We start from the raw sequence: 132,244 nt of genomic DNA on the forward strand, positions 1-132,244 counted from the left end.
CTTTATAAAGCATTCACTGTTCAGTGTACCCACTGTATAAAGTATTTACTGCTCAGTGTACCCATTGTATAAAGCATTCACTGCTCAGTGTATCTATCCACTGTATAAAGCATTTACGGTTCCATGTACTCACTTTATAAAGCATTTACCGCTCACTCACTTTATAAAGCATTCACTGCTCAGTGTACCCATTGTATAAAGTATTTACTGCTCAACCATCTAACCATCGCCCTTTGACATTCAATGGCATCACCATCACCGAATTCCCCACCACCACAATACTACCCCTGCACCCCCACTATCAACAAGCGGGAGGGTGCCATTGACCAGAGCTAAACTTGAATAGCCATATAAATACTGTGGCAAAAGATGCAGGCCAGAGACTAGGAATCCTGTGGTGATTAACATACTTCCTGATTCCTCAAAACCTATCTACAATCTACAAGGCACAGTGGTGGAATACCTTCTCATTGCCTGGATGTGTACAGCGCCAACAACACTCAAGAAACAAAACATCATGTGCATTATCCATCTATTGAAGAGTGCTTCCACTCTTTCCCTGCCCAATATCAGCACATCATCAATGACTGGCATATAACAGCCCAATTTATTGGCATCCCTTCCACAGCTGTTTAAACCCTCCACTACCAATGCACTACCAGTACCATCTACAAGTATCACAATACCAGTTGATGTTCTACTGGACAGGAAGGTCCAGAATGGAACTCCGGTTGAAAAAACCGTACTTACATTTTTTTTAGAAAATGTAGAGGAACAGAGTCACAGCACTGCCGATTAAGAAAGAGACATTTATTAAACATAAAAAAATTTCACTACAATACAGTACTCATTCCCCCCCACTTACCTTCATATGTATATGGATTTCAAGGTTACAACATATATCTTATGCTACAATGTTCTCATTAAATACACAGGCTGGGATTCTCCCTGCCCGCTGCGCTGCTCAAATAGCATAGCGGGCCGGGAGACAATAGCGGGGCACTTTTAACAAGGTTCAGTCTCTGAGGCGCATTTTTGTAGCATAACCAGCTCCACATCAGAAATCAGCTCAGAGCTGATTATCAAATGGAAATCATAATTTCCATGGAATTACAATTTCCATATGATTAGCTAGCCCGGGATGGTATTCTTTGGGCTCTCTAGCATCTCTCCACATCCACTACCCCACCAGGAGTGGTTCCCACCAGCCGGGTTTACAACTGCTCCCCTTTAATGGGGAACAGACGACCTCACCCCATTGATAGGAACAGAGGCCGTTGACGCTACCCCAAGAGGTTGGGGGCAGTGCCAAACTGGCACCTTGATAATACCCAAGAGGAACACTGCAACTGCCCTCCAGGCCAAGGGGTGGGGCCAGAGGGGCCAGGGCCTATGGGAGGGGAGCGGTCAGTGGTAAGGGGAGCCTGCTGCCACTCTGCAAGTGGAATCAGTAGGAGAGAGAGGGAGGAGGCGATCGGAGCTGGCCATGGGTGGGTATCAGGCCTGGTCATCGGGGTGGGGGGAGATCGGGGCTGGCCTGGAGTCTGTTAGGCCAGCGATTGGGGTTAGAGGGGTTGCAGAGAAGGCCAGCAATCAGGGTGGTTGCAGGAAGGCCACTGATCGGGGGGTAGCGGGGAAGGCCCATGATCAGAGGGGCTGTGGGGAAGTTACAGTTCCAATTATAATTCCTCTTTGTTCCTTTTTACTTTAATCTCCCTGGAAACTTCTTCATTCTCTAGTTCCTAGAACTAACTAACTGTCCTTCAGCTTCTCTGAACTTCCTCCATGTATGGCTTCCCTGCTTCTGGCAGAACTGAGAGATGTTCACTCTCTAGCCTTCTAATTCCAACTACCTTTTGAGTTCAAGCAAAAAGATTTATTTTTGCTCAGCAACAGCTCATTTTTTCTCCAAGCCTGTGTTTACTTTTCCCATCATAAACTCTCCCACTGCACAATAGAAACAAAATGCCTTATACATGCAAACATGTTTGTTTAACGTGTTGCCAGCTTGAGTTGTACCCTTTCCTAGAGAGAAATACGAAATCAAACCCAGTTAACTAACGTCCAGAAATACAAATATAGATCATAGAATCCTTACAATGCAGAAGGAGACCATTCAGCCCATCAAGTCTGTACTCACCAGAATCCCAGAATCCTACTTATTTACCCTAGTAACCACCTGATACTAGGGTCAATTTAGCATAGCCAATCAACCTAGCTTGCACATCTTTGGACTGTGAGAAGAAACTGGGGCACCTGGAGGAAACCTATGCCCCTGGCGCTGTGAGGCAGCAGTGCTAGCCTCTGTGCCACTGTGCCACCCCACTAAATCACTAAAAGCTACTTCTGCTTCCTGACATAAAATGCACTGAAGGCTCCTCAGAGACAACTTTCCAAACTGACAACCACTGCCATTTAGAAGGACAATGGCAGCAGTTACATGCAAACACTATCACCTAGAAATTCTCCCCCAAGTCATTCACCATTTTGACTTAGAAATATATCCCTGTTTCTTCACTGTTGCTGGGTCAAAATCTGAAACTCCCTCCTTAACAGCACTCCAAGCATACCTACACAATATTGGACTGCAACGGTTCAAGAAAGCAGCAGACCACCACCTCCTCAATACCAATTAGGGATGGGCAATGATTGTTAACTTAGCCAGTGAAGTCCACATCCCTTTAATGAATAAAAAAGAATGTAGGTGAATGTGCAACTGTGTCCATCTTTCTTCACAATGTTAGATAATTAAAGAGTTTCATGTAGTGAATATAGGATAATGAAACAGCCATCTTCTTTGTGGCAGCTTATGAAGAGAGATTGAATAGACTGGGCCTGTACTCATTGGAGTTTAGAAGGCTGAGGGGGATCTTATAGAGACTTACAAGATAATGAAGGGGCTAGATAGGGTAGAGGTAGAGAGATTCTTCCCGCTTAGAAAGGAAAACAGAACTAGAGGGCACAGCCTCAAAATAAGGAGGGGTGGGGGGTGCAGTTTAGAGCGGAGTTGAGGAGGAACTTCTTCACTCAAAGGGTGGTGAATCTCTGGAATCCTTTGCCCATTGAAGTGGTGGAGGCTACCTCGTTGAATATATTTAGGTCACGGGTAGATAGATTACTGATAGACAAGGGAATTAATGGTTATGGGGAGAAAGCAGGAAAGTGGAACTGATCCACTTCAGGTCAGCCATGATCTTATTGAATAGCGGGGCAGGCTCGAAGGGCTAGATGGCCTACTCCTGCTCCTATTTCTTATGTTCTTTATGTAGCTGCAGTTTCTCCAATTGAACCTTATACCTTCCAGCAGTACACTGAGGGAGTTATCATTGAGGGTTTGAGAATCCTCAATTTCTTATTACACTTTATTTAATCATGCTTCCAATACCAAACTCCTCCAAATGTCATTTTTGAATTGGCCCTTTAAATACTGGAGCTGAGACTATACCGTACAGAACATAAAGGAAATAAAATTGTTGGGCTACGGGGAAAGGGCAGGGAAGTGAGGCGAGCTGGAATTCTCTTGTGAAGTGCTGGCCTGGGCTCCTTCTGTCTTCTATTCATTTTATGATTCTACGCAAATCCTTATCACACTCACTTTGAAAGCAAAATGATAATAAACTAGTAGCATTAAACTGCATGGTAGACTTAAGTTACAAGTTTTCCATGCAATGTCAGACCACGACTTCCCTACCCCAACATTCATTCAAATTAACATTGCGGCTGATGTGTCAGTGTAAGAGTGATTGTTTCTCAGGCAGAAGGCTGTACATTTAAGATCCACTCCAGTTTTTTGATGATATAATTTAGGCTGACACTCCAGTGCAGTAGGGAAGAGCTGGTGCATAATTCAAAAGGTGATCTTACAGTTGAGGCCCAAGCCTTTTCAAATGGTCATAAAAGATCCCATAGTATTATTTGAAGAGCAGATGATTTAATCTATTATTTCATGGAATGTGAATGTTGCTGGCAAGACCAACATTCATTGCTCATCCTTGAGAAGGTAGCAGTGTGGGCTGCCTTCTTGAACTGCTGCAGCTCACTTTGTAGTCATTACATCTACAATGCTATCAGGAAGGGAATTGCAGGATTTTGACCCAGTGACATTGAAGGAACCATGATGTAGTTCTACATCAGGATGGTTTATAACTTATTAAATTTCATTCATGATCTGTTGGCATCATTGGCTAGGCCAGCATTAATTGCCCATCCCTAATTGCCCTTGAGAAGGTGGTGGTGAGCTGCCTTCTTGAGCTGTTGCAGTTCATTTGTTGTAGGTACACCCACCGTGCTGTTAAGGAGGGACTGCCAGGATTTTGACTTAGCAAAGGTGAAGGAACAGTAATGTATTTTCGAGTCAGGGTGAAGAGTTTTTTTTATTAATTTATGGGCTGTGGGTATTGCTGACTAGGGCAGCATTTATTGTCCATCCCTAATTGCCCTTGGGATGGATATGGTGAGCTGCCTTGACTGCTCTTGTCCTTCTAAGTGGTACAGTTTGCAGGTTTGGAAAATGTTGTAGAAGGAGCATTGTTGAGTTACTATTACGCCACTTGACTATGATTCACATTGCAGCCACTACATGTCTGTGTGGAGAAAGTAAATATTTAAGGTGGTGGATAGATGCCAATCAAATGGGCTGCTTTAGGAGCTGCACTCATCCAGGCAAGTGGGGATGATTGCTCTTGCTGTTTTGTATATTTACCCCTCCCTGATTTTACATCTGGCCATTTATCGTATTTCTTATGTGGGATTTTACTGTCTGAAAACTGCATGCTGCATTTCCCAACATTACAACAGTACCTACAATTCAAAAGTATTTATTTTGTAGTGATGTACTTTGCAAAGCCTTTTTTATGAAAGGTATATAGCAATGCAAATTCTTTTTGCCCCTTATATCCTTCCTATCACTAAAGTCAATTGCTTCAGAGTGTTTAACATCACCCAGACACACCGTGATTGCTGCTGAAATTCTCATCTATGCTTTTGTTTCTAACAGCTTTGAACATAACATAAGAACATAAGAAATAGGAGCAGGAGTAGGCCATCTGGCCCTTCGAGGCTGCCCCGCCATTCAATAAGATCATGGCTGATCTGTCGTGGCTCAGTTCCACGTTCCCGCCCTCTCCCCATAACCCTTAATCCCCTCTCTTATCAAAAACCCATCAACCTGCGTCTTAAAAATATTTAGCGAGGCAGCCTCCACCACCTCAACGGGCAGAGAATTCCAGAGATTCACCACCCTTTGAGTGAAGAAGTTCCTCCTCAACTCCGTTCTAAACTGCCCCCCCTTTATCTTGAGGCTGTGCCCCCTAGTCCTACTGTCCTTTCTGAGCGGGAAGAGTCTCTCCACCTCTATCCTACCCATCCCATTCATCGTCTTATACGTCTCAATGAGATCTCCCCTCATTCTTCTAAACTCTAACGAGTACAAGCCTAGTTTATTCAGCCTCTCCTCATAGCTCAACCCCCTCAACTCCGACATCAGCCTAGTAAACCTCCTCTGCACTCCCTCCAAGGCCAAAATATCCTTGCGTAAGTACGGCGCCCGAAACTGCACACAGTACTCCAGCTGCGGTCTCACCAATGCCCTATACAGCCGCAGCAAGACCTCCCTACTTTTATATTCAATCCCCCTCGCGATGAAGGCCAGCATCCCATTTGCCTTCCTGACCACCTGCTGCACCTGCAAGCTGGGTTTTTGCGACTTATGCACAAAGACCCCGAGGTCCCTCTGCACTGTCGCCTGCTGCAGTTTTTCTCCACGTAAGTAATAATCCTTCCTACCATTATTCCTACCAAAGTGGACCACCTCGCACTTGCCAACATTAAATTCCATTTGCCATTTCCTGGCCCATTCGCCCAGCCTATCTAGATCCTTCTGCAGACTCTCCACACCCTCTGCGCAATTTGCCGTTCCACCAATCTTGGTGTCATCAGCAAATTTCGACACCATACACTCGGTTCCCTCCTCCAGATCATCTATATAAATGGTAAATAGCTGAGGCCCCAGCACCGACCCCTGGGGCACTCCACTAGTCACCAACTGCCAATCCGAATAGCACCCATTGACCCCCACTCTCTGCCTCCTATTTGACAACCAGTCCTCTATCCACGCTAACACCCTACCCCCAACTCCATGTCCCCTGACCTTCTGCAATAACCTGTTGTGAGGTACCTTGTCAAATGCCTTCTGAAAATCAAGAAAGACCACATCCACCAGCTCTCCTCTATCCACCGCCCTAGACACATCCTCATAGAACCCCAGTAAATTTGTCAGACACAACTTCCCCTTAACGAAACCATGCTGCGTCTGCTCTATCAAGCAATTCCCCTCAAGATGCCTCGCTATTTCCTCCTTGATGACGGATTCTAACATTTTACCTACAACAGACGTTAAACTAACCGGCCTATAATTCCCCGCCTTTTGCCTGGCACCCTTCTTAAACAACAACTTTGTCTGTTCTAATGCTCTCTTTTACATGATGACATCAGCAAGTTCCACCCCACCATCAGAATCACCATGTACTACTCTCCAGAATCAATTGCATTCTTGGACACATGCATCTCCATCAAGGATGGACACCTCAGCACTTCACTCTATCACAACGCAGAATCGCCGAGCAGAAACTTATAGCCAAGTTCCGCATACATGAGAACGATTTCAACCAGGATCTTGGGTTCATGTCACACTACTTGTAAGCCCCACCATACTACCTGGGTTTGCAAAATCCTACTAACTGTTCTGGCTTGAGATATTTCACACCTCTTTAACCCATGATTATTCGTCTCTCCATACACACTGTCTATAATAAAGATTTGATCACCTGTAAAGACTCATGTTCCAACCATTCTTCACATTCCAAACCATAATTATCTTGCATTTGTGTCTTTGCCTATATATGCCATGTTTGCGAACTAACCTCTACTCACCTGATGAAGGATCAGCACTCCAAAAGCTCATGATTCCAAATATACCTGTTAGACTTTAACATGGTGTTGTGAAATTTCTTTCTGTGCTCTTTTTGCTGGTACTGCATCTTCCATCCTCCATCAACTTGATTTGAACCAAAAATTTGCTGTCCACATTGTGATGATACTGTGTTATTAATATATTCTATGTTTGAGGAGGACTGCTTTAAGATGCAGTGTTTTGTTACAAGCAGTCAGTTTTTCTGATAGGAATGCAACAAATGTTGGAAAACAGGATAAGTATTCATTTTAGCCATTTTCATTTGACAATGATTAATTAGCTATTGTTTACCAAAGGACTCTCTCCAGCTACTGCCCTCAGAAAGCTGTTTTCTCAACTACAAACATAACTCCTCCCTTTTCTAATAAGACATGATTATATGATGCTGCAAAACCTAACTCACCTTCCATACTTCAATCAAGATATTCTAGAGTTTGGGACTGAAGGTACAGCCACCAGTGTTGCAGCAAAGGAAATTGGGTATGCACAAAAAGCACTAATTAGAGGAATGTAAATTCCCTAAGGGTTCAGAGCTGACTGGGGAAATGCAAGGGGGAGCCATTGTGGGGCAGACCTGTGGACATTGGCAGGTTCAGTAGTTGGGGGGAGTCTTGTGGGAGGAGTAGTCAGAGGATGGGTTCTGAGGGTTGGCAAGTCTGTATAATAGTTTACCCAGAAGTTACAAGTGGTTCCAATCCTACTAACATTTTTTGGGCAACTATTAATGCAAGCCAGTCAGAACCATGCAAAGTTTGTGATTTAAATTGCATTTTCGGATGTTTCCCAGTGTTGGCAGGTAGCTCTCTAAGGAAGGACTTCCTCCTGAGTTAGAGGCTGAAATCCTGCCTGCAGCTAATTAAAGTTCAATGGAGCATGAAATGGTTGTGGGGCAGTTGGACTCATCGATTCTTCAAATGGCGGGATGGGAAAACCTGCCATTCTAAAAATCCTGGTCCCAAGTTTGCTTTACTATCAGCCATGAGAGGTGGTTTACAATGTGGGATTTTGAATGAAGGAAAACTGGTTGCATTCTTGGCTGTCTCCCTAAGGTTGATTCTCTTGATTTCTTAATATCTTTTGATGGAAGCTTCATCTTCAAAGAGTTCCTAAAAATAAAAAAAACCCTTGAAAAGATCTCAAAATGAGCCCAAAAATTCTTTGGCCACTGATACAAGGATATATGTATTCTAATTAATCAGTTTACCTTGTGTACACTCATATGCACATTTTGGCTGCAGCTTCATCAATTTCCACTTTATTACTTTCTTCTTCTTACTTATTTTCTCTCTGCTCTTCCTACACCCTTCCCTTTGTCACTATGTTGCCTTTTATTTCTCCCTTTGTGGCTACTCTGGCTTCCCAAATTTCTATTTCAACCCTTCAACAGTTTTCAAACTTTCTTCTCTCGTGCTTGGCATAATTGCCTCTTAGGAAAGCCTACAACCTCTCCCTCTGTCCCTCTTGGCATCCTCCAAACCATCTGTTGCTGTCTCCTCAGTTACTCCAATTGCTCTATTCTACTCTCCTGCCAACCATCCTGACCAGTTGGGGCTGAGTTTGCCAATCTCCTCCCTGTCCATTTCCCTCTTCCTCAATGCTGTTCCCATGGTCTCTGCCAGTGGACCAGATATCACTGTCCTCACACCAATTCCCTCCAAAAGACTGATTCACTTGTAATCATGCCATTCATGAGTATATTGTGATGATTACATTGACAACCTTTATAGAAACCTGGTTGAAGAGGGATGACACATTATGTCTAACTAAAGCTTTCCCTCCTGCTTATACCTTTTATCATTTGTGTCATGGTGATGTGGCTCTGAAAATCAAATTCTTTCAGCATCTCACCTTCTTCCATCTTCTCATTTAAAACCCTAGTTCTCTACCATTTACCCAAGTACTATGCCAATTTTCTAAGTTAGTTATCTTCACCGTTTTTCTTCTTCAGTCTCTGCACCAAACAATTTCTCATCCTTGACGATTCCAACCTCTATCTTCCTAGTTCAGCAATCGTCACTTGTCCTACAGCCCTCCCAGGTATCTGTGCTCCTCTAATTGCAGTTACTTGAAGATCCCTAATGTTAATTGCTCCACCATTGGTGGCTGTACTTTCAGACATCTGGGACCTAAATTATGGAATTTATTCCCTCAACCTTTCCGTTCTTCTAAGTCAGGCTGCTTCTTTAAGACACTCCTTAAAATCTACCTCTTTGACATGGTCATTTGCCCTAATACCTCCTTATGGGACTTGAAGTCATGCTTCTCTGCATTGGGACATTTTATTATGTTACATTATTATAAATAAAAGCTGTTGTTGTCAAAATATTTAAACTGAGGTTCAATTCAAACAAATCCATACATTATGGAGGTAGTCAGTTTTTTTAATAGTTAACTCTTCCAAGTATTCACAAGATGAGAGCAACATGACCTCCCAAAAAAGAATTACTGGAATAAAATTGCTGACTATGTTTGAATCACTTATCAGATCAGGCAGTATTTGTGAAGACAGACAGAGTTAATGTTCTTGGTCAGTAATTTCTCATCAAAGTTATAGTGATCCAATGTAAATCCAGGGAATGGAAAAGAAAGCGGTCAAATGCAGAAAGCAATCAGTTCTCACATGAAGAGTAAGGTTAGGGGAGGAACGAAGTACTGAATGACATGCCACAGGATATAGATTTGAAACTGTTATATATTTAAGTAATTGCATGATTGTTTTAAAAGTTAGTCATGTGATTTGATGGTGATTCTTTGGGGTGTTGCACAGGTTGCTGTTCAGTTTCAGTTTCTGTTCTGTGCAGTGCAGAGAATATCTTTTTCAATAAACCTGTTGTGTATTACCTTGAATTACCATGTGCAAACCATGTCTTTTTCTTTGTGTTTAAAACCCACAACCTCTAACATAGATAGGATGTTACAAAAAGAAAATTGGTAATGAGTCTGTTTTGTCGAGAACATCAAGAAAAAACTCTAAGGGGAAAAAAGATTGTGAATTTTCACAGTTTGAACATTAGAAGGCTAGGGAGAAGCAGTGCAAAATGTATTACATTGAAAGTGTATTACATTATTGGGCTAGATCAGCTTCCCCTGAGAAGAAGTCAGAAGAGGAATCTGGGTACCAAGAAAAAGAACTGAAATGCCAGTGGTGGCTATATATGGACTAAAAGGTCTCTGCGTGGCTTTAAGAGGGTTTTTTTTCCTGATCAGAGAAGGGTAAGACTTTTGTTATTACCTGGCATACTTGAAAAGAAGGGATGGCTGGGGTCCTTTTAAAAAAAAGTATATCAAGTCAATGGTCACCAGGGTTGAAAGAGTACTGAGAAGACAGTAAAAAAAATTCTGAGTAGTCTCAAGTTGCTCGTGCCTGCAAGAGAAATAGTGGGTCAATTAGGATCCATGGGTCTTTTCAGTGAAGAAAATGAGTTATAAGTTCCTTTGCAGGGCGTTTTCAATATTGTACGAGTGAATAAAATTGCAGATGAGCTTTTCATGCCAGCTTTTCTCAGTAGAATAGGAAGTAAAATATGCAATTTGCTCCAGAGTTTGGTTCATCTAGCAAGCCAGGAATCAAAACTTATGATAATTTGATAAAGATCCTTGAAGAACATTACTCTTCAAAGCCACTGATCATCGCAGGTTCCACTGAAGGAATCTCAGAATCAATGGAACCGGCTGCTAAATAGGCTTCACAATTTGGTGCAGGAATGAAGATCCATGAACTGGGAGTTGCTCATAAGAAGTCAAAACAGAAGCAGGTATGTCATTGTGCCAAAGTGGGCCAGTGAGTGAATGCTGGAGCAAGGATAGTCAATGCAAGAATTGTGCAAAATGTATTACATTGAAAATGTATTACATTATTGGGCTAGATCAGCTTTTCCTAAGAAGAATAGTCAGAAGAGGAAACTGGGTACCAAGGAAAAGACCAAGTTGCATTCTAGAAAGAATTTGCAACATGAAAGAAAATAATTATGACTGTGAAGAAGAGAATGTCCAGAAATATGATGAAGAGCTCCAACTGAAAGTCTTATCCATACAAGGTGAATCACATAGCTTCTGGGTGATTCTGAAATTAAGTGGACAATCTATTAGGATGTAGGGTTATTGTATCTTTAATTCCTGAAGTTACATACCAACAAAAGCTGAAGCATCTTCCTTTAAACCCAGCAGATGTTATTTTGAGAACATACATGGAAGAGATTGTGCTGCTAAAAGTTACATTGTGGTCAATATAGAGTTGAATGGATAAACAGTGGAGTTGCCTCTCCATGTGGTCCATGGGAATTTTCCAACTCTATTTGGGAGATCATGGTTTGAGAAGATTAAGATTAACTGGAGTGTTGTCAATTGATTGGTCGATGCTAAAACAAACCTACAGCACCTCTGGATAAATAAAAAATGTATTCAAAGAAACACTTGGCTCAAGTGAAGCTCATGATAAAGCCTAAGAGTTAACCAAAAGGTCTCAAAGCAAGAGTGCAATTCCTCCCAAGCTCAAAAAAGAATTAAGACAACTTGTTAGCACTGATGGCAAATGTTGTTGGCAAGTGTGAGGTGGTCCACTTTGGTAGGAAGAATGGTAGGAAGGACTATTACTTACGTGGCGAAAAACTGCAGCAGGCGACGGTGCAGAGGGACCTCGGGGTCCTTGTGCATGAGTCGCAAAAACCCAGCTTGCAGCAGGTGCAGCAGGTGGTCAGGAAGGCGAATGGGATGCTGGCCTTCATAGCGAGGGGGATTGAATATAAAAGTAGGGAGGTCTTGCTGCAGCTGTATAGGGCATTGGTGAGGCCGCAGCTGGAGTACTGTGTGCAGTGTTGGGCGCCGCACCTGCGCAAGGATATTTTGGCCCTGGAGGGAGTGCAGAGGAGGTTTACTAGGCTGATACCGGAGTTGAAGGGATTGAGCTATGAGGAGAGGCTGAATAAACTAGGCTTGTACTCGCTAGAGTTTAGAAGAATGAGGGGAGATCTCATTGAGACGTATAAGATGATGAATGGGATGGATAGGATAGAGGTGGAGAGACTCTTCCCGCTCAAAAAAGACAGTGGGACTAGGGGGCACAGCCTCAAGATAAAGGGGAGGCGGTTTAGAACGGAGTTGAGGAGGAACTTCTTCACTCAAAGGGTGGTGAATCTCTGGAATTCTCTGCCCGTTGAAGTGGTGGAGGCTGCCTCGCTAAATATTTTTAAGAAGCGGGTTGATGGGTTCTTGATAAGAGAGGGGATTAAGGGTTATGGGGAGAGGGCGGGAAAGTGGAACTGAGCCACAACAGATCAGCCATGATCTTATTGAATGGCGGGGCAGGCTCGAAGGGCTAGATGGCCTACTCCTGCTCCTATTTCTTATGTTCTTATGATGTGTTAGAAATTGTTATAATGAGTGACTGAACCATTGTACTAGTCAAGAAACCAAATGGTTTGGTTGATATTTGTGGTAATTTTAAAACAACTATAAATCCAGTGTTCTGTGCTGATCAACATCAATTGCAAATTTATTTGCTGGGTTATCACGTGGGCAGGAATTCTGAAAGATTGCCTTTTAGAATTACATCTGCATCAGCCTTATTCCAGAGTTCAATTGTTCAGATTTTAAATAGTCTCTCTGGTGTACAATGTTACTTGGATGATATTCTAATTACAGGGTAGAGTGAACAAGAACACTTGAATAATTTAGAAGCCACACTGGAGTATCTTCAAGCACATGATCTGCACATAAAGAAAAGTGTTACTTTTTTCAGATGTCAATCCAGTATTTGGGTCAAGTTATTGATTGTGCAAGCCTACATAGAGCACCTAAAAAGATAGATGCTATGTTAGAAGCACCACATCTGATGAATGTATCACAATTGAGGTCCTTTCTAGGATCAGTAAATTATTATAGCAAATTTGTTCATGACTTCGTGACATTATTGAAGTAATTGCATAATTTACTATGTGTGCAACAGTCATGGGGCTGGACAACACAATGTGAAAAAGCATGCAAGGATGTCAAAGATGCTTTGCAGAAGTCCAGAGTATTGTTTTTTAAAAAATCTGAAGCCATCATTACTGCTTGTTTGCAACACTTCACCTTATGGAAGAGAGGCAATAGTTTCACACATTATGCCTTCAAGAACAAACAATAGCTTTTGCTTTGCATACTCGGAATATGCTGAATCTAACTATACTCAGCTAAAAAAAAGTGCATCATTTTTGGCATATGAAGGTTTCATCATTACTTATATGGTTGTCATTTCACAGTGACAGATCATCAACCTTTAACTATCAATTTTGAAGCATAGAGGCACAGTCATTAGCTGCTAGTTAGTTGCTAAGATGGTCACTGATCTTATTTGCACACTCTTAGGATATAAAATATTGTCAGTCAGAGTATTCTGTTAATGTTTACGTATTATCACACTTATCTTTACGCATTGAGAGTAGATGCCACCAACTAGTTTTGCTAATATTCTTTATTTTTTACAAGTAGATCATTTCCTTGTGACAGCTTCTCAAGTTCAGGAATGATCCCATGATGGGGTAGGGGATGGATATGGCATTGAAAGGAATGATAGTTGGAATGCATCATATGCCTCTTGATTTGAAATCATGTGTCAAGAAAGCTTGAGTTGACCAACTAATGTGGGTGTTTATTGTGGGGAATCAGAGTTATAATTCTTCCTAGTCTGCGTAGAAGAGCTCTTGAACAACTACACGTAGGACATCCTAGTATGGGGTGACTGAAGGAATTAGCACATACTTGTTTTTGATGGCTGGGTCTGGATGCTCAGATTAAAGAAAAAGTGGGACAATGGTCAATTCTAAGCACAGGTAAGAAATACACCACATTTGTTTCCTCTACACCATTAGGAGTGGCCTAAAATGTCAAAGCAATGATTGCATGTATATTTTGCTTATCCATTTGAGAGTTACATGTTCTTAGTCATAAGTGATGCTCATCAAAGTGGCCAGAAGTTATTATTATGAGATCCACTAGAACAAAGAACAACACAGCACAGGAAACAGGCCCTTCGGCCCTACAAGCCCACGCTGCCCATTTTAACACTCAGTGAGTGCCCCATTCCAATCCTTCTTCTACCTATGACTTTTGTCTACGCCTCTTGGACTCCACAATAAAGGGGTGCTAATTTGGAGAATTATATGTGCGCCAGATTAAGGGAGGTCTAATTTAGGGACAATTTGTTAACACCAATCAGCCTAAAAGCACGTTTTTGGGGAGTGGGAGGAAACCAGAGCACCCGGGGAAAACCCACGCAAGCATGGGGAGAATGTGCAAACTCCCACAGACACTGACCCAAGTCAGAGATCCGACCCTGGTCCCTGTATCTGCACAGCAAACAGTGATAGTCACTGAGCTGTTGTGTTGCCCGTCAGTTGGTCCAGTTTAAGCGTACACTAACGACATGAAGCACTAAGCAACTCTTGAAGCAACATTCAAGAGCAGCCCTCGCATGACCCACCACGCGTATGCCCCTTGTTGGCCAACAAGGCGGACCGAATCACCTGTGGATGTAAAAAAAGAGACATCAATAAACATACACAGCCTATACAGACATTTATGGAAGATACACAGAAGCTCAAACGTAAGAGACAGGTGAGCCTTAAAGTATGTTGGACGACCCATAGGAATCTATTGATTCCCAGGAACGTCCTGAGGCTCTTGATCCCTAACTAGAACATTCTTTTGTATCCCTCCATCTCTAGTCTGTTCATGTGCCTGTCTAGGTAAGCCTTAAACAACTCTAGCGTGTCTGCCTCCACTACTCTACTTGGCACTGCATTCCAGGCCCCCACAACCCTCTGTGTGAAAAACCTTCCTTTAGCATCTGAATTATACCTCGCCCCTCTAACCCTAAGCACATGGCCCCTCGTGATTTTTGTATCCAACCTGGGAAAAAGCTTCCCACTGTTCACTCTATCTATACCCTTCATAATCTTATAGACCTCTATTAGGTCTCCCCTCATTCTCCGTCTTTCCAGAGAAAACAGCCCCAATTTGCCCAATCTCTCCTCATAGCTAAGACCTTCCATACAGGCAGCATCCTGGTAAACCTCCTCTGCACTCTCTCCAGGGTCTCCCTGTCCTTCCGGTAGTGCGGCGACCAGAACTGGACGCAGTACTCCAAATGTGGTCTAACCAACGTTCTATACAACTGCAACATTAGACGCTAGCTTTTATACTCTATACCCCTTCCTATAAAGGCAAGCATACCATATGCCTTCTTCATCACCTTCTCCACCTGTACTGCCGCCTTCAAGGACTTGTGAACTTGCAGACACTAGGTCTGAATAAACCATTGAAAACTTGATGAAACATTTGCAGGATTCAATAAACCAGAACAGAGTGTTAGTTATAACGCTTACAGTTTAATTTACGAGGAGTTTAAGGATTATCTCAAAGTAAATGATATTCAGGATATAAAATCTGCACCTTATCATCCATCAACAAATGGATTTACTGAAAGTTTTGAACAATCCATGAATTATTCTTTAAAAGCTTCAAAACAGCAAGGCTCATTATCACATTGTGTGAATAGATTTTTGGAAACACCACTCATGCAACTGCCCAAAGTTTACCTGCATTAGTGTTCATAAAGAGGAAGAACTATGTTTGAATTGTTATTAACTCCAGAAACTTGATTGTCAACAACAATCTTAAGTTACTAGACAAGAAGTAAAGGCAAAACATACTCATTTAAAGTTTATTTATTAGTCAAAAGTAGGCTTACATTAACATTGCAATGAAGTTACTGTGAAATTCCCCTAGTTGTCATAGTCTGGTGACTGTTTGGGTCAATGCACCTAACCAGCACGTCTTTCAGTATGTGGGAGGAAACCGATGCAGATACAGGGAGAATGTGACCCAAGCCTGGACCCGAACCCAGTTTCCTGACACTGTGAGGCAACAATGCTAACCGCTGTACCACATGCCACCCCTCAAGTGTTAGTGCACAATTATGCATCATTGAGAAATAGGTACCAGCCATAGTTTTAGCAAAAACAGGTCCAATTTCTTACCTGGTTCAAACTGAAGGTGAACTAGTTTGTCAACACTATGTTGACCAATTGATATAATCGCAAAAGGATTTCTTAGTATCACCTCCATAAGTTCAAACTTCTTTAGTCATTAGTGTTGTGGACACTACAGTGGAAGACTTAGTTGAATTTGAATTACCTGATGATGGTGTTTATGTTCCTATACTGAGAGAATGAAAAATTAGTCCCACGAGAAGAAATGTCTACTACTTACTTTTAGGGTCAGAATGTCAAAACAAACCAGAGGATTGACGTCCTTCTGATTGACTTTTTCTTTGTTTGTTTATATTAATGATGCACAGTATTGTGTCTAGAGTATTATTGATCCTGTGTATAACATCACTGTAATCTGTTGTCATGACCATACAAGTATAGGCGGGGTGGGATGTTATATATCTAAACAGTTACATGATTACTTTAAAAGCCAGTGATATGATTTGATGATGATTCATTCCGGTGTTGCACGGATTGCTATTTAGTTTCAGTTTTTGTTCTGTGCAATGCCTTTCAATAAATCTGTTGTGTGTTACTTTTAATCAACGTGTACAAACCATGGGGGCGAGTCTCCCAACCAGCTGCGCAGCTCTAGCAGTGCAGTGGGCCAGGAAACTCAAGTGGAGGGAGGCTGAACAGCGGGCTTCCTGTTGGGTGCCATGACCTCTGCGACTCTCCGGCTGCTGGATTTCCGGTGCTGTCAGCTCTGCGCCAGAGCTTTATGCGATATGCTAATGAGAATTAGCGGGCCTGGGTCTGAAGTCTCTGGGCCCGCTAGTATCTCCTCCCGCCAATGCCAGGAATGTTTCACTCCAATGGGGTTTACAACAGCTCCCCATTAGAGGTCAGGCACACCCCTGGGCATTGCTAGCTTGGCAGTGCCAGCCTGGTTCCTGGCACTGTCCAAAGGACAAAGTGGTAATATCCAGGGGCCACCTTGGCACTGCTCACCAAGTCTCTGATCAGAGGGGGCGCGGGGAGGTCCCGATGCCACTCTGCACTTTGGATCAGTGACAGAGGGAGGGAGGCGAGCAATCGGGACTGATCATCAGGATGGGGGGGGAGGGGGGTGGACTGGAATTCGGGACTGCTGGGGGAGTGGGGAGATTGAAGCTGGCTGGGTGTGGGAAATTCAAGGCTGGCCCAGGCAGGGGTTGGGGGGCTTTACAAGGCAGCCATCCAGTGATCAGGAGGCCAGCAGTGCAGGGCTACTGCGCATGCACCAATCTTGATGCTGACAGATCGGCGCACGTACAGTGGCCTGCTCAGCATTATTCTGCCAGCCTCTCTAGCAGGAATAGGCCTGCCTCCAGATTTTTAATGGGTTTCACACTAGTGCACTCTGCAGTGCAGAGTGTGGGAGATTCATTTTGAAAATCCTGCTGAAAAAATTGTTTGTTTTTACACGAATTCGGCATTTAGAAATTTTTGGGGTGAATCCATCCCATGTGGGTGGCATGGTGGCACAATTGTTAGCATTACTGCCTCACAGCACCAGGGACCTCAGACCACTGTCTATGTGGAGTTTGCACATTCTCCCTGTGTCTGCATGCGTTTCCTCCAGGTGCTCTGGTTTCCTCCCACAGTCCAAAGATGTGCAGGTTAGTTTGATTGGCCATGTTAAATTGACTCTAGTGTTAGGCGATCAGCAGGCTAAATATGAGGCGTTATGGAAATAGGGCCTGGGTGGGATTGTGGTCAGTGCAAACTCAATGTGCTGAATGGCCTTGTTCTGCACTGTAGGAATTCTACAATGATTTCTTCTTGTTTCTGTTTAAAACCCACAACCTCTAACATAGGACATTACAGAAACCGCTATTGTTCTTCAATAACTTACACTCAGGAACGCATGTACACCATGAATGGACCTGAAATAGCTTAGAATCAATTGGAAGGAGACTTAGGAATCTTAGTAAGGTACTAAACACATCCAACCCATGCATAGCAGAAATCAATAAATCCAATTCCTGATTGAAATACATTGCTAAACTGTTGAATACAGATCAAGGAAGTTATCAAACTACACAGTGCTCTGATCAGACAACAAGTAGTCTCCAGTAGTCTCCAGTTCTGTTCACTGAGACAGGAGTGACAAACACAGGAGGTCATTCATGCAAAAAAGCCAATAGGCTGATGCCAGATTTGAGAGATAAGGAGACTAGAGTTAAACTTTTCTCCTGGAAATAAAGTTACGCAACTCATAGGGTGATCTTATGTAAAATAGGACATAAGAAGGAGCGATTAAATCCAGATAGTTACTTTAAGTGAAACTTCAGGAATAGTACAGGGGTGTTATAATCCCGTTAGGGCTCATTAACATTTAAAAATAAATCTGGATTTTTTTAACCCAATAAAACAACACAAAATTTCACTTCTTAAAAAATAAACTTTATTGCATATAAAAGAAAGACTTAAACAAAACAAACATGATTAGCTTAACAATGTTGTTTAAATATGTCATGCACTCAGAATTACTTCCCACTTCTGTCAAGACTCCATTGTAAAACACATAAACTTTAAAAGATTTTTTACTTCTGTAGGGACCACCCACAAATGTGCTACTGTCCTCTGGAGAATTTCTTTTTATCATTAGCTATTCTCATGAGATAATTTTTTCATTTACCCTCTTTTGACTGTGGAGGCTGTGCCTGCGATCTTACCGGTTTATCCTGCTGGTCGATTGGCGAGGTGAGCTGATAAGAAAGGGTGAGAAACGGAAAATCAGGATTGAGCCTGGTTTTTCAACTCTTACAATCTTACCAGCAATGATTTGTCAGCGATATCGACTGCACATCCGATTTAAATATTCATGATAGTATTTAAATGTCAGAGTTCCAGGTGCTATCATCCGAGCTCACTTGAACCATGCTGGTTGAGGGCCTCACCGGCAAGAATTACAATGGCGTCGGAGCTAAGCGACTTCTTACAACTGTGCCCAGCATACCTTCTAATTCTTTTATTCTCGTTCTAAGCATCTAAAACTTCATTCTAACTCTTTTAAACTCTCTAACAATGCTTTAATTCAATTTCTTCCATGACTGTAACATTACATTCTGCACTCTCTCATTTCCTTCTCCATGAATGGTATGCTTTGTCTGTACAGTGTGCAAGAAACAATACTTTTCACTGTATGTTAATACATGTGACAATAATAAATCAAATCAAATAGTCCCCACCAATGGGGACTAGATGTGATCATCTCGCCGGGTGATCAAGGCCACTGAAGACCGCCAGGTGGTCGGGAGCAGGGTCAGACAGTGTCCCTATTCAAGGGGAGGGGATGTGGGCTATGTCAGGGGGAGGGGAGGTGGTGCAGCACAGGGAAAAAAAAAATTGGCAGCAGATCCCGATGTCTGTTGGGGAGGGGAGGGGTGGGGTTGACAATGCATTGGGAGATTGGGGGCACCTGCGCAATGATGCTCCAAGGGCTCAGCAGTCGGCATCACAGTGAGATTAGGCTCTACCTCCCTGCACCTGCCACTGGCAAGAATTGCATTCTGACTTTTTTTTAAATGCCATACGATTGTGATTGGGAGCTCAGCCAAAAATTTGGCACCGTTCTCTTGTTTTCCGCTCATTCAGCACTTTGAATTTTTATCACAAAATTCCACCCCTTGTCTCTTTTTCTAGTTACTTCTTGTATATTTCCAAGCTAATCTACTGCCGACTTTATATTTTGCAATGAAACACTGAGGCCTACTGTAGATTTCCTATTAGCTTAAAAGTAGGCCATCTTCCAGCTTTTGTTCCTCAAGATTCAAACTGAGATTAAGCCTCACCCACCTTCCACATGGTTAATGAAGTTAGTACTTTGCTTACAGAATTGAGTGTACGCCTGTTTAACTGTGTACTTTTGGCTAACTCCTCCAGTGTATTGCAAACCACACAAGGTACAAACTGTAACTACAAGCAAACACCCAGATAAATTGAGAAAGCCTTCCAAATCTTCACCTATTTCCACAATGATGTAATCAAATCTGGGCTATCCTCAAGTTGCCTTGCAAGCCAATTATCGCTAACATACAATTTCTCCAGCTAATCAAGCCCACCTGCTCTTTTATAGCTCTATGTCTTCTGACTCTATTAAACAGATATCGGTAAACCTTTGAACTTAGTTGTTCTGGAAATCCCTAAAGCCCCAGTATTTTGTTTACCTGCTAAAACAACAGAACTAAACATTACCTCTAAAATATTAACACAGTCCATGAACTATAGAGATATTTGCCAAAGGGAACATAGTTTCAAACCAAAAAGCACTTTAAGATAGAAAACAAGAAGCCATTTGTCATCCAGAAAGTAATCAATTTTTGGGATAAATTTCCAGATAAACAAAGAACAACCCAGCACGGGAAACAGGTCCTTCGGCCCAACGAGCCCGCGCCGCCGCATCACCCTACACCTATTCTACCCTGCATGTCTACGAATGGAACCCCTAACTTAGCCAGATTCAGGGGAGAATAGTGTCAATTTGGTAAAACCAATCAGCCTAAGAGCACATCTTTGGGGTGTGGGAGGAAACCGGAGCGCCCGGAGGAAACCCACGCAACCACAGGGAGAATGTGCAAACTCCCACTGACACAGGCCCAAATCCATGTATCTGCACAGCTAGCAGTGCTAGTCACCGAGCTGTTGCGGCGCCCATCTACCGGTCCAGGATCAAGCACACACACCGACACGAAGTACTAGAATAGATTGCTGGAGGTAAAATCCCTAGATGCCTTAAAAAAAACAATACAACAATGGGATGATGAGGGGGAAAATTCAGCAGAGGGCTTCTGGTTGAATTAACTAATATGAATTATGTGATTTCCTCCTGAGCTTTTGAAAAATTAGCTGATAGTTTAAGTATAACAGTCTACAAGCTATTAAAACTTAGCCTTTGTTTGCTTGTCTTGTGTTTTCATATTAGAGCAAAAATTCAGAGTAGAGCAAAAGACACAACCATAGACCCCAAAGTGTCTATCCTTTATGTGTATGTTAGAATTGAGTACAGGCCATTTGTTTGTGCACAAAATTGCACTTTTCTATTTCTTAAAATATTGGGATTCATCTTGGAAGCTGGCTAGCTACACAAACAACAATATGCATATAGTACCTTCAATGTGGTAAACTATCCCAAAGTGCTTCTCAGGAGTACACAGAAAACGGTGCTAATAGGAATTTATCTTCATATCGGTATTTTGGTTGAAAGTTTGCACATTATTATAGGAATCCACACAGTTTCTCTAGCGAAGAATGAAGAACCATAGGAACATTGGACTTAGGAGGAGTAGGCCATTTAGAGCCTTCAGCCTGCTCTGCCATTCAATAACATCATGACTGATCTGGTTATGGTCTCAATTCTGCCCCATTATCCTTATCTCCTTTGTCTATCAAAATTCTATCTAACCCAGCCTTCACCATTCTCTGGGGGAAGAGAATTCCACTTACTAATGACCATCTAGAAAAAAAGAATGATGTTCATCTCTGCCTTAAATGGAGTCCTCCTATTTTTAAACCGTGTCCCGAGTTCTAGTCTGTTCCACTACAGGAAACATCTGTCAGGGAACTTTATCAAGTACCCTCAAGATTGTGTGTTTCAATAAGATCATCTCTCATTCTTCTAAACTCTGATGGGTAGAGACTCAACCTGTGCATGAGTCGCAAAAACCCAGCTTGCAGGTGCAGCAGGTGGTCAGGAAGGCGAATGGGATGCTGGCCTTCATAGCGAGGGGGATCGAATATAAAAGTAGGGAGGTCTTGCTGCGGCTGTATAGGGCATTGGTGAGGCCGCAGCTGGAGTACTGTGTGCAGTTTTGGGCACCGCACCTGCGCAAAGATATTTTGGCCTTGGAGGGAGTGCAGAGGAGGTTTACTAGGCTGATACTGGAGTTGAGGGGGTTGAGCTATGAGGAGAGGCTGAATAAACTGGGCTTGTACTCGTTAGAGTTTAGAAGAATGAGGGGAGATCTCATTGAGACGTATAAGATGATGAATGGGATGGATAGGATAGAGGTGGAGAGACTCTCCCCGTCAAAAAAGACAGTAGGACTAGGGGGCACAGCTTCAAGATAAAAGGGGGGCAGTTTAGAACGGAGTTGAGGAGGAACTTCTTCACTCAAAGGGTAGTGAATCTCTGGAATTCTCTGCCCGTTGAAGTGGTGGAGGCTGCCTCGCTAAATATTTTTAAGACGCGGGTTGATGGGTTTTTGATAAGAGAGGGGATTAAGGGTTATGGGGAGAAAGCGGGAAAGTGGAACTGAGCAGCGACAGATCAGCCATGATCTTATTGAATGGCGGGGCAGGCTCGAAGGGCTAGATGGCCTACTCCTGCTCCTATTTCTTATGTTCTTAAACTTTCTTCATAAGGCCTTCATTCCAGGCATGAATTGAGTGAATCTTCCCTGAACTGGTTCTAACACAATTACATTATTTTTCAAATAAGGAGATAAACTGTGCACAGTGCTCCAGATATGATCTCACTAAGGCCTTGTTCAGCTGCAGCAAAACCTCCCTACTTTTCCATTCCATTCCAATAAATGTCAACATTCCATTTACCTTCCTAATCACTTACAGTACCTGCATACCTTCATGATATGTGCAGCAGGACATTCAGAATCCTCTGTACCACTAAGTTTTTTTTAAGCCTCCCTCCGTTTAAATAGTATACTGCTTACCAAAGAAATAATATTGTCCTCAATTACTTAAATGGGAACAAATCTAAAAACAGAAGTCTTGTGGCTCAGTGGGTAGTGTCTCTGCCTCTGAGCCAAAAGTTCTGGGTTCAAATCTCACGATGTGGAGATGCCGGCATTGGACTGGAGTAAACACAGTAAGAAGTCTCACAACACCAGGTTCAAGTTCAACAGGTTTATTTGGTAGCAAAAGCCACTAGCTTTTGGAGTGCTGCTCCTTCATCAAGTGATTGGGATTTCAGTTCACAAACAGGGCATATAAAGACACAAACTCAATTTACAAAATAATGGGTTGAAGCGAGTCTTTACAGGTAACCAGGTCTTAAAGGTACAGACAACGTGAGTGCAGAGAGGATTAAGCACAGGTTAATGAGATGTGTATTGTCTCCAGACAGGACAGTTGGTGAGATTTTGCAAGCCCTCCAAGGCGTTCTCCAAGGCGACCTTCACGACACATGACAACACAGAGTCACTGAGCAGAGACTGATAGCCAGTTCCGCACACAAGGACGGCCTCAATCGGGATCTTGGGTTTATGTCACACTATCTGTAACCCCCACGTCTTGCCTGGGCTTGCAAAATCTCACTAACTGTCCTGGCTGGAGACAATACACATCTCTTTAACCTGTGCTTAACCCTCTCTCCACTCACATTGTTTGTGCCTTTAAGACTTGATTACCTGTAAAGATTCACATTCCATCCATTGTTTTGTAAATTGAGTTTGTGTCTTTATATATCCTATTTGTGAACTGAAATCTCACTCACCCGATGAAGGAGCTGCGCTCTGAAAGCTTTTGCTCTCGACACCAGGACTTCAACCTGGTGTCGAGACTTCAAATTTCACTCCAAGACTTGACAGCTAAGGAAGATGCATTTGCAAAGTGACCAAATAGGCTAAGTACCAACTTGTAAATCCTTCCAATATACATCAATAGCAAGAATGGGTCAGGCATCGGATGGAAATAAACTGCAGTCTTTACCATCACTACAATCAGCCTACAACCTGCAACTTGGACTCCACTGACAGGCTTTCTGGCTCATTTAGTGTGGATCACATTGGTGCCAACAACACGAAGCCCAATCCCTGCTCCTGCCTGGGTGGATTTGGGACCTGTCTCATTGCCTTATCGGTGATGGAGGTTGTGGTACTGCGGGTCAGACCTACCTTCAGACAGAGAACTGAAGTAGAATCTAAAATAAGTCAACTGTAAGTAAGCACCAATCTTAGTCCAGTGAAATATTGCAACATGCTCAACTAATGAATAGAAATGCTTATTTAGTTTTTAATCTAAACATTTTCAACAATATCTTGTTTAAGAAAAAGGCTGCAATACATATTAAAGATATCTTCAACTAAATCGACATATTTCCTGAAAGTACTGACACTTGCAGATACATGTGCTGGCATCCCTCCCACAAGTAATCACTGCTCTCTCGAGTTAAGTATCAAACTATTCGACCAAGGCGAGGATCACAAGTCGAGTCTCATCCGATGACGACAGGACAGGCAATTCCACCGCCCCCCTCACCCCCAACAGAAGTCAAAAAGGAATAGCAACTCCCAAACCGTAGGGGAAGCTGAGGCCAAATGAGGTTCCCCCACCCAATGGAATTCATTTTAATCAGTATGCTCATCCTGAAACACGGGGCGGATTCGGGACATGAAATGAGTAATCTTCCACCACCGCAACTTGCTCAAAACTGGAAATGCAACAGCAGCAACAGTCAGTGCCAAGCAACCAATGGACATCGGAGTCCTGATTTCAGGCTGGGGGGAAACAAGGGCCTATAAATAGAAACCCACACGTTACATTTAGAGATTACACACACACATAGCCCGGGGTTTCTCCTGACGCCACGTATTATGGTACTTCCACCCTGACACTCCCAAGTTCCTTAAACTGAGTTGCTCAACCCTCGGCAGAAGCACAGAGAGAGGGAAAAAAATTCACCCTAAAAAACACTCACACACACAAAGAAACACCACATGGTCAACGTCCCACACTCCCGTGCGAGCCCTGTGCGGATTGGAGGGAAGTCGGTGGCCGTCCCGCCAACCGGAGCAGGCCTTGTTGCTAGGGTTCAGCAAAGTTTGATTGGATTGGCTGCGCTCTTTTCGCGCCCGATCTGTGTAGCCGGGCGGAGAACGAAGAACAAAAGAGAGAAAGAAAAGGAAGAGAGTGGAGAGCCCGGCGCCGAGTGAGAGTGGGACACTACAGAGGTACAGGCGGCTAGCGAGCGAGAGACAGAGAGACACCCATCTGCCGCCCCGACCACTACCTCGGCCGGGCCAGCCAACTCACCAGGTTAAAAACTCTTGCCAAAGTTTCGTCTCCAAGTTTATAAGCCCCATCAGCTCTGTCGGCGGCAGAGGAGGAGAAGAGAGCAAGGGTCACTTTATCTCTCTTCAGGTAAAAAAAACGAGGCGGATTAAGAGCTGCCACTCTAATTCGTTTGGGGTCCGGTTTGCGGCGGGTGGGAGCTGTGAGCTGGCTGTTTGTTGTTGGGGGGGGGGGGGGGGGGGAGAGGGAAAGGTTTGAATTCAAACGGTCGCCGCTCGCGGAAAGCGTTTGGAATCCGCGCGCGCTCGCCACGTTCCAGCCCCCCCGAGAGAATCAGTGTAGTGTCCAGCCCAGGGGCATGTCCCCCCCCCCCCGCATCAATGTTCATCAATAACAGGGACGGTTCACACACTGATCCAATCACACTGTCTGTAGCTGAAAGGTCTTTAGTTTAATCTGTCACTCGGGACAGGTTTAGCCACAGCTCCCGTTTTATCAGCTGCTAGGTTTAGCCATCCGAATCGGTGATAAACTTTTTTCTTTGTATATTAAAAATTGGCGTCTTTTCCCACCCCCCGAAGATCTGTGGCTCTCAGGCACTCTCTCCTGCTGGTAGTTGAATTAGAGCACGGTGATTAACTAGGTGACAAGAGGAGGCACGATGACAAAACCCAGAGTCATCAAGTGGGATGCGATAAGTAGGAGGGGAAAAATATAACAAGGCTGTAGTTGGGGGGGAGGGAAAGAACAGAAGGCTGATACTAATGTGTCAGAGAGCAGTCATAGGCGTGACTCCAGACTGGTCTCCTCCAGACAGGAGAGCTAAAAGCAAAACGGCTTCACAAAACAGCCGACTTAATGGCATTGATAGGAAGGATTCACGAACCCACGCTAAAAAGTGACAACACCAGGCAACACAAAAATGAGGTCAGCATGAATTCTGCTTAATGGGTCTAAGAAGTGCAGTATATGTCATAGTGGGATTTTTAGAAGGCCTTCAGGAGGATATAAATACTGACTCATGACAAAAGTTTGGCATGGGAGCCAGAGAACAAATGACGCAATAGATACAAAATAAGGGTCAAGGTAGTTATTCAAATTGGAGGGAGGTAGAAAGTAGTACTCCACATGAATCAGTGATGTTTCAATGGGTTTAATATTCAAAAGGAGTGAAGTTCCATTAAACTTGTATTGGCCCCACCAGAATACTGTGTGCAAGACTTCTACAAAAAGCACAGAGGTACTGGAGAGCGAGACCAGAACATACTGATTGCAGCTATTGGGAAATATTGAACAGGTTGGTGCTTTCCTTTTGGTAAGGCAGAGGTAATCTGAAATTTGGTTTGAGGATTGATGGAGAATGTTTCCATCTATAGAATTCAAAATCATGGGTTACTGGTGAGACTTGAAGCCCTGTATGCTCCCTCAGGTGACATAAATATTCTATTTGGCATTATTTTTAAAGCAAGAATGGTGTCCAGGTCACTTATCCAGGCATTATCCTGATTCGTCCCTCAATCAACACCCCAAAAACAGATTTTGTAATTTGATTTGCTTTATTATTGTCACGTATATTAGCAAACAGTGAAAGGTATTGTTTCTCGCGTGTTATATGGACAAAGCATACTGTTCGTAGAGAAGGAAATGAGAGAGTGCAGAACGTAGTGTTACAGTCGTAGTTAGGGTGTCATGAAAGATCAACTTAACGCAAGGCAGCTTCATTCAAAAGTCTGATGGAAAAAAGCTGTCCTTGAGTCGGTTGGTACATGACTTTAGTATCTCTTTCCCGACGGAAGAAGGTGGAAGAGAGAATGTCGGGGGTGCGTGGGGTTCTTAATTATGTTGGCTGCTTTTCCAAGGCAGTGGGAAGTGTAGACGGGGTCAATGGATAGGAGGCTGGTTTGCATGATGGATTGGGCTACATTCACGACCTTTTGTGGTTTCTTGTGGTCTTGGGCAGAGCAGGAGCCATACCAAGCTGTGATACAACCAGAAAGGATGCTTTCTATGGTGCATCTGTAAATGTTGGTGAGAGTCATAGTTGACATCCAAATTTCTTTAGTCTTCTGAGAAAGTAGAAGCTTGATGGCTTCCTTAAATATGGTGTCAGCATGGGTGTGGGTGGGGACCAGGATGGTTTGTTGGTGATCTGCACACCTAAAAGCCTGAAGCTCTGACCCTTTCTACTTCCTCCCCGTTGATGTTCTCTATGCTTCCTGAAGTTGATAACAATCTCCTTCGTTTTGTAGGCATTGAGGGAGAGATTATTGTTGTTGCACCAGTTCACCAGATTCGCTATCTCATTCCTGTGCTCTGTCTCATCATTGTTTGAGATCCCACTCACTACAGTGGTGTTGTCAGCAATCTTGAAAATCGAGTTGGAGGGGAATTTGGCCACACAGTCATAAGTGTATGAGGAGTATAGTAGAGGGCTGAGAACAGAGCCTTGTGGGACACTGGTATTGAGAATGATCGTGAAGGAGGTGTTGTTGTCTATCCTTACTGATTGTGGTTTGTGTGTTAGGGAGTTCAGGATCCAGTTGTGAAGGGAGGAGCCGAGGTCCAGGCTATGGAGTTTGGAGGTAATAATGACATTGAACGTTGAACTGTGGTTAATAAATAGGAGTCTGACATAGGTATCTTTGTTATCTAGGTGTCCCAGGTTTGAGTACAGGGCCAGGGAGATGGTGACTGCTGTGGACTTGTTGGGGCAGTAGGCGAACTGTAGTGGATCCATGCAATCTGGTAGGCTGGAATTGATTCGTACCATGACTGGCCTTTTGAAGCACTTCATAATGATGGATGTCAGTGCCACTGGACGATAGTCTTTAAGGCACCCTGCTCATAATCACATAACTGTTTCTGAGTTTGCTGTGTTTGATTTGATTGTTGTTTTTTCATTACAATTGCAGCTGCACTTCAAAAATACTTAATTTCTTGTTCAGCACTTCAGGGCGCCCGGTGGTCATGAAAGGTGCTGTTTGCACGAAAGCCTTCTAAATAGAAGATACTTAATAAGTCTGATGGGGAAATTTTCTGTACTCGGTTAGAATGTAAACCTTGAAATCCCAAGAAATGGCTGAGGCAAAGAGCTAAGATATCCTCATGAGGAAACTGGATGAATGCATGAGAGAGAGGGGATAGAAGATGTACCAAAAGACTGAGGTGATGCAGATGGAATGTGAGGAGGCTTGGAGTATAAACACCAACACTGATTGACCTGTTTCTACAGATTGCTGTTTTGTGCACGGTATAGGTCAAAAAGCCAGGGGTACTTAAGTCAAAATACATAAGAGTTGTAATTGAATGAGAAAAGGCTCTTGTGAGCATGATGTACTTTAATCAAGTTCATTATCCTGAAGTCAAATCATTTAGGTTTGTTTTGTGATACTTTGAATTTGAATAGGTCTTTGTAATGGAAGCATTAACGAACTATTCCTTCTGATGGAGGCATTCCAAAATAAGCGAACATTTTTAGAGCTAGGCCAGTTGCGTGTGAGATCAGAAACACTGTTTTACACACAGTATTGGAAATCTGGAATTTGTTGTTCCTATGGCTAAATAGTGTTGGGATACAGATCAACTGTGACCTGATTAAATGGCTCAAAGGGGACTTGGCTCGAAAAAAAAAGGAGAATGTCATTCTGCCCCTTGAGTCTGCTGTGCCATTCAGTATGATCATGGTTGATCTTCTAGCTCAATATCATACTCCTGCTCTGCCCCATACCCTTAATAGTTTTTGAATCTAGAATTCTGTTTCCATGTTACAGCCTCACTTTGTAAAGAATTCCACAATTTCACCACCCTGTGCATGAAGTTTTTTTCTCACCTCAACTCCAAACCCCTTGTTTTAGACTGCCCCAACCCAAGGAAACTTCAGCCCTGTTAGAATTTTATGTTTCAAATCAATCCCATTCATTTTCCTAAATGTGAATGAATGCAGACCTATTTGACACAATCTCTCCACGTACAACAATCCTGCCATCTCAGGAATCATCCTGATGAGCCTTAGTTGCACTCCATCTATGACTAGTATATCCTTTTAGGATTTAATTTACTCCTCTGCCTATGTTCCTAATTTAATTGTGCCTTCTCTCCTTGTTCTTACTGATTACTTCAGCAGGAGTGGATTGGAATGTAAAATTAATTCTTCAAAATTTTTAACAAGTTCTGTAGCTAAGGATGGATTTAAACTTCTTTGGAACAGACAGCCTGCAATATCATGATTCCTTTAAATAGTTAATTTGAAAGTAAATATTGACTACTTGAAGCAAAATGTAAGGTAAAATGTCCAGTGAAGAGGAAAGTATAATGGGAATTTAAATACTAACTTCAAATGTCTTCCATTTCCTCCATTGACTCTCAGAGCAGATTTGGAGAACTGAATGGCCTACACGTTAAAAAATGGTAATCTTAACAAAGGTGGAGTTTCTATGGAAGGTTAAACCAGTTTGGTAGAATGGCTATCTCCTAAACATTGTCATTTCTTGATACTCTTAACCTTTTTTGTTCGTGAAGCTGAAGATAATGCAGGTGAGTGTAAAATCAATATTAACTTAAGTGGCATTCTTCACCTTATTGTCTCTACTGATCTAAGATAGAATTCCACAGAATGTCACCCTTCTTGATAATCTGACATTTGGTTACAGCCTCTGACATTGAGTTTGATGTTACTGTTTGGCCACATTGAACTTAAGTCTGAATATGTACTTCCTGAATGATTCCCTATATTCATTATCATCAACTGTGATGACTATCAGCATTTCATTCTTATTTAAAATGTTGTTTTAAGTTCAGCCCAAGTTTGACAAGATGCAATCTTTAACATAGAAGCTGGAAGCAGGAGTAGGCCCTTTGGGCCTACTCGGCCATTCATTATGATTATGGCTGATCATCAAACTCAATATCCTGATTTACCCAGCCTGCTGCTGCGCACCCCCCCCCCCCCCCCCCCCCCCCCCAATATCCTTTGATCCATTTAGCCCCAAGAGCTATATCTAATTTCTCCTTGAAATTACACAATGTTTTGGCTTCAACTACTTTCTGCAGTAGTGAATTCCACAGATTTAATACTGTCTGAGCGAAGAAATGTCTCCTCACCTCAGTTCTGAAAGGTTTACCTCGTATCCTCAAATTATGACCCCAAGTCCTGGACTCCCCAGCATTAGGAACATTCTTCCTCGGTCTACCCTGTTAGAATTGTATAAGTTAACAGGAATGCTTTTTTTATATTCTGAGTAGAACGCACACCTTGACTCTTGTCAATAGATGGCAATACCAGTAAAGGGTAGCTGCTGTTTAAATTCAAGATACAAAAGTTTCGAAGAAATAAAGCTTTCCCCAATAAAAGTGTATGGAGATGGTTCTATTTAATTGTACTATCATATGCGTAAAGGTTTTGCACGAAATGCCTGATCTGAATTATAATTGCATTAATCAGCAGAATCATAGATTTATATGATAATAGGAAAAAGCTATTAAGTTGAATAGGGTTTTTGAAGTGTCCTGGGAAACATTGAGTCAATTGGAATGAGTCAGAGGGTGTGTCATCTTCTGACTGTAGCACAGATTAAGTAGATATTCATATATCTGGCAAACTTTCTGCTTGGTTTGCCTGGTGTCTGGTGCCAGATTCTGAATGTACTTGGTAATCTCGCGAGGCTTAATTAATGAATGGCCAATGTGCTTAAAACTTGCCAAGGTATAGTGTGGGCAACAAGATCACAAATGTTGAAAATTATATTGGCAGCCATTGTTGGCCAGAACATCCAAGATGATCGTTAATTTTTCTGTGAGTGGTACCTTGTGATTGATTATTAAATAACACTTATGAAAACATTGAAAATTCACAGCAAGTTGACTGTTAGTGAACTATAACCATTTTTTAAATATATGTTTTTCTTTAACCTTCACACAGTTGCATTTATGAATTGGTGTCTGGTTATTGGATTACTTTATTCCATCATTCTTGAAGGATTGCTGAGTTCCCAATGATGATTATACCCTGCTTGGATTTAAAAAAAATGTAACCTATAGTTGGTGCAGGAAAAATTTAAGCTTGTTTTGGCATTGGTTCATATTTAAAGAATAAGCTGCAATAGGAAATCATATAGGGTTAGCTTGTGTTGGTACGGGGGCTACTTTTTTCAGAACTATCTGAATGTGTTTCAAAATGCCATAGATAACTCGGGATGTGCTGAAATGGTTCTGTGTAGGTAGAGAAGAACACTATGTTTGACTGGTACTCATCATTTCTTTACATAGTGGTTAGTCACAGTTAATATCTTTCTCTGGAACACATGCAGAAGAGATGAATGATGGTCAATGTTATGTTGACCTCTGACTGTGGGCCATGTGTTTGCTTACATCATAGTGGCAGCAGTAGTTTACTCAGTATAGTGTTTCCCCTTAATATTACATCTCCATGCAATTGCTTATCCAATGTATTTACAAGTTAGCAAAGGTTACCCCATCGACTTGCATAATTACTATTACCCCAATGTCTAAGTTCATAGGTTTGAGTTGTCTGAAGGCCTCAAGGCCAGGGTGACCATCACCCTCTTTGTGTGTGGATCGTCATCTCCCCACCTTATATAGAAGATGGCTCTTGGTAGTAAGCACATCTTTGCATTTGGCTGTGTGGTGTGCTGTCATCAATGGATGGCTGCTACTTGGTTCCATCACAATTTGTAGCACTGACATGCTGACTGGGGATTGTCGCAGCTGTTCTTTCGGGGGTGGGGGAATCTGTCCAATGGCACTGAAGACAAAGGTCGACTCTTTTCATTGCTAATTCCTTTCTTGATTGTCATCTATTCAGGGTGTCCTGGTAATCATCTGAGAGGTTGGCTGGTCTGACCAATGAGGGACTTCTGGTACCTGTAATGAAAGAGAGAAGACAATTCAGATCTGAAGTCTCAGTCATGCTTGACAAACCTGTTGGGAGTTTTTTGAGCATGTTGCTTGTAATCTAGATAAAAGAAAACCAGTAGATGCGGCGTATTTGGATTTTCAAAATGCTTTCGATAAGGCCTGATGCAGAAGGTTATTAGAACCCATGGAATTGGAGGAATGGTACTGGTATGGATTGAGAAGTGGCTAATATAATGAAATAGTAGGAATAAATGGGACATTTTCGGGATGGCAGGTGTTACTTGTGGGGAAATGCAGGAATCGATCTCTGGCAACAGCTTTTCATAGTCTATATGTAATTTGGATGTGGAAGCAGATCTGAATTATTCCAAATATTTGCACAACTAGGTGGGAATATGAGTTGTGAGGAGGATACAGGGAGGCTTCAGGGGGATTTGGAGAGGCTATAGGTAAATGGGCAAGAACATGGCAGATGCCATATAATTGAATAAATGTGAAGTTGTCCACTGAGGTAGAAAAACAGAAAAGCAAAATAGTTCTCTGGCAAGTGGTTGGGCAGTGTCGATATCCAAAGGAACAGTGCTATCCCTATTCAAAAGTCACCAAAAGCTGGCGTGTAGGTACAGCAAGCAATAAGGAAGGCAAATTGTATGTTGGCCTTCGTCGTGAGGGAATTTGAGTACAGGAGTAAAAATGGCTGGCTGCAATTCATAGAATCCCTACAGTGCAGAAGGAGGCCATTGAGTCCACACTAACTCCCCAACAAAGCATCTTCCCCAGTCCATCCCCTGCCTTATCCCTGTGACCCCACTAATGCTGACGTATATATCTTGGATGTGAGGGGTAATTTAACACAGCTAATCCACCTAATCTGTATATCTTTGGACTGTGGGAGGAAACCAGAACACTGGAGGAAACCCATGCAGCCACAAGGAAAATGTGCAAACTCCACACAGGCAGTAGCGCTAACCACTGCAACATGCCGCACGATTTTATAAAGACTTGGTGAGATTGCATCTCGAGTATTGTGGAAAGTTTGATTTTATTTATTATTGTCACATGTATTAGTATACAATATTATTTCTTGCACTATGCAGACAAATCATACCATATCTAGGGGAGAAGGAAAGGAGAGGGAGTAGAATATAGTGTTACAGTCATAGCTAGGGTATAGAGAAAGATCAACTTTATAAGCTAGGTCCATTCAAAGGTCAGATAGCAGGGAAGAAGCTGTTCTCAAGTCAGTTGGTATGTGATCTAAGATGTTTGTGTCGTTTTCCCGACAGAAGAAGGTGGGAGAGAGTATGTCTGGGGTGCATGGGGCCCTTGATTATGCTGGCTGCTATGCTGTCCTTTCCTAAGAAAGGATGTACTTGCACGGAGGGAAGGGAATGGAAATTCACCAGGCTAATCCCTGGGTTGCCGGGATTGTCCTATGAGAAGGAACTGGGCTTGTTTTCTGTTACATTTTGAAGAATGATTTATTGAAACAAACAAAATTTTCATCATGATGGGGTAAATGTGGACAGGATGTTTCCCCTGGCTTGGTGAATTTTGAACCAGGGGACACAGCCTCAGAATAAGGTGCAGGCCAATTAAGGTTGCAGATTCATCTGTAGGAGATTTCTAAGATGATGCCGTCTTGCACTTCTCTGCACAGTGTTGCAGTAATGGCATTCATGATCTCAACATTTAAATTTCTCAATGGCTACCTGGTTCAACTGGTCTTATCCACTTTAGCGCAACATTCTCCAGTCTAGAAGTGATGAATCCTGACTTTTGCTGGGTTTTTTAAACTGCCTAGTCAGTCGTGATTAATTAAAAAATTTTTTTTTCTTTGAAGCGAGCTCAGCTGCCATGTGCTCAGGCACAGACTCTGGTTTCTCAATCTGCAATTTGAACAGCAATTTCTGACCACTCCAGAATGTAACTTACTTTCCAGGACTTGTGTCCAAGAATTTTACATTTTTTAGTTCACCTGTAGGTATTAAAACTGGACTTTGATGGGATTTAATGGAGTTTTCTGCTTCAGTGAGAAATTTAACTTCTGCCTTTAGCAACCAAGCTTTAGTTCAGGTCAGAACAATTCTTGATTTTATTTTCTTTCAGTTTTCCAATTTTCTTCTGCAGTCCCTGCAAGGTTTTGAGTTGTTCCAGACGATAAAGGTGCAAGCAAGATGCTGTCATCTTGCTTGCTCCTACACATGGCTCTGTCCAACATTATACTGATTCCTGGGGGTAAGTCATGTGTTCCTTCCATCACTGAGTGGTACAGTACTCCGTTACACATTAACCCTTTGTGTCATACCCTTGTGCTATACCTTTAAATTTTGCCTCTTGCTGTGTATTCACAATACTCTTTGGCCTTTTCCCCCTCTTATACTGGATGATATGTCCTTCACAAAGGAATCGACCTTTCCTCGCCATCTCCAATGTTCTTGCTCCCTCTACTTACGTCACTGTTTGTCTTCAAGCTCACTTATTTGGGCAGGAGTCCTGCCCGCATTCAATGGAATCTTTCACTGCCTTCAGTATTCCTCTACCTGGGCCCCTACCCCTGGCCTCCTACTCGCTTTTGATCATTTCATTGAAAAATGTCAGCATTGTATTGGCCGTCTCAATTTCTCTGCTCCTCTTCCAGTCTGTCTCCTTCTGAACTTGCTGCACTCTATTTGCTTAGATCCAACACTTGTGATCAAACCTGCAGAAAAGGGAGTGCCAATCTTGTCTGACACACTGACCTCTACCCCATAATCTCGTGCTCCAAGGGCAGCCATTCCAACTTCTCCAACCTAACCTTATCTCTGGAGTGATTCTGGTAAATTTCCTCAGTGCTCTCTCAAGGACCTACACACATAATTTAAGACAAGAGGTAATTATTGCTGTGTTTAGTCACAAAGAGCCAAGGCTGAAAAAAAAAATTGTTGCCAATTAATATATCCAGGTTTGAATAAAAATAAACAAATCCAAAAATTCCAGATAGTTTTGGGAGACCATTTATAGAGAGAAATTTTGTGAGAAGTTGAAATTTGAGGTAGTTTAGAAATGTGATTGAAGGGTAAAGATGTGAAATTCAAACTTGAGAAATGAACAATATTTGTAGCAATTAAGAAAATTTCTGAACTAAGGATGTTTCTCACAAACAGGTCTTTTTTTCTGAAAAACTTGGGTGAGTGTAGGGAGCTCATACCAAGCCACTGGAAGACTGTTTCATTTTTTCCGAATTTCATTCCCTTTTGGGAAATTTGTTTTCTTCAATATCTTTTTCATTCAATATTTATTATTTTAATTCATTTATGATTACATATTTGGATAACTGCTTATCAAAGCAATGTAGTTAACAGTATTGAAATGGCTGTTTTTCCTGCCACGCACTAATAGATTTTTAAAGTATTTTTTCATGGAATGAGGGCATTGCTAGCAAGGCCAGCATTTGTTGCCCATCCCTAATTATCCTTAAAGTGAGCGTCGCTAAGCCATTTCAGAGGGTCTAGAATTGATGTAAAATGCCCCTTTGTTATAGTTGAGAAAGAATTATACATGTTTTTTTCATGTTACCCAAGAACATCTGGCCTCTATCCACCCTGCTTGTGGGTTTTGTTATGTTACCTACCCTAATATGAAAGGTAAGTTTCAAAAAGAAAATTAGATGCCTGTTTAAGCTTGGAGTTTTAAAGGAGGCTGTTTGCTAAAGCAGTAGACAGCTCACCTTCCTACATAATATTGTATGATCATTTAAATGCATTGAAAATAACATTTTTTTTGTTCAGTTATTGTCGAATAGTACTGGAAGGGTAAAAAGTTTACTTCCTGACTATCCTAATAGCTAAAGTACAGGTGGCTACAATGACAATCTGGCAGATAGCAAACAGTGTCTTGAGGCCAGCTAGTGTGCTGCTTAAGAAAGCAGAAAGGATTGTTGGGCTAAGACCCAAAATTTGGATAAATAGTGACCGGAGTGATCAATTTCAGAGAAGTACCAGATGTGCTACTTTTTTGCTTAAGTCAAGTTTTAAGCAACTGATTTGTGGGCCAGATGAACAGCAAATTTGCAGCAAATAGAAATGCAGATAGGTGACTTGAGTTACCTGGTGATTGTGATGAGTTAAGCTTTTTCCATTGTAAAAGAATTGGCGTCTGGTATTATCATTGACAGTATGGTACAAAATTGCAACATGGAAAGTGAGCTTTTGTCGAGCATGAGCAACCTGGCCACAATAACTTTTAATATATTAGGGCAGATGTGTATTAATAACACACATTTTTATCTTTTGCAGAATTATCTCGCTGGATGGAAGTGCAAGCATTTGTTTTGAAAAATACCTCTACTGAGTGACCATGGGTTTTACTGGTAAGAAATCTACAAAAGGACCAGTTTGCTGGCGAAAGCGGGTCAAATCTGAATACATGCGTCTTCGACAACTGAAGCGCTTTAGACGAGCAGATGAAGTTAAGGTAGGGTGCTACAGGTTTTTTACTTCAAAGTAACTCAAATGACCATACTGTAATTGCCATTTTTGTGGCACCAGGAGAGGGTGCTATGTTATACGTAACATTTCACCTTGAATGTGTGTCGTCTCTTAAATATTGATTTTTATCAAGATACTATATATCAAGAATTCTAGCAATTGCAAACTAATACCTTTTTTAAATTTATGGAATGGAGGTGTCACTGGATAGACCAGCTTTTATTGCCCATCCTTAATTACGCTTGACAAGTTGATGCTTCTTGAACTGCTGCAGTCACTGTGGTAGATATACCCACAGCGATGTTAAGGAGGGAGTTTTGGGATTTTTACCCAGCAACAATGAAGGAATGGTGATATATTTCCAACTCAATATAGTGAGTGATTTCCAGGGGGAGCTCCACGTGTGGCAGTCCCATGTGTCTGCTGCTGTTGTCTTTTTAGATGGCAGCGATCGTAGGTTTGGAATGTGCTGACCAAATAGTTTAGGTGAGTTTTTGCAGTGCATTTTGTAGATGATATGCACTGTTGCCACTATTGTTAGTGGTGGAGGGAGTGAATGTTTAATGAGGTGGATGGGGGCTGCTAATCATAATACGTAATCTAAACTTGTTCTACATTACGTTTCTGTGATTACTGTTATTATAGGCTAATTCCCATGGCATCTTTTATAAATAGACATGTTCATCAGAAATGTTAAACTGAAAATCTAAAGAACTCCCTGCATTGAAGTATTGGCCTATATTATACACTTGGGTTTAAGCTAAGCTTTGGAACAAGGTCGAGCCACAGGACCAATCTGATCTGATCATGGCAGGTATTCTGCCCATTTCCTATAAATCTTAATTTCTTGAGGGATTGGAGATTGCTATCCCAACCTTGAATATATACAAGGATGGAGCATTTGCAACCCTCTGGAGGTGATGGGTTCCAAAGATTAAGATCTTCTGGGTAAATAAATTTCTTCTCTCAGTCCTAAATAGCCTGAGTCTTCCAGACATGTAACAACTATCACCTAAAAGAAAAAGGGCAGCAGATATTCTGCAAATGTCCAGCCATACACCATCCTTACTCAGTTGTATTGCTATTCCTTCACTGTTGCTGCATCAAAATCCTGGAATACCCTTCCTAATAGAACTGCATGTACCTACACCACATGAACTGCAGTACTTCAAGAAGGGAGTCCACCATCATCTTCTCAAGGGTGATAGGTACGGGTAGCAAATATCCTCTCCAGCAACAGATCCCATGAAAGAGCTTAAGACAATTAAACTTTGAGCCCACGGGCCATCAGATACAGGGAACTGGTCAGCTTTTAGATTCCCAAGTTTTTCTAATTTTTTTCTGTTATTCTCTCAGCCCCTCAGTTACCTTTTATATTTCTGATATACAAATATAACTTCTGTCATTTCCTCATTCTCCATGATGATATCTCCTGTCTCTGCCCCTAAGGAACCAATGTTTATTTATCTGTTGTCATTTTTATATAATTGAAAAATCTCAATTTATTTTTATAATGCTGTCTAATTTATTCACATTCTGTTTACTTCCTTTTTAGCAACATTTTAGTTGGCCTTTACAGGGCTTACTCTGTTCACATCTTAAGCCTCTTATAGTCTAATACCAACTATTCAACACTTCCCTCATAAGCCACAGGTAATTTGTCTCACGGATTTTCATAGACTTTTTGACTTTTCTGTACTGTTCTGGTTGAACATCTTGAATCCGTTTGAGAAATTTTCTCACTTTTTAAAAACTACCTATCTGTTCTACTTATATTCAGTCAATTGTAGCCAGCTCTCCCCCTATGTATTTGGCATCTCTTAAGTTTTTGATTGTTTAGAACTTGAGTATGTCCGTCTTTATTTGGTTCATTTTGATCACGCTTTCAATACTAGATCTAAAGTATCTGCTCCTAGTTCACTCTGCAAAATTATCTTCCAAACTATGTTCAATAGCAGCTATACCTTAGGGACTGCAGTGGTCCAAGAAGGCAGCTCACCATCACCTCTCAAGGGCAACTAGTGATGGACAATAAATGCTGGTCTATCCAGCGGCACCCACATCCCATTAATCATTCTTTTTAAAAAACTTGATTTCTTGAATCTATATAAAGATTGAAGGTGGCCATACGTTGTTTTTATTCAAGCTCTGATTTATTTCTTGTGTAATACTGTCCCAAAGGTAGAATTACTGTTAAGGGCCCATAACTTGCTCCCACGAGTGTTTTTCTGATTTCTTTTCTTAACTCCACTCATAACTGATTCTACTTTCTGATATTCTGAGCCAAGATTTTTTCTTATTATTGTCAATACCCTCTATCAGGACTACTGCTGTTTATTATTCCACTTGTTTGAAGCAAAGTACCTGTAATATTTATTTCCCAACATTAATCATTTTGTAATCATGTATTTACTGACAATTAAAGCAAATTCATTTGTCTCTTTTGTGGCTCTGGTTTTTCTACCTTGTTTCATATGCTATATGCAAGAGTCATGATTTTTTTAAACTTTATTTATTAATGCAATTTTTCTTAAACATTTGTTATTTCCTTTCTCACAAGAGCTTATTATCTTTTGTGCCTCTGAATTTTAAATTGGAACTTAATTGCTTAAACTATCTCAGCAGAATATAATTTATTGTTCTACTTCTGTGATTTGTCCCTTGCGAATTCTTCCCTACCCTCCCGCTCCAAGTCTACCTCTAGCTCCGATGGAATGTCTTTATTCCCTGTTCCAGGCAACAGTCCAGCTTTGGGAGCACTTGCTCCTACTACATGGATGGTGATTAAAGTAGCTGGAGAAAATGATGTAGCAGGTGGTTAGGGATGAGCATAATAATGAACATTGGAATGAGATGGAGAATGTAACCCTTAAAAGCAAAAGATTGACATGAGCAATTATGTGGCTGAAGAATTGAAGCTAATCAGATCAAAACAGAGGGTACAGTTGTCTAGTTTTAAATATAAAATAAATGATTTGAAGATGATAAAATGCATTAAAGCAGAGTGGACGAGAGCTGGTGCATGTAGTAAAGAAGATTTGACGATGAGAGGTGATCGAAATAGCTACTTGGAAGATATTGATTCTGGAAGTATGAAAGGGGGAAAAGACTCATGAATTTCTGGCATGGTGGCACAGTGATTAGTACTGCTGTCCCTCAACGCCAGAGACTGAGGTTCAATTCTGGCCGTGGGTGTGTCTGTGGGTCTCCTGTGCAGGTTAGGTTGATTAGCCACACTAAGTTGCTGCTTAGTGTTAGGAGGTTAACAATGTGGATGGGACCTGGGTGGGATTGCTGTTTGTTTAGACTCAATGTGCCAAATGGCCTCCTTTTACACTGTAGGACTCCATGATTCTTCATTTGAGAGTGCAACGAGTAGGTCTACAGTATTTTTCCTGATGAAGAATTGGTGGGGCTTTCATCGGGGCCATGAATCCATAGTAATTTTCTGTTCTCTATGCATGCTTCATATGGTTTGTGTCATGGCCCAAAATATTTATCCACTAATCCCAAAATATTATTTTCTGTACAAATTATTTAATTTGCATTTTCTGTTTGAATGAGCTAATACAATTATTACTTACTGAAATGTTGTTTCTGCAGATTAGTTTTGAATTTACCCTTGTTCAGGCGCAGGCTACATTCTCTGGGTCTGCTGTTCTGGACAAGGTGAAATATTTTTCCATGATCTACGTCATCTAGTTTTTTTATTAGAATACTAAAAACAGCATATGTCACCATTCAACGTTTTCTTTTCTGGTGAGAACATGTCAACTTGAAGGGTTTATTTGCCCTTCATAAACCAATCCCTCCAACTCATTCTTTTCGCTCTGTTATGTATCCTATCAGTATCTCCATTTATTTCTTCTTTTCTGGCTACCAGAGCTGTGCTAGCTGTCCTAGGTGAATAGCAGTCCTGTACCACTGTCCTTTTGAGTTATATAGTTCAACAGTTACATAATCCACTTTTAAACATTTCCAGTGATTCCTGTTTTTTCAGTACCAGAGGAATGTCTCTATTCAATAGTTAGGGAGAGATTTGTGCCAGTGTTCAGGCATTCTCCCCTAATTCCTTAAGAATTCTTGGATGCATTTTATCTGGTCACAGAGCTTTATACTTTTGTGATTCTGTTAAGCAAGCAAACATATGAATGGTGTCACAGTTTATTTCTATAACATCCTCTATCACCTTTTTAACATAGAACACTACAGCACAAACAGGCCCTTCGGCCCACGAGTTGCGCCGATCACATCAACACCTATCTATAACCCCCAATCCCATAAAACCCCATATACTCATCCAGAAGTCTTTTAAAAGACCCCAGCGAGTTCGCCTCCACCACCACTGACGGCAGCCGATTCCACTCACTCACCACCCTCTGAGTGAAAAACTTACCCCTAACATCACTTCTGTACTTTCCTCCCCGCACCTTAAATCTGTGTCCTCTCGTAGCGACCATTTCAACCCGGGGAAATAGCCTCTGAGAATCCACCCTATCCATTCCTCTCAACATTTTATAAACCTCTATCAGGTCGCCTCTCAACCTTCGTCTCTCCAGGGAAAAGAGACCCAGCTCCCTCAACCTAACTTCATAAGACATGCCTCCCAGTCCAGGCAACATCCTTGTAAATCTCCTCTGTACCCTTTCAATAGCTTCTACGTCTTTCCTATAGTGAGGCGACCAGAACTGTGCACAGTACTCCAAATGAGGCCAATTTTAAGGTGAAATAAGCTACCTATCTCCTTTGCTGGCAGCTGAGCCAAGAGAAAAGAAATTTTTTTTTGCAGTGTGGCATTGTTGGTTATGTTTTCAGTAGACTCACTCTATCCCGTACTTTAATTTTAGTCTCACTATAGCTATCTATGCAGTGCTCTTCATATCATAGAGTAGTTTGCCACTGAAGATGTAACCTAAACATTTCACAGCTTCCAGCATGACAGCCCACCACTGTTAATATCCAGTACAACTTACAGGTGTTTGAGCAATTATTACCTGTTTTTGCTACCAAAGTAGATAACCTCTCATTTATCCACATTATGCTGCATCTGCCATGCCCACTCACAGTTCGATCAGATCACACTGAAGCATCTCTGCATCCTCCTTACTGAAAAGGCTACCAGAATCCCTCCTGTCTACTTAGTTGGCTTTATGATGAATGAAAGAATCTTGGATGCATTCCTGTAATGCCAGAACCTTCCTATTACCTAAATGACAGACTCATGACACTTCACCTACAGCTCCTATGTAACCAATATGTCACCATCATCAGTGCTTATTCCCTGACCATTGTCTCTAATGAAGATGTTACAGAAAAATTGTACTCTGACCATGATGTCCTCACTAGCAACTCAGGAGAATTATAAGATATCCTTTAGAATCTTTGATGTCAGGGTGTCCAATGTCTGGAACATTTAAAAAAAAAACAATACAAATGGTGTCCTCTTGCTGACAGTGTGCTCAGCATGAGCATTTAACAAAATCCTCTCTTCTGTCAAAAGACAAATACATGATCACATGGTGGCATCTTTTATCATAACATTAGCATCTCCAGAATTATGTCATTGTTTGGGTCAAAGGTCTAAGTGAGGTCTGTATTACTGTCCAAGTGGGATACTGATTGCTGGATTGTAGATTTGTTTAATCTGTGGCAAACAGTCAGATTTCAAGGCCTAAATGTCCAAGCAAAAGCGGGTCAATGTCTCAGCTCTACAGGATCTTGACCGAAAAGAGAAATTCTTTCTCCCATTCCAGCACAATGTGATCAAATAAGGTCAGCTGTAAACTCCTGTTCCCAGACCATTGGGTTTGAGCATTGTCATCAGATGGGTTGGATAAAAATAATGCTGAAACCTGGAGTAAAAATGACTGCCTTCATTGCCAAATCAAGAAGACAGCATTCCCACAACTCTGACATCCAAAGGCAAAAATCCAGAAGATAAAGGACATGTAATAGGAAGAGAGAATCTGGGTGATTCAATCCTGAATTCCAGTTTTATAGGGATGCTGGTCTGATTAGCGTATCTCCATTTAAAGTGCATTCTAATATCAAATGTTGTTTGTGCAGCTTTTAAATAATGGAATTTGCCCTTTTTTTGCTGTTTTTTGTCTTAGCACAGATACTATGTATGCACCAAGGACCACGTTGTAGCTGCATTCTTGATCTGTATCCCCCTTTACTCTCTCCCTTCATTCCTGACTAACAATGTTATGTTTAATATTGATTATTGTAGAAATTGATCATTGCAAAATAATTTTCTTTATAAAGTTTGTTCGGGTAGATGTGGGCACCGCTGGCTAGGCCAGCATTTACTGTTCATCCCTAATTGCATTGAGAAGGTAGTGGTGAGCTATCTTCTTGAATTGCTACAGTTCATGTTTTGTAGGAACACCCGCAATGCTATTAGGAAGGGAGTTCCAAAACTTTTACCTACCAACAGTGATAAGGTGATAGTAGGAATTGTCGGAAGAAAATGTTTTTATATGCATATAAATAAAACCGAAGAAAGAGACTTGTGTTGAATTTCAGCCAAGATCTGGTTAACAACCAAGGTACAAGAGCAACAGGAGGCAAAGAGAGGTAGCAAGAAAAGATTTGTAGGCAAGATTTAATCAAATCCTATGTGGTAAACATTAAAAGTATCAGCAGTTTGCTGGGAAAAAGTTGGGTCCATTAAAGTCCAAATGGAAGTCTTCATGTAGAGGCAAAGGACGTGACAAAATATTAAATGAGTATTTCACATCTGTTTTGACAGAATAGATGATGGAAAGGTTGCACTAAAACATGCAGGAGAAAATATGTTGAAACATTTACAATTACTGAAAGTTAGAATTTCAACTTGTCCGGATGGATTGCAAGGTAGAAATCTAAGGATTAGATCTTTTAATCCTTGTTGGATACAAGAGTAGTGGTGGAGAACTATTTCTGAATTTATATCACTCTGTGAAAGAGGAGAGAGATAAACCAGGAAACTACTGGCAAGTCAGCCTATTGGTAGTAGAAGAGTTATTAGAAACCACTTTTTGGAACAAAATAACTTAATTTGAAAAGGCATAGCTTAATCAAGAAGAGCTGGTATGGCTTTGTAGGGTGAAATATTATAAAGTTTGGAGATAGCTTGGTAAAGTGAAAGATCAGGATAACTAATGGCTTCAGGATTATTTGAGAAGGGTAGTAAATTGGGCAGAAATTCAGTGTAAAAAAATGTGTGAAGTGATGCACTTTGTGAGGTCTCCTTGAAAGACAACATACTACAAATGGCAAGATTTTCAAAAGTGTAGATGAACAGGGACATGTTGTTCAGGTACACACCTTTAAAAGGGGGCATATTGCCCAGATTTGCAAATCTGTAAATGCGATAGGCTAAATTCGGTGGATACTTAAAGCTTATATAGAATTTCTTAAGAGCAAAGTATAAAACAAGATGATCATACTAAAACGTTATAAAACACTGGTTCGGCCTCAGCTGCAGCATTATGGATAATTCTGGGCACTATGCTTCAGGAAGGGTGATGAGGCATGAAGGAAGATATAGGATGTTTACCGGGGTGAGGGATTACAGTTTTGCAACAAGGTTAGAAAAGTTAGAATTGATTTTCTATGAACAGATAAAGGTTAATATTGCGTAATAATGTTTTCAAGATGATGGGCTTTTAAAGGAAGTAGGGAAAAATGTTCCAAAAAGTCATAGATTCAGAATAACTGGTGAAAAATCCAAAGGGGTGATGAAAAGAATTTTCTTCAACTCAGTTGTCCAGATCTGGAACACTACCTGAAAGAGCAGGCTGATTCTATTAATAATTTAAGATTTATAAGGAACTTTACCAGCTGAATGAAAGGATATGGGACAAAACATTTATATCATTTAGAGGTTAGCTGATTGCATGGTCTGTTCCTGTGCTATAAGCTTCCATGATTCCCTGGATAGTATGTTTAAATGTACATAAATAATGTTCAGTGTAAACATTCAGTGATGACCCAGAAATCACAAAGATTGCTGGAGGGGCCTCTTATCTCAGTATATTGGGTCATATGGATGCAAGGTTGCAGGGCTTGAGGACAGCCATGCATCACCATAGTATATAAAACATTTTTTTCATTCCATGTTATTCTTGTAGGTAATTGAGAAGAGTGATGCATAATTTCTGTTTTTGGTAGCTTTTACATTTTCTATTTGATATGGAGTAGCTTGACTTTGTTTCACTCAAAACACAGGAGAAGCATAGACTTAGAGTTTGGGTCAGTCAGTCCCAAGCATTAACTGAAAGTGATTTATTTTCTTGTATGTTAGTCAAATTCAGTACCATTTGTGAATGGTGGTGATGAGCAATTTTCCTTTTGTATGTGGTCCTATTTCTTTTCCATTTGTTAAGTAGGATGGAAAGTGGGGGTGCATATCCAGGGAATATTGTCTGGAATAATATAAATTGAACTTAACAAAAGCTTAATTCTCTTCAGAGTATGTTCAATGCAAATCGCCAAAAAATCAAAGAAAAAACAGAAATCTTGAACCAGGATTGGAAGCAGCACAGGATACAACCAGTTCACATCATGACTTCTGTGAGCACAATGCGTGGAACCAGAGAGGTATGCTGCATTTTTTTTTAAAGACAGGGTCAAGTATATTTGAACAAAGTTTTATGTGCAGCCTTTCTCCCTGTAGGAAGGAAACTGCTTACCTTCTCATGCAATGCTTCATAGTCTGATGAATTGATTTAAACGTGATAGACATTTAATAAGTATTTAGTCTATAAATAGTTTGCACAGTAGCATTGTTCAACAAAGACAGTTGAAAATTCTTAACTTCTCTTTTGAACTCTCTCAAACTGAGGAACAATCTTAAACCCTTGTTGCAGAATTTCGTGACTGAGCTGAGGTTGAAATTGGTTTTTGCTGTGCTTAGGCTATTGCATTCAAAATGTTTATAGCTTTGAAATGGCACAAAATTTATTAAAACTGATATTTTAACTTTATGATCCTATTAGAAATAATTTGCTTTTTCTAATTATATGGGTCAACCCAAAGCCGTTAACAGCCAGTGAATTACTTTTAAGTATAGTCATTGTAATATGGAAAATATTAAGTATTGAATCTCCGTGCCTTACTCTGTTTTTGAACCAATTAGTATTAGTTTGGCGTAGAGTTCGAAGGATCAGAAAATCTGGTGGACGTTCATGTTAAATCCAGTCTTTTTAACCGATTCATTAAAACCAACAAGCTTTAAAATATAACCTTGAGGTTAATTGACGCCTGACATTTGATCCATAAGGAGAAAAATACTGTAATGCAGCTACTTAGACTTTCAGCTTTGTTAAACTTGTGTGCCTTCTCATGTAAATCTAAAAGATCCCATTGCACTTATCTTGAAGAGCACGGATTATCCTTGGTGTCTTGGCCAGTATTCATCCCTCAATCGCCATTGCAAAGTGTCTTGGAATAACCTGAGCTCTTGAAAGGGCTATATAAACTCAGACCCTCCCTTTCCTTTTGCATCTTTATTTGAAGTCTGTTCTAATCATAATGCTAAAAGCTTTTAAACTTTCAATCACCAAATTTGAGCTTGTTAACTTGTAAATTATCCTTAGTTGAATTTACCACCCTGGTTAATTAAATATTCATTTGCAGTAGCTCTGCTCTTACCCTGCAAGATACCAAGTCTCTTATTACGACGTGTCCATGTGAATTTTGTCACATCAACCTATCTCTGTCCCTAATTCAACCAATCTGTTTTCCTTTTGCGCTAATTCAACTGTTACAGTATTACATGGCACCTGCATTTTTGTCTCTGGTGACCAGAATTTTGCATGTAACCCTGAATGCCCTAAAGTAAATTATATTCAGGAAACAGAATCCTTCCTTTGTGCCACAAATCTTTCAACTGGGTGGTCCAAACAAATGGGTGTTGTGTTTATGCACAATGAGTTTGAGCTGAAACTGAGTTTTTTTTTGAAGGTAAGACGTGGAAAGACCATCAAATCACATGACAAATTTGGAACACACATTGTATTCCACTGCATTCATGTTACTGATCTCAAATTTGATTTACTCAAGGAAAATGGCAGGCAAAGGATGGTCTTTTGTGGAATTCTCCCCAAAAAATTCTAAGTGTCGCATTCACGTGAAAACTGGAGAAATTCACATTGGGTTTTTTTCAGTGGGAGTTTAGAGAAGAATCTCCCACATTTTGTGCACCGCAGAGGCCACCAGATTGAATATTATTAAAAACTGGGGCTGGGCCCATCCCCAGTGGAGAGGCTGAAAACAGCTGGACTACTGCGCATGCACTGATCCATCAGTGCCTCCGCACTGATGGTCTCATGATTGCTGGCCAGTGTGATAGCTGGCCCGCTGACCATTCCCAGGGTAGCCTTGAGTACAATCCCAGCCCTGATCACTGCCCTCCCTCCTTCCCCCACCAATCCCAATGCAGAGTGGCAGCAGGACCCCTGCTGTTGTGAGGTGTATTTTCCTCGGTATAAAATGTACTTATGTATACGTTTATGTAATTATCTACCACCATTTAGTGTAAAACTTGGTGTTTTTCAAATGAACATACAAACTAGGAGCAGGAGTTGACCGTATCCTATCTTTTGATAAGATTATGGCTGATGTGATTGTGACCAGAACTCTAACCTGTCCATGCCTAAAGAAAATTTAAAGCCTGGAAAAAGTAAAATTTTGGAAGTAAAGTAAGACTGTTAATTAAAAAATAATAGCTGTGAGTTATGTTCTTTCTGAGCTACATGCCCGAAGAGCTGCTTGCATAGTGCTATTGTCACTGGACCAGTAATCCAGAGACCCTGGGTAATGGGTTTTGATCCCATCGTGGCAGAAATTTGAATTCAATATAAATCTTGAATTGAAAGTCTATAATGGTGATCATGAAACCAATGCCATTTGGTTCAGTAATGCCCTTTTAGAGAAGGGATTTACCATTCTTATTGGTCTGGCTTGCATCTGGCTCCAAACCATCGCAATATGATTAACTCTTAAGTGCCCTCTGATATGGGATAGCAGGCCACTCAGTTCAGTGGTAGTTATGGATGGGCAATAAATGCTGGTCAAGCCAGTGACACCCACATCTCATGAATGAATAGAATTTTAAAAATCTATGAAGTGCTGTGCACTTAATAATTATATCTGAGTTCACCTTCTTTGCCCTAAATAATAAATGAAAAATAACCTCTTCCAAAGACTGCTCCATCAACCACCTTCTTGAATTTATTCCATAATTGAATATTAATCATTTATGATCTGGGACAAGATTTTCCATTGGGAGGGTTTCCCGTCACACCACTTGTAGGGTCAATGGGCAATGCATCCCCACCTGTCATTGTAACTCCATAGCCATTTAATGCTCGGAGGAGTGTCAGAGCATTAAATGGGAGGTTTGATAGCACAGTAGCTAGCACTGCTGCTTCACGGCTCCAGGGACCTGGGTTCGATTTCCGTCTTGGGTCACTGTCTGTGTGGAGTTTACGCATTCTCCTCGGTGTCTGCTTGGGTTTTCTCCGGGTGCTTCAGTTTCCTCCCACAGTCCAAAGATGTGCAGGTTAGGCTGATTGGCCATGCTAAAAATTGCCCCTTAATATCTTGAGATGCGTAGGTTAGAGGGATTAATGGGTAAATGTGTAGAGATATGGGTTAGGGCCTGTGTGGGATTGTGGTCGGTGCAGACTCGATGGGCCACATGGCCTTTTTCTGCACTGTAGGGTTTCTATGATTCTATGAAGATGATTGGAAATGGAACTTCTGCCCCTCACTCGAAGGGAGATTGCCCACTTCTTTCCTGCCTGAGACCTGATCAAGATGACCTGCTGGTCACCCATACTCTTTGCTCTCGCTCACTCTCTTGCCCTGTCCTCTCTCCTCTCTACCCTGCCCCGCACACTGCACAGAAAAATCAAAATTGTGGACTGGTCAGGGGGGCATCTGGAAAGTATTATGTGCACATCCCAACCTGCAGCCCACCAGCAGTGTATGATAAAATTCAAGCATCCCTTTTCAATGGTCAAGACCCCGGAAGAGCTCCTTTCAGTTGAAGCAGCATTTCACTTGCACCTCCTTCAATTTGTTCTATAGCCACTGCTTCCAATGAGGCCTTCTTTTACATTGGGAAAACTAAATGCAAACTTGGTAACTGCTTAACAGAAGTCTGAAAGCATGACCCCAACCTTCCTGTCACTTGCCATTTCAACTCATCAGCTTGCTCTCATGCATACATGGCTGTCCATGGCCTGTTGCAATGCTTCAGGGAAGCCCACCATAAACTGGTGGAACAACACCTCAACATAAAAAGTTATATGGTTAATACTTTGGATGCAACCCTTTGTCAAACAAGTTTGAAGAATTGTAAATTCTTCAATGAAAAGTGCCTCCTTGAGAAAATCAAGAACACTACAGCCTTCTGGAGTCAACATTTGAATTCAACAACGTTAGACTTTGTAATTCCTCCTCCTTCTTTATCCTCTTTGTTTTGTTTCCTTTGTTTTGTTTCCTTTGTTTGCCCCAAGCACCTACCCCACAGAGCCATCTGCCACTTATTCTTTAACTTTGCTTTCACTGAGCATTGACCTTTGTTTAAATCATTCTGCTATCTTGCCTTTGTCACTTTCAGCACCTTCTATAGCCCTTAATGCTATCATTGACATTCGTCTTGTGTCTGATGTCTATCAGTTTTGCCGTGGCTCTGACCCTCTATTCTGCTCTACCATCTTCAGCTTGTGGGGATCAGTTAGCTCAGTTGACTGGACGGCCAGTTCGTGATGCAGAGCGATGCCAACAACATGGGTTCAATTGCCTTACAGTTGAGGTTATCCGTGAAAGTGCACCTTCTCAGCCTTGCCCCTCAGCTGGGTGTGGTGATCCCCTCTCCCCCTCAAAGGGGAGAGCATCCTATGGTCATCTGGAGCAATGGCAGCTTTAACTTCCTGTCTGACTATATAATCCATGACATCTCTAACCCTCTTCAGCTCTGAAGAAGTCATACAGATTTAAACGTTAACTGTTTTTATCTTCACAAATGCTGCCACACCTGCTTGCATTTATCCTGCATTTTTATCCTGCATATCATAAAATTCTGCCCCTGAAGCCTTGCCCTTGCAATATTCATGTCTTGGAAGGCATTGCATGTCTATTTTGAACTTGCTTGTTAAGACTAGTTGTGAGGGAAGTTTACAGTGTTGTGATTTAATTCCATTGCTGCTCACTTAAATGCACAGTGAATTACGGCCAATGATGGCAGGCTCAATCACAATTTCTAAATCATTCAATAGCACAAGTGAAAGTTAACTGTCTTTCAGAGAAAGTGTCAAAGAGTGAATAAAGGAGGGTTGCTGCTGGAGGCCAGAGTAGACAACTAGAGATGGGCAATAAATGTTGGCCAATCAGTGATGCCCATATCCCATGAATGAATAAAAAATAAATTGGTGAGAGGGAGGGATTTCAGACCATTTGGCCAAAGGCTCCCAGGTTTACTGATGCAACAAGTACAGGAGTTGGAAATCATGTTGCAGCTATAGAAAACCTTGCTTAGGCTGCATTTGCAGTAGTGTGTGCAAATCAGTAGTGGTCACTACACTACCAGTAGGACGTGGAAGCTTTGGAGGAGTGGAAAGAAGGTTCACCAGAATGTTGCCTGGTCTTGATGGTATTGACTATGAGGAGAGGTTGAATGAATTAGAATTGTTTTCACCGGAAAGACAGAGGCTGAGAGGAGATCTGTTAGAGGTCTACAAAGTTATGAGAGGCATAGACAAGTGGATTGTCCGAGACTTTTCCCTATGGTGGAAATATCATTTACAAGAGGGCACAGGTTCAAAGTGAGAGGGGGACGTTTTTCATGCAGTGGTGGGTGCCTGGAACAAGCTACCAGTGGACATGGTGGAAGCAAGCACATTGGCAACATTTAAGAGGCACGTGGACGGGATGAGTGGGGAGGGAGTAGCAAGATATGGACCGAGTAAGGACTGAATTTTTTTTAGTTCTGTTAGGGCATCATGATTGACACAGGCTTGGAGGGCTGAAAGGCCTGTTCTTGTGCTGTATTTTTTTGTTCTTTGTGGTGGGAAGTGGGAAGGTTGGGGCAAAGGCTGCTATGAAATCCTGATCACAAATTGTGATTGGGTTGGAAGATGAGACATTATCAGCAATGGTGCTAGCTTTGAGATGAAAGCATGAAATGGATTTGAGATTTTGCGGAGAGCAAGAAATGAATCTTGAATCGCTCCCCATTATGTCATAGGGGCCAGACTCTTCAGTGCCCAATTATCCACACAAATTGATGAGCAATTGTTTTTGATTCATTTTCCAATGTGTGTGAGTGGCATAATAGCACAAGTTGTGGATTCCCACTGTTTGATCCTTGTCATTACTTGGTGGTGATGTGGAGATGCTGGCGTTGGACTGGGGTAAACACAGTAAGAAGTCTCACAACACCAGGTTAAAGTCCAACCAGTTTATTTGATAGTAAACCCACTGAGACTTCTTACTGTGATTACTTGGTGGTTTAAAATATCTAATTTAAAAGAGACAAGTCGTAGATGGCTTCAGAAATAGAAACGCAACCACCTCAAAGCAGTTGGATCCAGCCACCTCCAGATCAAGTGCGTGTTTATTGAAAAGAAAGGAACCAAACAGTGGCATAGTAGTTGGCGCTGCTGCCTCACAACGCCAAGCACCTGGGCTAGGTTCAATTCCAGCCTTGGGTTACTGTCTATGCGGAATTTGCGCTTTCTCCCATGTCTGCATGGGTCTTCTTTGGGTGCTCTGGTTTCCTCCCACAATCCAAAGATGTGTGGGTTAGATTGATTGGTCATGTTAAATTGACCCTAGTGTCAGGGGGATTAGCAGGGTAAATGTGTGGGAATAGGCCTGGGTGGGATTGTGGTCAGTGCAGACTCAGTGGGCCTTCCGCACTGTAGGGGTTCTATGATTCTATGTAATTTGAGGACTTCAATAAATACAAGTTAATCTCTCACTTTCATCAGATTTTATTTGATTTCATATTAAATGAACATCATGAACTGTGCATTTTGTTAATTATCCTTTGTTTTAATGTTTTTTTTCTCCATACCTCTGGTAACTTGTAAGAAAATGTATAAGTTTTCAGTTTTTGTATAACCTTGATATTGGTGCATATAATGTAATTCATTTTACATGAGGTTGGAAAAAAAATTAGAGGGAACAGAGGTTGCAAGTGAAGAGGTTAGGAGAAATTGATTTATGCAGCATGTCAGAGCATGGAATGTTTTGGCAAAAAGAATAGTTAAGATCATTGCATCTTGTAATATATAAACATTTAAAATAGAGGATAATACAGGGCCAGGAAGAAAGCACAGATGTGGGATTAATTTTGGATTGTGACGTCAAAAATCTGATTTTGATAGTGGGTCATATATTTACATCTTGTGCTGTAAATTTCAATGATTTGGTGTTGTATGAGTCCACAATTGCATTATAGCCTTATAGTGCCATTTTAATTTTATGATATAGTTAGTTGAACTGTAACTTCAATTTCATCGCAGAAATATTTCTGTGATTTGTCCTAAGAATTTTTTTGTTTATTTCTAGTGCGCTGTGGAGAGTGGATTCCCAGAGTTTCCAAAGCAAATCATTCCCTTGAAGACTTTGAATGCAGTAGCTTCAATCCCAGTTATGTATTCTTGGTCTCCCCTTCAGCAAAATTTCATGGTATGTGGTTCAAACTTAGGTAAAATTTGTTTTTCAATTTTTGTTTAATTGCAATGATAGATTCATGCAATGCATGGATAGTGAGAATGGTTTACCACTTAAAATAATTAATATTATAATTTTATTTGGACAAAGGGAGGATCTATTTAATTGTTTTTTTTTCAAAATTGAACATCCAGAAGTTAATGTTGTGATACATTAGCTTGTGTTACATTCATTAATGGCTGAAGTGACATTTTTCACACATTTTTTGTAAAATTTAGCTAATACAATACCAAAAATTCCTTTTAAAAAAACACTTGCACTGATGTCTACGTTAAATTCTAAATTGGGGCAAGGCCAATTTTGATAGTATCAGACAGGAACTTTCAAAGCTTAATTGGGGGAGTCTGTGGGAAGGCAAAGGGATGTCTGGTATGTGGCAGGCTTTCAAAAGTGTGTTAACCAGTATTCAGAGGAAACACCTCTTGAGAGTGAAAGACAAGGCTGGCAGAAGTAGGGAAACCCCAGATTACTTGGGATATTTAGGCCTTAGTCAAGAAGAAGAAAGAGGCACATGACATGCACAGGCAGCTGGGCGGTATGGTAGCACAGTGGTTAGCACTGCTGCTTCATAGCTCTAGGGACCTGGGTTCGATTCCCTACTCAGGTCACTGTCTGTGTGCACGCTCTCCTTGTGTCTGCGTGGGTTTCCTCCGGGTGCTCAGGTTTCCTCCCACAGTCCAAAGATGTGCGGGTTAGATTGATTGGCCATGCTAAAATTGCCCCTTAGTGTACAAAGATGCTTAGGTTAGAGGGATTAGTGGGTAAAATATGTAGGGATATGGGGGTAGGGTCTGGGTGGGATTGTGGTCGGTGCAGACTCATAAAACATAGAACACCACAGTACAAACAGGCCCTTCAGCCCACAAGTTGTGCCGATCATATCCCCACCTACCAAACTTATCTATAACCCTCAATCCCATTAAATCCCATGTATTCATCCAGAAGTCTCTTAAAAGACCCCAATGAGTTCGCCTCCACCACCACTGACGGCAGCCGATTCCACTCACTCACCACCCTCTGAGTGAAAAACTTACCCCTGACATCTCCTCTGTACCTACTCCCCAGCACCTTAAACCTGTGTCCTCTCATAGCGGCCACTTCAGCCCTAGGAAATAGCGTCTGAGAATCCAGTCTAGCTATACCTCTCAACATCTTTATAAACCTCTATCAGGTCGCCTCTCATCCTTTGTCTCTCCAGGGAGAAAAGACCTAGCTCCCTCAACTTATCCTCATAAGGCATGCCACCCAATCCAGGCAACATCCTTGTAAATCTCCTGTGCACCCTTTCAATAGCTTCCACATCCTTCTTGTAGTGATGTGACCAGAACTAAATGGGCCAAAGGGCCTCTTTCTGCACTGCATGGTCCTATGGTTCTATCAAGTGAATCGCTTGAGCATAGGGGGTGTAGATATAGAGTTAAGAGAGAAATCAGGAAGGACACGACATTGTTTTGGCAGATAAGGCAAGGAAGAATCCAAAGAACTTCTACAAATACATGAAGGGCAAAAGAGTAACAAAGGAGAGAATAGGGCTTCTTATGGATCAACAAGGTCATCAGTGTGCGGATCTGCAAGAGATGGGTGAGATCCTAAATGAATATTTCTCATCAGTATTTACTATTGAGAAAAGCATCAATGTTAAGGAACTTGGGAAAATAAATAGTGATGTCTTGAGGAATGTACATATTACAGAGAAGGAGGTGCTGGAAGTCTTAAAGCGCACCAGTAGATAAATCCCTGGGACCCGATGAAGTATACCCCAGGGCATGGTGGGAGGCTAGGGAGGAAATTGCGGGTCCCACATCCAAGATATTTGAGTCATCAGTCACGGCAAGCTACCAGAAGATTGGAGAGTGGCAAATGTTGTGCCTTTGTTTAAAAAGGGCTGCAGGGAAAAGCCTTGGAACTACAGGCCAGTGAGCCTCACATCCGTGGTGGGTAAGTTAATGGAAAGTATTTTGAGAGACGAGGCATTTAGAGATGCAGGGACTAATTAGGGACAGTCAGCATGGCTTTGTAAGTGGAAAATCATGTCTCTCAAATTTGGGGTTTTTTTTGAAGGGGGTAACCAGCAAGGTAGATGAGGACAGTGCAGTTGATGTTGTCTACGTGGACTTTAGCAAGGTCTTTGACAAAGTACCACATGGTAGGTTGTTGCATAAGGTTAAATCTCATGGGATCCAGGGTGAGGTATCTAAACGGATACAAAATTGGCTTGATGACAGAGCCAGAGAGTGGTTATAGAGTGTTGTTTTTCAAACTGAGGCCTGTGGCCAGTGGTATGCCTCAGGAATCAGTGCTGGGTCTACTGTTATTTGTCATTTACATTAATGATTTGGATGAGCGTATAGGAGGTATGGTTAGTAAGTTTGCAGATGACACCGAGGTTGGTGGCATAGTGGACAGTGAAGAAAGTTATCTCTGATTGCAATGGGATCTTGATCGATTGGGCCAGTGGGCTGACAAATGGCAGATGGAGTTTAATTTAGACAAATGCGAGGTGATGCATTTTGAAAGATTGTTCCAGGATAGGACTTACTCAGTTAAGGGTAGGACACTGGGGACAGTTACAGAACAAAGAGATCTAGGGGTACAAAGAACAACCCAGCACGGGAAACAGGCCCTTCGGCCCAACAAGCCCGCGCCGCCGCATCACCCTACACCTATTCTACCCTGCGTGTCTACGAATAGAACCCCTGATTTAGCCAGATTCAGGGGAGAATAGTGTCAATTTGGTAAAACCAATCAGCCTAAGAGCACATCTTTGGGGTGTGGGAGGAAACCGGAGCGCCCGGAGGAAACCCACGCATCCACAGGGAGAATGCACAAACTCCCACAGACACAGGCCCAAATCCATGTATCTGCACAGCCAGCAGTGCTAGTCACCGAGCTGTTGCGGTGCCCTTCTACCGGTCCAGGATCAAGCACACACACTGACACGAAGTACTAGGCCACTCCTGGAACCTCCAAGAGTAGCCCACGCACGACCCACCGGAAGTTAGGCCAGGGGATAGTCGTTAAGGAGGAGGGGGGGGTATAAATCGGATACTCACCTGGGGACCCACCTCATTGTTCTCCGGAGCATTGAACCTTGTGGCTGTGGTGAGTGACTGATTTAAAGTAAAAAACCGCTTTTTTTCTGTACTTGCGGTTCTCGGGGCTTGTTAGAGTGTAGTTTACTTCCGTACCGGAAGTTAGGCCAGGGGATTGTCGTTAAGGGGGAGCGGGGGGTATAAATAAGGGGTAGCAGCATAGAGCGGGCAGCGGAGTGAGTGGGAACTGAGTGAGAAGGGCTTTGGCTCACTGGGCTTAGGAGAGAGTAGGCTTAGAGAAGGTGAGTGACAGATTTCTACCTTTGGGCACTTACAGGAGGTTGGGACATGGTAGGGAATATAGGGAGGAATGTAAGTTGCGTCAGGTGCCACATGTGGGAGTTCCTGGTGGTGTCACGTGTCCCCAAGGTCCACATCTGCAGTAAATGTTTAGAACTGCAGCGCTTGAGGGCCCGGGTCAGGCAACTCGAGGGGCGGCTGGAAGATGCGTTTCTAGTCAGGGAGAACGAGGAGATAATGGCTGGGAACCATGAGCAGGAGGAGGTCTCAAGGGCTGAAGAGAAGGGAGAATGGGCGACTGTTAGGAGGGGAAAGAGGAAGAAGAAGAGTAGTCGGGGTCCCCCGGCCTCCCCAGAGGCCCCCCATGGTTCGTCGACAGGGGCACAGAAAGATAGGCAGGAGGAGGTGACTGACTTAGAGGGACAGAAGGGGGCTGGCAAGGTGATAGTGGTAGGGGACGGGAGGGTCAGAGGTATCGATAGGAGGTTCTGTGGACAGAGGCGTGACTCCAGGATGGTGGTCTGCCTCCCTGGAGCAGGGGTCAAGGATGTAACGGACAGGGTAGAGGGAATTTTGAAAGGGGAGGCTATGAATAGCTCTTTGAAAGTGGAGTCACAGGTGGACAGAGTGGTGAAGAAGGCATTTGGCATGCTTGGCTTCATCAATCAGAACGTTGGATACAGGAATTGGGGCATCTTGTTGAAGCTCTACAAGACATTGGTAAGGCCACACTTGGAATGCTGTGTGCAATTCTGGTCAACCTATTAGAAAGGATATTACTAATTTAGAAAGGATGCAGAAAAATTTACTCGGATACTAGAGACTTGATGGATTGAGTTTTAAGGAGAGATTGGATAGGCTGGGACTCTTTTCGTCTGGCGTGTAGGAGGCTGAGGAATGACCATATAGAGGTCTATAAAATAATGAGGGGCATAGATAAGATAGATAGTCAATATCTTTTCCCAAAGACAAGGGAGTCTAAAACTAAAGGGCATAGGTTTAAGGTGAGAGGGGAGAAATACAGAAGTGTCCAGAAGAGCAATTTTTTTCAGAGGGTGGTGAGTGTGTGGAACAAGCTGCCAGAGGTAGTAGTAGACGTGGATATAACATTGCCTTCTAAAAAGCATTTACGTAGTTACATGGATAAGATGGGTATAGAAGGATATGGGCCAAAATGCCTGTTTCCATGCTGTAAACCTCCATGACTCTATAAGTGTATAATTGAGAGTCTTCTACTGTCTAAGGAATAGATTCTGACCTTGCTAACATTACTGAAAATCTTGCTTTTTAACTTTGCAAACATAACACCCTTTTTCCTCCACCCCAAAGAAATTGGACTTGTTGCTGTTTCAGCTTGACAGACTGGAGGGACTGATTGTGGACAAGTCCCCAGGACTGGATGGAATGCATCCAAGGGTTCTGAAAGAAATGGCGGAGCTGATAGTGGATGCCTTGGTGGTTATTTTCCAAACGTCGCTGGATTCCGGGAAAGTGCCGGAAGATTGGAAAATGGCTAATATTACGCTGTTGTTTAAGAAGGGTGGCAGGCAAAAGGCGAGGAATTATAGGCCGGTTAGTTTAACGTCTGTTGTAAGAAAAATGTTAGAATCCGTGATCAAGGAGAAAATAGCGAGGCATCTTGAGAATTGTTTGGTAGAGCAGACGCAGCACGGTTTCGTTAAGGGGAAGTCGTGTCTGACAAATTTGTTGGAGTTCTATGAGGATGTGCCTAGGGCGGTGGATAGAGGAGAGCCGGTGGATGTGGTGTTTCTTGATTTTCAGAAGGCGTTTGACAAGGTGCCTCACAAGAGGTTATTACAGAAGGTCAGGGGGCATGGAGTTGGGGTAGGGTGTTAGCGTGGATAGAGGATTGGCTGTCAAATAGGAGGCAGAGAGTGGGGGTCAACGGGTGCTATTCGGATTGGCGGTTGGTGACTAGTGGAGTGCCCCAGGGGTCGGTGCTGGGGCCTCAGCTATTTACCATATATGTAGATGATCTGGAGGAGGGAACCGAGTGTAGGGTGTCGAAATTTGCTGATGACACCAAGATTGGTGGAACAGCAAATTGTGCGGAGGGTGTGGAGAGTCTGCAGAAGGATCTAGATAGGCTGGGCGAATGGGCCAGGAACTGGCAAATGGAATTTAATGTTGGCAAATGTGAGGTTGTCCACTTTGGTAGGAATAATGGTAGGAAGGATTATTACTTACGTGGCGAAAAACTGCAGCATGCGACGGTGCAGAGGGTCCTCGGGGTCCTTGTGCATGAGTCGCAGAAACCCAGCCTGCAAGTGCAGCAGGTGGTCAGGAAGGCAAATGGGATGCTGGCCTTCATAGCGAGGGGGATTGAATATAAAAGTAGGGAGGTCTTGCTGCAGCTGTATAGGGCACTGGTGAGGCCGCAGCTGGAGTACTGTGTGCAGTTTTGGTCGCCGCACTTATGCAAGGATATTTTGGCCTTGGAGGGAGTGCAGAGGAGGTTTACTAGGCTGATTCCGGAGTTGAGGGGGTTGAACTATGAGGAGAGGCTGAATAAACTAGGCTTGTACTCGTTAGAGTTTAGAAGAATGAGGGGAGATTTTATTGAGACATATAAGATCTTGAATGGGATGTATAGGATAGAGGTGGAGAGGCTCTTCCCGCTCAAAGGACAGTAGGACTAGAGGGCATAGCCTCAAGATAAAGGGGGGGCGGTTTAGAACAGAGTTGAGGAGGAACTTCTTCACTCAAAGGGTGGTGAATCTCTCGAATTCTCTGCCTGTTGAAGTGGTGGAGGCTGCCTCGCTCAATATTTTTAAGACGCGGGTTGATAGGTTTTTGACAGGCAAGGGGATTAAGGGTTATGGGGAGAGGGCGGGAATGTGGAACTGAGCCACAACAGATTAGCCAAGATCTTATTGAATGGCAGGGCAGGCTCGAGGGGCTAGATGGCCTACTCCTGCTCCTATTTCTTATGTTCAAAGACACTTGAGATGGTCCACAAGTATATTTAAAAATTACTCTGTTTATATTTAAATGTTACACTATTTAGGAGCTCAATAATGAGCTCCAAATGTTTGCCACTTTTTTGTGTAACTAGATGTAAGGAACTTTTTTTTTAATTTTAAGGTGGAAGATGAAACTGTTTTACATAATATTCCTTACATGGGGGATGAAATCTTGGATCAAGATGGGACTTTCATTGAAGAACTCATCAAAAACTATGATGGAAAGGTGCATGGGGACAGAGGTGAGATTATCCGTAGTGGGAATTTGTTAGTTCTATTGTGATTTTAAATTTTCCAAAGTATGAACATTTGGACTCTAAAGCCCATGTTTTTTTTTAATTTCTATATTGGGGGTCTGATTTTTTTTTTCCTCCCCATGATTCCCCAAGTTAACCTGGTGAAAGTGAAGCAAGGAATTACAAACTGTTAGACTAACATCAGGAGTATGGAAAAAAACTAGAGTATGTTGTAAAGGATGTGATAACTGGACACTTATGAAATATCAAAGAGATTAAACAAAATCAGCATGAATTTATGAAAGAGAAATTGTGTTTGACAAACTGCCTGGAGTTTTTCGAGGGATAACCAGTGGATGTGGTGTGTTTGGATTTTCAGAAAGCTTTTGATAAAAATCCCACATGAGGTTAGAGCGCGTGGAATTGGCATTAATATACTAGTATGGAACTGGAATTGCTGGTTAGCATACAGGACATAGTAGGAATGAATGAAATTTTTTTCAGGTTGGAAGGTAGTGACTGATGGAGCGTCACCAGGATCAGTGCTTGGGTCCCAGCTATTCACAATATATATATCAACGATTTATATTGGGAGATTGAATGTTATGTTTCCAAGTTTGCTGACAATACAAAACTAGGTGGAATTAAGAGCAATGGAGAGGAAGTAAAGAGGTTTCAAGGTGATTTTAGGCAAATGGGCAAATAAATGGCAGGTGCAGTACAACATGGATAAGTTTGAAGTTGCCACTTTGGCAGAAAAAACAGAATGACAGATTGTTATTGAAATGGTGACAGATTAGGAAATATTGATTTTTTTTTTCCCCAACAAAGGGATCAGGTGTTCTTGTACATGAGTCACTGCAAACAAGCATGTAAGTGCAGCAAGCAGTTAGGAATGTAAATGGTATATTGACTGTCATTACAAGAAGTTCTGAGCACATGAGCAAGGATGTCTTACATAGGTACTTGGTGAGACCACACCTGAAGTAGTATGTATAGTTTTGGTCTCCTTACCTAAGAAATGATATATTTGACATTGAGGTGCAGTGAAGGCTCACCAGTATGAGCCCCGGATGGCAGGATTGTTGTATGAGGAAAGAATCATTAGAAGAGGGCCATTTGGCGTATCGAGTCTGCACTCACCACAATCCCACCTAGGCCCTATTCCTGTAACCCCACATATTAACCCTGCTAATTCTCCTGACACTAGGGTTAATTTAGCGTGGCAATCAACCTAACCTGCACTTGGACTGAGTTGACTAGACTTATACTCACTGAAATTTAGTAGAATGAGAGAGGATCAAATCGAAAGGTATAAAATTCTGTCAGTGCTGAACAGGCTGAATGCAAGGATGTATAGCACAAGGAGCCACAGTCTCAGAATAAGGGGTAGGCCATTTGTGACATGAGAAATATCTTCACTAGGTGGTGAAGCTGTGGAATTCTCTATCACAGAAGGCTGTGGTTTGATTGGTGTATTGTAATACATGTGACAACAATATAGTGAAAAGCATTGTTTCTTGTGTGCTATACATTCAAATCATATTGTACATAGAGAAGAAAAGGAGAGAGTGTATAATGTAGTGTTACAGTCATAGCTAGGGTGTAAAGAAAAACCATCTTAATATGAGGTAGGTCCATTCAAAAGTCTGATGGCAGCAAGGAAGATGCTGCTCTTGAGTTGATTGGTGTGTCCCCTCAGAGTTGTATCTCTTTCCCAATGAAAGAAATTGGAAGAGAGCATGTCTGGGATCCTTGATTATGCTGGCTGCTTTTCCGAGGCAGTGGATGGTAGGCTCGTTTGCACGTGGAGACAGTCATTGAATATATTTAAAAAGGAATTTGATTTCTAAACACTTGAGGCATCAAGGGGTATGGGGAAAGAATGGGATTATGCCTTTGAGATAGAGGATCAGCCATGATCACGCTGAATGGTGGGACAATTTTGAGGGGCCAAACGCTCTTTTTTTTCCTCAATGTTTCACCATCTTTCACTCCAATCTTTACATGATGTTTGTTTCAATATTGCAGAATGTGGTTTTATCAACGATGAGATCTTTGTCGAGTTGGTAAATGCTCTCACTCAGTACAGTGATAATGATGAAGAGGAGGATGATGATGAAGATGATCAAGAGAACAAATCTGAGAAGACAGATGGAAGTGACATCAAAGAAGAAAGCAATGATTCCAGAAAAGATTATCAGGAAATCAATATGGATGGTAAGAGTATGATTTAAGTTTTTCTTATAAATTTTATTAACTTTAAGAACATGGGAGCAGATGTAGGCCATTCAGCCTATTAACCCTGTTCCACATTCAAACAAATCATTGCCAATCATTTACCTCTTGTATCATATTTCCCTACTGTTCCCACATCCCTTAATGTATAAGAACATATGAATTAGGAGCAGAACACAGACACCTGTGTACACCTCCCCCTCCAATTGGGGTTCCTCTGAGGCACTGCCCTGCTATGTCCCTCACCACATGGGGGCTTTAGTCATACAGCAGCCCTGCTGTGGTTACCACAACTATTTCTGTTTTTGGAAGACAGTAGTGATTCCTACAGATGTGCTTTCATGCTGATGGGTGGGAGAACAGCTGATGACCCTGGAAGCAACACAAACTGAGATCTCATTGCTGTAAGCCCTGTTATGGCCTCTTGAGAGTTAGTGTACATAATTCGACTTATGCCTGTGGTGAATAGGCCCAGAAAATCATGGCCCGAGTATTTATCTACGTTGGCCTGCAAAATTTTCAGACTTTGCTTCCAATTCCTTTTGAGGAAGAGTTGAAGAGACTCGTGACTTAGAAAAATATTCTCCTCATTTCTGCCTTATTAACCCAGACCCCTAGTTCTAGATTCTCTTGCAAGCGAAACCATCCTCGCCACATCCACCTTGTCAATACCCCTCAGAATCTTAAAGGTTTTGATAAAGTTGTATTTGCCAGATTTTTGCCCACACCCTTCCTCAATCTATCTTTTTGACTTCATTTATTATTGTCACATGTATTGGTGTACAGTGAAAAGTATTGTTTCTTGTGTTCTATACAGACAAAGCATACCATTCTTAGAATACATAGGGGAGAAGGAAAGTAGAGGTGCAGAATAGTGTTACAGTCATAGAAAGATCAACTTGATAAAAGGTAGGTCCATTCAAATGTCTGATGGCAGCAGGGAAGCAATTATTCTTGAATTGGTTGGTACGTGATCTCAGATTTTTTTAAATCTTTTCCCCGACGAAAGAAGGTGGAAGAGAGTATGTCCGTGGGATCCATGATTATGCTTGCTGCTTTTCCAAGGCAGTGGGAAATGTTGACAGTCAACAGCTGGGAGGCTGGTTTGCGTGATGAACTAGGCTACGTTCACAACCTTTCGTAGTATCTTGCAGTCTTAGACAGAGCAGGAGTCTAATAAGCTATGATACATCTGGAAAGGATGCTTTCTATGGTGTGTTTGTAAAAGTTGCTGAGACTTTTAGCCTACATGTAAAATTTCCTTAGATTCCTGAGAAAGTAGGGGCTTTGGTGGGTATTTGTAACTAAAGCTTCAGAATAGAGGGACCAGGAAAGATTGTTGGTGATCTGTATATCTGGATACCTGAAGCGCTCAACCATTTCCACTTCATCCCTGCTGATGTAGACAGGAAAAAGTCTGACAACACCAGGTTTTAGTCCAACCTATTTATTTGATAATATACTCGCAAGCTTTCGAGGGGTTACCCTCTTCGTCAGGTGAATGGAGAGTTCTGGCCTCAGACAGAGCATATAAAGCACAGACAGGGACATAGCATCCACTATGCTCCTGAAGTCAATGACTATCCCTTTTGTGTTAAGGACATTAAAGGAGAGATTATTGTTGAAACACTAGTTTGACAACGCCACCACACGCATGCACACACCTTCTCTCCCCCCCACCCACCCACCCCCCACCGATGTCGTCAGCAAACTTGAAAATGGAGTTGGAGTGAAATTTGGCTATGAAGTCATAAGTGTATCAGGTGTATAGTAAAGGGTTGAGGACACAGCCTTGCAGGGCACTGGTGTTGAGGATAATCATGGAGGAGATTTTATTGCTTATCATTACTGATTGTGGTTGCTTTGTAGCCTCATGTCCTCTTCACAATTTACTCTCCTGTCATCTGCAAATTTAGCAACTGTACTTTCAGTGCCTTCATCCAACTCAATTATATAAATTGTAAAAAGTTGAGGCCCCAGCATTGATCCCTGTTGCACACCACATGCCAAGCAGAAAAACTTCAATTAATGTCAACACTTTCCTGTTAGCTAGCTGATCTTTTATCATGCCGATTATGTTACCCCCAAACTATGAACTTTTATTTTATGCCATAGGCTTTTGTGTGGTACCTTATCAAATGCCTTCTGGAAATCGAAGGTTCCGCTTTATTCACAGTACATGGTTCCTAAAAAAAATTCCAATAACTTGGTTAAACATGATTTCCCTTTCTCAAAACCATGTTGCTTCTGCCTGAATTTTTCCCAATGCACTGCTATAACATCTTTAATAATGGCTTCTAACATCTTCCGTATGTCCAATGTTAATGTTTGAATCCCATTTTGTTGGGTTTCACCCTTTTCTATTTCATCTATCTTTCTTGCTAACGAGAGAACACTGGCTTTGTTTGTACCATCTTTCTCTCTTACGACAATATAGCTCAGCTGTACTTGAGCAATCTCCATTGTCCCATAGCAGTTTTGCCTGCCAACCTTTGATTCCAAGATTTACCTGGGCCAGATAAAGCTTGTGTTATTTGTGTGCAAATTTGGCAGCTGTTTTTCCTTGCATTGCAAGGACTATATTTCACCAGAACTTCATTGGCTGTGAAATATTTTCAGATGTCTTTAGGTTATGAAGGCTACCAAATCAAATAATTTAATTAATTGTCTGAAAGCTGAGAAGTGAGAAGCTTTCAAATATGATATATTCATTTTCTACAGTATAAAAAAAACTCCAAATGCACTGACGAATAGCATATGATAATTGACTTAAGTTCAAATGAACAAAAGGAGCATATGATAGTGCAAAGAATACTAAAGGCCACCAGGGAAGGAGAATATGTGACTGTGTCAGCATTGCTCAGCCCTAAAATTTTTTTAAATTTAAAAAAAACTGTCTTTGAAAAGTTTGTTTCTTAGAAATAAATTTGGGTGTATGGTGTAAGAACCAGCATAGAAAAAAATGTGTGACAGATGGAAATCTAATGGGGAAATAGTTTTGAAATGTTGTAATCATTCAGATAAAGGAGAACAAACTCTAAATGTGTTCAGGGAGGTAGCGGTTGGTGGATCCAGATATCTCTGGCACCTTGATTTTATGCAGCAGCCAAATGCAGTTTCTGTTGCAAATCCTACAGTTTGGAAAGCAGGTTTGTTACTGAAGGATTTGAGATTGTCCTGAAGCAGCAAGTAAGATAATGTTAGTTTCTTTCTAAAGTATCTGCTGATTTTTGAATGAGTTTTTTTTAAACATTCAATTCTGGTATAGACTTGTTGTCTCCATTTGATTGTGGATTTACTCTTAAGAACATAAGAAGTAGGAGCAGGAGTAGGCCATCTAGCCCTTCGAGCCTGCCCCGCCATTCAATAAGATCCTGGCTGATCTGAAGTGGCTCAGTTCCACTTTCCCACTTTCTCCCCATAACCCTTAATTCCCTTGCCTACCAAAAACCTATCTACCCGTGACTTAAATATATCTAGCGAGGTAGCCTCCACCACTTCAAAGGGCAGAGAATTCCAGAGATTCACCTTGATTATATGTTAACCATATAATCATATCCTTAATTTATAAAGTGAGTGATATACTTTAGATGTTATTAAATCTTCATTGCTATTTCCTCCCACAGTCCAAAGATGTGTGGGTTAGGTTGATTTGGCCTTGCTAAATTGTCCCTAGTGTTAGGGATTTAGCAGGGTAAATATGTGGGGTTATGGGAATAGGGGTCCAGGTAGGATTGTGGTCGGTGCAGACTCCCTAGGCCAAATGGCCCATTTCTGCATGTAGGGAATTCTATGATATTTCATATCTGCAATCATTGATTCCATATATTTACAGTTAAAGAATGTGATGAAGGAAAGAAAAAGCCATGTGACAAGATATTTGAAGCAATTTCATCCATGTTCCCAGACAAAGGTACACCAGAAGAACTCAAAGAAAAGTAAGTACTTAAGAGTTTTTGCATAGAATTTATGTAAGAATTTCCATTCTGCACGTTTTTTAGTTATGTACAGTAGATTCTTGAAAGTGAATGCAAATTGAAATTTATTTACTTACTAGTGTCACAAGTAGGCTCACATTAACACTGCAATGAAGTTACTGTGAAAATCCCCCAGTCGCTACACTCCAGTGTCAATTCAGGTACACCGAGGGAGAATTTAGCATGGCCAGTTCACCTAACCAGCATGTCTTTCAGACTGTGGGAGGAAACTGGAGCTTTGAAGGAAATCCACGTAGACATGGAGAACATGCAGACTCCATAGACAGTGACCCAATCCTGGAACTGAACCCAGGTCCCTGGCACTGAGGCAGCAATGAATGAACCACTGTGCCATCATGCTACCCCAAAAGACTCCTATCAGTTTAACTTAAAAAAAATTTGGACGCTTAACAGAAACAATTAAATAATTTTTAATAATCCAGTGGTAGTAAGGTCCAAGCAGTGAAACTTTGAACATTGCGATCTAAATTCCTACAAGAAATTTCCTGTGTCTGGCGACATTACAACATAGGCTCACGGGCATGCTAAGTAGCAGAACCAACGTGCTATAGGCAACTAAACAATCTATCAACCACAGAGTGGGTGGTTATGGACCCTGACTATAACGAGTTGTGCTCGTGCGCCAGAACTAGTTGTACATCTGGTTACATTTTTCCAATGCAACACTGGCATCTGCCCAACAATGTGAAAAATTGCACAAGTATGTCCTGTCCACAAAAAATAGTCATGATGTAGAGATGCCGGTGTTGGACTGGGGTAAACACAGTAAGAAGTCTTACAACACCAGGTTAAAGTCCAACAAGTTTATTTGGTAGCAAACAAAGTCCAACAGGTTTATTTGGTAGTTTGCTACCAAATAACCCTGTTGGACTTTACCCTGGTGTTGTCAGACTTCTTACCACAAAAAGTAGTTCAGATCCAATTTGGCCAAGTACCACCCCAGCATTATACACCCAATTAATCTTCATTACTATAATAGAAGGCATCATCAATAATCCTATTAGGCAGAACTTCAACTTGCTCTCAATTTTGGTTCTCCAGACCTCATTACAGCTTTACTCCAAATAGGGAAAAAAAAATTGAATGCCAAGAAGTAAGGTGAAATTGAGTAATCTTACCATCTGGGTAGAATTTGATAGTGTGGCATCAAGGAGCCGTGGGCAAAATTGAAGTCAACAGGAGTTGGAATACTCCCCAATGATTGAAGTCATATTCATCTTGATCCCAGGACAACATTTCAGAAGTTTCTCCTGGATAGTGTCCGAAATGCAACTATCTTCAGTTCCTTCATCAGTAATCTTCATTCTAACATAAAAATCAAAGGCTGCAGTGTTCAGCAACTCCAGATACTGAAGCAGTCAGTGCCTGCATATAACAAAGCCTGAACAATATTCTGGCATGGACTGGTAAATGGCAAGTAATGTGCATGCCATGCAGTGATCCTCTCCAACCATCTCAATTGATTAGGGAGGCAAGTGGAATTTTATTTATTATAAGGAGAATAAAATATGAAAGAGGGATGTTGTACTGGATGTTGGTGAGACTACATCTGGAGTACAGTGTAACATTTTTGTCTCTTAAGGAAGGATATAACACTTTAGCAGCAGATCAGAGAAAGTTTATTTGACTGGTAACTGGGGTTTGGGTTATCTTGTGGGGAAAGTTTGGACAGGTTTGGCTGTTATCTCCTGGAGTTGAGAAGGATGAAAAGTTATCTTGTTGAAACTTGAATAGGGAACTTGACAGTGGTTACTAAAAGGATGTTTTCCCTCTTATGGTAGAGACTAGAAGGGGGACACAATTTAAATATAAAGGTCTCCCACCTGACAGAATGCCTGCAGTGGTAACATGGTGTTCTATCCTTGCAAACTTATCAATAATTTATATTATTTTGGTTTTGTGTAATTTAATATCTTCAGAACAAAACTGAGTCATCCAATCATCTGGCTAAATGTTTATGCATTGATTCAAATGCTGTAAACCTGGGATTACATTTTAAGAATATTGGTGGGAACTCTCCTAGAAGTCAAAAAATGACAATGAATGTAACTTTTCTGTTTTTTTTTGTTAAAGGTACAAAGAATTGACAGAACAGCAACTTCCTGGCGCACTTCCTCCAGAGTGTACACCAAATATTGATGGACCAAATGCCAAATCGGTTCAACGTGAACAGAGCTTGCACTCATTCCATACTCTGTTCTGTAGGCGTTGCTTTAAATATGACTGTTTCCTACATCGTGAGTACGATTATTGTATTGGTTGACGTGTCTGATTATCACTAACGATTCTTATATGTATAATTTATGCAGCTTTCTCAAAATATTGCATTACAAAGGGGTGCGCCATAAGTAAAATAAACGTGAATTTGATGAACATTTTTGTGGGATTAGAGTACTGACCAGGTTGACATGGTATAATATATCATTTTTTAAAAATATAAAGGACAACAGATGGCTTATGAGGTAATTTAGTATAAAACACATTTATAAAATCCTATTTCATTATTCATGGCTGAAATGATGAGACTAGGGTTTAAATGAAGCTGGAAAATTCACCTACCTTTGGCTTGAGGAAGCAATCTCCAGGGTAACACGGCTGTGAAAGTTAGCTTGGGGATTAAAGGTTATTCAGTTGGAAAACGGATAAGGAGTCAAGAATTACTTCTCATGAATGAAGTGTCCACTTAAGGGGCATTAAAGTGCAATCCTAAATAAGGGGCATAAAGTATAAAAGCAAAGAAGTTATGATGATATTTTAATTTAAAAAATAAAGATTTGGAATAGATTTGGTCTCATCTGTACTCTAATAATAATGGGCACTACACTTCTGGAAAAATGTGAATACGTTGGAGAAGGTATGAAAAAGATTTGAGAGTTGCTCCAAGAACTTCGTTACATGAGATGTGAAGCTGTTCCGTTTGTATTGTATGATTGAGAGCTAGTAGACCCCAATTTAAGGTGAATGACAAAAGAACCAAAGACCAAAAAACCTTTTTAAGCACTGTGGTTAAGATATGTAGTGTGGTTGAGTCAGATTCAATTATGGCTTTTAAAAGGGAATTGGGTAAATATCTGAAGAGAACATTTGCATTGGAGAAAAGGCAGGGAGTGGACTTGCTGAGTTTCTCTTGGAGAAAGCTTTATAGGGACACAACAGGCTGAATGACAACCTCCTCTGCTGTAACCATTCAATAATTCTATACTTCTACTTGCTCCCCAGTGCCTTGTAGTTGCTCCTAATAACCCAAAATTGTATCATCCTCCTTATCCCTATCCACAGTATGTAAACAGGTACATTTTGAACAAATCTAGTTTTGAGATAGATACAAAGAACAACACAGCACGGGAAACAGGCCCTTCGGCCCAACAAGCCTGTGCCGCCATCTTAACAATGTGTTTTTCCTCCTCCACCCTTGACCCATGTCTATGTTTACGGTACCCCCATTGGAAACCAGATTAAGGGGTGAACAATTTAGGGACAATTTGTTAAACCAATCAGCCTAAGAGCACATCTTTGCGGTGTGGGAGGAAACCGGAGCACCCGGAGGAAACCCACGCAACCGCAGGGAGAATGCGCAAACTTCCACAGACACTGGCCCAAATCCATGTATCTGCACAGCAAACAGTGATAGTCAATGAGCTGTTGTGGTGCCCATCTGCTGGTTCAGTTTTAAGCATACAAGAACGATGCAAAGTACTAGGCTGCTCTCGAACTTTCAAGAGCAGCCCACGCACGACCCACCATGTGCATGCCCCTCGTTAGACAACAAGGTGGACCGATGCACCTGCGGAGTAAAAGAGAAAAACATCAACACATGTAACAGTTGCTTTCCAGGAACATCCCGAGGCTCTGATCCTTATTTAAAACAGTCTCCTATAACCCTCCATCCCTATTTCGCTCATGTGTCTATCTAAGTAAACCTTAAACAAGTCCCGCGTGCCTGCCTCCACCACCTCACTTGGTAGTGCATTCCATACCCCCACAACCCTCTGTGTGGAAAAACCTCCCTCTAGCATCCAAATTATACCTCTCCCCACTCACCTTAAGCCTGTGGCCCCTCGTGATATTTGTCTCCAATCTAGGAAAAAGCCTGCCACTGTTTACTGTATCTATACCCTTCATTATTTTATACACCTCTATTAGATCCCCCCTTAATCTCTGTTTTTCTAAGGAAAACAGCCCCAATTTATCCGATCGTTCCTCATAACCCAGTCCTTCCATGCCAGGCATCATCCTGGGAAACCTCCTCTGCACTCTCTCCAGGGTCTCCACGTCCTTCCGGTAGTAAGATGACCAGAACTGGACGCAGTACTCCAAATGCGGTCTAACCAACGTTCTGTACAACTGTAGCATTAGACGCCAGCTCTTGTACTCTATACCCCTTCCTATAAAGGCTAGCATACCATAAGCTTTCTTCGCAACCTTCTCCACCTGTGTTGCCACCTTCAAAGACTTGTGCACTTGCACTCCCAGGTCCCTCTGCATTTCTACCTCACTGTCCGCCAATCCTGCAAACTTGCTGATCACACCATGTACGCCCTCTTCCAAGTCATTTGTATATATAATGAATAGAAGAGGTCCCAGTACTGAGCCCTGTGGCACACCACTGGTGACAGACCTCCAGCTAGAAAAGGACCCTTCCACTACTACTCTGTCTCCTGTTACCTAGCCAGTTTTCAATCCATCTAGATACTTGTCCCTGTATTCCATGAGCCTTAACCTTTGCAACCAACCTACCATGAGGGACTTTGTCAAACGCCTTACTGAAATCCATATAGACAACATCAACGGCTCGTCCTTCGTCAACCGTTTTTGTCACCTCAAAAAGTTCTACCATATTCGTAAGGCAAGACCTCCCCTTAACAAAGCCATGCTGTGTATCCCTAATCGGATCGCAACGCTCCAAATGCGTATACATCCTATCCCTAAGAATTTTTTCCAACAACTTCCCTACCACTGACATCAAACTCACCGGCCTATAATTACCAGGGTTATCCCTTCTGCCCTTTTTAAACAGCGGTACCACATTTGCTATCCTCTGGGACCTCACCTGTGTCCAAAGAAGAGACAAAGATTTGCATCACAGGCCCAGCAATTTCATCTCTCACCTCCCTAAGCAGCCTGGGATAAATGCCATCAGGCCCCAGAGGTTTTAGATTTTATGCTGCCTAAAAACCCTAACACTTCCTCCCTCGTAATGGATATTTCTTTCAACTAGTCTACAGCTCCCTCCAAGACAGTACGAGACGCCAAGCCCCTCTCCTTCATGAATACCGACGCAAAGTATCCATTCAGGATCTCCCCCATTCCCTCAGACTCTAAGCACAGTTCCCCTCCTTTGTCCCTAAGAGGACCGATTTTCCCTCTAACCACCCTTTTGTTCCTAATATAAGAGTAAAATGCCTTTGGATTTTCCTTAATCCTATCCACCAAAGCCATTTCATGCCCCCTTTTCGCCCTTCTAACTCCCCTTTTGAGCTCCCTCCTACTCTCTCTATATTCCTCCAGTGCTGTCTCCGTTCCCAGTTGCTTAGACCTAACGTGTGCCTCTCTCTTCTTCCTGACCAAGTCCTCAATATCCCCTGTAATCCACGGCTCTCTAATCCTACCTTTCCCATCCTTCCGCTTAACTGGCACATATCTTTCCTGCAACCTTTTCAGTTTTCCCTTGAAAGCCTCCCGCTTGCCAACCGTGGACTTACCCGCAAACAGCCTCTCCCAATCAGTATCCATCAGCTCATGCCTAATCTGGCTATAACTTGCCTTCCCCCAGTTTAGCACCCTCCCCTTCGGACAGCGCTCATCTTTTTCCATTATCCTAAAGTAGACAGACTTGTGGTCACTATTAGCCACATGTTCACCCACTGCAACCTCAACCACCTGACCCGGCTCATTACCCAAAACTAAATCCAGTATAGCCCCCTCCCTAGTCGGGCTTGTAACGTACTGCTCCAAGGACCTTCCAGCACGCATTTTACAAATTCCTCCCCATCCGAACCCCCAGCTGTAGGCACCTTCCAATCCACTCCAGGAAGATTAAAATCTCCCACTACAACAACCCTATTCTTTCTGCACCTATCCAAAATGTCTTTAGGTTCCTACCCTATGTGTTGCTTTGTACCTGGTCTCCCAGTAGTCACCTAATCTCCTGTACTATTTACATAAAAACAAAATACGGCAGATGTCAGAGATCAGAAATAAAAACAGCAGCTAGGAAAATTTAGCATTTTTGGCAGCATGTGTGGAGAGAAATGTTTTAATCTATATGATTCTTCAGTACTCCTTTAATTCCAGTAACATATGGGTTACAGCCTCTGAAACAATTGATCTGGGAAAAATCCTTCCTCCAAAACGTTGCAGAGTATGTATGATTTGATTATTGAGGTTGCAATTTCATGCTGAAGGAATACAAACGTTGTAGATTTCATGACTATGTATATGTGTTCACCCTGCATGATAAGAATCCAGGCAGGTCCACATCATGCATACTACGTGTAGCAGTCCTGATTCAGCTATTGTTTATAGATTATGCTAGTGCCATACTTTTGCTTACATTTTATCCAACAGCTATTTAACCCAGATTCATTAACTAAATTAATTTCTTGACTGTAGCTGAAAACAGACTTATCAGAACAAATGTAAGAATGCCAAATTTCAAATTATCAGAGTTTATACCATAGGCAAAAAAATTGCTGATTAGTTGGTTGACAGGTTGACTCTGATCGAGATGTTGCAATGGAGATCTTTTTCTCCACCCGCCCATCTCCACCCAAGTAAATGCGAAGAAAAGCACAAGGTTTGAATGATTTCTTTTGTTTGCAGTGAATGGGATCCTGTGGATGTATATACGTGGCTCCTAATTAACATAAATGAGCCACATCTCAAGCTTGACTGATTATCTTAGATTTGTTAGTGCAGTTAGCACGCTCAGGAATGTTCAGTAAGAGCTGCCGTTCACGCAATTGCAACAACCCATTGACGTTTTGGAGTTGAGCAAGCATAACCTAATTGAGCGCAAGATTGGCAAATTCGTACCCTATTTCTCGATTATAGGATAGGCAGAATGTTTTTATGGACTGATGGCTGCATCCTATTAGTGAAAAACAAACTTGTGCCAAGAGCAGGATGAAAATATCAGGAACATGTCTCTCTTTTCAGCAATATTCAAATTATTTTCTCTTTACTCTGATAGTCTTTTTCCTATCCCCAGAACTACTCTACAGTAAAACATAAGAAATAGGAGCAGGAGTAGGCCATCCAGCCCTTCGAGCCTGCCCCGCCATTCAATAAGATCATGGCTGATCTGTCGTGGCTCAGTTCCACTTTCCCGCCCTCTCCCCATAACCCTTAATCCCCTCTCCTATCAAAAATCCATCAACCGACCCCTGGGGCACTCCACTAGTCACCATCCGCCAATCCGAATAGCACCCGTTGACCCCCACTCTCTGCCTCCTATTTGACAACCAATCCTCTATCCACGCTAACACCCTACCCCCAACTCCATGTCCCTCGACCGTCTGCAATAACCTCTTGTGAGGCACTTTGTCAAACGCCTTCTGAAAATCTAGAAAGACCCCATCCACCGGCTCTCCTCTATCCACCGCCCTAGACACATCCTCATAGAACTCCAGTAAATTTGTCAGACACGACTTCCCTTTAATGAAACCGTGCTGCGTCTGCTCTATCAAGCAATTCCCTTCAAGATGCCTCGCAATTTCTTCCTTAATGACAGATTCTAACATTTTACCTACCACAGACGTTAAACTAACCGGCCTATAATTCCCCGCCTTTTGCCTGGCACCTTTCTTAAACAACGGCGTAACATTAGCCGTGTTCCAATCATCCGGCACTTCCCCGGAATCCAGCGACGTCTGGAAAATAACCACCAAGGCATCCACTATCACCTCCGCCATTTCTTTCAGAACCCTCGGATGCATTCCATCCGGTCCTGGGGACTTGTCCACAATCAGCCCCTCCAGTCTGTCGAGCACCGCCTCTCTAGTAACAGTAATGTCATTAAGACCCTCCAGTCCTACCACCTTTCCATCGCTAACACCCGGCAAATTATTCACGTCCTCCTCCGTGAAGACAGAAACAAAAAAGTTATTCAATACCTTAGCCATATCCCCATCCCCTACCACTAGGTCCCCTTTCTCATCCTCTAAAGGACCAACGTTCACCCTAGCCAGCCTCTTCCTTTTTATATATTTATAAAAACTCTTGCTATCCTTTTTTATATTAAGCGCTAGCCCAGCTTCATAGTTTCTCCTACCCTTCCTTATCAACTTCTTTGTCAATCTTTGTTGACATTTAAACCTCTCCCAATCCTCTTCTCACCCACTACTCTTAGCTACTCTAAATATTAAAGAGTTTGGCGAGAGTCTTGTTTTAAATCCCAGCACTTTCCTGCCACTATCATACCACACTTTTTTACATAAGAACAAGGAGCAGGAGTAGACCATCTGGCCCCTTGAGCCTGCTCTGCCAGTCAATAAGATCATGGCTGATCTTTTTGTGGACTCAGCTCCGCTTAGCTGCCTGCTCACCATAACCTTTAATTCCTTTACTGTTCAAGAATTTATCTATCCTTGCCTTAAAAACATTCAATGAGGTAGCCTCAACTGCTTCATTGGACAGGGAATTCCACAGATTCACAACCCTTTGTGTGAAGAAGTTCCTCCTCAACTCAGTCCTAAATCTGCTTTCCCTTATGTTGAAGCTATGCCCCCTTAGTTCTGGTTTCACCCACCAGTGGAAACAACTTCCCTGTTTCTATCTTATCTATTCCCTTCATAATCTTATATATTTCTAATAAGATCTCCCCTCATTCTTCTGAATTCTGATGAGCAAAGCCCCAGTCTATTCAATTTCTCCTCATAAGCAGTCCCCTCAACTCTGGAAGCAACCTAATGAATCTCTGCATCCCCTCCAGTGTCAGTATATCCTTTCTCAAGTAAGGAGACCAAAACTATACAGTACTCCAGGTATGGCCTCACCAGCACCTTATACAGCTGCTACATAACCTCGCTGTTTTTAAACTTCATCCCTCTAGCAATGAAGAACAAAATTACATTTGCTGTCTTAATTACCTGCTGCACCTGCAAACCAACTCCTTGAGATTCTTACAGAAGGACACCCAGGTCTCTCTGCATAGCAGATGCTGTAGTTTTTTACCATTTTAAATAATAGTCCATTTTGCTAATGTTGCTACCAAAATGGATGACTTCACATTTACCAACATTGTCTGCCAGATTCTCGCTCACTCGCTTAGACTATCTGTATCCCTTTGCAGACTTTCAATGTCCTCTGCATACTTTGCTCTTCCACTCATCTTAGTGTCATCTGTGAATTTTGACACACTACATTTGATCCCCAACTCCAAATCATCTATATAAATTGTCAACAATTGTGGCCCCAACACTGATGCTCAAGGCACACCACTAATCACTGATCGCCAAACAGAAGAACACCTATTTATCCCCACTCTTTATTTTCTGTTAGTCAACCAGTCCTCTACCCGTGCTAATTACCCATAACACCATGCACCTTTATCTCATGTAGCAGTCTTTGGTGTGGCACCTTGTCAGATGCCTTCTGGAAATCCAGATATACCATATCCACAGGATCCCCATTGCACATATAATGTTCTCAAAGAATTCCACCAAAGTAGTCAAACATGACCTTCCCTTCATGAACCTATGCTGCGTATTATCAATGAGACAGTTTATATCCAGATGTCTCACTGTTTCTTCCTTGATGATAGATTCAAGTATTTTCCCTACTACAGCAGTTAAACTAACCAGCCTATAGTTATCTGCCTTTTGTCTACCTCCTTTTTTAAACAGTGGCATCACATTTGCTGTTTTCCAATCTGCTGGAACCACCCCAGAGTCCAGCTAATTTTGGTAAATTACCACTGGTGCATTTGCTATTGCTCCCGCCATCTCTTTTAGTATCCTGGGATACATTCCATCAGGACCAGGGACTTGTTTATCTTTAGCCCCAGTAACTTGACCAACACTACCTCTTTTGTGATAATTTCTAGGTTCTCACCTGCCATAGCCTTCCTATCATCAGTTTTTGGCATGTTCCTGGTGTCTTCACTGTGAAGACCGACCCAAAATACTTGTTCGATGCCTCAGCCATTTTCTCATTTCTAGTTATTGCATCCCCTTCTCATCCTCTAAAGGACCAATGTTTAGTTTGGCCACTTGTTTTATATATTTGTAGAAACTTTTGTTATGTTCGTATATTCTGAGCTAGTTTACTCTTATAATCCATCTTACTTTTCTTTATAGTTTTTTTTCGTGGCTTTCTGCTGACCTGTAAAGATTTCCCAATCCTCCAGGTTCCCACTAATCTTTGCCACTTTGTATGCATTTTCTTTCAATTTAATACTCTCCCTTATTTCCTTCGATATCCATGGCTGATTTATCTCTTTTTCTACAGTCCTTCCTTATCACTGGTATATACTTTTGGTGAGCACTGTGAAAGACCACTTTGAAAGTTCTCCATTGTTCCTCAATTATCTCTCCATAAAGTTTTTGCTCCCAGTCTACCTTAGCCATCTCCTCCCATATCCCTTTGTAGTCTCCTTTGTTTAAGCACAAGACACTGGTATTGGATTTTACCTTCTCACACTCTATCTGTAATTTAAATTCAACCATACTGTGATCACTTCTTCCAAGAAGATCCCTAACTGCAAGACCGTTAATTATTCCCATCTCATTACACAAGACCAGATCTAGGATTTCTTGCATGCTCCCTTGTAGGTTCCGTTGCATACTGTTCAAGGTAGCTATAGCGGATACATTCCATGAACTCCTCCTCAAGGCTGCCCTGACTGACCTGGTTTGACCAATTGATATGTAGATTAAAATCTATCATAGTTGCTGTACTATTTTTACATGCATTAGTCATTTCTTTGTTTATTTCTCAACCCACCATGATGTCATTATTTGGTGGCCTATAGACTACACCTATCAGTGACTTTTTCTCCTTAGTATTTCTAATTTCCACCCAAACAGATTCAACCTTTTTCCATAGAACCTGTCATCTCTCACTACCGCCCTGATGTCATCCTTAAAAATCAGCTACACCATCTCCCTTACCTTCCTGTTGGTCCCTCCAAACAGTCTTAATACCCCTAGATATTTAACTCCGTCATGACCATCCTGCAACCATGTCTCTGTAATGGCCACCAAATCATACTCTTCCGCAATGATTTGTGCTGTCAATTCTTTTTTTACCTTGTCTTAAATGCTACAAGCATTCAGATAAAGTGCCCTTATGTTAGTTTTTGTACCTTCTTTTTGAATTCTAACACTTCCATTAATAACGCCTCCTGAGTTCTTCCTTTTTAATATTTTTTCCTGATTTTTGATGTAGTTGGAACATTCTCCTCACATTTTGCTCCCTCCTTCTCAGACTCCTTACATAGGTTCTCATCCCCTGGCATATTAGTTTAAGTCCTCCCCAGTGCTCTAGCAAGCACTCCCTCTAGAATATCAGTCCTACCTCCCCCAGAACCGGTCCCAATGCCCCAGGAGTCTGAAAGCCTCCCCCTGACACCATCTCTCCAGCCACGTATTTATCTGACATATCCTCTCATTTCTATTCTGACTAGCACATGGCACTGGTAGTAATCCTGAGATCACTATCTTTGAGGTCTGATTTTGTAACTTTCTTCCTAACTCCCTATATTCTGCTTTTAAGACCTCATCCTTTTTTTTTTAAACCTATGTCATTTATACCAATGTGTATTACGACCACTGACTGCTCGCCCTCCCCGTTCAGAATGTCCTGTAGCCACTCCAAGACATCCTTACCCTAGCACTAGGGAGGCAACATACTATTCTAGAGTCTCATTGGCGGCTACAGAAATGCCTGTCTATTCCCCTTACAATTGAATTGTTTTGGTGGGAAGCAGAAAATATTTTGTTAGGCTTCTTTATGAAAAGGGAGGAGGGGGGCAGCTGACTTGCTTGTTAAAATTCTAATGACATTGATGTAAATGAAAATTAACCTGATTTTTAGTTCTTTGGATTAGCCTTCCTATTGTGAACCATTGATGTGATGCTAGTCATGCCATGCCTTTTTAGGAAAAAGTTGATTAGTTTTGGTAAAATCTGGTTAATTTAGTAAGAATTTGGTATAGAGTAACTATATTAAAACTTCTCAAGGTATTCTCTTGATGCTGAACTTATTTTTGATGCAGCTTTCCATGCTACTCCTAACACGTACAAACGCAAGACACCTGAGACCAGAGCAGAGACAGAACAATGTGGACAAGACTGCTGTTTGTTTCTGGTAGGAGCCTTTCCCACCCCAGTTAACATACATAGATAAACCTACACCTCCCCTGTTACATGCAAAATTCCAAGCTGAACCCATCCATTTGGGATAAAATATTCAAGGCTCACAATTCAGTACAACTCTAATCTTTAACTCTTTGTTATACCACTGATAATTTACAAATGTCAGTACCCTGCTCCTTTGAATTTCACTCAATACTCTCAAATGCTGTTACCCTTTTAATTTCAATTTTCAAATGGTTACCATCTTGACTATAACCCAAAGTATGTTCCTATCAGTGTGGGTGATCAATTCTGCCCATGGCTATCCTTCCAAGTTGTATCTGTGTCCCTAAACACACTTGTTGGGGTACAAAGATCACACCTTGACAATGATTGATGCGAACACCTTCCCTCCCTTTGATTGTACTACCTTAAATTGTATATGAATTCCATATCATGAGTTCATAAATAGTGCATTAACATATAAAAGGCATTTCAATGGGGAATATCCTGGCCTTATCAGCATCATCAGATTGGTGCATGTGTTTTACTCTCCAGAAATGGTTTTGAAACTAGCATTTCTAAGAGATTTGGTCCCAATCCAGACACAATTGAACTTCAGCTGTTTGCAGCTTTTTACTATTTACTATTACAGGGATTCATTGACCAAGATGTGACTTAAATTTGGACAAACACACAAACCATCATGTGATCTGTTTGCATCAGATATCTAATGGTTAACATATTTAGCAAGTTACTTCATTTATGTCTGTTTCTCTGTGAATAATTTCATTTCAACTCCAAGCTGGTTTTTTTTGTAAAATCTAAGTTGAAAGTATCATTGGATCCTGGGATATGGAACTTGGCGTATTTCTGGCAGTTGTCTGTTTAGCTTTACGATATGGTACATTTACTGCTGGCTGTCTTTTAAATTAAATGCATTCTTGCTGAAGGACCAGCTACGGATTGTAATATTCTAATGTTGAATCAAGTTATCTTTTTTAAAGTTAACTTAAATCTATAACTTTACTAAGTTGATATAATAAATGTTATGGCTACTGTGGAGGATTGACTTGAAAATCCCAACCTGGATTCTGTTTTTAACACAAGGCCATGCCCCAGTGGTTTAACTGGGGGAAAATACTTTGATTGAAGGATTATCAGAGCAAAACAACATTTCATAAGAACGTAAGAAATAGGAGCAGGAGTAGGCCATCTAGCCCTTCGAGCCTGCCCCGCCATTCAACAAGATCATGGCTGTTCTGAAGTGGCTCAGTTCCACTTTCCCGCTTTCTCCCCATAACCCTTAATTCCCTTGCCTACCAAAAACCTATCTACCCGCGTCTTAAATATATTTAGCGAGGTAGCCTCCACCACTTCAACGGGCAGAGAATTCCAGAAATTCACCACCCTTTGAGTGAAGAAGTTCCTCCTCAACTCCATTCTAAACTGCCCCTCCCCCCTATCTTGAGGCTGTGCCCTCTAGTCCTGCTGTCCTTTCTGAGCGGGAAGAACCTCTCCACCTCTACCCTATCCATCCCTTTCATCATCATATATGTCTCAATGAGATCTCCCCTCATCCTTCTAAACTCTAACGAGTACAAGCCCAGTCTATTGAGCCTCTCCTTATAGCTCAACCCCCTCAACTCCGGTATCAGCCTAGTGAACCTCCTCTGCACTCCCTCCAAGGCCAAAATATCCTTGCGCAAGTGCGGCGACTAAAATTGCACACAGTACTCCAGCTGCGGCCTCACCAGTGCCCTGTACAGTTGCAGCAAGACCTCCCTACTTTTATATTCAATCCCCCTCGCTACAAAGGCCAGCATTCCATTTGCCTTCCTGACCACCTGTTGCACCTGTAGGCTGGGTTTTTGCGACTCATGCAAAAGGACCCCAGGTCCCTCTGCACCGTAGCATGCTGCAGCTTTTTGCCCTGTAAGTAGTAGTCCTTCCTACCATTATTCCTACCAAAGTGGATAACGTCACACTTGCCAACATTGTATTCCATCTGCCAGGTCCTCGCCCACTCGCTCAGCCTATCTAGATCCCTCTGCAGACTTTCCACACCCTCCGCACAATTTGCTGTTCCACTTATCTTTGTGTCATCAGCAAATTTCGACACCTTACACTCGGCTCCCTCCTCCAGATCATCTATATAAATGGTAAATAGCTGAGGCCCCAGCGCCGATCCCTGGGGCACTCCACTAGTCACCAACCGCCAATCCGAATAGCACCCATTGACACCCACTCTCTGCCTCCTATTTGACAGGCAATCCCCTATCCACGCTAACACCCTACCCCCTAACTCCGTGCCCCCTAACCTTCTGTAACAACCTTTTGTGCGGCACCTTATCAAACACCTTCTGAAAATTGAGAAACACCACATCCACCGGTTCCCCTCTATCCACTGCACTAGACACATCCTCATAGAATTCCAATAAATTCGTCAGACACAACTTCCCCTTAACGAAACCGTGCTGCGTCTGCTCTATCAAACAATTCTTCTCAAGATGCCTCGCTATTTTCTCCTTGATTACGGATTGAAGCATTTTTCCTACAACAGACGTTAAACTAATCGGCCTATAATTCCCTGCCTTTTGCCTGCTACCCTTCTTAAACAGCGGCGTAACATTAGCCGTTTTCCAATCTTCCGGCACTTCTCCAGAATCCAGCGAGGTTTGGAAAATAATCACCACTATCACCCCTGCCATTTCCTTCAGAACCCTTGGATGCATTCCGTCCGGTCCTGGGGACTTGTCCACCATCAGTCCCTCTAGTCTGTCGAGCACTGCCTCTCTAGTAACAGTGATCTCATTCAGGCCCTCCACTCCTACCATCTTTCCATCGTTAACACCTGGCAAACTATTCGCGTCCTCCTCCGTGAAGACCAAAGTAAAAAAGTTATTCAAGGCCTCAGCCATTTCCTCATACCCCACCACTAAATCCCCCCTCTCATCCTCTAAGGGTCCAACATTCACCCTAGCCAGCCTTCTCCTTTTTATATATTTATAAAAACTCTTACTATCCTTTTTTATATTTAGCGCTAGCCTGGATTCATAGTTTATCCTTCCTTTCTTTATCAACTTCTTCGTCACTCTTTGTTGATATTTAAACCTCTCCCAATCCTCTTCTCACCCACTACTCTTAGCCACTCTAAACACATCACTTTTAATTTAATACTCTCCTTTTATCTCCTTCGTTATCTACGGCTGATTACCTCTTCTCCTACGATCCTTCTTTACCATCGGAATAAATTTCTGCTGAGCACCAAGAAAGATCCTCCACTGTCCCTCAGCAGACCGACCTCCCAATCTGCGCCCCCAATCTACATTCGCCAATTCCTCTCTCATCCTATCATACTCCCCTCTGTTCAAACAAAGGACACAGGTCCGGGATCCTACTTTCTCCTCCTCCATCTGCATCAGAAACTCCACCATACAATGATCACTCTTCCCAAGAGGATCCTTCACAACAAGGTCTCTAATTCTACCTGCCTCATTACATAATACCAGATTTAAGATAGCTAGCTCCCTCGTCGGCTCCAACACACACTGTTCAAGGAAACTATCCCGGCAGCATTCCAAGAACTCTTCCTCAAGCCCGCCGTGTCCAACGTGGGTCGACCAATCAATATGTAGATTGAAATCCCCCATAATTATCGCCATACCATTCCTGCACGCAGCATTTATTTGCACGTTTATAGCCCGCCCCACCTCCAGGTCATTATTTGGGGGCCTATAGACGACACCCACCAGCGTCTTCCTCCCCTTGCTGTTCCTAATCTCCACCCACAACGATTCCACATTCTGCTCTTTGGCGCCTATATCTTCCCTTACTACCACCCTGATACTATCCTTAATCAGCAGAGCTACCCCTTCCCCCTGCTTTTTCCTCCCGTCTATCCTTCCTAAACACTTGATACCCCTGTACATTCAGCTCCCAGTCCCTGTCACCTTGCAACCACATCTCTGTAATGGCCACCATATCATATCCATTTGTGCTGATCTGCGCCACCAGCTCATTCACTTTGTTCCGAATGCTTCGTGCATTCAGATAAAGTGTCTTCATCCCAGCCTTCACCTGGACCCTATTTGAAGGAACGCTACCAACCTTACTCATGCCCCCTACTCCCTTTAGTATTGGGACACCCTTGGCCTCTTCCTGTACCTGTACCCTCTCCTTTACTTTAGACCCTGTAATTTCACCTACCCTCGCATCCTCTTTCCCCCCCAATTAGTTTAAAGCCCAATCTACAGTCCTAGTTATACAATTCGCCGGGACTCTGGTCCCAGCACGGTTCAGACCAACACCATCCCACCTGAACAGGTCCCACCTGCCCCAATACTGGTGCCAATGCCCCATAAATTCAAAACCATTCCTCCCACACCAATCCGTGAGCCACCCATTCACCTCTTTAATCCTATCTACCCTACGCCCATCTGCACGCGGTTCAAGTAGTAATCCAGAGATAACCACCTTGTCGGTTCTGCTTTTTTAATTCCATTCCCAGCTTTTCATACTCCCTCTCCAGATCCTCAGTTTGCATTTTGCCTATGTCGTTGGCACCCACATTTACCACAACGACCGGATTCTCACCCTCCCACTCCAGGTTCCTCTGCAGCCCAGATGCGACATCCTGGACCCGAGCACCAGGCAGACAACACACCCTTCTGTGCTCTTTATCATTGTGACAAAAGACAGTGTCAATACCCTTAACCACACTATCCCCAGTTACCACTACATTCCTTTTTACCTTCTCTTCGTCTGTGCCCTGTGTCTGCATCACTGTACCGTGTGCAGTTTGCTCACCACCCTCACAGCCCTCGTTCTTGTCCACACTGGAAGCAAGAACCTCAAACCTGTTATGCAAATTGAGAGGCTGAGGCATTTGGATCCCACCCTCCTGCCTCCTCTCCCCACCCTCCTGCCTCCTCTCCCCACCCTCAAAGTGAGCCAGTCCAGGGGGTGTGGATGTCTCTTGCACCCCATTATCAGTGGCGCACACGCACACACACGAACGCACACACACGAACGCACACACACGAACGCACACACACGAACGCACACACACGAACGCACACACACGAACGCACACACACGAACGCACACACACGAACGCACACACACGAACGCACACACACGAACGCACACACACGAACGCACACACACGAACGCACACACACGAACGCACACACCCCCGAGCCTCAGTGTCTGAAGCTCAGAGGCCAGCTCATCTACTTTGAGCTGGAGCTCCTCCAGCAACCAGCACTTACTGCAGACATGGTCACTGGGAAGGACCCTGGGGTCCACCAGCTCCCACATCATACAGAAACAGCACAACACATGCCCCTCCATTACTGCCCCTTAGTAAATGCTACACACAGTTTACAAGGCAAACTTACCTGGCCCTTTGATCCTAAGCCCTTCCCTCTCACTCAGCTTCCCGCTCTGACGCTGCCCGCTGTCTACACCAGGCCTCCTTTTAAATCTAGCGTGGTTTAAAAAAAAATCCTTACCCACAAATCCCCACGACCCACTTCCTCTGTAGTTTTAAAGCTGTAAACGGTAAAAAGCCCGCGAAAATGTTTTTAAAGGTAATCGCTTACCTTAGTGATTCATTAGTGATTTGTAAAATAAATTGATTAACCCCCATGTCAGTTGTAGTTCCACATCTTTTTCTATTTGTGAAACATCTTGGGATGTTTTTATGCCAAAGGAAGTGTAATAACACAATAATTTGTTAGAAGTGCACAGCGCTACATCCTCAGTGATACAAATCAGCCTCAGTCTAAATTATGCTTTGTTGTTTTAGGATGGAGCAAAGGATTTTGCAGTTGCCTTGACAGCTGAACGAATAAAAACGCCACCTAAGCGCCCAGGTGGACGTCGCAGAGGACGTCATCCAAATAGCACAAGTCGACCCAGTACACCAACAATAAACCAATCTGAGGCTAAAGATACAGACAGTGACAGAGAAGCTGGAACGGATACTGCAGGCGAGATAAATGACAAAGATGAAGAGGACAAAAAAGATGACACCACAAGCTCCTCTGGTAAAGGAAAATGTTTTATTTTAAAAGGTCAATGAAAAACATAAGAACTATTTGCCAATTGTATAAGAAAAAAATGTTCAGTGGTGCTAGTTGAGCATCTGGAAAAAGCGTGATTAAATTGTTAAACATGCTACAGATGAAAAAATTTGAGCTGAAAGTAGTTTATTTTTGTGGCAGGCTTGCAATCTAGTAAGTGTCTTGCGAGTTCAAGAAACATTACTGCACAAAAGAAGTAGTTTTTGCAATATTGGGTACACTCTGTAGGCCTCCAAATATTGAATGACACCTCTATTTACTTAACTCTACCTCTCAAAGCCTGTGTTTGCTTAGTGATGTTGTTGTAATTTAGAGATCCAGGTTAATGCTTTGGACGGCAGTTCAAATCCTACCGCTGCAGCTGGTGGAATTTTAATTCCAGAATTATTTATTAATTGAATGTAAAGATATTCTAAGAAATGGTGACCATGAACTCCAGGATTTTCATAAAACCCCAACTAGCTAACGAACGTACTTCAAGCTGGGAAATCAGCCTTCCTTGCCTGTTTGTCAATAGACCTACATGTTAGTTGAATCTTAACTACCCTCTGAAATGGTCTTAGCAAGCCACTGAGCTGTACCAAGCTGCCGTAGAAAAATTAAAAAGGAATGAAATTGGATGGATTACCTGGCATTCACCCAGGCAGCAAAAACAAAAATGGCACACTGTCAACACCTTCTTTCTAATACCCAGAGGCTTGTGCAAAAATTGTGGAAAGCTGCTCACAGCAACTGCCTGCCATTGTTATACTTCCCAAATCGTGCCTTTCTGCTTCCCAGACACTTCCTCCATCTCTGGGTATGTCCTGTGCACAGGATAGATCCAGCAGAGTTGCTATCAAAGTGGTGGTATACATTGAGAAGGAGTTACCCTGGGAGTCCACAAAATTGACTTTGACTGCATGAGGTCTCATGGCATTAAGTTGAACATGGACAAGGAAACCGCTTGTTGATTTACCATCTACCACCACCCTTGGCTGATGAGTTGTTACACTCCTCCATGTTGGACACCATTTGGAATCACTGGGCTAGCAAGGTACAGAATGTAGTCTGGCTGAGGAGCATTTGCTGCAGGAATTTCTCAGTCTAGTGACCCAGGCCCATCCGTCTTCAGTCACTACATCAGTTATCTTTATTCCATTATAAGGTCATAAGTAGGGATGTTTGATTGCACAATATTCAATATCATTCATGACTTCTAAGATGCTTAAGCTGTCTGTAATCACTGGGGAATTGACGAACAAAGCAGATAAAAGACCTGGAGGTTTATTTGAGAAAAACAAAGATATATATGGATGGCAATAAGAGAGTTTGTAAACTCTGACTCCTAAGCTCTAACTTCAATATCTTTTATCGATCCCAGGCTGCTGCCGCCACAACTCTGGGCTACCATTTTCATTTGTCATATCGTGATGTGCACAGCGCATTCTTGTTACAATTCTTGTAATTGCATTTTCAAACATGAACAACCACTTTGGCTCCCCATGACAATACTCCATCTTTACAATTTGGCTCATTCTCTCTGACTTGGAACAGGCGAAATTCTTGAGGCCAACTGTGAAGGACATCCATTTGATTCAAGACAAAATGGGGTCCCTTTGGGCCCACAACTGATTTGTCATGTTGATACAACTAACATGTCCAGAAAGTTGAGAGCAAGCACAATTTCTTGGGGCACATGTGGTGAAATACCTTTTGGTAAAGGAAGGAGGCTTAAGGCCTTCACATTGGCAATATGGGTGCCTGGTTTATGTTAGAATGTACAGTCAGTTGTATGTTGCCAACATTGGATCCTCGCTAACACATAAAAACACAGTGGCTACCAGAACAGGTCAGGGGCTAGGAATACTGTGGTGAGTAACTCACCACCTGACTCCCCAAAGCTTTTCCACATCTACAAGGCACAAGTGTGATGGAATGCTCCCCACTTGCCTGGATAGGTGCAATTCCAACAACAACACAAGCTTGATACCATCCAAGACATAGCAGCCTGCTTGATTGGCTCACATCCGCTCCCTCCACCACCAATGCTCAATATATACTGCTGCTACTATCTACAAGATGCACTGCAGCAATTCACCAAAGATCCTTAGACAGCTCCTTCCAAACCCATGACCCCTTCTATCTAGAAGGACGAGGGTAGCAGGTATATGGGAACAGCACCATCTGCAGGTTCTCCGCCAAGCCAGTCACCATCCTGACTTGGAAATATATTGTCGCTCTTGCACGGTCGCTTGGTCAAAATCCTGGAATTCCCTCCCTAAAGTCATTTTAGGTCAACCCACAGTACATGGACTGCAACAATTCAAGAAGGCAGCTCACCACCACTTTTTCAAGGGCAACTAGGGATGGGCAATGAATGCTGGCCAGCCAGTGATGCCCATGTCCCACTAATGAATAAAGAGAAACACAGTCCCCTCTGAGCAACCTGAAAAAAGTGGTTTACGGTCAGTATTTATTGTAAAGTGCCTTTGGTATATGTACTAATGAAACTATTTCATCCTGTAAATAATGGTCAAACTTTCCTTTTTGATCTGGTAGTAGGCCCTCTCAGCATCTGTTAGTGTTCTTGAACTGAAAGCTATAGGTCACTACTATACCTTCCTCAAGTCTGTGGGACAAAACTGCTCCTGTTTTGTTGGGCAACACATCACAGGTCACCACTGTTTTGCAGGGTCAAAATGTACCAAGCGGCTTAAACTGCAATCTAATTTTAACTTGCTCATTTTTTTCATTTCCAATGCCTTTTTCTCGTGAGAAGTGCATACAAGGGTTCCAGCGGTATGGACAGATCAGGAAAAGCTCATCTATAATAATTCACCATCCCCAGGATGAGTTAAATTCTGATACATTTCTGGAGCTGGTGCTTCCTGGACTGCCTTAACCATCTCCTCCATAGGATGCAGACCTTGAGTGTTGATCCTGAATCCTAAGTATGTTACTTTGTGGCCTTAAAATATGCATTTTTCTCTCTTGAACCTTGTCTCTGCCTCTTCTAATCTTTCCAATGCTTCCTCCTAATTTGCCAAGTGTTCTTCAGAAGCTCCTGTAATTAATACGTCATCCAAATAAACAACTATCTTGTCAAGCCCTGTAACAATGTGGCACACGCTAAAGTTCTGAGCAACAGCTGTATATATTGATATAAATCTTCATGGGTCTTGATTGTTATGAATTCCCTAGATGCCTCATCTAACTCTTATCTGCTGATGATTTGTAGAATTTCATATTAGTCCTCCAGCTAACTTGACGTACAGATCTTTGATTTTTTGGTATAGGATACTGATCCAGCTTTGCTGCTTGATTGATGGCTAACTTCTCATCTCTGAATATCCTGACAGTTCAGCCGAACAGAGATGATGGCAGAGGTCCACTCGGAGAACCACACAGGCTTAATTATTCCCAAGTCTCCCACTGCTTGAGCTCTGCCTTGTTTTCTTGTGTTAGCATAGGGTTCTAGGCGCAATCTGTAGAACTTGAGTGTTGCCTCAGGATCAGAGCAGATTTTTGTACTCTGCCTTGCCCAGTTTGCTCTGAAATACTTTTTGGCATTTCTTTAATATTTCATGAAATTTACCTTTTATTAATGCTGAAAATCTTAAACCAATACAGTTGGATCTGGCAGGACCAGACTTGGCCCTTGACCACAATGGTAACTGGGCTGATTACTGTTGTTAGGTTACTGGTGCTACTGTGGTACAGAGTATTTTCAAGGCTTCTCCAGTGTACCTGGCAAGCCTCGCCATTGTGCTTTTCAATTTAAGGGGCCACTCCACCTTACATCTGCTCTTCTGTGTCAGAGGCTTCTGTATCCACCTTCATTTTTAGTGGTTGATCTTTCCCCATTAACACAATTACAATTGGGGTTGACTTGCTCACTCCCAATTGTAATTGAGTATTGTTTACTTTGTAAACTTCAGGTTTTTCTTTGGAGTCATTTTCTAAACTATGCATCAGAGTTGTATTTTATTTTGTTGGCCCTTTTGTATGTTTTGTTTGGCTTTACATTTAATCCTAATATGCCGCCTCCTGTTACAGGCAAAACAAGTTGCATCTTTAAATGTATACTTCTCCTGAGGGTGCTCTCTCCCACATCGGTATTCTCCAGTGACTAACCAAGCTTTCGGTTAGGTGTGCAGAGCGGTACTTATGAAGCAAAAGTGAGAAGTATCTAGTTTTTTTAGTTTTAGTTTATTAGTGTCACAAGTAGGCTTACATTAACAGTGCAATGAATTTAATGTGCAAATCTCTTTATTATCTTAGAGTTAAGATGACAGTTGGAGTCCAAGAGCCATTGAATTTACAAGCTTTCTTATCACTGTCTTGTGCACATTGTTGTTTTTCTCAAATAAACATGTTTCAAAATTTGCAAATGAGACAAAATCTGGAATTACTGTGAACTGTGAAGGGAATAGTAATGGACTTTAAGGTAATGTAAGCTGGTGAAAAGAGTGAAACGTGGAAGATGAAATTTGACAGAACTATGAAGTGATGCATTTTGATTAGAAGGAAGAGAAAAGGCAAGATAAACTATAAAATATAATTCTAAAGCAAGAGCAAAGGCGCCTAAGGGTGGGTATATGAGCAGAAATCATTGAAGATGGTAGGACAGGCTGAGCAAGTGGTTAATAAGACATTCAGTATCCTGGTTTTTGTAAGAAGAGGAACAGGATGCAAAAGCAAGGAAGATATGCTGAACTTTATAAAATACTGGCTTAGCCTCAACTGGAGTAGTGTTCAGTTCTAGCATTGTATTCAGGAAGGCTACCAACACACTGGAAAGGGTACAGATGGATTTACCCAAATGGTTCTGGGGATGAGAAACTTCAGTTATATGAATAGAGTGGTAAAGCTGGGACTGTTCTCCTTGGAGAAGAGAGAGGTGATTTGATAAACAAACCTTCCATTTAATGGAACAGTCAAAAACCAGAGGATACTGATATCTGATGAATGATAAGAGCCTGAGGCAAAAGTGATTGGTTCTGTTCTTGGAATGCAGTGCCTGGGATTTTGGTGAGGCTGATGCAATCCTGAATTTCAAAAGGAAATTGAATAATTGCCTGAAAAGAAAAGTTTGCAGAGCTACAAGGAAAAGACAGGAGTGGGATGTATTATGTAGTCCTGTCAGGGACCAAGCAAAATCCAGGTTGGGTTAAACAAAGAGATGATAGATGGTGTGTCCAAGCAAGGAATTAAAATGTTGCTGATCCTTTTCTCACCAATCTGCTGGCACCTCAGTTTCTCTGCCTGTTTCCCATCTTATCAGGCTCTTGGTTTGACTAATGGCTCAGTTTATCTTGGTAGCAATCCCTTCCTCACTCCAATAAATAAAGGTAGCTTGCAGATTCATCTACATTGATTCTAGATTTTCTCTGCCATGTAGAGATTTCCCAGGAAATGGGGAAAACCTTAAGGTGGCTTAAGGTGCATTGGCCCTAAATATTTATTGCAACACCATACTCTGCATTTCCTGAACACACTGAAATTTGGGGTTTTTTACAGGGCTGTCAATCTTTGGCCGCAGTGTAGTATTTAGGCAATCATATTTGAATAATGGCTGACAGGAAAAATAGCGTTGCGTATTCATTTAGAAATCAAGTATTTATCCTGGTGCTAGGTGTCACAAATGTTGCTCATTTGGAATGCACTTAGGTCCGATGTAAGCATTTCATCCTTGTTTTAACTCGAGCAAGTATTGCTGCCTAAATACTTGGACTTCAAAAAAAAATCTTGTGATTATAGCAATAATTGTACCACTTGCTTTTCTGTCATGTCATGTTTGAATGATGATTGCGTTATATTCTGATTATCAAATTACCTTTTTTTTTTGAACTGTGGCTGTGTTAAGAGTAATGCGCAGACTGAGTTCAGCTCCTTTGAAGCCAGATGAGAAGGCGATCTAATGTAATCTCAAACTTTATAATTTTGTAATTTTTACTGGGTTAATATATTCTATTTCTATACCATGTTTAATATTTATGAAGACCCATGAAGCTTGTTCTGGCCTTAACTACTTTTGTCCTACCAGTCGCATGTAAATTATAACATGGAAATGCACTATTTATCTCCTTCAAAATAAGTGGCTTAAATAATTACAGCCTCAAGTTTCATTTAGTAATGTTGTTCACTGGTAGGAATAGATAAATACTGAACTTTTTTTAGCCTTTGTCTACCATTCCTCAACACTTGAGACTAAAAGCTAAATTATCAGTCTGAATATATAAGATGATGATTGTGTAGTTTTTACACATCTTTCACTATTTTGTGATAAGTGAAATTTTCAATGCAAAACCTTTTGCTGATTATAAACTATTATTTCATTCAGAGGCAAACTCCAGATGTCAAACCCCTGTTAAGATGAAACTGACATCTGATCTTTCGGATGTGGAGTGGAGTGGAGCTGAAGCCTCACTGTTCCGAGTTTTACATGGCACTTACTACAATAACTTCTGTGCTATTGCCAAGTTATTGGGAACCAAAACATGTAGACAGGTAAAAATCAATAATTAATTGCAAGGTCAGTAAAAGTAGATAAAACTATTCTGCACTTGGAAAATATATTTCCAAAGGCCAGTAAAGCCCTTAAAGTAAAAACGCTATTGTTTTTCTGCAAAACTATTTTTAGAATGAGTAGGACCCAGTGAATCTAAGAACTAGGAACAAAAGTAGGCAATTCAGCCCCTCGAGCCTGCTCTGCCACTCAAAATGGTCATGAATGATCTTGTCTCAGCCTCGAATCCACTTTCCTACCCATTTTCCATAACCCTTCACCCCATTGCTTTTGAGAGAAGTAATTTCTCCTCATCTCAGTCCTCTTTATCCCAAAACTATGATCTATTGTTCTAGAGTGTCCCAGAGGAGGAAGCTTCCACTCTATATGGATCTCCTCTCATGTTTCTAAACTCAAGGATGTAGACCCAAATTGCTCAACCTCTTTGTACGACAAGCCTCTTCATCTCTGGAATCAATCAAGTGAACTGTCTCTAATGCCACTACGTTCTTCCTCAAATAGGGAACCAAAACTGTACACGGTATTTCCGGCGCCGTCTCAGCATTGCCTTTTATGGTTGCAGCAACACTTACCTACTTTTTTACTCCTTTTTTTAGCTGTATTATTACCTGCTATATCTGCATACCAGTTTTCTGTATGTCAAACGAAAGGACACCCTTATCCCACTACGCTGAAGCACCCCAAAGTCTCTCTTAATTTAGATAATTTGCTTATGTGTTTTTCCTACCAAAATGGATAACCTCATACTTATCCATGTTAATTTCCATCTGCCACATTTTGGTCTGCTCACCTACCTAAATCCATTTGTGAATTTCGTATTTCTTCAATGCAACTTAACTATCCCACCTATTTTGGTAACGTCTGCAAATTTGGCTATATTACCTTCTATACCTGTATCCAAGTCATTGATATAGATTGTAAATAGTTGAGGCCTGAGAACTGAACCCTGTGGCACCCCACTAGTTATATCTTGCCAACCAGAAAAGACCCATTTATCCTGACTCTCTGCTTTCTGTTGGTTAGCCAATCCTCTATCCAAGCTTAAAAAAAAATTACCCCAATCCCATGTGAACTAACCTTGTGTATTAACCTTTTTGGTGGCATCTTATCAGATGCCTTCTGAAAATCCAGATATGCTACATCTACATGATCCTTGTTATCCACTTGGCTTGTTACATCATCAAACAACTCAAGTGAATTAGTCAAATGTCATTTACCCTTCATAAAGCTATGCTGACTCTTGGATTGCATTTTAACTTTCTAAATATCCTGTTATCTTTGATAATGAATCCCAATTTTCCCAACAACAGATGTTAAACTAACTGGCCTATAGTTTCCTCCTTTCTGCCTCTCACCTTTTTGGAATAAGGATATTGCATTAACATTTTCCAAATCCACTGGAATCTTTCGTGCATCCAGGAAATTTTGGATCCACTATCTTTGCTGCCATGTCCTTTAATTCCATTGGATATAGACCATCTTTCCCTGGGAACTTGTCTGCCTTTAATCCTAATAATTTGAATATTGTTTCCCTATTGATGATGATCATTCTAAGTTTCTTCCTTTTTATTACTTATTACTGCTGAAATGGTACTAGTATCCCCCAGCAAAATATTGATTTAGCATCTTTGCCATTTCTTTATTCCTCATTATTAACTCCCCAGTCTCACTCTCAAGGGACCAAGATTCACTTTAGCTACTTTGTTCTCTTTTTATATACTTAGAGAAGGTTTTGCTGTCCTTTCTTATTTTGTGCTAGTTTCCTTTCATAATTTATCTTTCTATTACTTTTTTAGTAACCCTTTATTGATGGTTAAAGTTTCCCAATCATCCAGCCAGCCACTGGCCTTTGCAATATGATATGCCTTAGTTTGTTATCCTTTTCTTCCTTGCTTGGCCATGGATTTTTTCCCCATTTGCAATCCTGCTATCTCTCTGGATTGTATTTTAGTTGGGAGAAATTGTGTATCTCCTTAAACAGTGACTGCCATCAACTGTCCTATCTTTTAGCCATGCTGCCCAGTCTGTCAGGGCCAAGTCTGTCGTTATGCCTGTGTAATTACCTTTGTTTAAATCCAGAGTGCAAGCCATAGATTCATTTGAGGTTTACAACATGGAAATAAGCCCTTCGGCCTAACTTGTCCATGCTGCCCTTTTTTTAAACCCCTAAGCTAGTTCCAATGTTACCCACGTAACTATCTAAATGCTTTTTAAAAGACAAAATTGTATCGCCAGTACTACTACTTCTGGCAGCTTGTTCCAGACACTCAACACCCTCTATGAAAAACGTTGTCCTTCAGGACCCTTTTGTATCTGTCACGTTAAACCTATGCCCTTTAGTTTTAGACTCCCCTATGTTTGGGAAAAGATATTGACTATCTAGCTGATCTATACCTCTCATTATTTTATAGACCTCTGTAAGATCACCCCTCAGCCTCCTATGGTCCAGGAAAAAAAAAATCCCAGACTATCCAGCCTCCTTTATAACTCAAACCATCAAGTCCTGGTAACATCCCAGTAAATCTCTTTTGCACTCTTTCTAGTTCAATAATATCCTTTCTATAATAGGATGACCAGAACTCTACACAGTATTCCAAGTGTGGTCTTACCAATGTCTTGTACAACTTCGACAAGACATCCCAACTCCTGTATTCAATGTTCTGACAAATGAAACCAAGCATGCTGAATACCTTCTTCACCACTCTGTCAACCTGTGACTCCATTGTCAAGGAACTATGAAACTGTATCCCTGGATCTTTGTTCTGTAACTCTCTCCAACGCCCTACCATTAACTGAATAAGTCTACCAAAATGCATCGCCCTACATTTATCTAAATTAAACTCCATCTGTCATTCGTCAGCCCACTGGCCCAATTAATCAAAATCCCTATTGCAGTCTGAGATAACCTTCATTGTCCACTATGCCACCAATCTTGGTGTTATATGCAAACTTACTAACCACGCCTCCTATGTTCTCATCCAAATCATTAATATAAATGACAAATAACAGTGGACCCAGCACCCTCAGGATCCCTGAGGCATACTGCTGGTCATGGGCATCCAGTTTGAAAAGCCACCCTCTGTTCTTGTGTCATCAAGCCAATTTTGTATCCATTTAGATACCTCATCCTGGATCCCATGAGATTTAATCCTGTGCAACAACCTACCGTGCGGTCTCTTGTCAAAGGCCTTGCTAAAGTCCGTGTAGACAACATCAACTGCACTGCCCTCATCGACCTTCTTGGTCACCCCTTCAAAAAACTCAATCAAATTTGTGAGACATGATTTTCCACTCAAAGCCATGCTGACTCTCCCTAATCAGTCCTTGCATCTCTAAATGCATGTAGATCCTTTCTGTCAAAATACCTTCCAACAACTTAGCCACTGCAGGTGTGAGGCTCATTGGCCTGTAGTTCCCAGGCTTTTTCCTGCAGCCCTTTTTAAACAAAGGCACAACATTTGGTTTGAATGGAATGGAATGGTTTAGTTGGACCAATGAGCGGCACAGGCTTGGAGGGCTGAAGGGCCTGTTTCCTGTTCTTTGTTTATTTGCCACCCTCCAATCTTTAGGCCTATGACTATCGATGATACAAATATCTCTGTTAGAGGACCCACAATGTCCTGGGATACACTTCATGAGGTCCCTAGGATTTATTTACCTTGATGCACTTTAAGACTTCCAGCACCACTACCTCTAATATGTACACTCCTCAAGACATCACTATTTATTTTCCCAAGTTCCCTAACATCCATGCTTTTTCTCAATAGTAAAGACTGATGAGAAATATTCATTTAGGATCTCACCCATCTTTTGTGGATCCGCACATAGATGACCTTGTTGATCCTTAAAAGGCCCTACTCCCTTCCTAGTTACACTTTTAGCCTTTATGTATTTGTAATAGCTCTTTGGATTCTCCTTCCCCTTATCTACCAAAACAGTCTCATGTCTCCTTTTTACCCTCCTGATTTGTGTCTCAATTCTACTCATACCCCCATACTCTTCAAGGGATTCACTTGATCCCAGCTGCTTAGGTATGTCATTTTGCTCCTTCTTCTTGACCAGGGTCATCCAGGTTCCCTAATTCTGCCAGCCTTGCCCTTCACTGTAAGAGGAATGTGCTTACCCTGAACCCTGGTTTACACACTTTTGAAAGCCTCCCACTTACCAGACGTTCCTTTGCCTTCCCACAGACTTCCCTCATTTAACTTTTGAAAATTCCTACCTGGTATCATCAAAATTGGCCTTGCCCCAATTTAGCGTTTTTGGGCCAGACCTATCATTCTCCATAACTATCTTAAAACTAATAAAATTATGGTCACTGGTTCCAAAGTGATCCCTCACTAACACTTCTGTCACCTGCCCATCCTTATTTCCCTCCCTCTTTAGTCAGGCCATCCACATACTGAATGAGAAATTCCTCTTGAATACACTCAACAAATTTGCCTCCATCCAACCCTCTAAACTATAGCTGTCCCTATCAATGTTGGGAAAGTTAAAATCCCCTACTATTACCACCCTAGTTTTCTTGGCGCTATCTGTATTTTCCTTACTTATTTGCTCCTCGATTTCCCGCTGACTATTTTGGAGGCTTATAGTACAACCCCATCAGAGAAATTTCCCCCTTCTTATTTCTCAGTTCTACCCATATAGATTCAGTAGTCGAACTCTCGGATATATCCCCTCTCAGTACTGCTGTGATGTTTTCCCTAATCAAAAATCCACCTCCCCTTCCTTTTATTTCCTGTTCGACCTTTCTTTTCCATAGCATCTGTACCCTGGAACATTGAGCTGCCAGTCCTGTCCCTCCCTTAGCCATGTTTCAGTAATTATAATATCCCAATCCCACGTACCCACCCACGCCCTGAGTTCATCTGCCTTGCCTGTCAGGCCTCTTGTGTCGAAATAAATGCAGTTTAATCTGGACTTCCCTTGCTATCTGCTCTGCTTTTGCCTCATCTGTCTGGTACTAGGGACCAAGTGTGGGACTCCAGTTTCTCACCCTCAAACTGAATTCAAGATTCAATCATAGAATGATCACTCGTCCTTAGAGGATCCTTAAATATGAGTTCATTACTTAATCCCTGCTCATTACACTATACCAAATCTAGAATAGCCTGCTCTCTGGTTGGTTCTACAATATATTGCTCCAAGAAGCAATCTCTAATGCATTCAATGAACTCTCCCTCAAGGCTACCTTTGCTAATTTGATTAATCCAGTTCATGTGCATATTAAAATCACTCATGATTATTACTGTACCTTTTTTACAAGCCCCCATTGTTTCTTGGTTTATAGTGTGCCCCACTATAGAACTACTGTTTGGGGACCTCTAGATTACTCCCATTGGCGACTTCTTTCCTTTGCTATTCCTTATTTCTGCCCAGACTGATTATACATCTTGATCTCCAGTCTTATAATCCCTTCCTTTGCTAGCAAAGCTACAACACCTTTCCTTTCTATTTTTCTGAAACTGAGTACCCTCGGATATTCGATTCCCATGCCTGGTCTCCTTATAACCATGTCTTAGTAATTGCCACCAAATCATATCCCTTTGTCTCTATTTGCACTGTTAGCTTGTTAATTTTGTTCCAAATGCTTCATTTATTCAGATACACAGCCTTTAAATTTGTTCTATTATGAAGATTTCCTACTCTTGTCTAATTACTTGTAAAATGAAGTTCACACGTTCTGTCCCTTCGTTTCATTTTCTAGGAATAATCCACCTCATCGCAAAACTGCACTCTGACCTTCTTTAATTTTGGTTTTCTAATTTTCCATGTAACCTAGCAGTCCCCAACCCCTTGATTTAAAGCCCCGTTTACAGCTCTAGTTGTACAATTCACCAGGATTCTGGTCCACGAAGACCATGCCGTCAGAACATCTGCTTCCTCCTCCCGCACTGGTGCCAATGTCCTATGAATTTGAACCAATTTCTCTCATGCCAACCTTTGAGCCATGCATTTACCTCTTGTAATCTTATTGACCCTATGCCAGTTAGCTTACATCTCAGGGAGTAATTCAGAGATTATAGCCTTTTCAGTTCTGCTTTTTAATTTTGCCCCTAATTATTCATATTTCCTCAGCAGAATTTCTCTGTTCTACTAAGGTACGGTACCTACATGGACCACAACAAGTGGATCTTTACCGTCCCACTCCAAGTTCCCCTGCGGCCCAGATGAGGTTTTTTAAGTTTATTTATTAGTATCATAAGCAGGCTTACATTAACACTGCAATGAAGTTACTGTGAAAATTCTCTAGTTGTCATATTCCGGCACTTTTTGGGTATACCAAGGGAGAATTTTTAGCGTGGCCAATTTATCAAACCAGCACATCTTTTTGACTGTGGGAGGAAATCGGAGCACCTGGCGGAAAGCCACGTAGATACGGAGAACGTGCATGCTCCACAGAGACAGTGATCCAAGCTGGGAATCGAACCCGTCCCTGGCACTGAGATAGCAGTGCTAACCACTGTGCTGCCACGGTATTGATATCCCAAACGTTGGCACCAGATGGGCAGCACAAACTGCGGGACTTTCAGTCTTGGCCACAGAACAGTGTTGCCCCTAACTATAGCTGTCCCCTATTATGACTAGATTTCTCTTTATCTTTTTTTCCCCACCCAGCATCACTTATAGTTTACACAATATCTATGACAATTGATGCACAGATCAGAGCATATTTTGGTCTGTATTTAAACTGTATTCAAAGCTTCAGATGTGAAGACTGTTTTCATGGGGGTCTGCAAACCAAAATAACCAAATTGAATGAAGAAATTATCAGACAAACTTCACAATTTGTAACTTTAACATGAATGTGAACAAAATTAATCATGAATTAATGGCAAATCAAATTTGGTATGATCTATAGACAAGAATTTGCAACAGGAGTAGGCAGTCTTTCAAACATGAACCACCATTTGATAAGATCATGGTTGATGTGATTGTGGCCTCTACTTTCTTAATTACCCCCAGTAACCTCTTTTTAAGGGTGAGTTAGATGGATACTCGATTGACAAAGGAATCAACAATCCCAGCTCCACTGCTTTCTGAAGAAGAATTCCACAAACAATCCTCTGGGAGAAGTTGCTGCTTAAATCTGATATAAATGGGAGACCCCCTTATCTTGAAACAGTGTTCTGTAATTCTCTTCCCTCCCACATCCTTTTAGCATCTATGCTGTCAAGGCCCCTCAATCTTCTATTTCAATGAGATCACCCCTCATACTTCTAAACTTCAGGCCTATGCTATCTAACCTCTTTAAAGATAGCTAACTAGTGTAATTTTTTTCGTGTTTCTTCTACTTTTACGAAATTAGAGAAACCTTTTATAGCAATGTCCTATTTATGGACAATTCCTAACAGTTAACTCACCAACAAATCAACTTGTGGCATTCCTATCATGTCACTGATTTTATTATTTTCAAACTCAGTCAGCACAGACTGACTCCTGAAGGCTGCTGATTTTAGGTGCTCTCTCAAAGTATCCTCAATTTCCCGAAGGCAGGCGAAATGAAGGCCCAAGGAATAGCAGGTTCAAATGATACCTTAGGAAGTAGTAGGCAGTACATTCTGCTTGTACGACTCCGGTTTCAGTCGCACAGGGACTTGATACATTCTCCACATTTGGTAGTATTTGCATAAATGGGGTTCCATCCACGCAATCTTACACACAGTAGTACCATTCTTTCTGGCATCTTCCCAACTCTCAGCTTCTGTCTCTTGGTTTCTCTGTTCTCGTCTGCCAGTCACTTGACCTCCATATTTTAACTTACTTTCTGTTTTGATTGCTTTCAAGTCATTAGATTACCTGGTCTCAGACCAGTATTTCTTACAATCCATAAACTATAATTGGTCTCTTTACAAATGATAAAAATTCATAGAAGTTCTTTTCAAACCTGTGTAAAACAATTAAACATTCCCCAAATATTTTGAAGTAATTACAGATTTTCATTGTTCCAGCTTCTGGGTCACAGCCATCACACTATTTGGTTACATAAGCAGTCATTAATACAGCAACCATATATCAAGGGCAGTGAGTGAACTGATCTTTCAGAAAAGAAACTGGATCCAAAACTGAACATGACATCTTTATGAAAATGGAAATAAAATTATAAAGCTAATAAGGAACAAGGGGGAGGCAATGGCATAGTGGTGTTTGCACTAGACTATTAATCCTGAAACTCAGCTAATGTTCTGGGGACACAGTTTCAGATCCTGCCACAGCAGATGGTGGAATTTGAATTCAATAAAAAAAATCTGAAATTAAGAATGTATTGATGGCCATGAACCATTGTCAGTTGTCAGAAAAACCCGTCCAGTTCACTAACGCCCTGCCGTCCTTAACTGGTCTAGCCTACATGTGACTCCAGAGCCACAGCAATGTGGCTGATTCTGCCTATCCTTAGGCAACTGGGGATGGGCAATAAATGCTGGCCAGTCAGTAGCGTCTATGTCCCACAAATGAATATTTAAAAAAATGAAAATGGAAACAAAATTACAAAAATTGTCATTTTTAGCTACTTGGAATTGGCTTCGATTCAGTAATTTTTGTCATAAATTTTCTCCAGGTAGTCATTATTCATGCATGCTGAGTTTCTAAGAATCAAAGTATTAGCATGTTTAATTTATCGCATTTAATTGGTAAAACATTGAAGCTGGCTGTTGTCTTGTTCAGGTGTATGCATTTGCAGTGAAAGAATCTAATATCATGGCCCGTGTCCCAGCAGAGGATGCTGATACACCCCCTAGAAAAAAGAAGAGAAAGCATAGGTAAGAATACTCTCAGTTAAGCATTCTTAATCCTTGGATGAACCTGGAAGTTGCTTATTACCATGCTAAGTTATCTTACCTGATCCAGTCTTAATCCTTGCAATACTTTGTCCATATGTCATTTGTGCAACAAAATTGAATGATTAAAGTTTTAAAATGTATTTTTCCTAATTCAGTTTATAGCTTATAACGTTGACCCCAAAAGTCAATTAATCTGACTATAGAAGTATAACTCAAACCTTTTGATTTCACTATTTTTGACACAGCATATCCAATGGCCTAATTGGATGTGATTTGCTGGAATCCACAAATTCTGGAACCCACATCAATTTTTTTCTGAAATAGAAGTGTTATCAAAGATGGGCCAACTAATTAAAGTGCTGAAACTGTTCACCAGTGTCAAATATTGACTACTACCAGTCAGTAATGCATTCACAGCTTGCTTTGAATTGCTTTGATATAGGCAAGTGTCAGGATTCCAATATACTGGTACTGATGGTGATCAAAAGCAACAACTCAACTGTTTATCAAGAAATTTTAGCTTTTTATATTGAAGAAAGACAATTAAAGATTTAAGCTAACCCTTCTCCCAGTTTATAATCCCTGGCTTTTAGACAAACACTCTCTCTCCAACTGCTCCCATTTCCTCTTTTGTCCTTCAACCCAGCCATGCTTGTGCTCATTTCCCTTTCCTGCAACTTCCCCAATTAATTTATATTGCCACTCTTTACCTAGTTCGCATTTGCAAATTCCTCATCTTACAGCTGATCAGCATAATTCTGTGGCTCTCATTTCCCAGTGCTATTCTTGAACCCTACTTCCACACAGTTTTCATGTCCACAACCTCTACCCAGAAGAGCTTTCAAACTCTGTTAAGCAGTATTGGGAATTTCTGCTGGCTATTGCTGCCACGGTTTTGAATGCTACTGTCCCCTGGCAGGACCTGGTTCTTGCAAGTTCCCAACTGTGCAGCAGCTTTCAAAATCAGTAGCCACGAGATGAGAATTGCAGAGTAGATTGGTGGAGATGACCCCAGAATGATGCTGGTTTATATCTGCAGAACAGTACATAATGCTCATAAAATGCCAGCTGCCAAGCACAGATGGTTGGCATATATGCAGGGATCTGGCTGAACATGATATCATCTCAGCAATGCGCCATCACCTAGAGAAAATTGAGTTAATGTGTGATTATCCACAGACAAATCTCAATGGAAAGTTTCAAAACAACTGCTGCAATTTTGCAGCATAAGGCAATGCAAATAAATTGTCATTCCCACTGTTTCCTTTTTATAGCTGGGATCATTTGCAAGATTCAAGCGCAGGAGATGACCATAATCCTTAAAACCCTACACTGGCTGAGGAAGACTTGGTTCTCAGACCCTTTTAACGTTGAGTGTTGGCCAACATTAAACGGGACCTGTTGTCACAGACGGTGAGTCAGATGTGACACAGTGCTCCTTGCTTTTAATTTCAAGGCTTAACCCATCAGAGAGACAGGCCTAACTGCAAGGGTTTCTCTTTGATTGTAGATACATTATTGGCATCACAATAAGCTACATCAGAACGTTACTGCCAGGATAATTGTGCTTCCTTCAGCATTTTGGAACCATAATTTATTTCACTGTTATGGGGCTATTTTAACATCTATTGCTTTGTTTTCTAGGTTTCATGAAATTTATTGGAAATTGTAAAGGTAGAAATGCAACAAATATTTGTATATTCTGTACATATGTGCTGAATAGGTAGCTTTAGCCCCTCAAGTGGATTTACGTTCTCCGTAGAATCCCTGCAGTGCAGGCAGCTCCCATTCAGTACATTGAGTTTGCACGTCTTCATCTTATCCCCATTCCTGTAATCCTGCACTCTTCTCTTACCCAATCCACCTGACCTATACATCTTTGGACTGTGGGAGGAAACCAGAGCACCCAGAGGAAACACACTTGGAGAACATGCAAACTCCACACAGTCACCCAAAGTTGGAATCCAACCCAGATCCCTGGAACTGTGACATTAGTTCTAACTAACCAGTAGTGCTAGGAATAGTAAGGGGAGAAAGACGCTGGTGGGTGTGGTCTGTAGGCCCCGAATAATAACTTTGTGGTGGGGCGGGCTATAAACAAACAAATAATTGATGCGTGCAGAAACGGAACGGCGATAATTATGGGGGATTTTAATCTGCATATTGATTGGATGACCAAAGTCGGATGCGGTGGGCTTGAGGAAGAGTTCTTGGAATGCTGTCGGGATAGCTTCCTTGAACAATATGTAACGGAACCTATGAGGGAATGAGCTATCTTAGATTTGGTACTATGTAATGAGGCAGATAGAATTAGGGATCTTCTTGTGAGGGATCCTCTTGGGACGAGTGATCATAGTATGGTTGAATTTCTGATGCAGATGGAGGATGAGAAAATAGGGTCCTGAACCTGTGTCCTCTGTTTGAACAGAGGGAAGGAAGTATGATAAGATGAGGGCGGAATTGGCGAATATAGATTGGGGGCGCAGATTGGTTGGTAGGACAGCTGAGGAACAGTGGAGGACTTTTAAGGAGATCTTTTTCGGTACTCAGCAGAAATATATTCCGATGGTAAAGGAGGACTGTAAGATGAGATAACCAGCCGTGGTTATCGAAGGAAATAAAGGAGAGTATTAAAAGCTGGTGCGTTCAGAGCGGCTAAAAATAGTGGGCAATTAGAAGATTGGGAAAGGTGTAAAAAAAAACAAAGAATGACTAAGAAAGTGATAAAGAAAGGAAAGATAGAGTATGAAGCTAAGCTAGCTCTAAATATAAAAGAAGTAAAAGTTTTTACAAATATATAAAGAAGAGTCTGCCTAGAGTGAATGTTGGACCCTTGGAGGACGAGAGGGGGGATTTAGCAGTGGGTAATGAGGAAATGGCTGAGGCTTTAAGTTTTTGTGTTGGTCTTCACGGAGGAGGAGGACACAAATAGCTTGCTGAATATTAAAAATAGAAGGATGATAGGAGATGAGGTCCTTAATGTAACTACTGTCACGAGAGAGGTAGTGCTTGATAGACTAACGGGACTGAAGGTAGACAAGTCCCCGCAACCAGGTGGAATGCATCCCAGGGTTCTGAAAGAAATGGCAGAGGTGATAGCGGATGCCTTAGTAATTATTTATCAAAATTCGCTGGACTTTGGGGAAGTGCCAGAATATTGGAAAACGGCTAATGTTATGCCGCTGTTTAAAAAAGGTAGCAGACAAAAGGCAGGAAATTATAGGCCAGTTAGTTTAACGTCCATAGTTGGAAAAATGCTAGAATCCGTCATCAAAGAAGAAATAGTGAGACACCTAGAAAAGAATGGTTTGATCAAGCAGACACAGCACAGATTTGTGAAGGAGAAGTCGTGTTTGATGAATTTATTGGATTTCTGTGAGGATGTGACTAGTGTGGTAGACAGAGGGGAACCGGTGGATGTGGTGCTTTTAGATTTCCAGAAGGCGTTTGATAAGATGCCTCACAAAAGGTTGCTGCAAAAGGTTAGGGTGCACGGAGTTGGGGGTAAGGTGTTAGCGTGGATAGAGGGTTGGTTGTCTAATAGGGAGCAGGGAGTTGGAATCAATGGGTGCTATTCTGGTTGGCAGTTGGTGACTAGTTGAGTGCCGCAGGGATCGGTGCTGGGGCCTCAACTGTTTACCATTAACATAGACGATCTGGAGGAGGGGGCTGAGTGTAGGGTAACAAAATTTGCTGATGACACGAAGATGAGTGGAAAAGCAAATTGCGTGGAAGGCGCGGAAAGTCTGCAAAGAGATCTGGATAGGCTGAGTGAGTGGGCGAGGACCTGGCAGATGGAGTGTAACATTAGCAAGTGTGAGGTTATCCATGTTGGTAGAAATAATAGTAGGAGGGATTATTATTTAAAAGGCGAAAAGCTGCAGCATGCTACGGTGCAGAGGGACCTGGGGGTTCTTGTGCACGAATCGCAAAAACCCAGTCTGCAGGTGCAGCAGGTGATCAAGAAGGCGAATGGAATGTTGGCCTTTATAGCGAGGGGGATAGAATATAAAAGCAAGAAGGTCTTGCTGCAACTGTACAGGGCACTGATGAGGCCACAACTGGAGTACTGTGTGCAGTTCTGGTTGCTGTATTTGCAAAAGGATATGTTGGCCTTGGGAGGAGTGCAGAGAAGGCTCACTAGGCTGATACCAGAGATGAGGGGGTTAGCCTATGAGGAGAGATTAAATAGACTGGGTCTGTACTTGTTGGGGTTTAGAAGGATGAGGGGGAATCTTTTAGAGACATATAAGGTAATGAAGGGGCTAGATAGGGTAGAGGTAGAGAGATTCTTCCGGCTTAGAAAGGATAGCAGAACTAGAGGGCACAGCCTCAAAATGGGGGGGAGGTGTCAGTTTAGATCAGAGTTGAGGAGGAACTTCTTCACTCAAAGGGTGATGAGTCTCTGGAATTCTCTGCCCATTGAAGTGGTGGAGGCTACCTCGCTGAATATACTTAAGTCACTGGTAGATAGGTTTCTGATAGACAAGGGAATTAAGGGTTATGGGGAGAAAGCGGGGAAGTGGAACTGATCCACTTCAGATTAGCCATGATCTTGTTGAATGGCAGGGCAGGCTCGAAGGGCTAGATGGCCTACTGCTGCTCCTATTTATATGTTCTTATGTAACCACTGTGCTACCATTCTAACCCTTTCTACTTCAGAAATTTTGATCAAAAATCTAGGCTGCCACTCCATTATTGTACTACAAGTGCTGCATTGTTGGTGCTTTCTTTCAGATGAGATACTAAACGGAAACCTGTACCTTCCCATGTGGGCATGAAAGATCCTACGACAGTATTTCAAAGAAGAGCAGCATCGTGGCCAATATTTGTGTCTCGATGTCATGTAACCAAATTATTCGGGCATTTATTGTAATTGGGACCTATTTGTTTGCTAATTGCTGTTGCCTTTGTAACAGCATTGGCTACACTTTAAAACTTAATTGTCTGGAAAGCACTTTGGTTGTGAAAAGTGCACTATAAATGCAAGTTGGTTCAGCTCAGTTGGCTGGACAGTTGGTTAGTGATGCAGAGTGACGCCAACAGCATGGGTTCAATTTCTATACTGGCTGAGGTTATTCATGAAGGCCCATCTTCTCAATCTTGCCTTCGCCAGAGGTGTGGTGATTCTCAGGTTAAATCTCCACCTCAAAAGCCATCTGGGGTGATGGTGACTTTATAAATGCAAATTTTAAAAAGTATTTTGACCAAATTGCTCTAGTATATTTCAGTTCATCTCATTAATATTCAATATAATATATTGGTTCTCATTATCTTTTCTATGGTTTGGTAATTGTATAAGGTAGTTTTGTTTCTGTATTTGTTCCATTAATCACCAAGCTGCTGAATTTTCTTTTAGCTGGTCATACTTAGCATGCTTTCAGAATAAGAATAGAATTGAATATGCATTTATATTTTGTGTAACAGTAGCCAATGTAAAAAAAATTGCTTCGTTTAGTAGCAAACATTGAGAAATTTGACGTTTACAGACACTGAGACACTAGTAATATATGTCAAGTTTTGGATTGAGCAGGATGGTGATGTTGAATAGTATATAGTATTGCAAATGTGCGTGTGTTATATGCATGTATATTTATATAAAAACAGAATTTACTCATATAGACATCTGAAGGCCTTTTCTGTTTGTTTCAGGTTGTGGGCTGCGCACTGTAGAAAAATACAGTTAAAGAAAGGTTAGTAATCTAAATAAACACCTTTTATGCTGCAGAACTTCCTCTTTTTAAACGAAGTGCCAGAACAATCTGCATTTTTTCTTATGATAGTTCGCTGACTGTCTTTGGTTATTTTACCTAGATGGTTCATCCAATCATGTTTACAACTACCAACCCTGTGATCATCCACGTCAGCCCTGTGACAGTTCCTGTCCTTGTGTTATGGCTCAAAACTTCTGTGAAAAGTTCTGTCAATGTAGTTCTGAATGTAAGTATATATAGAAATAATGTAATTTTCAATGACCGTTCCAAATCTCTCATCCAGTGTAAACAAATACCTTCCACATGGTTGGCAATAACCATGATGTCTAGGTAAAATAATGTTGACTATTACTAATCTAATTTTCAAATTTATTTTGTTCGGAGCGCAGCAATTTTTGTTGCTGCTTGGACATCACCCCTGAAGTAAATAAGAAAGTGATTGAATTTTTTTTAATTTTAATTAACTCAACAGAGCATCCGCAACACTCTGGGGTAGAGAATTCCAAAGATTCACATTTGCTAAGTGAAAAGAATTTTCTCTTCAGTTCAGCCCTGAATGATCTGTTTTCTGGAAATAGTATCGTCCCAGGGAAACAGCCTTACAGTGCCTCAATTTTTTACATTTCAATGAGATCCACTGTCATTCATTGTTAACTTCAATGTAAAGATGTATTCTGCCAATCTTCCCTCATAGGATAATCCTGTATGCAGGAATCAATGTAGTGAAGCTTTGCTGCGTCTGTTGTAATGCAAGTTTAATCCTTCCTTGGCTAAGAAGACTGAACTATTCACTTCTCAGCAAAACCTTACTTCTCTATTCCAACTGTCTTGCAATACAGGCCATTTGCTTTCCTAATTGCTTGATGTATCTGCACTTTAGCTTGCTTTCCCCTAACTACAGTATGAATTACATGATCAAAAGTCTAAATAAATTTGCCAAAACTATCTTCCTTTAATTAAGCCACGTCGACTCTGCCTAACATCTTTTTCCCAAGTGTCCTGTTATGATTTAATAAATCCAGCAGTTGATGTCAGGCTACCCCTCTACTGTCTTGACTAGAATAAAGAAACATAGAACACTACAGCACAAACAGGCCCTTCGGCCCACGAGTTGCGCCGATCACATCAACACCTATCTATAACCCCCAATCCCATAAAACCCCATATACTCATCCAGAAGTCTTTTAAAAGACCCCAGCGAGTTCGCCTCCACCACCACTGACGGCAGCCGATTCCATTCACTCACCACCCTCTGAGTGAAAAACTTACCCCTAACATCACTTCTGTACTTTCCTCCCCGCACCTTAAACCTGTGTCCTCTCGTAGCGACCATTTCAACCCGGGGAAATAGCCTCTGAGAATCCACCCTATCTATTCCTCTCAACATTTTATAAACCTCTATCAGGTCGCCTCTCAACCTACGTCTCTCCAGGGAAAAGAGACCCAGTTCCCCCAACCTAACTTCATAAGGCATGCCTCCCAGTCCAGGCAACACCCTTGTAAATCTCCTCTGTACCCTTTCAATAGCTTCTACGTCTTTCCTATGGTGAGGCGACCAGAACTGCGCACAGTACTCCAAATGAGGCCTGACAAGGGTCTTATAAAGTTGCAGCATTACTTCCCGACTCCTAAACTCAATCCCTCGATTTATGAAGGCCAGTACACCATACGCCTTCTTGACCACCTCTTCCACCTGCGAGGCCGATTTAAGAGTCCTGTGGACCCGGACCCCAAGATCCTTCTGCTCCTCAACACTACCAAGACTCCTGCCCTTGATAGTGTACTCGTTCATCCCGTTGGTTCTGCCAAAATGGACGACTACGCATTTATCCGCGTTGAAGTCCATCTGCCACTTCTCTGCCCAGTCCTGCATCCTATTTATGTCCTGCTGCAACTTTTGCCATCCTTCCAGACCATCCACGACACCACCGACCTTCGTGTCATCAGCGAACTTACTTACCCATCCTTCCACTTCCTCATGCAGGTCATTTATGAAAATGATAAACAGCAAGGGTCCTAGCACAGATCCCTGGGGCACTCCACTGGTGACTGACCTCCATTCAGAAAAAGACCCATCCACAACCACTCTCTGCCTTCTGCAGGCAAGCCAGTTCTTGATCCACAAGGCCAAAGGCCCTCGGATCCCATGCCCTCTCACCTTCTCAAGAAGTCTTGCATGGGGGACCTTATCAAACGCCTTGCTGAAGTCCATGTACACCACGTCCACGGCACTTCCTTCATCAATGTGTTCAGTCACATTATCGAAGAACATAAAAAGAGGGAAGCAGTCATTTAAAATGTGGAAACCCCCCAGCAGTAGGGCATATTAGAATCCAATTCTGTCCAACTTTGGTAATTGTAAAAGTTAGTTTTTTTGCATTTGTTTCCTTAATCTCCAAGCTGCTGACCGTTGTAGTTAACTAAGTATTTGTTTACAACAGCAACTTGCATTTATAATATGTCTTTAATGTAATAAAACTTTAGAAGCACCTCAAAGGTGACATCAAACAAACAATTGACACTAAGCTACATGAGGAGATAAGAGGACAATTTTCAAAAGCTTGGACAGCTATTTGGGTTTTAAGCTTCTTAAAACGTGAAAGAGATATAGGTTGAGTGCTTCAGGGAGAGAATTGTGAGCATGCGGCCTAAGCAGATGAGGCAAAACTGCCAGCGATGAAGCAATTAAAATCTGGAATATGCAAGTATCTAGAACTGTCAGAGCACAGAAATCATGAAAGCTTAGAGTTGGAAGAGTTTGATATGAGAATGGTGAGGCCATACTTCACGGAGGAGGACGTGAATAATTTGCTGGGTGTTAGCGATGGAAAGGTGGTAGGACTGGAAGGTCTTAATGACATTACTGTTACTAGAAAGGCGGTGCTCGACAGACTGGAGGGGCTGATTGTGGACAAGTCCCCAGGACCGGATGGAATGCATCCGAGGGTTCTGAAAGAAATGGCGGAGGTGATAGTGGATGCCTTGGTGGTTATTTTCCAGACGTCGCTGGATTCCGGGGAAGTGCCGGATGATTGGAAAACGGCTAATGTTACGCCGTTGTTTAAGAAGGGTGCCAGGCAAAAGGCGGGGAATTATAGGCCGGTTAGTTTAACGTTTGTGGTAGGTAAAATGTTAGAATCTGTCATTAAGGAGGAAATTGCGAGGCATCTTGAAGGGAATTGCTTGATAGAGCAGACGCAGCACGGTTTCATTAAGGGGAAGTCGTGTCTGACAGATTTATTGGAGTTCTATGAGGATGTGTCTAGGGCGGTGGATAGAGGAGAGCCGGTGGATGGGGTCTTTCTAGATTTTCAGAAGGCGTTTGACAAAGTGCCTCACAAGAGGTTATTGCAGAAGGTCGAGGGACATGGAGTTGGGGGTAGGGTGTTAGCGTGGATAGAGGATTGGTTGTCAAATAGGAGGCAGAGAGTGGGGGTCAACGGGTGCTATTCGGATTGGCGGATGGTGACTAGTGGAGTGCCCCAGGGGTCGGTGCTGGGGCCTCAGCTTTTTACCATTTATATAGATGATCTGGAGGAGGGAAGCGAGTGTAGAGTGTCGAAATTTGCTGATGACACCAAGATTGGGGGAACGGCAAATTGTGCGGAGAGTGTGGAGAGTCTGCAGAAGGATCTAGATAGGCTGGGCGAATGGGCCAGGAAATGGCAAATGGAATTTAATGTTGGCAAGTGTGAGGTGGTCCACTTTGGTAGGAAGAATGGTAGGAAGGACTATTACTTACGGGGCGAAAAACTGCAGCAGGCGACGGTGCAGAGGGACCTCGGGGTCCTTGTGCATGAGTCGCAAAAACCCAGCTTGCAGGTGCAGCAGGTGGTCAGGAAGGCGAATGGGATGCTGGCCTTCATAGCGAAGGGGATTGAATATAAAAGTAGGGAGGTCTTGCTGCAGCTGTATAGGGCATTGGTGAGGCCGCAACTGGAGTACTGTGTGCATTTTTGGGCACCGCACCTGCGCAATGATATTTTGGCCTTGGAGGGAGTGCAGAGGAGGTTTACTAGGCTGATACCGGAGTTGAGGGGGTTGAGCTATGAGGAGAGGCTGAATAAACTGGGCTTGTACTCGTTAGAGTTTAGAAGAATGAGAGGAGATCTCATTGAGACGTATAAGATGATGAATGGGATGGATAGGATAGAGGTGGAAAGACTCTTCCAGCTCAAAAAAGACAATAGGACTAGGGGGCACAGCCTCAAGATAAAAGGGGGGCGGTTTAGAACGGAGTTGAGGAGGAACTTCTTCACTCAAAGGGTGGTGAATCTCTGGAATTCTCTGCCCGTTGAAGTGGTGGAGGCTGCCTCGCTAAATATTTTTAAGACGCGGGTTGATGGGTTTTTGATAGGAGAGGGGATTAAGGGTTATGGGGAGAGGGCGGGAAAGTGGAACTGAGCAGCGACAGATCAGCCATGATCTTATTGAATGGCGGGGCAGGCTCGAAGGGCTGGATGGCCTACTCCTGCTCCTATTTCTTATGTTCTTATGTTCTTTTCTTATGAAAAGCAAACAATAGGAGCCAAAGTAGGCCATTTTTCTCCTCAAATCTGATGTGACTGTGGCTAAAACCCCACTTTCTTGCCTGTCTCCTAAAATCATTGGCTCCCTTGTCAGTCAAAAAATCTAACTTGACCTTGATTATATTCAATAACCCAGCCTCCATTGCTCTCTGAAGACCAGAATTCCAAATACTATGATCTGCTCAGAAAAGATGTATTATTTCTTGTCTCTATTGAATGGGAGACACCTTAGTTTAATTCCATTAAATATAGGCCCAACCATTCCTAATGAAACAATCCCTTCATCCCAGAATAACTTCTCTAAACTGCTTCCAATGTAAACAGATGCTCAAGTAAGGAGATCAAAACTGTATATAGTCCTCTAGATATGGTGTCACCAATGCCAACAGTTGTAACATGATTTCCCTTGTTTTAATACTTTGAATCTGTATCCTCTAGTTTTTTGATGACATTTAGGACTGATAAATGACAAGTAACATGAACAGGCATGAACAAAAGAATTGTGGATGGTACTGAGCACCGTATAAAATAAAGACAGAAGGGGCAGGAACAGAGGGACCTTGTTGTAAATGTACGTAAGTCATTATAAGATGATAGAGAGTGTGGAGAGATCAGTTAATAAATAATGTGTTATCTTGGGCTTTATTAATAGGGGCATTGAGTACAAGAGTAAGGAGGTCATGTTGAACTTGTGTAATATGCTAATTGGGCCTTATCTGGAATACTGCATCCATTTCTGGATGCCATACCTGAGGAAAGATGTGAGTACATTGGAGAGGGTGCAAAAGAGATTCATGAGAATGATTCCAAAATACGAGCATAGATTGAAGTGACTAGGTCTGGTTTCCTTGAAGAAAGGAATGTTGAAAGGTGATTTGATAGAAATTCAAGATCTTGAGTATGGACATGGTAAATAATGAGAAACTTTTCATTTGAGAGCATCAGGAACCAGAGGACGCATTCAATATAATTAACAAAAGGAGTAAAAATGATTGGACGATAAAGTCTGGAATTAATCTGAGGGTTGTGCAGGCGTGTTCGAATGAGATATTCAATTTGGGAACTGAACTGCTATCTGAAAAGAACGTGCAAGGTTATCGGATAAGGCAGGGGAATGGAACTACGTAGAGAGCCAGACTCAATGGGCTGAATGGCCTCCTGCACTGTAACAGTTCTGTGATTTTAATGGGAATCTCTCAGTGCAACCTGATTTCGATTCCAGTTTTATTCACATAAATAATGGATTATTTAGTGAAAGTCACCAGTGAGCAAATACAGTGAGGCTATTAAGATGAGGCATACAAAGTGTAGTGTTTCCAATCTTTAAATGTCACTGTTATGCTTTATTCAGAAAAATCTTCCTCTTTTAGGTCAGAACAGATTCCCTGGTTGTCGTTGCAAAGCCCAATGCAACACCAAGCAGTGTCCTTGTTACCTTGCTGTGCGTGAATGTGATCCTGACTTGTGCCAAACCTGTGGAGCTGCTGATCACTGGGATAGTAAGAATGTGTCCTGCAAAAACTGCAGCATCCAGAGAGGGTCTAAAAAGGTGATTATTCGTTTCTGTATTATTTCTGCTATAACTAATCACATTGTGATTTCATAATGTATGACATTCTTACACCTCTGTCAAGTCTGTTGCATGTTTATTCAGATAATATTTTAATTTGTTGCTCTGTAGGATTGTTTGTAAAATGTTTTCTATTTACATTATTTTTGCAAGCATATTTTCTAGAAACTAGCCCATAATTATATTTTCTTCAATCAACCTTCAAGCACAAACAAGTAAGCTGTCAACCAAGTGTAAAAAACCATGAACTATATATTGAAAGTTTGGTATCTTTAACAGAATGTGCAATGCCTCTTAACCTCCATTTCATACGGCGCCATTCTGTAAACTCCCCACAATTTAATTCTCCTTCGGACGTCAGTTCAATTAGATTCAAACAACCAAAAAAATTCCACTGCAAGCAACCTCTGATAATTTTGTAAAGTCTACATAATACACAAAAACAAATAACCTCTTTCAAGCAGTCTGAAGCTACTGTATGGAGTAATCCTCATCTGAAATACTGCTGAGTCTGTGGGGCATGATTTTGAGGATCACAGACTTCCATAACCTTTTTTTCAGTTACCATCCCAAAGTTTAGTTTTTATTTATTACATAAGTGGTGCAGAACTACTCTATGGTTAGAATTGCGTGTAACTTGACATTGCCATAAAGGAAGATTTGAGTATCTCAATTAGTGTTAACTGAGTACCGTGATGCAGCAATGAGCATCAATCTTGTGAAATATTTCATCTTATTGTCTAAATGATGTATGTGAACTTTGTTTCATTCATGGTCGCACTCACATTATAGGACATTTTATACACCAAAGTGAAAATGAGAAGTTTTTGTCCTAACTTTGTATTTTCTCCAATAAAATAGCACTTACTCCTAGCACCATCTGATGTAGCTGGATGGGGCATCTTCATTAAAGAGCCAGTACAGAAAAATGAATTCATCTCCGAATACTGTGGAGAGGTTAGTTGAAATGCCGCATGTACTTGAAGGTATTGGAATTTTCTATGATCAGAATTGTTTGCCTGTTAATTTAGAATGTATGATGTGGCTTTGTTAAGTTATTGCATATTTCCAGCCATGTTTTATGCATCTCTGTAGGTGTATCTAGATTTCCATCCAACTCCCACAAACAAACACGTGCTGAACCCCCTCTATTCTTGCGTACTTGGTTCAAGTTGTTTCCAGAATTAATGAATGTAACTATCAAGAAATTAGGTGACACTTCGTGGATAATTACTGTATTGTTGCAGCACAGAACAGGGCCATTCAGCACATTATGCCTGTTGTGGCTCTCCAGATGAGCAGTGCATCCAGTTCCATTCTCCTGCCTTCACCCTGTAACCCTGCACATTCTTTCTTTTCAAATAATAATCCAACTTCCTCTTGGATGCCCGCGCCAATACGCAGTTTCTATTCCTCTGTTCGTCTCTCATTCATGTGTCTATCAAGATGTTCCTTGAATGTTGCTAGTATGCTTCCTTCCTTCCACCACCTCCAGGGACCCACCACTCTGTGAAAAGCTTTCCTGCACATCTCCCCTAAGCTTACCAACTCTCACCTTAAACCTGTGCCGTCTTTCAATTGACTCTTGCAGCCTGGGGGAAAAAGCCTTTAGTTATCCACTGTATCTATACCTGTCATAATTTTGTAGACCTCTATCAGGTTGCCCTCAACCTCCATCTTGCCAGTGAAAACAATCAGAGTTTATCCAACTTCTCAGCATACCTAAAAAAAAAAACCCCTCCCAAACCAGATAACAAGTAACATCATGGTAAACCTTCTTTGTACCTTCTTCAAAGCATCCATGTCCTTCTGGTAGTGTGGCAACCAGAATTGCACGCATTATTCCAAATGTAGCCTGTCTAACATTTTATATAGCTGTAACATAACTTGCCAACTTTTGTACTCAAGGCCCTGGCCAATGAAGACAAGCATGCTCTATGCCTTCTTGACCACGCTGTTGTTTTAGAGCAGCACACATCCAGGGAGGTCAAGAATACTCCTAATTGGTGCTTTGTGGATATTGGTTCAGCCTGTGGTTTCATATCCTGTTAAAATGAATTTAAAAAAGGTTAGATGACTAAAAGCTTCATGAAATGCCTTAAACAAGCAAAGTGAGGCATAGTGTAGACACTCTAGAATTTGGGGCTTTAAGGTAGAGCAATTTTAAATTGGATGGTGCTGATAATTTTCAGTTTCATATCTTAGCAACAGTGAAGGAGTCTACCGAGGTTGTGGTAAGGTAGGCTGGGTAGGGTCAGCGTACATGTGAAGAAAAATGCTGTATTTTTATGACAGTCACTGAGGGGCTGCATGTGGCTGAGAAATGGGAGAGGCGAAACATAGATCCTGGGGTGGGGAGGGAGAGAAGACAATTGCAAGTGATAATTTTCCTATAATTAGCTAAGAATACAATCAGGTGAGAGTAGTGTAGACTGTAGACAGCATAAGCAAGCTGACCACGATATTGTTGCACAAGGAGCCATTCAAGTGTGGGGAAGGAAAGGAAATATACTTTTAATTGAGGATAATATAGTTAGGGGCATAGTCACTTCTTCGGGGCCAGGGTCAAAAGTCCCAAAGGTTGTGTTGCCTACCTGGTGCCAGGGTTTGGGATATCTCATCTGGGCTGCAGAGAGTGAGAGGGGAAAAATCCAGTTGTAGTAGTCCACGTAGTACCAACGATAGAGGTAGAACAAGGATAGAGGTTCTTCTGAAGGAATATGAACAGCTGGGGGTAAATTTTTAAAAAGCAGATCCAAAAATGGTTACTATATGAGCCATGAGCTAATTATCACATGATCAATAAGATTAAAGAAGTAAATATGTGGCTCAAAAATCTGAATGGGAGAAGTTGATTCAAATTCGGGGGACATCAACACCAGTACTGGGGAAGGAGGTTCCAATGGAACGGGCTCCACCTGAGTCATGCTGGAACCAGAGTGCTGGCAAATTGCATAACTAGGGCTGTAGATGGGGCTTTAAACTAAAAATGAGATGAGGATTCAGTTGCGTGGAAAACCAGAAAGCAAAGTTAGTTGTTACCAGAAAATTAAAAGGAAGAAATGAGCATGTGAAAGTCATAAGAACATAAGAAATAGGAGCAGGAGTAGGCCATCTAGCCCTACGAGCCTGCCCCGCCATTCGATAAGATCATGGCTGATCTGAAGTGGATCAGTTCCACTGTCCCAGTTTCTCCCCATAGCCCTTAATTCCCCTGTCAATCAGAAACCTATCTACCCATGACTTAAATATATTTAGTGAGGTAGCCTTCAACGGGCAGAGAATTCCAGAGATTCACCACCCTTTGAGTGAAGAAGTTCCTCCTCAACTCTGATCTAAACTGCCCCCCCTCCCTTATCTTGAGGCTGTGTCCTCTAGTCCTGCTATCCTTTCTAAGCGGGAAGAATCTCTCTACCTCTACCCTATCCATCCCCTTCATTATCTTATACATCTCTACAAGATCCCCCTCAGCCTTCTAAACTCCAACGAGTACAGACCCAGTCATCGCACGAGAGAAATTAGATAACAAAAGGCTTTGTTGCTGAATGCACAAAACATTCAGAATAAAATTAATGAGTTAACAGCACAAATACATACAAATGTATATGATCTGGTAGCAATAACTGAGACATGGTTACAAGGAGACTAGGTCTGAGAGTTGAATATCCAAGGTTACTCGGTGTTTCAGAAGGATAGACATAGGGAAATGAGGTGATGTAACTTTGTTCGTAAAGGAAGATACCAGTGCTGTTGTGAGCAATGATATTGGCACTGGCAATCAAGATGTGGAATCAGTCTGGATAGAGATGAGAACTGGCAAAGAAGCCCTGATGGGAGTAATTTATAGGTCCCCAAACTATAGTTCTGCAGCATAGTATAAACCACAAAATACTGAGGGTCTTTAAGAAAGGTATGACAATAATCGTGGATTACTAATATAGACTAGATTAATCAAATAGGCAAGGGTAGCCTCAAGGGAGATTCCATTAAATGTATTAGAGATTGTTTCTTGGAGCAATATGTTGTGAAACCAACCAAGGAGCAGGTTATTCTGGATTTGTTGTTGTATAATGAGTAGGGATTAATTAACAATCTCATAGTTAAGGTTCCTCTAGGGAAGAATAAATCTGAGGAGATGGATTGTAATGGGTTGAAGGATTATGGAGGACGGGCAGGAAAGTGGAGTTAAGACCGAAATCAGGTCAGCCATGATCGTATTGAACAACGGAGCAGACTTGAGGGACTGAATTGCCTACTCTCTCTCATGGTTCTTATGAGTAGTCCTGCCCAACTGGATGAGGGTGGCAAGAAATTGGAGGATGGTGTGGTCAATCCTGTCAAAGACCATTGACCAGTTGAGAAGGACAGGAAGGGAAAGGTTAATGAGAGTTGTTTCAGTGCTGTGGGGAAACTAGTTGGAGAGATTCAAATATGGACTTCTGGGTAAGATAGGAATGAATTTGAGATGACAATACAGTTGAGGACTTGAGAGAGAGGAGTGCATGGACTGTTTTTCTGTATACTGTATCCAATCATGTTTCTAGCTTTTATATCTTCAGAAGACTTTCATCCTTGTGCCTATGACCAAATCAATTTTAGAGAAGTGGAAGATGAAATCTCAGTATAGTTGTCTACAGCAAACCCCTCTTGTACTCTGCCGAGGAAAACATTCTTTTACCTCAACTCTTTGCTATCTGACTCATAACCTGGAGATGTCTCATTACTGTGGTTCAAATGTAGTATGTGAGCTTCTTTGATCTGGCCTATGTAACTTTTACTGATTCCATACATAAGGCTGCCTTCAACATCTTTGGATTTAAGCTTTTTGAGGCTTGGAGGACTGGAGAAGCCTGCTGTTTGATGGTATTTGACAATGGACCCAAGAATTTTTAAGATATGAAGCTTCCAAGTATTCTGGTTTTGGAGGGGAAAACATAATAGGGGGATCTTTTTCTTCATTTTTGAGTGGTTTTCCTGGGTGTGCATCAGAGTGTAATCTCACTTTGTGTATGGTGAACTTAGATTCTGATTTTTTTTCTTTGCAAAATGTATACAGGACGTGTGCTACTTTAGTCTGAGTGGTGATCTTGTTCTTTGCATGAAAGATCCAACATTGTGTGTGAGTGGTCTTGATTGTGTATCCTGTTTTCTATATATAAAGGGTTCATTTTGGTGTCAGAATCTTATTCATATTTGCTGAGTTGAAGAAAAAATTAGCAAAGCTATCAAGTGTTTCATTGCATTTATTCATTGCGTTGAATTTCAGGCACAATACATTAGTCTTTTTGCAAGATGTAGTAGATCAATCAATATTGAATACGTGATGAAAAATTCTTACTCAATTAACAAAACTGAAATAATCAATTTCAGTGTTTGTTATCTTTAACTATTGGTGTAACTTCTTTAAATCTGACATTTCTGAGCATGAATATATTCTAATTGCACATTAATTTTAGTGGTTGTGTGCAAAAATGTTTCTATTCCTTTAAAACTGTAGTAGTCTGGGAGGAAAAAGTTAAAACAGTGGAAACTAAACAGTTGAGTGTGGATGGTGTGACTTTGTGAAAAACCCACTTTAAGTGCTGTTAATTTTCTATCTTGAATTTTTTACACTTAAGTCTCGCATTTGAGCTATCTTTCAAAGGCCACAGATGTAATGATCAGTAGCATCTGACAACTGACGAAGCAGCATTTCATTTTGTAAGTGTAGGTAACGTAATTAATCCAAACTGTTTTCCAGATTATTTCTCAGGATGAAGCAGATCGTCGTGGAAAAGTTTATGACAAATATATGTGCAGCTTCCTTTTTAACCTGAATAATGGTATGAACGTTCTCTGTTTAGGTGTCTTGAATAAATCAAAAGTGCATTCAGAGTTGTGAAAGTGTAGAAACCATTATTTATAATATTCCTTCATCTTTTTCAGACTTCGTTGTTGATGCAACACGCAAGGGTAACAAAATACGTTTTGCAAATCATTCCGTTAATCCTAACTGTTATGCCAAAGGTAAGTGTTATCTTGCTTTTATTAAACATGTGAAATAAAGCTTTGAAGATTTTTTTATTAGCGTCATTAGTAGGCTTGCATTAATACTGCAAGAGTCACTATCCTCCAGCATCTGTTTGGGTACACTGAGGGAGAATTTAGCATGACAAATGCACCTAGTCAGCAGATCTTTTGGACTGTGGGAGGAAACTGGAGCACCTGGAGAAAAATCCATGCAGACGTGGGGAACATGTGAGGCAGCAGTGCTAACCACTGTCTCACCCCAACAGCTGTGGCAATTGAAACATTGCAACCATTTTAAAAAATGGTTTCTATTACAATGTAAAGCAGGATGCATGCACTTTAGGTATCTTGAGTGCAGAAGTGCCCTGATCTTGGAAAGATGCGAGCAGATCGCTGATGCAAAAAAAATGAATTGCTAAAAAATGGAAGTAATCAACATCCTGTTCTCCAGTAGCAGCTCAGTAGTAAAAATTACTAAGAGAACAGATCTCGAATGCCAATGCTGTGCCCACAAACAGAAGTCAAGTAGAGATGCAAATCTGATACATAGATTTATATAACAACTTTCATGGTCACTTTATATAGCCATTGAAGTAATTTTGAAATGTTGACACTGCTGCAGTGTAGGAAACGTGGCAGCTAATTTGTACACAACGATCTCCCACAAATAGCATTGTAATAATGACCACATAATTAGATTTGTTTTGAAGAATTTTCTTTTCTGGGATTTGGGCATTACTGGCAAGGCCAGCATTTGTTGCCCATCCTTAATTGTCCTTGAGAAGATGGCCGTGAGCCACTGCGGTCCATCTGTGCAAGTGCACCCTAGTGCCGTGAGGGGGTGAGTTCCAGTTGTGTGACTCAGGAAGGGTGATATATAGTTTCAAATGAGGATGGTGTATAAGGTAAAGGAGAACCTGCATGTGGAGGTGTTTGCATGCATCGGCTGTTTTAGCCTTTCTAGGTGCTAAAAGTTGAGAGTTTAGAGCCTTGCCATGTTTCTGCGATGCATCTTGTACACATTACACAGTGCAGACACTATGAATTGATGTTGGAGCAAATTCATATTTAAGCTGTTTTTAAGCTGTTTTGTTCTTGATGGTAATGTTGGAGCTGTACTCATCCAGGTAAGGGGGTATTCCATCACACTCCTGACTTGCATCTTATTAATGATAGACAGGATTTCAGGAGTTGGGAGATGAGAATGTCCAGCCTCTGGCTTGCTCTTGTTACTACAGGATTATATGGCTGGTCCAGTTGCATTTGTGGTCAGTTGTAATCCCCAGGATACTGATAGTGGGGTTGACAGTTGATTAAATTCTGTCTTGATGTCAAGAACGATCACTCTCACTTCCCATTTTGAATTCAGTTGCCCATGTTTGGACCAAGTTAGGAGCTCAGTGGCCTGGTGAAACTTAAACTGAGCATCTATAAGCAGGTTATTGATAGCTCAGTTGGCTGGATGGCTGGTTTGTGATGCCGAGCGACTCCAACAGCATGTGTTCAATTCCCGTACAGCTGAGGTTATTCATCAAGGCCCATCTTCGATCTTGTCCCTCACCTTAGGTTATCTTCAGGTTAAACTACCATGAGTGATTTAAGGGGAGAGTAGCCTATGGTCATCTGGGATTATGGTGACTTTACCTTACTGATGTATAAGGCTATTTAGAAATTTGAACAACACTTTCCATCATTTTGCTGACAGTTATGAGAAGGCTATTGAGGTACTAATTTGTGGGTTAGATTTGTCCTGTTTGTGGACAGGACAAACCTGGGCAAATTTTGAAATCATCAGCTAGATAGCAGAGTTAAAGCTGTACTGGAACATCTTTACTGGTGGTACAGCTAGTTCTGAAGCACAAGTCTTTGGTATTATTGCTGGGATGTTGCCAGGACCCATAGCCTTTGCGGTATCCACTGCTTTCGGCTATTTTTTGATATCCTATGGAGTGAATTTAAATGGCTGAAGACTAGCATCTGTGATGCTGGGAAATGTCAAAAGGAGGCCAAGGTGGATCATTCAGTTGACACACGGCTGAAGATGATTGCATACTTAGCTTTGCCTTTTGCATTGATGTGCTGGGAACCCCTGTCATTGAGGACTGGGATATTATGGACTACTCTTGTATCCATTTCATTCACAACAGTTTCCTTGCCCATACTTGTCTTGATGCTTTTGGACTTTAAAGTCCAGATTCAATGTTGAGGGTTCCCAGGCAACTCCCTTTTTAACTGCATTGCATTTGTGCTTTCATCTCTGGGCCTGTCCTGGCAGACCAGGACCGTCCCAGGGATGGTATCTAAAATATTGGTTATAAGGCATGATTCGGAGACTATGACCAAATCAGGCTGTTAATCCACGAGGCAGTTCTCCCATGTTTGACACAAATCCCCAGATGTTAATAAGGAGGACCTTGCTTGGTCAGTAGTGCAGAATATGCTGTTGTCATTTTCAGTGTTCAAGTCAGTGCCAGTTTTGTTTAAAAAAAATTATGGGTTTATGGATTGAGGCATATCCATTGTCCAGGACATCAGCTTCCCTGCTACCCGTCAGAATACCACCATAGAATCTTTTATGGCTACCTGAGTAGCCAGCTTCAATATAGCATGTCATCCCAAATTTGGCACTTCTGACAATGCAGCACTCTGTATTACAACTATCAATCTCAATTTTTGCACTTGAACCTGCATGGGACTTGAGTCTGGCAATTTTTGATTCAGAGCTGTTACCAGCTGAGCCTAGAGCTGGCACTGTAACTGGAATCTAAGCAAAGTGATTTTTACATTTTTCTCTTGATTTTAGTAATGATGGTTAATGGAGACCATAGGATTGGCATCTTTGCCAAAAGAGCAATCCAGACTGGAGAGGAATTATTCTTTGACTACAGGTATGAACAGCCATATTTTGTAGCATGTGTTTGGGAGAAAGGGGTTTCTCTTTCATCTTGCTTAAGAAATAATATTTTGATAAATGACTTAATGTTTGTATTTCACATTTTGCTAAAATCATCTGCTTAGTAGTTAAAGTGAAATAATTTTTTTGGATTAATCTATTTCAATTTAGTTTTGCAATATTTCTTAATCTCTTTATTGTGTCTTAAGTGTTACTGTATTTGTAAGTGACATCTATAGGACTGAATAAATTAGCAATTTGAAACAGGTTTTTCCCTGTCAAATCCCTCTACTAGGGAATAATTATATTGTGGTATTACAGTGTCCAGTAGCTTGTGATGATATTGTCAGTCACTCTACCCAGTAGCTTGTAACTTTTAAGAGTTGGTGACTTGAATAATTCAAACTACATTTGAATCATAGCAAAAAAACTAAACCAGTTGTCAGGTTCAGTGCCTTTCTAATCACCATCACCTGAAATTACATTCTTGTCAAATGAGCCCATTTGCTTTTTCTGATTTGAGAAAGTTCAGGTCCCTTTATTGGAACTGTCCTTTATCAATTGTTTTTTCTGTCATAGTGGCGTTTTGTAATTATGTAGATTTATATTTAGGCCTCATTAATAGATGATCTGTTTTACATCAGGCACTTTATTTTGTTTGGAGATGGAAGAGGACCTTCATGAATCAAAATGTACATGGTATCCAAGTTTTCCTAACCTTCAGGCCTGCTCCGCCATTCATAATAATCCTGGCTGATTGTCAAATTTATTACCCTGGTCCTGTCTCCCCTCCACCCCCCACAATATCCTTTTAGCCCCAAGAGCTAGATCTGATTTCTTGAAATCACAACATTTTGCCCTAACTATTTTATGTGGTAGTGAATTCCACAGATTTGTCACTCTAGATTAAGCAATTTCTCCTCACCTCAGTCCTAAAAGGTTTTATCCTCAAACTATAACCCCTAGTTCTGGAATTCCCCACCATTGGGAACATCCTTTCTGAATCTACCCTATCTAATTTTGTTAAAATTTTATTTTTCCACTGGTTGGTGAAATAACACCACAGCTCAAATGTATGATTACAAAAGTAAAGGGGGTATTGCAGTAGAGTCCATGAGGACATAAAAATGAAAATTAGCTGTTGTTTGAAATATAAGGAGATTTTAAAGAAGGGAGGGCTCAAAAAAATTTAATGGCTGGGCTGATCACTTAAAAAATCATTTTTTGTTTCATTTTAGGTACAGTCAAGCTGATGCTCTTAAATATGTTGGTATAGAGAGAGAGATGGAAATTCCATGAAATTAAACTGCCTCAATTGAAAGCAAGGGCAGCGGCTTTTACATTTCAGGATTTCTATGTACTGTATGAAGACATATTTAAACAACTTTGGTTGATTAAAACAAACTACTGTGATAATTTATACTGTAAAAACTAAAGCTATCATTTTTCAAAAGCTGCCAGTTTTATATCTTTTACTATACACCAGTGTGGTGAGCTGTTGGTGCAATTATATCAATAAAAAAAACTTGAATTTTCATGTGACCATAAATTTTTGAACTTGTTTTGTTTTGACACAAATTTTTGAGGATAATGATGGGAACAGTGGATTGCTCAGCAGCATCATGTTCTCGATGAGGATTTTAATTGTAATACTGTTATAAAACACCTTCCCAGCATTCTGAGATGCAGTCTTTTAAGGGCCTGTGTTGTAAGTATTCCTTTATTTGGCTTTGCATGAGCCTCACAGCAGATATTGATATGCATCAAGAAAACCCACCACACATTTCCAAGGCAGTGATAGAGACAAGTGTTGGTGATTGATTAAGAAAATAAATGTTGAATACAGGAAGTTACAGGTTCATGGTATAATGCAGCAGACAATTCTAGCACCACAATTGAAATAATTAATCTAGTTTCTACTGGGAATCAAAATTCAATTGACTCATTTTACTCTGTGATCGCTATCAGAAACAGCAATAAGTTACTCCCGCCAACATCTTGCACCACATACATGTTATGACTTGATTCCTGTTTTCTGTTGGAGAATTTAATGGGCAAAAGAAATGGGCAATTTAAGCCTTAAGATTTTTGAATGCAGAAAGCTGTGAATGCTCAGACATTCTGCCTCCAGCTAAAAAGGTCTTGTCAGGTATTACTTGCCATAATCTTTGAAATGATTCATTGCAGTTCATTGCTGTTCATTTTTCCACTGAGGATTTTATACAGTAAGAATTCCTGTAGTAACCCTGAACCTCTCCAGCTGTGCCTGTTTAAGAACAAACAACAGAAAATGGCAATCATTGCTAAACAGTGGATCCCAACCAAAGCAAGATCTCCCCAGATTCTAGCATGAAGCAGGTATTGTATTTTATTTGCATGCTATCCTCATCTTCAACTCCACTTTTTGCTTAGAATCAATCATAAAATCCCTACAATGCAGAGGTGGCTGTTGGGCCCATGAGACTGCATCAACTCCCTGATAAGGCTCGATCCCTTGGGCTGGGAGACATCAGTAGCGGCCATTTTGCAGGATTCCTGCTGGGTGTCATGGCCTTCTTGCATCTCCCAGCCTTAGCTCTGCACCAGTACCATCATCCTGGTACCAAAGAAAAGCCAAGCGTTATGCCACTATCAACCAGTGGTTCTAACATCCGTCATTATGAAGTGCTTTGAAAGGTTAGTCATGGCACAAACCAATTTGGGCCTCTGCCTGGATCAACTACAATTGGCCTACTGCTGCAACATGTCAACAGCAGATGCCATCTTCCTGCACTCAACCGTGTAACACCTAGATATCTGTGTCAGACTCCTATTTACTGACGACAGTTAAGCCTTTAACACTATTATTCCTATGAAATTCATCAGCAAACTCCATGGCCTAGGGCTCAGCTCCTTTCTCTGGCTATCAGATAGGAGACAGAGGGTGGTGGTGGATGGTAAATATTCATCATGGAGTGCAGTTACGAGTGGTGTGCCTCAGGGATCTGTTTTGGGGCCACTGTTGTTTGTAATTTTTATTAATGATCTGGATGAGGGTATAGTTGGGTGGATTAGTAAATTTGCTGATGACACCAAAGTTGGAGGTGTGGTAGATTGTGAGGAAGGGTGTCATAGTCTGCAGGGAGACTTAGATAGGTTGCAGAGCTGGGCCGAGAGGTGGCGGATGGAATTTAATGCGGAGAAGTGTGAGGTAATTCACTTTGGTAGGAGCAACAGATGTGTCGAGTATAGGGCTAACGGGAGGACCTTGAATAGTGTGGATGAACAGAGGGATCTAGGTGTGTGTGTACATAGATCCCTGAAAGTTGGGAATCAAGTAGATAAGGTTGTCAAGAAGGCGTACGGTGTCTTGGCGTTTATTGGTAGGGGGATTGAATTTAGGAGTCGCAGTGTAATGTTGCAACTGTACACTACTCTAGTGCGGCCGCACTTGGAGTACTGTGTGCAGTTCTGGTCCCCGCATTACAAGAAGGATGTGGAGGCGTTGGAGAGGGTGCAGAGGAGGTTTACTAGGATGTTGCCTGGTATGGTGGGGAGGTCCTATGAGGAGAGACTGAGGGATCTAGGGTTGTTTTCGTTGGAAAGAAGGCGGCTAAGAGGGGATCTTATTGAAACATATAAGATGATTAGAGGTTTAGATAGGGTGGATAGTGATAGCCTTTTTCCTCGGATGGAGAAAGCTAGCACGAGGGGGCATGGCTTTAAATTAAGGGGGGGTAGCTACAGGACGGATGTCAGGGGTAGGTTCTTTACCCAGCGGGTGGTGAGGGATTGGAATGCCCTGCCTGCTGCAGTTGTAAATGCGTCTAGTTTGGGGGCGTTTAAGAGATCTCTGGATAGGTTTATGGACGAAATGGGATTGGTATAGGCTAGTGGGTCATTGTTTTTGTAACTGGTCGGCGCAACATCGTGGGCCGAAGGGCCTGTTCTGCGCTGTAATGTTCTATGTTCTATGTTCTATGATAGGTAACAACATCTCCACAATCCTCAATACTGGTGTCCCACAAGGCTGTGTCCTCAGCCCCCTACTATATTCCTTTATATATCTATGACTGTGTGGCCAAATTCCCCTCCACTCAATTTTCAAACTTGCTGATACCACTGTAGTGGGTCAGATCTTAAACAATGACAAGACTATGTACAGGAAAGAGAATCTGGTGAACTGGTGCGATGATTTCTCCCTCAAATGTCAACAAAACTGAGATAGTTATCAACTTCAGGAAGCGTAGTGCAGGATATGTCCCTGTCAATATCAATGGGGACAAAGTAAAATTCATTGAGAGCTTCAGATTTTTAGGTGTCCACATCAACAACAACCTGTCCTGCGACCCCAACCTCCCACCTCCCTTGCTGGCACTATAGTTAAGAAAGACCACCAATGTCTCTACTTTCTCACAAGACTAAGGAAATTTGATGTGTCCACAATGACTCTCATCAGCTTTTACAGATGCACCACAGAAAACATTCATTCTGGTTGTATCACAGCTTGGTATGGCTCCTGCTCTATCCAAGACAGCAAGAAACTACAAAAGGTTATGAATGTGGTATAAATGCGAAGTACTGCAGATGCTGGAACCAAACAGAAACAGAAAAAATGAGTCTAGATGACTCTTCGTCAGAGCGGAGGATCATCTAGACTTGAAACATTGGCTCTACTTTCTCCACAAATGCTGTCAGACCTGCTGAGATTTTCCAGCTTTTTTTTTCCTGAGACTTTTGAACGGACCTACCTCTCATTAAGTTGATCTTTCTGTACACCCTAGCAATGACTAACACATTCTGCATTCTCTTTCTAGATGAATGGCATGCTTTGTATGGTGTGCAAGAAACAACACTTTTCACTGTATACCAAACATGTGACAATAATACGTCAAAAAGGTTATATGGAAATATCATGAAAATTAACATTTCCATATATGACCAGTGGGCTCGGGATGGAATTCTCCCAACCTGGTAGCATCTCTTTTCTCCCCCTGAAAGTGGTTCCTTCAGTAAGGGTTACAGCTGCTCCCCAATAAATGGGGGATAAGCAGCCTGACTACCTGCCACTCCCACTCCCACTGGAGGAAAGAAACAGCGCATGTCACCTCCCTCCCTCAGGTCAGAGAGACCCTTGGGCAATTCTAGTCTGGCATTGGCCATGAAGGACTGGGAGAAATGATCTACTGCCACTCTACATTGGGATCACTGGGGAGAGAGAGTGAAGGTGATCAGAGTTGGTCATCAGGAAGGGGGAGATCACCAATCAGGGGGCCAGCAATGGGGTGGAGGTTGGCACCGCACATGCTGATCTCCACACTAACTGATCAGCACATGCACAGTAGCCCACTCAGCACTATACTGCCAACCCCTCTGGTGAGACTAGGCCCCACCCACCACTTGTCAAAGGGAATCTTGCTTGGGCACTCTGAGTAGTGTCAAAGATTCATTCTGGAAATTATGCTAAAATAAACCAGGAAGAGTTACACTCATTTTCCTGCGCATTGGGAACTTCGAATTTTTTTGGGAGAATCCTGGCCTGTATCATTTGTTTCTAAGATCAAAATCTATCTTGACTTTGAAAATATTCAATGGTTAAGCAGTCACAACTCTAGGTGATACACTGTTCCTCATCTCGTAAGACATAGGATCAGAATTAGACCATTCGACCCATCGAGTGTTCTGCCATTCAACCATGGCTGATATTTTTCTCATCCCCATTTGCCTGCCTCTTCCCCATTGCCCCTGATCCCCTTATCAAGAATCTAACTGTCTTAAAAAAAAAATGGCCTGGCCTCCACAGCCTTCTATGGCAGAGTTCCACAGACTCACTATTCTGGCTGAAGAAATTCCTCCATCTGTTTTAAAGGATCATCCCTTTAGCCTGAGGTTGTGCCTCTGGTTCTAGTTTTTCCTACCACTGGAAACATCCTCTCCACATCCACTTTATCTAGGCCTCTCAGTTTTGTATAAGATTCCCCCCTTATCCTTCGAAACTCCAAAGAGTACAGCCCTAGAATCCTTATATGACAAGCTCTTCATTTTAGGGCTCATTCTTGCGAACATCCTCTGGAAACATTCCTTAGACAGCCTTCCTTTAGATATGAGGCCCAAAACTACTCACAATATTCCAAATGTACTCCAGAAGCATATCTCTACTCTTGTATTCTAGCCCTTTTGACATTGCATTTGCCTTTCTAACTGCCAACTAAACCTCCTCAATACTCTGTACTTCCACAAATCTTTACATCATCTGCAAACTTAACAACAGTGCCTTCAGTTCCTTTCTCCAAATTGTTAATGTGTATTGTGGAAAGTTGTCCCAGCACTGACCCTTGAGGCACAATACAAATCTCCAGCTGCCATCCTGAAGACCCCTTTATCCCCACTCTGCCTTCTGCTAGTCAGCCAATCCTCTATCCATGCCAGGATCTTACCCGTAACACCATCAGACTTATTTAAGTCTCCTATGCAGTATCTTGTCAAAGGTCTTCTGGAAATCTAAATAAATCACGTCCACTGGTTCTCCTTTATCTAACTTATCTCCTCAAAGGAGGCAACAGATTTGTCAGACATGACCGCTCCTTGACAAAGCCGTGCTGACTCAGTCCTACTTTATCATGAACTTCCACGTACTCTGTGATCATATCTTTGGCAAGATTTTAGAATCTGTTATTAATGACCGAAGTCAGGCAAACTGGTGTATAATTTCCCCTCTGCTACCTCCCTCCCTTCTTAAACTGCGGTGTTACATTCACTACTTTCCAGTCCTCCTTTCCTTTCCCTGCTTCATGATTCTTGAAAGATCATCAATGCCGCCACAATTTCCTCAGCTATCTTTTTTGGAACTTTGGAGTATAGTCCATCCAGTCCAGCTGATTTATCCACCTTCAGACCTTTCAGTTTCCCCAGAACCTTCTTAGTGATGGCCACTGCACTCATCTGTGCCCTCTGACTCCCCTGAAGCTCTGGCATCCCACTGGTGTCTTCCACCATGAAGACCGATGCAATGTAACTATTCAGTTCCTCTCCCAAGTTTCCTATTATTTCTCCAGCCTCATTTTCCAGTGATCCAATGTCTCATATTGAAAAAACTTCATATTTCATCTTCTCCCCCTTAGTGCTTTTTTAGTTGTCTTCTGCTCGCTTTTAAAGGCTTCCCAATCCTCTGACTTTCCACTAATCCTTGCCACTTTGTATGCTTTTTCATTTGCTTTTATGCTGTCCTTGACTTCCCTCATCAACCATGGATGCCTCGTCCTCCACTTAGCCTGTTTTCTCCACCTTCAGATGGGCCTGATGTTCCACTCTCTTCCCTGCTAGGCTCCCTTTCCAATCGACTCCGGCCAGCTCCTTCCTCATGTCTTTGTAGTTACCTCTACTTAATTATAATATTAAATGATCTGTCCCTTATCTGTGCCCTCATGTTCTAGATTCTCTAGGCAGGGGAAGCAACCCATGTGCCCAACAAACTCCTTCAGAATTTGTACATTTCAAATGAGACCACTTTTTAACTGAAGTCCAGAGAAAACAGATCACATATACTCATCCTCTCATCCTATTCTAAAACCAGACTTAAACTACAGCAGGAAGTTGTGATGTGGCATGATAGATTTAATTTTTTTGATGTGAAAGAAGATCATTAAGAAATTTCCCTTCGCAGTGACACTGCTGTCTGCTTTAAAATAAAAATACATAAAACAAAGCTTACGATTTAAAAAAAAGCACTCAGACTGTAGACACACTATTCCCTGCCCGTTTCTTTGCCCCATATTAAAATACCCCTTCAGTGTAACAAAACTACACATCTAACCTTCAGTTGCTTCTTTCTCATTCTCAGAATGATACTCCATACTCCACTTACATTTCAGTTACAGGCAGAAAAATTTTTCCCTTAATATCTTTCTGACACAGCTTGTGGCCAGAAGTGTTTGGTCTAGCAATTCTTATGACTGGCTCATCATTTGGGAAATTATACATATTCATGACACAAGACCATTCATTGCCCATCATATTCATGCCAAGTGAAAAAGCTATTCAGTCTAACTCTACTTTCCATCTCGAGCCCTGGAAGTTAGGGCACATCAAATGCACGAACAAGTTTTTAAAAATCCAATTAAGAGCTTCTTCATAATCCTTTCAGGCCAAGTTCTAGATCCCAACCACCCTTTGGGTGAAAAGATTACTCAGCTTCCCTCCACACCTTTCCACTATTTTTAGGTCTATGCGCCCTGATTATTCCCCTCCATTTTAGAGAAAGAAGTCCTTCCTATCTACAAGAGTGAGGGGCAAGCAGGCTATTCAGCCTGCTCCACCAGTCAATATCACTGCGGATCATATACCTCAACACCATTTGCTATGCCATGCAATCTTCATATCCTTTCGATTTCTGTTTTGAATATGCTCAATGATTTAGCTTTCACCGCCCTAAGGGTGGTGAATCTTTGGAATTCTCTGCTCCAGATATTATTCTTCGCCTCATTCTTAAATGATCTAATCCTTATCCTGAGATTATGTGCCCTGGTTTTAGACTCACTAGCCAGGGGAAACAGCTGCATCCACCCTCTTGGCCTCATTAAGAATGTTGTAAGTTTCAATAATGAGGTTACCCCCCCCAAAATTTTGTTTCCACTCAGTTTGGTGTCATCAGTGAATCTGAAAATATTACGATTGGCCCCCACATCTAAACCATTTATATATAGATTGTGAGCAGCTGTGGACCCAGCACTGATTCTTGCAGTATCCCAGTCTATCATCCCGAGAATGATCCATTCATTGACTGCTTTGTCTGTTAACCAATTCTCAATCTGTACTAATTCTATTTCTCCAGGTCTATGTACGCTAATTATATTAACTATAATGGGACCTAAAATTCTTTCTAAAAATCCAAATACACCAATGCACTGGTTCTCTGTTATCAATGCTAAAACATCCTTAAACACTCCTAAAAAGTTTGTTGATTATTTCCCTTTCATAATGTTTAACAAACTTTGTTGAATCTGCCCAATGTTACCATTCTTTTCTAAATGTCTTATTATCACATCCTTTTGTAATGGATTCTAACATTTCCCCTACAACTGATGTCAAACCTGCAGGACTCCATTCTCCCTCTTTAAATAGTGGTCTTGCATTTGCTGCTTTCCAGTCTGCAGGAACCTTTCTAGAAGAATTTTTAAAGATAACCACCAATGCATCCATTATCTCTCAAGCCACCTCCCCAGAGAGGAAGCTCATCTTTCAGAAGATCCTTCAATCCAGTTAACTTTTCAACTACTACTACTTTACTAATGCTCATTTCATTTAATTCCTCAGTTTCACAAGTCTCTTGGTCCCTTAGTACTTAAGGGAAAATTTCTGTATCTTCTGCAAATGTGGCACAGACTGGCTTCTCCACCATTTTAGTGTTCTCCACTATAAATTCTCCTACCCCCAGCCGTAGTAAGTATACATTTGTCCTAATCATTTCCTTTTTACACAGTTCATTATGTTCCTCTAGTTTACATTTGTATTTTCTTTATCCATAATCAGTTTCTTGGTCCTCCTTTATTGTGTTCTAAATTGCCCCCAAATCCTCACTTACCACTATTTCTATTATAATAAGTGATTTCCTTTGAACTACAGCAATCATTAACTGCATTAACCAAAGTTGATTGAATTTGAAGAAAATAATCAACTGTCCTTGATTAATCTGAGCCTCTGTCCCAATCTTTTTTAATAGTTTTCTCACCGTTGGAGATTAGGCTGACTGGCCCATCATTAAAGATCAATGAATCATCGGTATAAACAATGGTTCATTTGTATCAATCCTTCGGCGCCACATTTTTAGCCACAGAATTGAACACTTGGCTAGAGTCTCCACCATTTCTTGTTCCCCTTGGCAGCAGGATTGCACTTCATCTGGACATTTACCTGCTTTTTAATTGTACTTAATACTTGACCTCACTTTTTTTAAAATCTCAACCAATATTTCACACTCCTCAACATCTGCTGTATTCATTGAGAAACACGTCTGTCTTCTGTCTCCATGCAATTACCTTTTTGCTCTCTAATTAGCCCCACTCTTGGGTTATCCACTTTTAAGCAATTATAAAACATGTTTTCTGTGATTTGTTATTTTTCACATGCCTCTAGATGCTCAATTTCTTTCTCATTTCAGCTCTGCACTGTTTAAATTCTTTTAGCTCCTGACTATCCTGACCTTCCACAAAGGCACTGCGCTCCTTCCCCAATCACTGACACAGAAACATAGAAATGACAAGAAGAGTAGGACATTTGACCCTTTGAGTCTGCTCTACCATTCATCTTCATTATGGCTGATCATCAAATTGAATATCTGGATCCCTACTTCCTACCATATCCCTTTACTGCCAAGAGCGACATCTAATTTTCTCTTGAAATCTGATGTTTTGGCCTCAACTACATTCAGTGGTAGTGAATTCCACGCATTCACCACCCTCTGGGTGAAGAAATTTTTCCTCACCTCAGTTTTAAAAAGGTTTACCCCTTACCTTCAAACTGTGAACCCTAGTTCTGGACTCCCCCATCATTGGGAACATTCTTTTTGAATCTACCATGTCTAACCCTGTTTAAATTTTAAGCTTCCGAGATCCCCTCTCACTCATCTAAACTCCAGTGAATCCTAACCCTGTCCTAGCCAGCTCTTGAGGAGAAAATCGTCATCCTAGAAAATCAGCCTGGTAAACCTTCGCTGTATTCCCTCCTCTATAGCAAGGACACCCTTCAGATAAAAAACACCAGAACTGCAAATAACACTCCAAGTGTGACTTCACCAATGCTCTATGCAGTTGCAGCAAAACATCCCTATCCCTACACTCAAATTCTCTCATTGTGAAGGCCAGCATACCATTTGCTGCCCTCGCTGTCTGCTGCACCTGAGCGCTTACTTTCAGCAATGCACAAGGACTCCAAGGTCTTGAGTATCCACCTCTCTCAATTTGCACACATTCAAGTAATAATCTGTCTTCCTATTATTGCTACCAAAATGAATAACGTTGCATTTATCCACTTCACGGAGCATCTGCCATGCAGATGCCCACACACTTAGCCAGTTCCAAATCACACTGAAGCATCTCTCCGCAGAACTCACCACCTCCTCCCCCACCAACCGCCCCCACCCCATCCCACCCAACTTTGTATCATAATGCATAATACATAGTATGAACAGTTGGGGTCTAGCACAGATCCCTGCAGAAACCCATTAATCACTGACTGATCAGAAAAAGATTCATTTATGCCAATTCTTTGTTTCCTATCTCAAGACATTATCTGCAATCCCATGTGTTTTAACTTTACATAGTAGCGTGCTTTGAGGCCTTTTGTAAGCCTTCTGAAAGTCTAAATAAACCACACCCACTAGCTCTCCTCAGTCAACCATACTAGTTACATCCTCAAAAAATTCCAATAGATTCATTAAGCACGATTTCCCTTTTGTAAATCCATGCCGACTCTGATTATACCACTGCTTTCCAAATGCCGAGTGAAATCCTTGATACGGATGCTAGGTTCACTAGTCTATCGTTCAATTTTTTCTCCACCTTTCTGATTAGCAAGCTTACATTAGCTACGATCCAATCTGCAGGAATCAGAATCCCTATAGTACGGACGAAGGTCATTCGATCCATCAAGTCTGTACTGACCACAATCCCACCCAAGCCCTATGCCCATAACCTTACACCTTTACCCTGCTACTCCCCCCGACATTAGGGTCAATTTAGCATGGCCAATCCACCTAACCCAGACATCTTTGGACTGTGGGAGGAAACCCACTCAGATACAGGGAGAATGTGCAAACTCCACAGTGACCAGGGCCAGAACTGAACGTGGGACCTTGGTGCTCTGGGGTAGCAGTGCTAACCACTATGCCACCCACTCCAGAGTCCAAAGAATTTTGGAAAATAATCACCAATGGATCTATTATTTCCAAGACCACTTCCTTAAGTACTCTGGGATGAAGATTATCAGGACCTGTGGATTTATCCAACTTCAATCCCATCAATTTCCCCAAAACCATTTCTCTACTAATGCTGATTTCCTTCAGCTCCTCACTAAAACATGTTTCTCTCAGCACTTCTGGCACATTAGTCAGGTCATCCTTTGAAGTCTGAAGCAAAATACAAATTTAGTTCCTCAGCCATTTCTTTATTCCCCATTATGAATTCTCCCATTTTTGACTGTAAGGGTCCTATATTTGTTTTTGTCAGTCTTTTTCTCTTTACATATCTATGGACATTTTTAGTCAGTTTTTAATGTTCCTTGCTAGTTTACTTTCACATTCCACTCTTCCCTTAGTCAATCCCTTGGTCCTCCCTTGCTGAATTTTAAACTGTTCCCAATCCTCAGGATTATTGTTTCTTCTTGCCCATTTTATGCTTCTTCCTTGAATCTGATACTATCTCTAATTTCCCTTGTAATCCATAGTTTGGCCACAATTCCCTCACCACTCTTGCATCAAACAGGAATAAACTCATTCATTCTTTAAATGCCTACCACTGCCTATCCACTATCTTTCCTTTCAGTAATGTTTCTGAGTCCGTCATGTCAATTCATGCCTCATACTATCATGGTTCCTTTACTGAGATTCAGGACTCTGGTCCTGACCATGAAGGAGGATTCTTCTCCCAGCTCCTACTCATTCCAGCCACTCCACAACTGTAGGGGAGAGAACTGGATCCATCTGGTGCTATTGAAAGAACTTAAATCATCTCCATCCCTCTAGATGTACAAACTCAGGAATTATGTGTCATTATAATTTTTCCTAAGGAGGTGTAAAGTCTACTTAAAATTGCTCATTAAAACTTAGCTCAAAAGCTTCTGAAAGATGTTACACTAGAAAACATTTCATTCGAAAAACAGTGCACTGCTTCATCTTCTGAGAATTACATCCTAAATTAAACACCAATTCAGCAACTTCGCATGTTTAAGACATATGTGAAGAGGAGCACTTCAGTCTTTGTCCATTTACTAATTCAAAAATAGCCCATCCCTCATACATTACTGAAATTGCAAGTTAAACTAATCAAATATTAAAA

General features: G+C 41.6%; 1 protein-coding gene across 3 annotated transcripts; it reads left to right on the forward strand.

The window, feature by feature from the left end:
* The first annotated feature begins 23,521 nt into the window (after nucleotides 1-23,521).
* On the forward strand, nucleotides 23,522-120,765 carry ezh2 (enhancer of zeste 2 polycomb repressive complex 2 subunit). Of its 3 annotated transcripts, XM_080209265.1 has the most exons (21): nucleotides 24,826-25,083; nucleotides 26,159-26,251; nucleotides 36,105-36,282; nucleotides 44,754-44,882; nucleotides 51,867-51,986; nucleotides 58,469-58,589; nucleotides 60,615-60,803; nucleotides 64,657-64,759; nucleotides 66,893-67,056; nucleotides 77,037-77,128; nucleotides 82,928-83,168; nucleotides 89,530-89,696; nucleotides 98,386-98,480; nucleotides 104,154-104,194; nucleotides 104,316-104,441; nucleotides 110,115-110,293; nucleotides 111,176-111,271; nucleotides 116,055-116,136; nucleotides 116,240-116,320; nucleotides 119,127-119,211; nucleotides 120,455-120,765. In XM_080209265.1, the coding sequence occupies exons 3-21, from the start codon at nucleotides 36,166-36,168 to the stop codon at nucleotides 120,513-120,515; spliced, it is 2,289 nt and encodes a 762-aa protein (XP_080065391.1). In that variant the 5' UTR covers nucleotides 24,826-25,083; nucleotides 26,159-26,251; nucleotides 36,105-36,165; the 3' UTR covers nucleotides 120,516-120,765. The 3 variants fall into 3 exon arrangements, with proteins under 3 accessions (XP_080065398.1, XP_080065391.1, XP_080065383.1); XM_080209272.1 differs by lacking the exons at nucleotides 24,826-25,083; nucleotides 26,159-26,251 and adding an exon at nucleotides 23,522-23,879; XM_080209257.1 differs by lacking the exon at nucleotides 26,159-26,251.
* Nucleotides 120,766-132,244: the final 11,479 nt, after the last annotated feature.

This window comes from Carcharhinus amblyrhynchos, chromosome 2, assembly GCF_965287045.1.
Source record: "Carcharhinus amblyrhynchos chromosome 2, sCarAmb.v2.hapA, whole genome shotgun sequence".
Classification (NCBI taxonomy): Eukaryota; Metazoa; Chordata; class Chondrichthyes; order Carcharhiniformes; family Carcharhinidae; genus Carcharhinus; species Carcharhinus amblyrhynchos.

Bases quoted from the DNA above. Each gene is read 5' to 3' on its own strand.
- ezh2 (XM_080209272.1), top strand. From the start codon at position 36,166: ATGGGTTTTACTGGTAAGAAATCTACAAAAGGACCAGTTTGCTGGCGA. The intron at 44,883-51,866 runs GTATGCTGCATT...GTTTATTTCTAG, and splicing joins CAATGCGTGGAACCAGAGAG to TGCGCTGTGGAGAGTGGATT. The intron at 77,129-82,927 runs GTAGGAGCCTTT...TTGTTGTTTTAG, and splicing joins AAGACTGCTGTTTGTTTCTG to GATGGAGCAAAGGATTTTGC.